At 45.9% G+C, this 144,179-nt stretch overlaps 1 protein-coding gene across 6 annotated transcripts; it reads left to right on the top strand.

Annotated features, from left to right (window-relative positions):
- Positions 1 to 52,492: 52,492 nt before the first annotated feature.
- Positions 52,493 to 130,257, top strand: ARSA (arylsulfatase A). Of its 6 annotated transcripts, none has more exons than XM_030216681.1 (9): positions 52,493 to 52,598; positions 111,933 to 112,229; positions 117,546 to 117,786; positions 120,082 to 120,300; positions 120,675 to 120,844; positions 126,182 to 126,306; positions 126,390 to 126,517; positions 128,879 to 128,981; positions 129,346 to 130,257. In XM_030216681.1, exons 1-9 carry the CDS (start codon positions 52,501 to 52,503, stop codon positions 129,666 to 129,668), a joined length of 1,704 nt encoding a protein of 567 aa, XP_030072541.1. In that variant the 5' UTR covers positions 52,493 to 52,500; the 3' UTR covers positions 129,669 to 130,257. The 6 variants fall into 6 exon arrangements, with proteins under 6 accessions (XP_030072541.1, XP_030072540.1, XP_030072539.1 ...); XM_030216680.1 differs by lacking the exon at positions 52,493 to 52,598 and adding an exon at positions 108,183 to 108,484 and having other exon boundaries at positions 128,921 to 128,981; XM_030216679.1 differs by lacking the exon at positions 52,493 to 52,598 and adding an exon at positions 108,183 to 108,484.
- Positions 130,258 to 144,179: the final 13,922 nt, after the last annotated feature.

The following is a 144,179-nucleotide window of genomic DNA, read 5'->3' as shown; positions in this document are numbered from 1 at the left end:
TTTAGTAGTTTATGGAAGTTGCTCAGTTCATAGGTCGCTTTTAGCTTGAGTACCAATGCGTTCCGTATGTATTCCCTTTAACATTTTCATTAGCTTCTCTGGTCTCTCTCTCGCTACAGTAGGTTCCTGGCCTATAATTGCCTTCACCATGTCAGAGTCTCATGTACTTTTGTGCGTCTTACTGTGTTCCTCAGTCACTGACTTGTGACAAGGGGATGGGATTTGAATAGTTAAGCTCTGGAACTCTTTGCCGGAGGATTTGGTAACAGCGGTTGGAGTATCTAGGTTTAAAAAAGGTTTGGACAAATTCCTGGAGGCAAAGTCCATTGTCTGCTATTGAGACTGACGTGGGAAGCAACTGCTTGCCCTGGGATTGGTAGTATGGAGTGCTGCCACAATTTGGGTTTCTGTCAGGAACTTGTGACCTGGCTTGGCCACTGTTTGGAAAACAGGATACTGGGCTAGATGGACCACTGGTCTGACCCAGTAAGGCTACTCTTATGTTCCTATGATATAGAGGTCCTTGTTTTATACTGGAGCAATGGAGGGTTAAGTGACTTGCTCAGAGCCACAAGGAGCTGTAGTGGGAATTAAGCCTGATTCCCAGGCTACTGCAGTTACCATTAGGCTAGTCCTCCACTCCATAGTCAGAGACTATCTCTGACCCTGAGCTTCCCTTTCATTGTTCCATCAAAGTACATAAGAGGCTCAATACAGGATTCATAAAGTTTTCCTTTCATGGATCTAGCGCTGCTTAGCAGCAGTACTGACCCCCCCCCCCCCCCTCCCCCTTAAGGTGCATCTGTGCCACTATACAGGTGAACCTATGTGACCAAAGTAAAGTCCCATCCATCTCTGTGTTACTTTGGGAAGGAGGGTCACAATGGACAAGAAGTCCCTCCCATGTCCCTATTACTCAGTTACAGCAGAAGAAAGAGAATTGATAGAACATAAATTCCCTGATCCTTTACTACAGTGGAAAAAAGGGTTACAGTGGTAGGGAAGAACTTGATAGGAAATAAGTCTTTTTTTAATTTGTGCAAGAGAGAGAGAGATAGACAATGACCATAATTTCCTTGTCTCTATTTTACTATTTTGCAGTACAAGGAAAGAACATCACAGACTATAAGGTGAATTTTCGAAAGAGAAGGGCGGCCATCTTCCGACACAAATTGGGAGATGGGCGTCCTTCTCGCAAAGTCGCCCAAATCGGCATAATCAAAAGTCAATTTGGGCGCCCTCAATTGCTTTCCGTTGTGGGGATGACCAAAGTTCACGGGGGCGTGTTGGCAGTGTAGCGAAGGCGGGACTGGGGCGTTCTTAGGAGATGGGCGTCCTCGGCCAATATTGGAAAAAAGAAGGGCGTTCCTGACGAACACTTGGCCAACTTTACTTGGTGCATTTTGTTTCATGACCAAGCATCAAAAAGGTGCCCGAACTGACCAGATGACCACCGGAGGGAATCGGGGATGGCCTCCCCTTACTCCCCCAGTGCTCACTAACTCCCTCCCACCCTCAAAAAAAATCTTTAAAAATACTTTTTTGCCAGCCTCAAATGCCATACTCAGGTCCATCGCAGCAATATGCAGGTACCTGGAGCAGTTGTAGTGGGTGCAGTGTACTTCAGGCAGGCGGACCCAGGCCCATCCCCCCCCCCACCTGTTACACTTGTGGTGGTAAATGTGAGCCCTCCAAAACCCACCAAAAACCCACTGTACCTACATGTAAGTGCCCCCCCTCATCCCTAAGGGCTATGGTAGTGGTGTACAGTTGTGGGTTTGGGGTTTTGGGGGGGATGGGGGGCTCAGCACACAAGGTAAGGGAGCTATGCAGCTGAGACCTTTTTTTGAAGTCCACTGCAGTGCCCCCTAGGGTGCTCGGTTGGTGTCCTGGCATGGGGGGACCAGTGCACTACGAATGCTGGTTCCTCCCATGACCAAATGGCTTGGATTTGGTCATTTTTGAGATGGGCGTCCTCGGTTTCCATTATCGTCAAAAACCAGGGACAACCATCTCAAAACGATCTAAGGATGACCATCTCTAAGGTCGACCTAAATTTCATGATTTGGGCGTCCCCGACCGTATTATCGAAATGAAAGATGGACGCCCAACTTGTTTTGATAATACGGGTTGCCCTGCCCCTTTACGGGGCCATCCTGCGAGGACGCCCTCGTAAAAACTTGGGTGCCCCATTTGATTATGCCCCTCCATGAGGGTCTTTTACTAAGGCGCGCTCACATTTTTAGCGCATGCTAAAATTGTGGGCTTGCCTTAGTAAAAGACACCCTATGTTTCTTCTGTCTTTATGTTACTATTGAAGGAAGAAAGACAGGCTTTAAATCTCACCTTTGCTTGTGTTAAGTGTGATTTATAGAGACTAAGAGGCCATTTTACAATGTGGCGGTAAGCCCACCGCAGGCTTACCATATGCCAATCTGGAGCTACCGCTTGCCCAATGCGGGCACTGGCAGTAGGTTCCATCCCCAGCATACAGCATGTCCGGTGCTAGAAGAAATATTCAAAAAATATTTCAGCGGGCGCTAACCCAGCGATAATCAGACAGCGCCGAATGCTACCCGGTTACCGTACCTCAATGGGTGGTGGTAAGTCAAGTGCTCCCCCCCCCCCCCCCCCCCCCCCCATGGCCATACGGAAGTGAAATCATAACACATGGCCATTTCTTTTTCAGCCTTTTTACCCACTGCGGTAAAAAGGGCCTCAGCGTGTGGCAAAATCGCCCCCCCTCCCCGCCGCTAATACAGGGCCCCTTTTACCACAGCTTAGTAAAAGGACCTCTAATATAAAGATTTTTTTCATAGGCACAGAATCTGAAAATGCCCTTTTTTGAATAAGGCTCAAGATAACCTAGTTTAGGAATGGAACACATTCTGCACCCAAGGTTCAGATGGATTTTCTGTTTCATGAGAAAATGCGCTTTTCCCCTTATATTCATTATTTTGCAGCTTGGTGAGAGGTACTAAAAGAAAAGAAGGGCATGAATGTGTGTGCAGAAAACGGCAAAAGGTAGGAACAAGACATCAACTAACTAGCTAAGTTGAAATATGAATTTAATAAAGTTAAAAAGTGGCTAGATGCAATTATATTGCACCTGAATGCCACAATAAAACACACATAATGTTTTTTGATAATAGAAATAGGTTAAGAGTCCCTTCAGTTGATTTTACTACCCTGAAGGTCAGTTCTAGGAATTGCTATGGAGAAACTGATCACAGCTCCTGGAAGGAAGGAAGGAATCTCAGCCATTGTTCAATAGTGACACTCAGTGGTCAGACTTAAGGTGAATGGTAATCAGTTTCCAGAGGGGGGTTTACTGTTGCTGACATAGGCAGCAGGATGGGCTTGACCACAGGGGTCATGGCCCCACCTGTATCGTGCTTATATCAGTAACAAGACAACCTGGAGATGGAGTTGACCCCTCTAACCACACGGATCCTCTACTGCCCCTGGTTGCTATGATACATGGATGGAGATGGAGAGGGGAACATAAAAAATGGGGGAAGAAACCATGGGGAGATGTGAGTGAAGGCTCATAGTAGTATTGCTCAATCGAGGCAGCTTGGAGTCAAACTGAAAATGCATAGAAGTAGGAGGAAATGTTCGTGCCAGAAAAACTTACACTGGATAACCTTTCAAAGGTTGACGTCAGAAATGAGGCCAGATCCCAGCTTGAATTACTTACAGCTTTTAATTATCTTGTCACTGGGATTGATCAGATCCTATATTTTTGATTACCATAGTATTTGAATTGCAAAATAAAATAACATTATTAAAGTTGGATACAGATCAAGAACCTGCCAATCTGCTTCAAGAGAAGTAATGGCCCAGCAACTGTTACTAGCGATAATAGATTATGACATAAGCGTGCATTGTTTCTAGATTTGTTCTCCACACACACATCATCATTTGTAATTTAAGTTAAATGGCAGGTTTGCCATTGAAGGAAGAAGGGAAATATCTTCAGCTGAGACACAGAAATTATAGATTTGACTTGCTTCTCTCATCCAGAATTTTCCCAGTATTGCATCACTAAAGATCAGACGAACCTCTTTCTTTGCAGTGTGAGTTGGAGTTCATATACTGTAGCAACAGTTGCTATGCAAATATTTCCCGATTCAAAACCATGAGCTGGCAGAAAAAAAGCGCAGTCTTCTGCCAGCAGATGGCACTGAAAAAGAGGAGATAAGTGTGGTTTGGCCTGTTCGTAACCTGGGCAGTACCCATCTTACCATAGAAAGAAAGTCACTGGCTGTTGTAGTATGTAACCCAATAGGACCACTGAAAAGGAAGAACTGCAATAAAAATGAAAAAGAAAATGGACTACCTCCCTTACGAAGAAAAACTAAGCACACTTTTAAAGGGGGCCTGAGCCCAAAGTGAGGGGGCCAGGCCCCCCAAGGCCCTCCGTGGCTACACCACAGTTTGAATGTGAAAATAGAGATCTGAGAAAGGAAAGGAAAGAGAGAAAAAGAAAGTATGAAGGAGGAAAAAACAGGACAGTCTTCTGGAAGGGAGAGAGAAGGCTGTATTAGGAGGAAGAGAAAAGCTGAAGGAAGAAAGGTAGGCTGAGAAAGAAAAGAGAAGAAAGACAGTATCCCCTGGATTCTCTATAAGTTGCCCAAAGTTGGGCACCAGAATTTGCACACAGATCGGAGATCCGCAGGAAACTTGATGAGATAATGCACACCAAGTTGCCACTTAATTGGTGCTAATTGATGCTTGTTTGAAGTTGCGCACTGCACGCTATTCCAAAACTTGGCGCTGTGCCCATGGAAACAGCAGAGGCAGGTCAGGTGTGTTCCCAAATTTAAGCACCAAGTTATAGAATAATGCTGATCTGCGCCTAACTTTGGGTGCTGGACTTACACCTGCTTCTATCATGTGGAAGTCCAGCACTCATAGTGGCCTAGTGGTTAGGGTGGTGAACTTTGGTCCTGGGGAACTGAGGAACTGAGTTTGATTCTCACTTCAGGCACAGGCAGCTCCTTGTGACTCTGGGCAAGTCACTTAACCCTCCATTGCCCCATGTAAGCCGCATTGAGCCTGCCATGAGTGGGAAAGCACAGGGTACAAATGTAACAAAAATAAAATAGATACTATTGGAGATTCTACATGAAATGTTGCTACTATTGGAGATTCTACATGGAATGTTGCTAGCAACATTCCATGTAGAAGGCTGTGCAGGCTTCTGTTTCTGTGAGTCTGACGTCCTGCACATACGTGCAGGACGTCAGACTCACAGAAGCAGAAGCCTGCGCGGCCACATTGGTGATCTGCAAGGGGCCGACTTCTACATGGAATGTTGCTATTCCACTAGCAACATTCCATGTAGAAGGCTGCGCAGGCTTCTGTTTCTGTGAGTCTGACGTCCTGCACATACGTGCAGGACGTCAGACTCACAGAAACAGAAGCCTGCACAGCCTTCTACATGGAATGTTGCTAGCAACATTCCATGTAGAATCTCCAATAGTAGCAACATTTCATGTAGAATCTCCAATAGTATCTATTTTATTTTTGTTACATTTGTACCCTGCGCTTTCCCACTCATGGCATACGTGCAGGACGTCAGACTCACAGAAGCAGAAGCCTGCGCGGCCACATTGGTGATCTGCAAGGGGCCGACTTCTACATGGAATGTTGCTATTCCACTAGCAACATTCCATGTAGAAGGCTGCGCAGGCTTCTGTTTCTGTGAGTCTGACGTCCTGCACATACGTGCAGGACGTCAGACTCACAGAAGCAGAAGCCTGCGCGGCCACATTGGTGATCTGCAAGGGCCGACTTCTACATGGAATGTTGCTAGTGGAATAGCAACATTCCATGTAGAATAGCAACATTCCATGTAGAATCTCAAATAGTAGTAACAGTGGAAGAGTGGCCTAGTGGTTAGGGTGGTGGACTTTGGTCCTGAGGAACTGAGTTCAATTCCCACTTCAGGCACGGGCAGCTCCTTGTGACTCTGGGCAAGTCACTTAACCCTCCATTGCCCCAGGTACAAATAAGTACCTGTATACAATATGTAAGCTGCATTGAGCCTGCCATGAGTGGGAAAGTGTGGGCTACAAATGTAACAAAACATAAAAAAAATTAATAATTAAGTACGACTTGTGCACTATGCCGGTACTCTATAAAAGTTAGGTACCCTTTATAACTACCATTGACCTTTTTGCAGTGAGTGGTTTATAGAATAGGGGATCAAGCCTGATATTTTCAGTGCCAATTTTTTGGCACTGTATAGCATCCCCTCTATAGGACAGTATTCTTCATCGCAAGCCCCAGGGGCCAGTGATAGCCCCCATTGACCCTAAAAGTGCCCCCCCTGACTTTTCTGCTATACACATTCTTCCCCCAGCTCATCCCCAGACTTACTGTTAGCACCACATCCGTAGCAGCTGTTCTGTTTTATACCTGCACTGAGTAGCTTTCTATAACTTTAGACCATGTACTTTGCAAACTCCCACACTTCTCTCACGAGGCTGAACGAGCAGTGACAGAATCAAGGCACCAAGCAGTTCAGACTCATTGAGAAGTCATGTGGGGCTAGAAGAAAACAGAATAGCTGTTCCAGAGGCCAATAATAATAAGCCTCCGCAGAAAATGCAGGAGAGGTGGGTAAAAAAACTAGAGTGAGGGTCATTTGAAGGGGTTGAGGGTAAAGACAGGACGGTGAAGGCTGACTGGTGGGAATGGGATCCGAGACTGGTTGGAATTCGGATGAAGAAGAGTGTGTAGCAGAGAGAAGCTGGGAAGAACATTTGGGGGGGGGGGTGATGGGCTGGGGGACATGGACCGAGAATGTGTGGAGGATATAGACTTAGGGAAAGAGTATGGGGGAGTAGACTTTGCTTTAGTTACATGAGTCATGCTAAATGTGCATAAGCAGCTAGGCTGACCATATCTTCATAAGAACATAAGAGTAGCCATACTGGGTCAGGTCAATGGTCCATCTAGTTCAGTATCCTGCTTTCCAAACAGTGGCCAATTCAAGTCACAAGTACCTGGCAGAAACCCAATTAGCAGCAACATTCCATGCTACCGATCCCGGGGCAAGCAGTTGCTTCCCCATGCCTGTCTCAATAGCAGACTATGGACTTTTCCTCCAGGAATTTGTACAAACCTTTTTAAACCCAGATACGCTAACTGCTGTTACCACATCCTCCGGCAAAGAGTTCCAGAGCTTAACTATTTGTTGAGTGAAAAAATATTTTCTCCTATTTGTTTTAAAAGTATTTCCATGTAGCTTTTAAAACAAATAGGAGGAAATATATTTTCAGTGGGGTGGAGGAGTAGCCTAGTGGTTAGTGCAGCGGACTTTGATCCTGGGGAACTGGGTTCAATTCCCACTGCAGCTCCTTGTGACTCTGGGCAAGTCGCTTAACCCTCCATTGCCCCAGGTATAAAATAAGTACCTGTATATATGTAAACTGCTTTGAATGTAGTTGCAAAATACCACAGAAAGGCAGTATATCAAGTCCCATTTCCCTTTCCCTATTTCAGATTCTAGATGGAATGTTGCTACTATTTGAGATTCAACATGGAATGTTGCTATTCCACTAGCAACATTCCATGTAGAAGCCTGCCCTTGTAGATCAGCAATGCAGCTGCGCAGGCTTCTGTTTCTATGAGTCTGACGTCCTGCACGTACGTGCAGGACATCAGACTCACAGAAACAGAAGCCTGCGTGGTCGCATTGCTGATCTGCAAGGGCAGGCTTCTACATGGAATGTTGCTAGTGGAGGAGTAGCCTAGTGGTTACTGCAGTGGGCTTTGATCCTGGGGAATTGAGTTTGATTCCCACTGCAACTCCTTGTGACTCTGGGCAAGTCACTTAACCCTCCATTGCCCCAGGTACAAAATAAGTACCTGTATATATGTAAACCGCTTTGAATGTAGTTGCAAAATACCACAGAAAAGCAGTATATCAAGTCCCAGTTCCCTCCCTTCTCTTCCCACCAAAGAGAAAAGGTAGTCTATGATTTCAGTTACTTTGAGTGGCCAGGGACTAGTCTTTCCCATGATTTCCTTGTCGTGGGTTTTAGGGTAGGGTCATGTGGAGCAGAACAGAACATGAGAATCGAGTGAGTAGCTCAGCTGTCCAAACTGGAGCCCCAGATGACTTCATTGCAGGTCTCCGGGGTGTTCAATATCATAGATAATTTACTCCTGCACCACCAAGCTGAGCTTATTTCTTTAAAATGCTTAGTTGTATCTGCTTTCTTAGATTCTTCTTTGGAATTCTGGCCCTTCTGGTTACACTTGCTAGTGAGTTAGTTAGTTATTTTATTATTTATTGCATTTGTATCCCACATTTTCCCACCTATTTGCAGGCTCAATGTGGCTTACAGAGTCCTCTTATGGCATTGTCATTCCAGGATATCAGATACAATTAGTGATGTAAAAAGATTAAGTAAGGGAAAAAGAAAAGGTTTAGGCGGATAGGCATAGAAGGTAAACTTTCATGACTGGGGTGGGTTGGCAAGGTGATTTAGTGAGGCTATGGGTTCTCTTTGTAGGCCTTGTTGAAGAGATATGTCTTCAGAGATTTACGAAAGTTGGTTATTTCGTCAATAGTTTTCAAGGCAGTAGGTAATACATTCCACAACTGTGTGCTCATGTAGGAGAAGGTAGTTGCATGTATCAGCTTGTATTTTAGTCCTTTACAGCTGGAGAAGTGTAGATTAAGAAATTTGCGGGATGATCTTTTGGCGTTTCTGGGAGGCAGGTCCACAAGGTTTAGCATGTAGGTTGGGGCGTCTGCGGGGATGATTTTGTGTACAATTGTGCAGATCTTGAACGCGATGCGTTCCTTAAGTGGGAGCCAGTGACGTTTCTCTCTTAGGGGTTTTGCACTTTCATATTTAGTTTTTCCAAATATGAGTCTGGCGGCGGTATTCTGGGCAGGTTGGAGTTTTTTGATAGTCTGTTCTTAAAACATATTTTCAAACAAAGGATGTTCCTTTTGTAGTCATATTAATCTGTTCCTAGATGTTTGTAGACATAGGAGCCAACTTTTCAAAATTATTGAGGGTGCTAAGCCTAGTGGAAATAACCCTTCCCTGGACACATGCGAGGAATTTTCTCAATATTGGGGGTGCTCAAGCACCCACAGAGTCGGTTCCTATGTTTGTAGGGTTACTCAAGCATGTAGAAGGTCATTTCTTCAGTTAAAATCTAAGGTATTTTGGTCTTGAGGGCTATTTTTTTTCCTTAAGATTTCCTTTTTAAGAGTCTGAGATCAGATATGTTTTTCTTGATCTAAATCTGGAGAATTTCCTGAAAGATAAACTTAGGACTTGAATCTTTTATTTTCTTTTTAACTTTTTAAAATAATTGTTTGGATTGGTGGGTTTTTGCACATTTATAATACAATTTAGCTGTCTAGTGTTATTGGCATATCATCCTCCGATCTTCTCTTAAGATGAGCTATTTTGGTTAAAGGTGTTTTCTTTTTTGTAATTTTCTTTCACTTTATTGTTTGCATGAGTTTACAGTGATGTTTATTTTAAATGCTTTATAAAAAAATTGACAGAGAATAAAGAAAAACACAACTGAGATGGTAAAAAGAACAATGAAAAGCCAAGGACACAAGAAGTTTGAAAAGTGTTCACTTTAGAACTTAATATTCTAAAGTTTTTTTTCTTACTGTGGAAAAATGGTTAGTACAGCTCACTCTGAATCATTGTTTTTTTTTTGTTAAATTTGGAACAGAATTTTGATTTGCTGACTCCCCGGTTGAATCTTCAGCATTGACCCCCCCAGGTTGAAAACCCTCCCTCCCCACCCACATAGTTCAGCATTTCCCCTTTCTTTGTCTGCCTTCTATAGTCCAGAATCTTATCTCACCTGCCCTATCTCTGCCCTCCTCATGTCCAGCATCTCCCTTTGCTTCCTTACTACTACTACTTCTTATCATTTCTATAGCGCAGACCCCCCCCCCCCCCACATTGTACAGCATCTCATCTCCACCTTCTATACCCCCTTTCCATGTCCAGCATCTGCCCCGTTCCCTTTCCCATACCAGGCCTATCAACACCATCGCTGCCACAACCCTACCTCCTCCTGCACACATGCAACAGCAAAAAGAAAGTCTACAGCAAGTGTACAGCGCTGCGTAAGTCTAGTAGCGCTTTAGAAATGATAAGTAGTAGTAGTAGTACAGCATAGAGCCTTGAGCACAAGCCCATGCTCAAGTGCTACCACTTCCTGCCCTCTGTGATCCAGATGTCAGAGGAGGCAGGAGTGTCAAGTCTTAAGTACAGGCCCATGCTGGAAAGCCTTGCACCATTCTGACAGTGGCTTTAAAATGCTACCTGCACTGGCTATCATCCTCCAAATCCTGCCAACCCTGCTCGTTACAGTGAATATTTTACTCTGATGTTCCTGCATAGCATCTGTCTTCAGAGACAACCTTTCTCCCCAAAGAATTTATTCTGTGAAATCAGTTGATGAAGAAAAACTAAAGTTGTCCCAGAAGAAATACTGTAATTGATATAACCTTCAATTCCTATACTGATTCTACTTCTTAGAACAAATCTCTGTTGCACCTGCTGAAATGTTGTAAACTTAGTAACTTCGGATCTGCTCCATATTTATATCTGAAGAAAAGGCATGTGAGGTCTCAGAAGGTCATATGCTACATTTTACTAAGTAGTACTATGAGGCTGCCGCTGGAGGTCACAGCAGCCATTTTGTAAAGGGAGAAGCAATGGGCAGGAGCAAGTGGGCCTTAAGACCCCACTAGACCACCAGGACTTGACAGGGTAGGACCAGGGGGGTCTATAGGGATGATAGAGGATGGGGCTCAGCCAGTCTTTCTTGACATTGGGGGTGGGAATTGGAAGAGCAGAGAGTATCTACATTCCAGGGCCTACACAATGTCTTATGCGGGTCTCAGCTGAATAGCGTTCAAGATCTGCGTAAGGTCCAGCTCACTAGGAATTAGCACCAGATATTCAATGGCGATGCCTAGACATGGCCCAGCATTAAATATCTGGGACTAATTCTGCCCACGGTGGACAGCATTTAAAAAACCGGATGGTCTCTAAATTCAACCATCAACTGGGCAATTCTATAAAGTATGTACAAAGAGTTACACACCAATTATACACATATGCCATTAGAATAGTGCACAGAAACACATGTGTATGCCATACTGCGGAGTACCGCAAGAATCATCATTATCACCGATTCTTTTCAACCTCATGATGACCCCACTAGCCAAGTCCTTATCCACTCAAGGCCTTAACCCATTCATATATGCTGATGGCATCACAATATATATCCCCTACAAACACGATCTAGCAGAAATCACTAATGAAATCAAGCTCGGTTTGAACATCATGGACTCATGGGCAAACGCATTCCAATTAAAACTTAACACAGAAAAAACACACTGCCTCATCATCTCATCCCAATACAACACATATAAACCCACAAACAAACACCCCAGGCTATTCCCTTCCCATCGTAGACAGCCTGAAAATTCTCAGAGTAACAATCGACCGAAACCTCTCACTAGAGAACCAAGCAAAATCTACCATAAAATGTTTCATTCAATGTGGAAACTAAAACGTGTGAAACCATTCTTCCCGAGGCAAACATTCTGCAACTTGATCCAATCAATGGTACTAAGCCATGCTGACTACTGCAATGGAATCTATGCAGGTTGCAAAGAACAAATTATAAAGAAACTCCAGACCGCTCAGAACACAGCAGCCAGGCTTATATTTGGAAAAACGCATTTTGAAAGCGCCAAACCCCTCCGAGAAAAACTGCACTGGCTCCCAATCAAAGAACGTATTGCTTTCAAAATCTGCACCCTGGTTCACAAAATCATCTACGGCGAAGCCCCGGGATACATGACAGACCTCATAGACCTGCCAACCAGAAACACAACGAGATCAGCACGAACATACTTACATCTTCACTATCCAAGTAGTAAAGGACTCAAGTACAAATCAGCGTACGCATCCAGTTTCTCTTATTTAAGCGCACAACTATGGAACGCATTGCCAAAAATAGTAAAAACAATGTACGACCACCTAAATTTATGGAAAGAACTAAAAACAAACCTATTCAGGAAGGCATATCCCACTGACCCAACATAAAAGACTGACTACCCGCAACACAACAAAACCAAAGATCGTTATGGACATATCCCAGCTTCCTGCTTCCTCCTTAAATTCCCTATATACCTACCATTCATAACCCTATTCTACCATAATAACACCTTGTATTTGTTCTTACTGGAACTGGCGAACGCCATTATGGTACTATGTAAGCCACATTGAGCCTGCAAGTAGGTGGGAAAATGTGGGATACAAATGCAACAAATAAATAAATAAATAATTCCACCTTAGCACTATTCTGTAAATACGTGCATACCTTACATAGTGCTTATTTTACAACTAGGCATACACATGACAGGAGTCCGGGGGAGCATAAGTGGGACTCACTTATGTATATAATACTATACGTTACCTCCCTCATTCCAGAATCTTGTTCACACTTTTTTATGCTGAGTGCACAAAATTGGACATGCAGATTATACAGTAGTGCCAGTTACGCACATAAGTTAATTGGCGAATTAGCCACTAATTGGCACTAATAACAACTGTGGTTTGACAAAAATATCCTCAAGGTGGCAGCGTCTCCTCAGGAAAGGTGATATTTTGTATTCACATCACTTAGAACCCCTGACACAGCCCTGATGTGGGCGAAACACGGCCTGTGTTGGGCAGTTTGAATTTTTGATTTCTCAATAAATATTTGGTTTGACTTTGTATCCGGTCTATTTGGTTTTCGTTTTCACCTACACGGGAGTGGAGCATGGGTAGGGCATAAGCAGGGCTCCCACTTACGTCCATAACTTACAAAATACTGTAAGTTACATACAAGTGCTGCACTTAGACCCTTACACTTACATAAGCTCAGGGCTTTTTTTGTGGGGGTACTGAGTACTGGCACCTTTTCCACTGTCTGCTAAAATTGACCCAAGGACCCCAAGTTTTAATGAAAGAGCTCAGGCTCTACACACCAATTCTGCCTTGTCATAGGTTCTGTGACTGGTTGCAGGGGGCCTGGCTATTGTAGGGTGGATCCCTGAAGGGTGGCCTAGAATTTGAGTACCGGCACCTTTTTTGCTAGAAAAGATACACTGCATAAGCTCTACGGCTGGCGTAAGAGCTTGTGCCTAACATTTAGGCACATTAATACCCAGTTAAACTAGTATTTTGAAGTGATTCCCAAACCTGGGGGCCCTTTTACGAAGCCAAGTAAGCGTCTACGCACGCCCAACACGCACCAAAATAGAGTTACCGCCCGGCTACCACTTGGCTCTTGTGGTAATTTCATTTATGGCATGCATCCGACACGTGCATCCGAAAAATAATTTTTATTTTTGGACGCGCGTATTGGATGCGCGCCAAGTGCCATTTGACACGCGTAGGCCATTACCGCCTGGTTACCGCTTGAGATTTTACCGTTAGGTCAATGGCTGGTGGTAAGGTCTCAGACCCAAAATGGATGCGTGGCAATTTTCATTTCGCCGCACGTCCGTTTTCGGCAAAAATTTAACAAAGGCATTTTTTTACAGGTGCGCTGAAAAATGATTCTGCGTGCGCCCAAAACACGAGTATACAGTACCGCAGTAGTAAAAGGGCCCCCTGGTCCTGGAGGCACCCCAGTTAGTCAGGTGTTTAGGATATCCACAATGAATATTCATGAGAGAGATTTGCATGCAATGGAGGCACTGAATGCAAATCTTTCTCATGAAAAATTCATTGTGGATATCCTAAAAACCTGATTGGCTGGGGTGCTTCCAGGACCAGGTTTGGGAACCACTAGGAAAGCAGGTGCCTACATTCCTTTAATAGAATAGGCTCCTACCGGATGTTTTGTTCTAGGTGCCCTGTTATAGAACCACCCCCTTTTAATGTGGGAGGCTTGGTAGGGCTGGGGCTTTCCGCGTGATGATGCAAAGCATTTGTCTCCAGGCGGGCCTTGCTTATCATGCTTTGTTTACCCTTTTAGCCCAAGACTTAATTCTAAACAAAAACACATTAAAAAACATTTGATACACAGGCTTACAATCAGGGCTTTTTTTGAGGGGGTACGTGGGGGTACTGAGTGCCGGCACCTTTTCCGTTGTCTGCTAAAATTGACCCATGGACCCCAAGTTTTAATGAAAGAGCTCAGGCTCTACACACCAATTCTGCCTTGTCATAGATTCTGTGACTGGTTGCAGGGGGCCTGGCTATTGTGGGGTGGGTCCCTCAGTGATCACTCCATCCCTGAAGGTTGGCTTGTTATTTGAGTACTGGCACCTTTTTCGCTAGAAAAAACGCATTGCTTACAATGCACTATTTTCAAACTATAATAAAACCAGAAAGTAGATTGTGATAAAGGCCACGTTCTGAGTCCCTTCCCCTCTCCCCCTCATTTGCCTCCTAAAGGGGATGCATGTTCTTTTGCCGGTTGTTATTGTCCTTTCATGCCTAGCATAAGGAAATCCCGCTAACCCTTTATTTCTTGAAGCTCCGGAGAGAGCACAGGAATCAAATTCATCATCCTAGAACAGAACAGAGAACAAGTAACCACCAGGACATTTTTGAAAAGCTGTCGCTTAAAGTTACAAGCATTCATGTTGGAAGTCAATTAGTGCAACCTCTGAAGAGACATCCATATCCCTTGTAATCAATCTTCACTTCTAAGTCACACAACACTAATGCAAAAACCCAAAGAGAAATCAATGTGCTCTTGCCTGTAAACAAAGTAGGACTGAAAAACATTGATGCACTCAGCATTAGACTTGCCATTTCATTCACTGGATACTGTGGTTTCTCTTAAGATCAAATAAACTGGAGTATCGCTCTCGGACTTTGCCTAAAGTCCAAGTGCTATGTCTGAGCCATGAGCTCAGGACTCTCTTTTTGGCCTTTTATGTTCAGATTGAGAACCTATACAGTATGTAGAGGGTTAATGACCCCTGAATGTAATGACCATTGCCAAATCAGGAAAATTAATCCTCATACTTAAAAAAAAAAAAACAAATTGTTCCTGGTGAACAAAAGGCCATATTTCTTCCTTCCAGGCCATGTGGTACTTCTCAAGTGATTTGGTAAAACATGCATTCCATCTTGGTTATCCCTTTCCAAACTCCAGAAAATTAGAAATAATAGAACATTCAGAGGACTGTCACCCCAAATTCTTCATCTAAATCCTTTGATGCAAATCGGAAAAGGGTAAAAACAGGTTACTCTGCCTGCAATTCAATTCAGGCTTGCTAAAACCCTTGACCAAGAAGTTCCACATTATCAGGCATTTCTTTGGGGTATGTAACAAATCAAGCACTGCATATAACATTTGTTCTGTATATTCAGCTATATTAAAAAAATTGTTCAGACTTAAAAACACAATAATAGCATGAGTGGACAGTAAATCTAGCAGTTACCTGTCTCAAATCTTTCTTTAAAAGAACAGTAGATGTTTACTGCTCTGTAACTCGGGTCTCACCTGTGCGTTAGCTCCGGCCCCGGGCCACAAAAGAAATCCTTACACAAATTTCACAGTCTTCGCTCACTCTCAGGCACTCTTACCACACACCTCATTTCCAGACCCCATACAGTTGAGCTGGGGTGAGTCAATGGTCCGGAATAGTGATCCGGGGTTTTGGAAGACACTTTCCAATTCTGGGTTCCACTCAGCTCTTCAGTCCAAGAACCACACTGTACTCCAAAAGGCTTAATAACAAACTTAACTTTTATTGTCATCTCTGCAACAGGCAGACTTTTAACTTTAATCTTCTTAAAGTCACTTAATAAACTCCAGCACAATTCATTCCCAGACTTCTGTTATTCCCTGAGGGAACACCTTTTCCACTCTTCTACTCTGGTATATTTACAGAGACACTTTCTTTCAGGGGCTATATACTTATTCACAAGGCTCCTGTCCATGCCTATCCCAGAGAATATTGTCCCAATGGCTGTGCTCCTCACTTTTTCAGGTTCAGACACTCCTGGCCTGACCTTCCTCCAAGGTGACCTTTGAGTTGGCTCACCTTGGTCCTGGGATGGGTACTCTCTGGCTCCAATCCCATGCTCCCGGGCCTGCCCACCCCTAGCTCTCCACTGTCACAGCTGTGGTTTTGCTGAGTCACAACTTCTCTTTACAGCCAATGGTCGGCTTCTCTTAAAATGTGATTCCTCGATACTCCTCCAGGTCAGTGGCAGGGGACCATCAAGCAACCAAAGACATCTGCAGGCAACCAAAGTCCCCTTAAAGGGCAAACACTTAACTTTTTCTGCTTCCAAACTTCCCCCCCCCCCCTTCACACTCTTCAGTCTCCTAGCACTTTCTCTCTGCATTTTATTCCAAACTACTCCCCTTGGGGTGGGCTTCCTCCCACCCAGGGACCTCCCAGTCAATCTCCTCAGTGAATCTCTACATGGACTTACTCTGCTAGTAATCCCCAACCTTCATATAATATTTGCACAAGTGGTAAAAAAAATGCATTTACTTTTAAAGTGTGATCCCTTACACCAGCAATAATTAAACTCTGGAATTTGTTGCCGGAGATCATGGTGAAGGCGGTTAGCTTAGCAGAGTTTAAAAAGGGGTTAGACGGTTTCCAAAAGAACAAGTCCATAAACCACTGCTAAATGGACTTAGGAAAAATCCACAATTCCGTGAATAACATGTATGGAATGTTTGTACGTTTGGGAAGCTCGCCAGGTGCCCTTGGCCTGGATTGGCCGCTGTTGTGGACAGGATGCTGGGCTCGATGGACCCTTGGTCTTTTCCCAGTGTGGCATTACTTATGTACTTATGTCCTCTACTTGGCTCACTTTTATTACATAGAGCAGTGATTTAACCTATTGTGATGTCATAGTGGCTCATTCCACCAATAAGAGCCAACCTCATTAGTGATGTCACAATGGCTTGATTGTATAGAATGTTTGTACGTTTGGGAAGCTTGCCAGGTGCCCTTGGCCTGGATTGGCCGCTGTCATGGACAGGATGCTGGGCTCGATGGACCTTTGGTCTTTTCCCAGTATGGCATTACTTATGTACGTAAGGTTAAATATGGGGAAACAATATGCCGGCGCCATCTTTGCTTAGGGGTTACCCTTGAAAATAGCAGCAGAGCTGGGGGCTAGATACGGCTAAGGGTAAATTAGATATTATTAAATTAAGGGGCACTGGACGGGATTATTTAAGTAAGCAAACCCGGTAGGTCCTGAAAATATGGATAATAAATAACGCTAGTCTATATTTTTTCATTTAGGGGAAGGTTCTTGAGACAGTCCGAGGGAGGGCGAAACATGCGTGTCGGACCCCTGAGCCAGACACAACCCATAAGATAAGTATGGGGATTTAAAGTTATAACAAATGAAAGAAATGGTTAAACAATATATATAAAAGAGGAGGGGGTAATCGGAAGAGCCGATGAAGAATTGGATGCTGTAAACATTGCTTTCTTAAAGTAGCAGTGAGCACCGCTGAGGTTGTTGAAGAATATCTAAAGGAAGATTATAACATTGTGTTAAAGTTGGAGCTTAAAGAACATTATTGGGAGAGATAACTGGAGCCAGGTGTTTCACAAGACGACTTATTGACAGGCTCCTTTAAATACTGTTGGATAGATAGCCAAGTAGATAGGCAGTTCCATATAAATGTTAAACAAAACACATACATTATAGTATTCCATAATTTACATATATATTTCCATACTTTACCAATGCTGCGTCTAAACTCCACCCATATGCATGCCCACCAGCAATGTATATGCTATCAAAACAATATTCTATCAGAGGTCATTTTTGCAAATAAGTGCCTACTCCGTTCCTTTTATCTTGCTGCACCATATGCCTGGAATAGACTTCCTGAGCCGGTACGTCAAGCTCCATCTCTGGCCGTCTTCAAATCTAAGCTAAAAGCCCACCTTTTTGATGCTGCTTTTAACTCCTAACCCTTATTTTATCATCCTCACTTTAATATTCCCTTATCTCTTGTTTGTCCTGTTTGTCTACCCTAGTTAGATTGTAAGCTCTGTCGAGCAGGGACTGTCTCTTAATGTTCAAGTGTACAGCGCTGCATACGTCTAGTAGCGCTATAGAAATGATAAGTAGTAGTAGTAGTAGTAAATGACCAAAATACAACCATTTATGCACATTCCTGCTGCCTAAAACCAGGTGGCTTCTTGCAGAATTACCCCCTTAGTGGGATTGTCACATGATTCGGAGTTCTAGAGCTGCAGGTTGTGATGCAGACGATGTGGGTTCAGCTCTCCAGTCTCTCTTTGCACTCTTTTACATAAGAACGTAAACATCGCCTTACTGGGACAGACTGAATGGTACTACTATTTGAGTTTCTGTCAGGTACTTGTGACCAGGATTGGCCACTGTTGAGAACAGGATACTGGACTAGATGGACCATTGGTCTGACCCAGTATGGCTGTTCTTATGTTCTTAAGCCTAGTATCCTGTTTTCAACAGTGGCCAATCCAGGTCACAAGTGTGCAAAGATCCAAAAATAGTAAAACAGATTTTTTGCTGCTTATCCCAGAAATAAGCAGTGGATTTCTTAATAATGGTTTATGGACTTTTCTTTTAGGAAATTATCCAAACCTTTTTTTAATCCCTATTAAGTTAACCGCTTTTACCACATTCTCTGGCAATGAATTCCAGAGTTTAATTACACATTGAGTGAAGAAATATTTTCTCCTGTTTGTTTTAAATTAACTACTTAGTAGCTTCATTGTGTGCCCCCTAGTTCTAGTATTTTTGGAAAGAATAAACAAGCGATTCACGTCTACCCATTCCACTCCACTCTCTATTTTATAGACCTCTACCATATCTCAAAGGAGGGCACCTAGATGTGGGTACAGTGGGTTTCTGGTGGGTTTTGGAGGGCTCACATTTACCACCACAAGTGTAACAGGTAGGGGGGATGGGCCTGGGTCTGCCTGCCTGAAGTGCACTGCACCCACTAAAACTGCTCCAGGTACCTGCATATTGCTGTCAGGGAGCTGGGTATGACATTTGAGGCTGCCATAGAGGCTGGCACAAAATATTTTTAAAGATTTTTTTCAGGGTGGGAGAGGGTTAGTGACCACTGGGGGAGTAAGGGGAGGTCATCCCCGATTCCCTTCGGTGGCCATCTGGTCAGTTCGGGCACCTTTTTGTGCCTTGGTCGTAAGAAAAGCAGGACCAGGTAAAGTCGTCCAAGTGCTCGTCATGGACGCCCTTTTTTCCATTATGAGTCGAGGACGCCCACCTTTGCTACGCCTCCGACACACCCCTGTAAACTTTGGTCATCCCCGCGACGGAAAGCAATTGGGGATGCCCGAAATCAGCTTTCGATTATGCCGATTTGGGCGACCCTGTGAGAAGGACGCCCATCTTCCGATTTGTGTCGAAAGATGGGCGTCCTTTTCTTTCGAAAATAAGCCTGCATGTGGAACTGTGTCAAAGGCTTTGCTAAAATTTAAATATACCACAACTAGCGCTCTCCCTCAATTTATGGTTCCAGCATCTTGTCTGATTGATAATTGGGGGATGGGAGGGGAGCTCAGCAAAGGAGGGCCTGCTCCCAGTGTCAGAGATGTTTTGTTGAATCCTAAGTCAACTCCAACAGAAGGAGACTCGGGATAGAGCATAATGTTGGATACCAAAGTGGTTGCCTGCAGTGAGCTTGATGGTGGAGCATTCTCAGTGTTGCTAGAGACACAATCAGGGCACATTGGACTGAGCAGCGGGACAGTAGTGAGTGAAATGGTGAGTGAATTGCTATTGATTTTGGTTATGAAGAGAAGTGGCTCAGCAATGAAGGAAAGCGTGCAATCCAGTCCTAGGGAAAAGACAAGAGCAGGAAGGAAGTCTGGGATACCACAGAGAACAGGCAGTGCTGTTTCATTTTGGTAATATTGTGGAAGGTCCTGACTCTCTTCAGCCCCAAATGAAGCTCAAGGAGGAGCACCTGAATAAGGGAAAGGGAAATGGGACTTTATATACCATCTTTCTGAGGTTTTTGCAACTACATTCAAAGCACTTGACATATATTCAGGTACTTATTTTGTACCAGGGGCAATGGAGGGTTAAGTGACTTGCCCAGAGTCACAAGTAGCTGCAGTGGGAATCCAACTCAGTTCCCCAGGATCAAAGTCCACTGCACTAAGCACTAGGCTACTCCTCCACTAGCAACATTCCATGTAGAAGCCTGCCCTTGCAGATCAGCAATGTGGCCGCGCAGGCTTCTGTTTCTGTGAGTCTGACGTCCTGCACGTACGTGCAGGACGTCAGACTCACAGAAACAGAAGCCTGCGCAGCCGTGTTGCTGATCTGCAATGTTGCTAGTGGAATAGCAACATTCCATATAGAATCTCAAATAGTAGCAACAGAATCTCAATAGTAGCAACATTCCATCTAGAATCTCCAATAGTAGCACCAGCAACATTCCATCTAGAATCTCCAATAGGGAAAGGGAAATGGGACTTGATATACCGCCTTTCTGAGGTTTTTGCAACTACATTCAAAGCGGTTTACATATATTCAGGTACTTATTTTGTACCAGGGGCAATGGAGGGTTAAGTGACTTGCCCAGAGTCACAAGGAGCTGCAGTGGGACTTGAACTCAGTTCTCCAGGATCAAAGTCCACTGCACTAACCACTAGGCTACTCCTCCACTCCAGTTGAAGATTACAATTGTGGAGCACAAGTTGGAAGAACTACAGTTGGGACAGGCAGCCTTAATGAAGGATAAATTGATGATGCAACAGAAACTGGAAGCCATCATTTGAATTTGAGATTTAAACACTTTCTCAAACTTTTACTCTTATCCCCTGTGAATATGGTGAAAAAGTACTGTTTTGAAATCCTGCAAATTCCCAGACCCTCTATCCTAACTTTGACTGGAGCTTTTTGTGTTTACTGAGGAGTTCTGGGTACTAAATAGGTAAGGGAGGGGATTTGCAGTCTGATAATCTAGACCTTAAGAGATTTTTAGAAAGGGTCTGGACTTGTTAAATCTAAAGCTATCCTTATAGGAATTTCTGCTTTGGACCTGATCAAAACTGGGCTCTGAAATTACATTTCCGATACATGAGTCAAGAGTTTTTTGGGTAAAGGTCTGACCAAAACAAGCACTGTTTAAGAACCTATTCATGTTTCTTTGCAGATGTAAAGCACAGCATGGACAATCATCCCCATACAAATGTACTACCTTTGTAAAATGGGAATACATGTGTACATTTTAGTCCCGCCCATGCTATGCCCAAACCACGCCACCTTGAAACCACAACACGGTGTGGATTTCCACATGTAAATAATGGCTTTCTGAAATCAGTATTTACACATGTCTAGAGACAACATGCAGAGAAGATTTGGCAGATAAGTTCTCTCAGTCTTTTGCCTCTGTCCACTTTTTTAAGACTTCCAATGGCTTTAAATAGAGCTCACTCTAGGGAAAGGGATGTTACCAGTGGTGTTCTGCAAGTTTCGGTTCTTGAGCTGGTTCTTTTTAACATTTTTGTAACTGATATTGCAGAAGGGCTGTCTAGTATGTTTTGCATCTTTGTGGATAATACCAAAATCTGCAATAGGGTAGATACCTCTAATGGTGTGGATAACATGAGAAGGGACTTAGAGAAGCTTGAAGAATGGTCCAGAATTTGGCAGCTAAGATTTTATGTTTAAAAATGCTGGGTCATAAATTTGTGCTACAAAACCCTGAGGGAGTGGTATAGCTTAGGGGGTGAAGTACTTTTGTGCACGAAAGAGGAGCAGGACTTGGGTGTGATCGTAAATGATCATCTTAAGGTGGCCAAACAGGTAGAAAAGGGGATGGCTAAAAGCCAGAAGGATGCTTGGATGCACAGGGAGAGGAATGGCCAGCAGGAAAAAGGAGGTGATGATGCTTCTATATAAGACTCTGGTGAGATCTCATTTAGAATATTAAATTCTGGAGACCGTACCTTCAAAGATATTAACAGGATGGAGTCGGTCCAGAGTGTGGCTTCATAAAGGATATGGGGCAGACTTAAAGATCTCAGTTTGTATACTTTGGAAGAAAGGTGGGAGAGGGGAGATATGATAGACCGAATAGGCCATATAGAGGGGCATTTTCGAAAGAAACGTCTACGTTGGGATTTGTAAAATGTCCAAATCTGGAGGCGGGGAAATGTGTATTTTCAAAAAAAAGATGGACGTCCATCTTTCATTTCGAAAATACCAAGGACGTCCTTTGATTTGGACGTCCTTAGATATGGACGTCTTTGACTTTTGGCAATTTTCGAAACCAAAGATGTCCATGTCTAAAACGACCAAATGCAAGCCATTTGGATGTGGGAGAAGCCAGCATTTGTAGTGCACTGGTTCCCCTGACATGCCAGCACACCAACCGGGCACCCTAGGGGCACTGCAGTGGACTTCATAAAATGCTCCCGGGTACATAGCTCTCTTATCTTGTGTGCTGAGCCCTTCAAACCCCCTACCCCCAACTGTACCCTTACGGGTGAAGGGGGGTACCTATATGTGGGTACAGAAGGTTTGTGGTGGGTTTTGGAGGGCTCACTGTTTCCTCCACAAATGTAACAGGTAGGGGGGGGTATGGGCCTGGGTCCGCCTGTGTGATGTGCACTGCACCCACTAAAACTGCTCCAGGGACCTGCATGCGCTGTCATGGACCTGAGTATGACATCTGAGGCTGGCATAGAGTCTGGCACGTAATATTTTAATGATGTTTTTTGAGGGTGGGAAGGGTTAGTAATCACTGGGGGAGTAACGGGAGATCATCCTCGATGCCCTCCGGCGGTCATCTGGTCATTTCAGGCACCTTTTGTGCCTTATTCGTAAGAAAAACGTGTCCGGGTGAAAACGTCCAAGTGTTAGTCATGGGCATCCCTGCTTTTTTCGATTATGGCTCAAATACCTCCAAGTCTTAGGCACGCCTAAGTCCCGCCTTCACCACACCTCCGATACGCCCCCTTGAGATTTGGACGTCCTTGTGGCGGACGTTCGCTAGAGACGTCCAAAATCGGGTTTCAATTATACCGATTTGGACGTCTCTGGGAGATGGACGTCCATGTTCCGATTTATGTTGAAAGATGGACGTCCAGCCTGATAGTCACTTAATCTGCCTTCAGTTTTCTCTGAAAACTAACAACTTATAGCAGCAGCTTCAGAGAGCATTTTCCATCTCACAGATAGGCTGCAGAGAATACCTTCTCCTGCTTTAGACTTAGCCTGGCCTCAGAATGACATCCTATAGTATATCTCCTATCAAACTGAGCTCTCTTTTTCATCAAGCACTGCCATTTCCTCCCCTCACCCTCCCCACTGACAGTTTGAACTTCGTGGGTGTGGCTTGGATCTCTTCAGGGAGAGAAAACTAACAACTTATAGCAGCAGCTTCAGAGAGCATTTTCCATCTCACAGATAGGCTGCAGAGAATACCTTCTCCTGCTTTAGACTTAGCCTGGCCTCAGAATGACATCCTATAGTATATCTCCTATCAAACTGAGCTCTCTTTTTCATCAAGCACTGCCATTTCCTCCCCTCACCCTCCCCACTGACAGTTTGAACTTCGTGGGTGTGGCTTGGATCTCTTTCAGGGAGAGAAAACTAACAACTTATAGCAGCAGCTTCAGAGAGCATTTTCCATCTCACAGATAGGCTGCAGAGAATACCTTCTCCTGCTTTAGACTTAGCCTGGCCTCAGAATGACATCCTATAGTATATCTCCTATCAAACTGAGCTCTCTTTTTCATCAAGCACTGCCATTTCCTCCCCTCACCCTCCCCACTGACAGTTTGAACTTCGTGGGTGTGGCTTGGATCTCTTTCAGGGAGAGAAAACTAACAACTTATAGCAGCAGCTTCAGAGAGCATTTTCCATCTCACAGATAGGCTGCAGAGAATACCTTCTCCTGCTTTAGACTTAGCCTGGCCTCAGAATGACATCCTATAGTATATCTCCTATCAAACTGAGCTCTCTTTTTCATCAAGCACTGCCATTTCCTCCCCTCACCCTCCCCACTGACAGTTTGAACTTCGTGGGTGTGGCTTGGATCTCTTTCAGGGAGAGAAAACTAACAACTTATAGCAGCAGCTTCAGAGAGCATTTTCCATCTCACAGATAGGCTGCAGAGAATACCTTCTCCTGCTTTAGACTTAGCCTGGCCTCAGAATGACATCCTATAGTATATCTCCTATCAAACTGAGCTCTCTTTTTCATCAAGCACTGCCATTTCCTCCCCTCACCCTCCCCACTGACAGTTTGAACTTCGTGGGTGTGGCTTGGATCTCTTTCAGGGAGAGAAAACTAACAACTTATAGCAGCAGCTTCAGAGAGCATTTTCCATCTCACAGATAGGCTGCAGAGAATACCTTCTCCTGCTTTAGACTTAGCCTGGCCTCAGAATGACATCCTATAGTATATCTCCTATCAAACTGAGCTCTCTTTTTCATCAAGCACTGCCATTTCCTCCCCTCACCCTCCCCACTGACAGTTTGAACTTCGTGGGTGTGGCTTGGATCTCTTTCAGGGAGAGAAAACTAACAACTTATAGCAGCAGCTTCAGAGAGCATTTTCCATCTCACAGATAGGCTGCAGAGAATACCTTCTCCTGCTTTAGACTTAGCCTGGCCTCAGAATGACATCCTATAGTATATCTCCTATCACCTTCTCCCACTACTCCAACCAGAGTTACACCTAATCACACTGACCACCCTTCAACATCTTCTGTCCTTCTGTGACTGTTCTCTTGTGCTTGACTGCTTAAATATTTTAAATTTAAATGCTTTACTTTTTGTCTATTAGATTGTAAGCTCTTTGAGCAGGGACTGTCTTTCTTCTGTGTTTGTACAGCGCTGCGTACACTTTGTAGCGCTCTAGAAATGTTAAATAGTAGTAGTAGTATGCTTGGCGTCTCCTTTATGAAAATGCACAGATTTCAAAGGCAAACAATACGATTGGATATACCAAAGGGACAAAACTCAAATCGAGGTCAGTGGTGAGGCCTAAACAAGGCCTAAAGAGCTGTGCGAAAAAGAAAGAAAACTTGAAAAGCCAAAAAATGTAATAAAATAAAGGGGAAAGGTACCAAAAATAAAAAAGTAAGAACAAAATGACAAAAATTAAGGGGAAAAAAATGCAGGGCAAGGCACTGAAAAAGTAAATGTTAATATGCGCTGAGAGAGACCACGAAGACATGAACTCTCAGCTCCATGGATACAAACAAACTGAGGAACCTGCACTTGCTCATCGGGTAGGAAGGCACCTGCGTATGCACAGTGGGATGACGCTAGAGTTTTATACTGTCTGTATATGCTAGGCAGCATCTTCGCCGGGCTCCGTCAGATGATGTCACCCAAATGTGAGAATACTAATGGCCTGCTCGTCTTTGGAGAATGCTTAATGCCGACTCCATGTATTTTGTTTCAAGAACAGCACAGCTCCTTCAAAGATGATCTGGGCTGTGGCTCCTACAGAGAAAAATATATAAACAAGTAAAATATACAAAAAAGAGGAGATGAAACTATGGTTTACTAGTAAAAAAGGCCCGTTTCTGTGAGAGATGAAACGGGCGCTAGCAAGGTTTTGGTGTCCAGCGAGCCTCCTGTCCCCCAGGCCCCCCTGCAGCCACCCATCATCAGCGACCCAGCTGTCCCCCAACCCCCCCTCCAGGCACCTGTCTGCTCCGTGATGCGGGTTCCGTATGAAAAATGGCCGCCAAGGGGCAGGGGGAGATCGCGTTTCGTGGAGTGTCAGTGCTCCGCCCTCGTCGTCATCACGTCGTGACGCGAGGGCGGGGCACACAGTCATGGGCAAAAAGGATATCTCTACGCCTCACAGTTCCAGTTGAGGCTTCATTTAGAACGTTGGGGTTGTGAATTATGTGCGGATGGGGCGTGGCTGAGGGTGGGTCTATGAGTGAGAGTGAGTGGGGCATGAGTGAGGGTGAGTGTTGCTGACAGCCTAGCCTACCAACAGTGCAGGGCTTCAGTGTTTCCCTCCCACAGAGTGAGCTTCAGAATGTTGCAGGTGAGAATTATTCATATAGATAATTAATCAATATTCTCTCGATTCTATTTGCTACGTAGTTCTCGGCCAGTGACACACCAAAATGCTAGCATAAAGTATTCACTGCCAATGAGTGATGGTCATGCCTTTACCTGTTAAAGTGCTACAATATTTTGTATCATACTTTATCTTTTGTGCATCCTGTAAGGAACTGTAAAGTGTTCTGGATAAAAGCTGTAGGACAGGAGACGTAAAATACAATTATTTGCTATTTCTCCCTGTTTCTCTTTCTGCTTTTTCTTCATTACCAGAATGTCTCTCTCTCTCATGAAAGCTGGACGGAAAACAAGCTTTGGAGCTTGGCTAATCACCTCTCTTGAGGCATAGTGCGGTAAGAAAGACACTGCTTCATTCATCCACTGGTACTTAGCCTCAGTACTATCTCAGTAACAATTACTTGGCAGATACCACCAGGAACACACACTTCTTAGAGAAGGCACAATTCCCCCCCCCCCCCCCCCCCCCCCCCCCACACACACACACACACACACACACTTTTTTGGAAGCATTTGAGGAAAAGGAAGGAACTCTGATCTTTCTTTCTGGGAACGGCATCAGAATTTTATTTAATCTCTTGTCAGTTTCTTCTTGTTTTCTGCACTTGCATTTATATTTGTAATTCCCAGCTCTGCCCTTTGCTTTCTGCCTCTCCCTCAGGGCTGAAGCCTTGACAGTTGGCACTACCGTTCATGAGTTTCAAATCAGTGCTAAATCAACCTCTGAGTTTTGTTTGTTACAATGTGTTCCATATACGCACACATTTTCCTGTGTGATTACAATTAGGCAAATTTTGCACATTACCTACCAAAGGTATTCTCTTTGCAGATTGAAGTGGATCTCTTGCTGTGAGTCTGATCAAGAGTGCATTTAATTAAACTGGACAGCTTAAGCCTAAAAAGAATTGAAATTTATACTGGATCACGGTAGGATGAGTTTTGAATGTACAATCTTTGCTGTATTTTATGTAATGTTTTCGCTTCTCTTCTCCGGAAAACGTACCAGCTAATCTTTTAAAAATATGCTTCCTTCTCAGACATCCCCCTTCCTCCCTGAACAATCAAATGCACCTCAAATAGGTCCCACCCTCAGTGCACACCATTTCTGGTGCTACAAAAATATTTTCTATTTCTGTAGCGCCAGTACTTAACTGGCGGTAATCAGGCAGCGCTGCCCGGTTACCACCAGGTTAACGCAGGAGCCCTTACCGCCACCTCAATGGGTGGCGGTAAGTGCTCGCCCCTGAAATGGCCACGCGGCAAGTGGTTCACTTACCGCTTGTCCATTGCTTTTTCTAGAACAACAAGCCTTTCGCCTGCTGCTGTAAAAGGGGACCTCAGTGTGCATGGAAAACGCACGCTGACGCCAGCGCAGGCCCCCTTATACCGCAGCTTCGTAAAAAGACCCCTCAGTTACTCTAAGACTTACAGTCATATTTGTAAACAGTGATCATGGGACAGAAATGAGCATGGTCCCTGGTACAGACACTGCTCTGATACATCATCAAACAGCATTTTAGAAAGGAATATCCTACACAGAATAAGGATGACCAAGTTGGTACATCGCATATGGATCAGTGGCGTAGCTACAGGTGGGCCTGGGTGGGCTGTGGCCCACCCAATTTGGACTCAGGCCCACCCAAAATTGTGGCAGTCTTGCTGTGGAAATCCCCAAACCCCACCAGCTAAAGGTTTCCACCTCCTCAGGCAGCCAATGCTCTTCCAAATGGCAGCTGGCACCGCACACCCGCCCCTATCCACATTTCACACGTGCGGAAGCACTGAGCATATACGGACTCCTGGCAACGGCGTCAGCTCAAGTCAAGTGCTGCGAGCTGCTGTTTAGAAGAGGAGGAAACCTTCAGCTGTGCAGTTTCAGGATCCCCACCAGCTAAGGTATTTAATATTTTGTGTTTGAAGGTAGAAAGAGAGGCAGAATGCAGAGAACAGAGCGGAAGGGGGCCAGGAGGGGCTGAATTCCGTGCCCATCCATTTTGGACTCAGGCCCACCCAAAATTGTGGCAGTCTTGCTGTGGAAATCCCCAAACCCCACCAGCTAAAGGTTTCCACCTCCTCAGGCAGCCAATGCTCTTCCAAATGGCAGCTGGCACCGCACACCCGCCCCTATCCACATTTCACACGTGCGGAAGCACTGAGCATATACGGACTCCTGGCAACGGCGTCAGCTCAAGTCAAGTGCTGCGAGCTGCTGTTTAGAAGAGGAGGAAACCTTCAGCTGTGCAGTTTCGGGATCCCCACCAGCTAAGGTATTTAATATTTTGTGTTTGAAGGTAGAAAGAGAGGCAGAATGCAGAGAACAGAGCGGAAGGGGGCCATGAGGGGCTGAATTCCGTGCCCATCCATTTTGGACTCAGGCCCACCCAAAATTGTGGCAGTCTTGCTGTGGAAATCCCCAAACCCCACCAGCTAAAGGTTTCCACCTCCTCAGGCAGCCAATGCTCTTCCAAATGGCAGCTGGCACCGCACACCCGCCCCTATCCACATTTCACACGTGCGGAAGCACTGAGCATATACGGACTCCTGGCAACGGCGTCAGCTCAAGTCAAGTGCTGCGAGCTGCTGTTTAGAAGAGGAGGAAACCTTCAGCTGTGCAGTTTCGGGATCCCCACCAGCTAAGGTATTTAATATTTTGTGTTTGAAGGTAGAAAGAGAGGCAGAATGCAGAGAACAGAGCGGAAGGGGGCCAGGAGGGGCTGAATTCCGTGCCCATCCATTTTGGGCTCAGGCCCACCCAAAATTGGCTGACTGGCTAAACCCCTGATATGGATGTCCAGTTCTCATGTATTTTAGAACAGGCTGTAGATCCTGTTCTAAAATACATACTAAATGAGATCAACTGAATTTTGGGGGTTACCCAGTGTTTACAAAATACCCTTTTTAAGTAACCACTATTTCAACCTTATAATCAAAAATAATTCTGTTTTTTTATATTTTTTCATATGCTATTAACACATTTTATCAAATTTCATCAGAAGCCATATCAATTCCTATTTCCCTCCACTCTATTAACATTCATGCACTCATTCATACTATACCTACACACAATTCCACACTACATTTGTGCTTTTCATCTACAAGACTATAGCATAAATAAGACATAACAGTCTATTCACATTATAACCAGATTCCTAAAATACATGAGAAATGGATATCCATGTGCTGGTTACATCCAGCATGTATACAGTTCATATGAGTACACAGGCCATAAATGATTTATACAGAGAGCTGTCACTATTCATTTTCCAGCTGTCTGTCTTTTCCTATGTATCCTAACTACTATTCTCCTGGCTCTTTATCGTTAAATTGTTTGGATGATGATATCATCACCGCCCAGTTTCTCTGTTGGTCATTGGTCAACAACAGTACCTTATCCACCCATGATTTACTGGTCTCATTGGTTTCCCATTGTTTGGATGATGATATCATTACCGCCTAGTTTCTCTGTTGTTCATTGGTCAACAGTACCTTATCCACCCATGATTTACTGGTCCCATTGGTTTCCCATTGTTTGGATGATGATATCATCACCGCCCAGTTTCTCTGTTGGTCATTGGTCAACAACAGTACCTTATCCACCCATGATTTACTGGTCCCATTGGTTTCCCATTGTTTGGATGATGATGTCATCACCATCCAGTTTCTCTGTTGTTCATTGGTCACCAGTACCTTATTTCCCATGATTTACTGCTCCCATTGGTTTCTGCTTCTTAAATTCATGATTTTGCAGTAAATCTTAAACTGCTCTTCAGACTTCTGTAAATTCCACATTATTTTCACTCTTCTAGAATGTCGACTGTGACATCTCCAAAAGTGACAATCAGTTAGAAGTGCCCATAAGATCCCAATTAGGAAAGCTCATTCCACGTTGCTCCTTCCAAGAAGTGGCAGGTGAAGCCGTATAAAGCTGTCCAGCCAAATCATAGCTATGAATCCTATACTGTAGAAATATAGCAAAACCTTTTCTAAACTCAGCTAAATTACTAGTCTTTACCACATTCTCTGGCAGAAAATGCCATCATTTAATTATGCATTAACTGAAAAAATACTTTCTAGATTTCATTTTAATTCTGCTACTAATCAGCCTCATGGACTGTTTCTAGGTCCTCAACTTGTGTCACATCATTTATAATTTTACTAGCCGTTAAGCCCGTTAAAACGGGCGAGATTTGTGTTTTGCAAACTGTAATAATTCTCACCTCTATCCATCCATGTCCAGCAAACCTCCTCTCTCCCCTGCCCTCCCCCGATCCATGTCCAGCAACCCTGCTCTCTCCCTTGCCCTCCCCCCCATGTCCAGCAGCCCCCCTGTATCCCCTGGCCTCCCCCCATCCACCAACCCTGCTCTCTCCCATGCCCTCCCCCCATGTCCAGCAGCCCTCCTGTCTCCCCTGGCCTTACCCCATACACCGACCCTCCTCTCTCCCCTGCCCTCTCCCCATATCCAGCAACCCTCCTCTTTCCCTTGTCCTCCCGCCCACCCTGCTCTCTCCCCTGCCCTCCCCCATGTCCAGCTACCCTCCTCGCTGCCACTCCCCCCCTCCATTCCGGGCCCCCTGCACTGACATGAGAGCGCCTCTCACCTCCATGTGAAAGCGCTGCAGGCAGCAGCAGATCGCTCTGCTGCTGCTTGCAGTGCTTCCACGCAGAGGTGAGAGGCACTGTCATGTCAGTGCAGGGGGCCCGATAAGGAGGGGGCGGGAGCGGCAGCGGTGACGACGTCGGGGATGGGGGGTGGAGGTTGGTGCGCCGGCGATGTTGCTTCGTCGTCTCCAGGCTCCAGCGGCAGCATCTGTTTCCCTCTCTGTTCCGCCCTCTGATGTCATCACGTCTTTGACGCGAGGGCGGGACAGAGAGGGAAGTCTCTACTGCGCATTTGCGGGTGAGTCGGTCACTTGTCATTTATATGTTTGATACATATCTATCGTGTCTCTCCTTGGTCATCTACTGTCCAAGCTAAAGAGCCCTAATCTATAAGGCCTTTATTTTATGGGAGCCAGTCCATCCTCGTAATCATCTTTGTTACCCTTTTCTGCGCATTTTCCAGATCTTCTGTACCTTTTATGAGATGTGGCAACCATAACTACACAAAATGCTCCAGGTGCATTTATACCACGGGTAAATAGAAGGTACAGTGGTGGAAATAAGTATTTGATCCCTTGCTGATTTTGTAAGTTTGCCCACTGACAAAGACATGAGCAGCCCATAATTGAAGGGTAGGTTATTGGTAACAGTGAGAGATAGCACATCACAAATTAAATCCGGAAAATCACATTGTGGAAAGTATATGAATTTATTTGCATTCTGCAGAGGGAAATAAGTATTTAATCCCTCTGGCAAACAAGACCTAATACTTGGTGGCAAAACCCTTGTTGGCAAGCACAGCGGTCAGACGTCTTCTGTAGTTGATGATGAGGTTTGCACACATGTCAGGAGGAATTTTGGTCCACTCCTCTTTGCAGATCATCTCTAAATCATTAAGAGTTCTGGGCTGTCGCTTGGCAACTCGCAGCTTCAGCTCCCTCCATAAGTTTTCAATGGGATTAAGGTCTGGTGACTGGCTAGGCCACTCCATGACCCTAATGTGCTTCTTCCTGAGCCACTCCTTTGTTGCCTTGGCTGTATGTTTTGGGTCATTGTCGTGCTGGAAGACCCAGCCACGACCCATTTTTAAGGCCCTGGCGGAGGGAAGGAGGTTGTCACTCAGAATTGTACGGTACATGGCCCCATCCATTCTCCCATTGATGCGGTGAAGTAGTCCTGTGCCCTTAGCAGAGAAACACCCCCAAAACATAACATTTCCACCTCCATGCTTGACAGTGGGGACGGTGTTCTTTGGGTCATAGGCAGCATTTCTCTTCCTCCAAACACGGCGAGTTGAGTTCATGCCAAAGAGCTCAATTTTTGTCTCATCTGACCACAGCACCTTCTCCCAATCACTCTCGGCATCATCCAGGTGTTCACTGGCAAACTTCAGACGGGCCGTCACATGTGCCTTCCGGAGCAGGGGGACCTTGCGGGCACTGCAGGATTGCAATCCGTTATGTCGTAATGTGTTACCAATGGTTTTCGTGGTGACAGTGGTCCCAGCTGCCTTGAGATCATTGACAAGTTCCCCCCTTGTAGTTGTAGGCTGATTTCTAACCTTCCTCATGATCAAGGATACCCCACGAGGTGAGATTTTGCGTGGAGCCCCAGATCTTTGTCGATTGACAGTCATTTTGTACTTCTTCCATTTTCTTACTATGGCACCAACAGTTGTCTCCTTCTCGCCCAGCGTCTTACTGATGGTTTTGTAGCCCATTCCAGCCTTGTGCAGGTGTATGATCTTGTCCCTGACATCCTTAGACAGCTCCTTGCTCTTGGCCATTTTGTAGAGGTTAGAGTCTGACTGATTCACTGAGTCTGTGGACAGGTGTCTTTCATACAGGTGACCATTGCCGACAGCTGTCTGTCATGCAGGTAACGAGTTGATTTGGAGCATCTACCTGGTCTGTAGGGGCCAGATCTCTTACTGGTTGGTGGGGGATCAAATACTTATTTCCCTCTGCAGAATGCAAATAAATTCATATACTTTCCACAATGTGATTTTCCGGATTTAATTTGTGATGTGCTATCTCTCACTGTTACCAATAACCTACCCTTCAATTATGGGCTGCTCATGTCTTTGTCAGTGGGCAAACTTACAAAATCAGCAAGGGATCAAATACTTATTTCCACCACTGTATTATTATTTGGAATTACTGAATAAAACTACACCCAGTCCCTGTAACACCCCTTGGTCACCATTTTTCTTCTTGGGATGGACTCAGTTTGTCAAGTGGACCAGAATCCTCCACCCATTCCTGCCCAGCTTGTCTAAGGGATTTTCTGTGTGGATTGGGAGAAACAGAAACAGGGTAAGACAATGAGAAAGAAAGGAGTTTATCTTTAATCAATGCACCTCCCCTCCCCAATTATCCAAAGCAAACAAATGAGCATAACATAAACTCTGGAATTCGTTGCCAGAGAATGTGGTAAAGGCGGTTAGCTTAGCAGAGTTTAAAAAAGGTTTGGACGGCTTCCTAAAGGAAAAGTCCATAGACCGTTATTAAATGGGGAAAATGCACTATTTCTGGGATAAGCAGTTTAAAATGTTTTGTACTTTTTGGGGATCTTGCCGGGTATCTGTGACCTGGATTGGCCACTGTTGGAAACAGGATGCTGGGCTCGATGGACCTTTGGTCTTTCCCAGTATGGCAATACTTATGTACTTATGTAACATGAATATTGGGTATCAAAAACTAAGAGGTTCAACAGAATAGAGTGGACAATTTGTGAAGAGAATTGCAAAGGCAGCAGGATAATATGGGAAGAAGATGTGTGCCTGGAGAGAAGCTCTGAAAGGCTGTTGCAAGCAGATGAGAGAAAGGGAACCTGGTTCCAGAGGGGATGCGTACAAGAGAACAGAAGAATGGAAGCAGTGCCAGCGTATCTGTGGGCAGAAATCACAATCCTGCAGCTAGTGACTCACCTACTGCTCCAGCCTCTCTCTCACCACAAGGGAAAGAAATTCCTCACACCCATCCTGAACAATGAACTCTGCCCACTTCTGCATGCCAAGCTAAAGGCCAAGCTGATATTCATCCAGGAAGGCCTGGAATGCCAGGGTGAAATCACCCAGCACAGCAGACTTGCACAGCTGTGTCTCGGTATAGGCCCTCTTTTTACACATGAGAGTGGAAAGTGACATACTGGAGAATATTCACCGTTCTACTGTGGGAGCTGAGAATGCTCAAAAGTCAAAACCAAATGTTTTCTGTCTCCCTCCCTACTGATACATGTAGTGAGTGCTGGTTGTTCCCAGATCTCCTGGACCTTGTTATAAACTGGGATACATTTTCGAAAGGCGTATAGATGTATGTCTAAATAAAAAGCTACATGCCTAACATTAGATACATAAAGCAGAGTGAATGAACAGTGCCTGGTGCTCAAAGTTCCCTAGTTAGATGGCAAACATTTAAGAATTATCTGGATAATGCCTGTCGTTATCTGGATGAGTCCCTTAGCCAGTGCTATTTGTCAATAGTCAGCAGCAGTGGCACTGTCCATGTAGTCAGGGCTCTGGAGTCGGGATACCAAACCTTTGACTCCTTCTATTTCTCTACTGTCTGACCCCGACTCCAACTATGTTTAGTAAATCTAAGAGAAATTTGATTAATTACAGAAACAAAGGATATTTCATGATGTGCAAAATGAGGACTAAGGGGCCCTTTTACCAAGAGGTGGTAACAGGTGGTCCGCTGTGGCATCAGCATATGGGATTGCCGTGCGCCGAGGCCTTCTTTTACCACAGTCTGTAAAAATGTTGTTTTGTTTTTTAAAGGAGGCAGTAAATGGCCGTGCAGTACTTAAAAAATTGTCACACGGCCATTTACTGTTGGAGCAGGGGCGTAGCCACGGGTGGGCCTGGACGGGCCCAGGCCCAGCCACTTTTGCTCCAGGCCCACCCAGCCTCTTCTGCCCGCTCTCCCCGTCCGCGTGGTCTGCTCACTTTTACTGCCCTGAAGCACCGTTCTCCCTCCAGCACCGGCGATTCCCATAGCCAGCCTTCTGCCAGCGCGTGTCGTCGGGGCCTCTTCTGAGGCACGACCCGCCTACTCTGCAACTTCCTGCATCCCACCTTTGTGGAAAACAGGAAGTTGCAGAGTAGGCGGGACGCGCCTGAGAAGAGGCTCTGACGACACGCGCTGGCAGAAGGCTGGCTATGGGAATCGCCGGTGCTGGAGGGAGAACGGCGCTTCAGGTCAGTAAAAATGACCAGAACTGACCATGTGCAGGGGGCTGTGGTCGGGGGGGGTAGCGGGTGGAGAGGAAATGCGGCGGCGGCGTGCGGATGGAGAGGAAATGCAGCGGCAGGCGGGCGGGCGGGGGGGTAGCGGGTGGAGAGGACATGCAGCGGCGGACGGATGGAGAGGAAATGCGGCAAGCGGGCGGGGGGGGGGGTGGTAGCGGGTGGAGAGGAAATGCGAGGCCTGTGCTCACCCACTCCACCTCCAGGCCCATCTAAAAATTAAACGCTGGCTAAGCTACTGTGCTAGAGCCCTTCCTGCCTCCTATTAGGAGGCGGTGAGGGCTCCGAGGGTAACTTGGCAGTACTGCCTGATTAGCGACAGCCACGCCCAATCCCTGCCCACCGGCACTAGAAAATAAAAAATATTTTCTAGCGCTGGAAATAGTGCGTGGCAGGCCCGGAACTACTGCCGGGCTCCTGGACGAGTCTCGAGATATGACCAATTTGCCGCTCGCAAGCTCGGCAGTAGCCCTACTGCCTCTTTGTAAAAGGGCCCCAATAGAGCACAACATATATTTATTTGAAGTTTGAGCAAAGAACCTGAACAAAAAAATAATATATACGTATAAAATGATAACTTTCCCATATAGCATAATGTAAGTTTTTATTGTGAAGCTGGAGTCAGTTAGTATATTTTTATCACACGTACACACAGGGGTAAATGTACATTTATACCAACTCTGACCCCACCTCCGACAGTGACTCCTGTGTCTAGTGCTGCTGAGTATCATTATAGACTATCTCGGCACTTCTCACATGGGGGGCCCTTTTACTAAGCCGCGTAGGCGCCTATGCGCGCACAATGTGCGTGAATTTGGAGTTACCGCCCAGCTACCGCTTGGCCCGAGCAGTAATTTCATTTTTTTTACGTGCGCCGGAAAATAATTTTTATTTTCTGGAGCGCAGCGGAAAACCGGGCGGTAATCATCATTCTACGCGCGTAGGTGATTACCGGACGGTTCCCGTGTGAGACCTTACCGCTAAGTCAATGGGTTGCGGTAAGGTCTCAGACCCAAAATGGACACACACCAATGTTTATTTTTGCCGCACGTCCATTTTTAAGAGGCCTTTTTTACAGGCGCGCTGGAAAATGGATCTCTGCGCACCCAAAACACGCAGCACCTACACTAGCGCAGCCCATTTTTCAGCGCACCTTAGTAAAAGGACCCCATGGTGCTGGGGCAGTACAAAGATAGAGCAGTGATATCTTAAGGGGGCCCTTTTACTAAAGCCGTGTAAGCGCCTATGTGCACCCAATGCGCAGCAGTTCCGAGTTACCACCCGGCTACCTCGTGGCCCATGCAGTAATTTCATTTTTTAAGAACGCTCGAAAATATTTGTATTTTCTGACGCGCGGGCAGTAATCAGATGGTAATCGGCATTTTACATGCGTAGACCATTACCACCCAGTTACTGCGTGAGATCTAACCACTAGGTCAATGGCCGGTGGTAAGGTGTCAGACCCAAAATGTACGCATGGCAATTTTCATTTTGCTGCACGTCCATTTTTGGCAAAAATTTTTATTAAAGGCTTTTTTTTATAGGTGTGCTGAAAAATGATTCTGCGCACGCCCAAAACACGCATCTACACTACCGCAGGCCATTTTTCAGTGCCAATGTTAGCCAAGGTTGGTGGCTTTGCAAAATGTGTGGTTTTTGGGGTACTTTGTAATGTCTTTCATTTCATTTAATAAAGTCTTCTATAAATTATAAAATAAAATAAAAGGGTCCCTAGCTGAGTGAGCGTAAACAAATATGGTACTGTTTCCCAATCTTTTTGTGCCTGTGACTCCATGACTGTGGCAAAATAAAATTGTGTGACCCCTGGATGTGCAAAATAATGATGTACCTATGGAGAGCCCTATCTAGGTCATGACCCCTAAAGCAGATCTTGTGACCCATAGTTTGGGAGGCTCTGATCTACAGTGGGGGAAATAAGTATTTGATCCCTTGCTGATTTTGTAAGTTTGCCCACTGACAAAGACATGAGCAGCCCATAATTGAAGGGTAGGTTATTGGTAACAGTGAGAGATAGCACATCACAAATTAAATCCGGAAAATCACATTGTGGAAAGTATATGAATTTATTTGCATTCTGCAGAGGGAAATAAGTATTTGATCCCCCACCAACCAGTAAGAGATCTGGCCCCTACAGACCAGGTAGATGCTCCAAATCAACTCGTTACCTGCATGACAGACAGCTGTCGGCAATGGTCACCTGTATGAAAGACACCTGTCCACAGACTCAGTGAATCAGTCAGACTCTAACCTCTACAAAATGGCCAAGTGCAAGGAGCTGTCTAAGGATGTCAGGGACAAGATCATACACCTGCACAAGGCTGGAATGGGCTACAAAACCATCAGTAAGACGCTGGGCGAGAAGGAGACAACTGTTGGTGCCATAGTAAGAAAATGGAAGAAGTACAAAATGACTGTCAATCGACAAAGATCTGGGGCTCCACGCAAAATCTCACCTCGTGGGGTATCCTTGATCATGAGGAAGGTTAGAAATCAGCCTACAACTACAAGGGGGGAACTTGTCAATGATCTCAAGGCAGCTGGGACCACTGTCACCACGAAAACCATTGGTAACACATTACGACATAACGGATTGCAATCCTGCAGTGCCCGCAAGGTCCCCCTGCTCCGGAAGGCACATGTGACGGCCCGTCTGAAGTTTGCCAGTGAACACCTGGATGATGCCGAGAGTGATTGGGAGAAGGTGCTGTGGTCAGATGAGACAAAATTGAGCTCTTTGGCATGAACTCAACTCGCCGTGTTTGGAGGAAGAGAAATGCTGCCTATGACCCAAAGAACACCGTCCCCACTGTCAAGCATGGAGGTGGAAATGTTATGTTTTGGGGGTGTTTCTCTGCTAAGGGCACAGGACTACTTCACCGCATCAATGGGAGAATGGATGGGGCCATGTACCGTACAATTCTGAGTGACAACCTCCTTCCCTCCGCCAGGGCCTTAAAAATGGGTCGTGGCTGGGTCTTCCAGCACGACAATGACCCAAAACATACAGCCAAGGCAACAAAGGAGTGGCTCAGGAAGAAGCACATTAGGGTCATGGAGTGGCCTAGCCAGTCACCAGACCTTAATCCCATTGAAAACTTATGGAGGGAGCTGAAGCTGCGAGTTGCCAAGCGACAGCCCAGAACTCTTAATGATTTAGAGATGATCTGCAAAGAGGAGTGGACCAAAATTCCTCCTGACATGTGTGCAAACCTCATCATCAACTACAGAAGACGTCTGACCGCTGTGCTTGCCAACAAGGGTTTTGCCACCAAGTATTAGGTCTTGTTTGCCAGAGGGATTAAATACTTATTTCCCTCTGCAGAATGCAAATAAATTCATATACTTTCCACAAAGTGATTTTCCGGATTTAATTTGTGATGTGCTATCTCTCACTGTTACCAATAACCTACCCTTCAATTATGGGCTGCTCATGTCTTTGTCAGTGGGCAAACTTACAAAATCAGCAAGGGATCAAATACTTATTTCCCCCACTGTATGGCCTTTAATTATCATATTTTAAGAGTCTAGTGATATATTTACAAAGAAAATTAGGCATCTCAATTTCTTATTTAAAGAAATGCCTTATTTTACTTTCCTCTAAAAAGGCAACAAATGAGAAACACCTCAAGAGCACGCCAGTTTGTAGTTAATTTGAAACAGATTGTCTGAATTCTGAAGTTCTTACCCATTTAAAAAGAAAAAAACCAAAAACCCACACACACGCACACACAAAATATGGCAAACCATAATTAGGAAATTTGTAGTATATCAGCACATAAATTAATTAAGAGAAATAGTATTACTTGCATAGAAAGAGAAAAATCTTTTTAAAAAATCATAAAAAACTATCTTAAATCTGGACTTCAGCTCATACCATGGATCCCCATTGTCTTGAGCAGGGACTCTCAACTCAGCCTGCAGGATATACCCAGCCAGTCAGGTTTTCAGGATACCCATAATGAACGTCAATGGACTAGATCTGCAATACCACTCTCTATTTCTCATTCCGATAATGGCAGTGCCGTAGCGAGGGCTAATGGCACCCAGGGGTGGGTTGCCGCTGCGCACCCCCCCAGGGTGCAGCACGGCGCAACCCCCCCCCTCTGCGGCGCACCCCCCCGGAACGCAACCCCCCCGGACCACATTCTTACCTGCGGGAGGGCTGATCCGCCCCGAGTGCACGTCACTCGGAGCTGCGTCGGCCCCGCTGGTTCCCTGCTCTCTCTGCCCCGGAACAGGAAGTAACCTGTTCCGGGGCAAAGAGAGCAGGGAACCAGCGGGGCCAGCACCCCCCCGAGCGCGTGCACCCGGGGCGGACCGCCCCTCCCGCCCCCTTCCTACGCCACTGGATAATGGCGATCGCCACTACGGCATAATGTAAGCCCAATGGCGTACCAAGGGGAGGCGGTGGGGGCGGTCTGCCCCGGGTGCACGCCGCTAGGGGGGTGCCGCACGCCTGTCGGCTCTTCGTTTTCATGCTCCCTTTGCCCCGGAACAGGTTACTTCCTGTTCCAGGGCAGAGGGAGCATGAAAACGAAGAGCCGGCAAGCGCGCGGCACCACCTCCCCAGCGGCGTGCACCCGGGGGGGGCTCTTTCACCGGGGGATCGGGGGTTCTTTCGCCGGGGGGAGCGTCGCGCTGTTCCGGGGGGCGGGGCGCATCGGCGATCCGCCCCGGGTGTCAGCCCCCCTAGGAACGCCACTGTGTAAGCCACATTGAGCCTGCAAATAGGTGGGAAAATGTGGGATACAAATGCAATAAATAAATAATTAAATATAGTGGAGGTCGTGCATACAATTTATTTGCTACATTTGTATCCCACATTGTCCCACCTTTTTGCAGGCTCAATACCATGTATTGGCTTACATAATACCATTAGGCGATCGCCAATTCTGGTATGAACAAAATACAGAGTGAAGTTGTAGTAGGGTAAAGTTCATGTGTGACAAAAAACATTTGGGGATCGTAAAGAGGAGGAAGGGTTTAGTTATTTCCAGTATGGTTTTGGTTTTGTTGTGTTGCAGGGTTCAGGCATTTTGCTTCTGAAATATCGTGCTTTCACTGTGTGCTGCTGCAAATCTGGCACATTTGCACTGATATTGATTGTAGAGGTGATGACCTGAACAGAGATCGTAACAGACACCAAAGACCACTGCTGATCCAGCGATAGCACCCAAAAGCTGTGTCAGCACATAGAAAGGAAATGTGGTTCATTCCAGCTTTCCCATTAAGCAGGTAGCAAATGAAACAGCTGGGTTTACGTGACCACCAGCTACTCCTCCTGCTACATACCCTGCCATAGTTACTGCCGTTGCAAACCCAGCACTGATTGTTATAACATTCCCAGCATCTCCTTGACTCAGAACAGACTGAGCGATACAACCACATCCAAAAACGTTTTTCCCCCCCGGAGCTGCTGGTAACTTTACTGGGCTCCGGGGGCAGTCCGAGGCATTTCTGGTTTCATTTAGGGGTCTGGAGGAGTACAGGGTATGTCAGATTTATTTTGGCTCATTTCTGGGTTAGTCACCATTGGGGGGGGGGTGGGTGGCTTCAGAGAAGGTCAGGGCTAGAGCTGGGAAAGTTTGTGACCAGTCACTGTGTCTGGTTACACATCAGTGAGGGGGAAGGCAAACAGAGCATTAATGTCATATTCACTGTGGATACCCTGAAAACCCAACTGGCTTGATGGGTTCTGAGGACTGGGTTCAGCACCCCAGATCTGGAGGTTTTTTTGAATTCCTGCAATTTGAACAACGTACTAATATCACAGAGTATTATTTATTGCAGTTCTCAAGGAAGGTAGTGGTAACTAGAAAAGTAAAGGCATTCAAGACCACCTGGAACAGTCACAGAGGAACCTTAATAGTGAAGAGCTGCATGGAAAGACATGGATAGCTATATCTGGGCCTTATCTGCTATCATACCCTGTGTTTCAATGCATGCATCAGTATGACACCCCAACATCATAGCCTGGACAAAACAGCCCAGACAATATTATACTTATATATGATTCCGTCTTAATCCTCTTCATACAAGCAGGGGCGAAAAAAAAAAGAAAGGGGAAAGATATCAACAAAGTGATAATTGTATCTAAAGTCCACAAATGGGGGTAAAAGGGAAGGCACAATTCAAAGAAATATTGTTAACTAGTGGAACTCAGCCCGTTTCCTCAACAATGAAACAGGCCCTAGAAAGGCTCTCATAAGCAATTTTTTGTCTCTTCCCTGCCCTCCCCTCCCCTCCATGTCCAGCGATTCTTCACTTCCCTCCCCTCCATGTCCAGCGATTCTCCTCTTCCCTGCCCTCCCATCCATGTCCCACGATTCTTTTCTCTCCTGTCCTCTCCTCCCATCCCATCCCATCCATGTCCATCGATTCTGCTCTGCTCTGCCCTGCCCTCCCCTCGTTGTGCCACGATTCTCTCTTCCTTTGTACCTCATCATTTTCTGGCTTGCCTGGCTGGCTTCCCTTTCGTTGGCAACATCCTGACGTCAGCTTGCCTCCACCGTTCACTTCCCTCTCACTGTTCCGCCCTCTGACATCACTACGTTTTGACGTGAGGGTGGAGCAGTGAAGGGGAATGGAACGCTGGAGGCTGGCTGACGTCATGAGATGTTATGAACCCAGGCAGCCAGACAGCGATGGAATGTTGGAGGTGCAAATTATTATATAGGATAAGGAAAAAGTTGGGAAGCTAATTATACATTACGGAGTACAAGTCATAGGTGACGACAACGAAGGAGAAGGAGTTGAGACCTGTTTAGAGTCCAAGAAGGTCATTAAATGAACTGGTTCAAAGAAAATATATGTAATTGACTGTAGTTTAATCACACATTTACAAGGAAAATTAAGCCAGAAGATACCACCTAATTGCAAAACACAGGGACGCAATTTAAAAAAAGATTGACGCCTCCATTGAGTTTGTCTAGAAATATCAGGAAAAACTCTTAACTTTATAGTTCAAAAATAATTTTTGTCTATGACAAAAAAACATCTTCAAAATCCAATCACGGTCTGGTTGCGAAACAAAATTCACAATTGAAGTAGCAGCCTGGACTCCAATGGTTACATCTTCTATCGTCTGAGTTAAATTAAAAAAGTCAAAATGAAACAGGTGGGAAATCAGAAGACGAAAGGCAAATATTTGGTTCCAAACAAGGCAACTTTATTGCTAGCAAGTGAACAGCACCGAGTCGTCTCGGGACACTGTGTGTCATAAACCATCTGACACTTACATTTATACTTCCCTACTGGGCCTGCGCATTTGGCCCCTTACACGTCACAACCGACATGCGCAGTAAACATTTGTAGTTCTTACAGTACAAAATTGTAGTCTCAGTACGTACACACGTCATAACACTGAAATGATACTGGCAAGAAAAACGAAACTTAGCAGCTTATTCTTTACACACACAATGCTCCTTTCTAGCACATGAGATAAGGTTCGGCTCAGGAATGCAGGGGGGTGTCAGCACCCACCAAGGTCGTCTATTCAGATGGCATTGCTACATGCAAGCTGGTCTTGTATAAGCCTTGCTAACTATTGTTACAAGCTATATGTCTAATAGCCCTGCATTCTGTCTGTACATTAGTAAACAGCAAACTTCTTTTGTTAGTAAACAGTAGAACTGGATAAGGCACAAATGTCCAGTGCAGTAATAGGGTGTGGCTAAACAGCCAAAAGCAGAGGTAGAGTGCATAAGTATAAGTTCATCAGTAGGCACAAAACATGAGGTTGTCCTGTTGCTCAGTAGTATTCATAGTATTTGAACAGTATCCGGCGTTCCACTCCTTCATTCCCCCCTTTTGATACTTGAACATCCATTTTGGTGGAGAGTATCACCTCCATGAGCCCTGAAAAGGAAAGAAAGGACAAGGGTAGTCAGCGAGAGAGGCAACAAGCGAGCCCTAAGCCCTTGCGCAGCCGTTGGTTGCTTCGCCGGGGTTGAGACGGAGGGCCCCTAGTGGAATCCCCCCCCCCTTTGTATCCGGTCTTGTGCTGACACAAGGGTAATGGCCCCTTAAGTGACTCAGGGGGTTCAAAGTGCACATCAGCCACAAGGTGCTTCGTCGTAAGCTTCATCAGACTGGGGAATGGGGGAGTACATCTGGAGAGCCATGAGCTGGGCAGCAGCCCGGCGGTCAGCGATGCTCTCCATGGTGGAGCGGAAACATCTGAAAACAAAGGGAAGAGATAAAGGAATTAGTAAGCAGGACAACAAAAACAGGCCACCCATGACAAGGAGGCCTTGCAGGCTCCCGGAGGTTGGCAACCAGCTGGTGAGGGAGGAAGTCCAATCCCACGCACTGTTCCAGGTCTGGACGGGGACGTGGGCGAGTTTCACCATCCGGTCAGTTATTTCTCTGATGACATGGCTCTGGTCATCAATTTGTAAGCAGCAATTACTGAGGTTAAACTTGCCACACACCCCCCCCTCCTGGGCTAAGAGGTAGTCGAGAGCCAAGCGATTTTGGTAAACGGCGGTAATGAGCTTAGTGTTCTGTCGAGCTAGGATATTGAGGGCAAGGGCCGAATCGTTAGTGAGGATTTCGAGTACGGCCTGTAGGCGAATAATACGATTCAGCATATAGATAGGGGTACGGTACCCGTATGTACCATCTTCAGCCCATGTGGCCGGTCCATAGTAATGAATGATGCGTTCAGGCGGCCACTCGTTGTCTTTCCAGTCTCCAATTTGGACTTTGGGCTTGGTATCTAGGAAGGACCGTTTACGTCTGGCCGGGTTATCTGGCCCCTTTTCCACGTATAGGGGGATACCCAAAGTTTCGCCAACTCGCAGGGGCAAAAGGAAAAAGCTAGGTCGAACAGTGCCCAAGAGACAGGTACCGTACCAGCGGGCCGGGAGCTGTTCGTAGGCCCTGCGCCCGCAGATATAGTAGTAGCCCGCTGGGGCTACCCACTTGAGGGAAGCGTTGCCTCCGTATGTCCATGTCGTGTTCAAGGTGGGTTCTGTCCAGATAGGCTCCGGGGCGGGCAGGTTATCCGTTTGCCACCAGGTCGTCCGGCTTCCATTATACTGAAGGACCCCCGTGCAAGCAGAATCTCCCACTGGTACAGAGTACCGCTTCGATGGCGCTCGACTAGCACAGAGGGTACCTATTATATTTGTTCTCAGGGCCCATTCGTACGGCTTCGGCCGTTGGGGAAAGGTAATGTTAGTGGTGTTGAGCGCATCCCATGTTTGCTGTCGGATCTCTCTCGCTTCCCAGGGCCATTGTTCACCCATGTCGGTTCCTCCACAGACGAAACAGTTGGCAATTCCGAGGGAGAGGGCGATGTTTTCAGCCAAGTTGAGGAACATATTCCGGGCTTCTGGGGAAATGGGGAATTTGGTCTCGGTCTGCTCAGCACGAGCAATTTCATCGAATACGTCTTGGTAGCCGACAACAGTAGACTGGTAGTGCGTAGGAGGCTTCGTTTCGAGACTCTGATATATGGTGATATATGTCAACGGATCCATTCCTCCGCCGTCAATACCGAGGCCCCACGTCCCTCTCCAGGGCATGTCGTGTCCTCGAATGGGCCAGTCTAGGGACACATAGTTACCAGAACCTCGACGAAACTCGCCCAGGCCGGTGCATCCGGCATATCCTCCTCCCGTATAAGCACATACTCGGTCCCAGCCCGAGGCTCGAGTGTCGCCGGCGCATGGGAGCCAAACCCACGGGGAGCAGCATCTCATGTCTGGGCTGAAGGGGCAGACATACTTGTGGTCGTTAACATATGCCGCACGCCAACTTTGGCTGCCACACTTGCGAGACCAAGGGTGTTTGTCCATGGCGGCACAGACATCGAAAGTTAGGGTTGCTACAGTTTGGATGCCACCGACAAGGATGCGAGTGGAATTAATGTAATACAGAATGCCATCTCCCTCGACTCCCGGAGGCCCGGCCACATACGCAGGGAGTCCTACGCTGAGGGTGACATTGTAGTATCTTGGTTTGGTAGGGCTGTGGCAGATAGTGAGATTTCCTTGGAGGCATCTGTGGAACTGTTGGAGGCCATTCGGAGTGATGAGGGCACAAGTCGGGAGAAGCTGGCAATCGCCTTCCGGGGGCTGCGTCTGGTGAATGAGGGTAGTGACTAGGTGATATCCTCCCTCTATACGGTGGCGCACGAGGCGCAAACATTCAGTGCAATTCAGGCTCAAAGTGGCAGGATAGCTCGGGACTGCACACAGGAGAAGGAAGATGGTCAGCATCATATATATGGTGGAAGGTATCCAAGCTTTTGCAGCAAGAAGATAATGAGGCCCACGATGAAGGCAGCAATAAACAGAGAGCCGAAAACGCAGTGGGTCCAGAAGCTAAGTTCCTGTTGCTGGGCAGGCATGAATCTGGTGGTTTACATCTTCCTTAGAGTCAGCCGTAATGGAGCGTCAGGATGTTGGTGCGCAGTCCAACGCTTCAGGGTGCTGCTAGTGGGAGCAGCAGGTTTCAGTCGGGTCCAATGTATCCACACTGGGCTTCCTGCAATTTTAACAGCGGTTGAAGTCGTTAGGAGAACAAGGGAGGGCCCCTTCCATTTGGGCTTTAGGCAGTCAGATTCATCCCACTCTTTTACCCAGACCTCATCTCCTACCCTGAACCGATGTGTGGGATTGGAGAGAACCAAGGGAGCTACTCTTTCAGTGTATTGCTGGATGTCTTGCACTACCTGGTGTAAAGCTCTCATCTGTTTCACTAAGGAACTCTCACCCTGTATCTGCAAGGAGCCGGGAAAGGAGGGTAGTGGTGGTGGCCTAGCATACATCATCTCGTAAGGAGTAAGGCCGGTAGCCTTGGGGGTACACCTAAGATGCAGCAAGGCCAGTGGAAGCAGGTCGGGCCATTTGGCTTTTGCTTCTTGGCATAGCTTGGCTAGCTGGTTCTTCAGGGATCGGTTAGCCCTCTCCACTACCCCACTGCTTTGGGGTCTCCAGGCACAATGCAACTTCCAATCGAGGCCCAGTCTGGTACTGAGCTGTTGTGTTACTTCGCTAGCGAAGGCGGGACCGTTGTCAGAGTTGATTTGCTTGGGGAGACCATATCTGGGTAGGATTTGATGAAGTAGTAGGGAGGTAACTTCTTTAGCCATTTCCGTTCTAGTGGGCTGGGCTTCAATCCATCCGGTGTAGGTACACACGGCGACGAGGATAGCTTTGTAGCCGCGCGCCGGGGGCATGTGTGTGAAGTCAATCTGGCACACGTGGAAAGGGCTGGTGCCTCGGAGAACATGTCCTGGCATAGGGCCGGGCCCCGTTCGAGGGTTGTTCCGGGCACAAGTCGCGCATCGGCTGGAAGCGTTTTTTGTCCACAGGGATAGTTTGTTGATGTAGTAGGTCTTTTCAAGTAAGCGCCCCAGGGCGTCCCTTCCCAGGTGGGTACGGTCGTGAGCCTCCTTGGCCACCGTCCAGGCCAAGGCTTCGGGTATCCATATGCGCCCATCCTGCAGTATCCACCAGCCATTGCGTGACTGTAGACCCTCTTGTTGGGCCCATTCCGTTTCTTGGGGGGTGTAGATAGGGGTCTCCGTAGGGAGCTGGACGACGAGTACGGGGTCAGAAGGGTGAGAGGAGTGGGGGAGCTGACTTGCCCTTTTTGCAGCGTCGTCTGCCCGCTGATTTCCCCGGGCAATAGGGTCCGTTCTCCCGGTGTGGGCCCTACAGTGCATCACAGCCACCTTCTTCGGTTTCCATACTGACTCAAGTAACTGGCAGATCTCAGCGGCATTTGCAAGTCCTTTCCCCTCAGCTGTCAGAAATCCCCTCTCCTTGTACAAGGCTCCGTGCACCTGGAGGGTGAGGAAAGCGTATTTGGAGTCTGTGTAGATGTTAACAACCTTTCCTTCAGCCCACTGGAGGGCTCTGGTGAGGGCAATCAGTTCCGCCTTCTGGGCTGACGTTCCGGGCGGCAGAGCCATAGCCTCGATCACGTGGTCCTCAGACACAACAGCATAGCCAGCTCTTCGAATTCCCTCTATCACCTGGCTGCTTCCATCGGTAAAAAGGGTAATCCCCCCTTGCCAGGGTTGGTCCTTCAGGTCAGGTCTGCTCGAGTGCACAGTGGCCATTACCTCCTCACAGTCGTGGAGTGGTGATTCAGGGGCCGGAAGGAGGGTGGCAGGATTAAGGTTGGTTGTGTCCAGGATCCGCACCTCCGGATTTTCGCACAGGAGGGCTTGGTATTTAACCAATCGGGAGTTGGTCATCCATCTAGGTCCGTGGCTCTCGAGTAGGCCGCGGATGGCGTGGGGTGTGGTCACAAAAGTGTTTGGCCAAACGTGAGTTTATTGGCCTCGTGTATCAGCAGACAGGCCGCCGCAATGCTTCGGAGGCAGCCCGGCCATCCTCGTGCCACGTTGTCCATGCTCTTGGAGAGGTATGCTACAGGGCGTTGCCAGGTGCCGACCAGTTGGGTGAGGACTCCAAGGGCCAATCCCTTCTTTTCGTCGATGAACAAGTGGAACGGCTTAGTCACATCTGGCAGTCCGAGCGCTGGTGGGGCCGCAAGGGCATCCTTAAGGTCCTGAAGGGCTTTCAGTTCGCTTTTCTCCCACCGGAGATCTTGGCCCTCGAGTTCAGGCCCCTTAAGTTTGGCATACAAACTGTGGGTCAGGATAGCAAAATTGATGATCCAAATGCGGCAATATCCAGCGGCTCCGAGGAGTGCCCGTAGTTCCTTCTTATTTGCAGGAGTGGGTTGGTTGCGGATGGCTTGGGTTCGGGGGGTACCGAGCCTTCGGGTTCCTTCTCGGAGGCGGAAACCCAGGTATTCGACTTCGATCTCGCATATCTGGGCCTTCTTGCGACTGGCCCGGTACCCCTGGGCTTCCAGGGTTTCAAGAGGTAAAGGGTAGCCTCTGCACAGTCCGTGTATGTTTCACGGGCCACCAACAGGTCATCCACGTATTGGACGACAGGCCCATACTCGTCCTGATACGTCTTCAGGTCCTGGGCGAGTTGGTCGCCGAAGAGGGTAGGCGAGTTCTTGAACCCCTGGGGAAGACGGGTCCATGTATATTGCTGCTTGGTTCCCGTCTGCAAGTCTTCCCACGTGAAGGCAAACAACTTTTGGCTGTCAACAGCAAGAGGGATGGAAAAGAAGGCGTCCTTCAAATCAATGACACTGTACCACTTAGTCTGGGATGGCACTTGGGCTAGGATGGAGTAGGGGTTTGGTACGAGGGCAACTATGTCGGCTACCTGGTTGTTGACTTTTCTCAGGTCCTGGACGGGTCTGTATTCTGATGTTCCTGGCTTCTTGACGGGCAACAATGGGGTATTCCACGCGGATCTAGTCGGTTTAAGGACCCCTTGTTGGAGGAGTTTCTGTAGGTGAATTTGCATACTATGCCGGGCCGCATAGGGGATATGGTATTGTCCTTGGGTGACAACTTGAGCGTTCGGTTTGAGCTCAATCCAGATAGGGATAGCGTTAACGGCCAGTCCTCCGGGGTTCACTTCTGCCCATACATCAGGCACTTCATCCATTATGGCTCGTCTCTGCTGGGCAAAAGAGGTATTCTGGTCGTAACGGCAGCTGCCAGGCCCTACAGTTGGGGGAGCGTGTAGTCTCCATTCTTCTCTTACTGGGCAGATGAGTGTCACTGGCCGATCTTCAAAGCGAGCTTCTACCTCACCCGTGGTCTTGAACTTCAAGGTGGCCTGGAGCTTACAGAGTAGGTCTCGACCAATTAAGGGGACTGGGCATCCAGGGATGTGTATGAACTGATGGGACACCATCGTCCCTCCGATCTGGACTTGGCGCTCTTTGAGGAGGGGGGCCGCAAGGGATTTCCCGGAGGCTCCCACAATTGGTATAGTTTCTTTCGTGGCTGGGGCTATGGCGGTGGTGATAACAGATCGCTGGGCCCCCGTGTCTAGTAAGGCCTTCATAGATTCTGTCCCCACCCGAATTTCCACCAGAGGGTCAGTGGGGACTCTGCCCTCCCGGTTTCTTCATGCTGTGCTGTCTCGGGTGGCGTCCACAGCCATCTGCCATTCCCTCCGGTCATCCCGTCCTCTCTCTCTTCGGCCCCTTCCCCGGCCTCGCCTGGGGGCCCCCGCACGGTCGCCTGTCTCCTCCTCTCTCTGCCGGTCCCATGATTCCTCTTCTCTCGGGCTGTCCCGTATCTCCTCTGGACAATCAGCCCACCAGTGTCCTTCTTGTCGGCAATTTGCACACTGGTTACGCCCTATGGGGGACCGCGTTCCTCTTGTTCTCCTGCCCCTCCCTCTTGGTCTAGACCTCATTCGTTCTTCCAGCACCGTGGCCAACACATCTGCCTTCTCCCGCATCCGCCTGGTCGATTCCTTCCGGGCCTCCACCTTCTCCTCCTTGTCGCGATATCCGAATACGCGATCAGCTATAGCTTTCAGTTGGCTGAGGCTCATCCCTTCGAACCCCTCCGTTCTCTGTAGCTTTCTTCGTATATCCGGTGCTGACTGGCTAACAAAACTCATAACCACGGTTGGGAGGTTCTTAGGGTCTTCGGGATTTATCGGGCTGTGCCTCCTGAATGCGTCCATAAGTCGTTCAAGGAAGTCCCCTGGACTCTCGTCCTTCTGTTGGACCACACTGTGGATTTTCCCCATGTTGGTAACCTTCTGCTTCCCCTTCTTTAAGGCGGCCAGGTACGCCTGCTGGTATCGGCGGATAAAGGTTTGGCCTTCAGCGGTTCGGTAGTCCCACGTAGGGGCAGCGATGGGCGCCTCCGTTTCTATTAGGTTCTGTAAATTGGCATGGGCTGGATTAGCATCCCGGATGGCTTGCTCCATATTTTGTTGTAAAAGGCGGCGTTCTTCAGTGGTCAGGATGTGGGCGCTCAACTGCCTAAGGTCTGCCCAAGTCGGATTATAACTGTATATAATGCCTTCCACCAGCTCTACCAACTGCTCGGGTTTCTGGTCGTAGGACGGCCCATGGAATTTCCAGTTATACAAATCGGCACTTGAGAAGGGAACGTGGCTATAAACTGTTGATTCAATGGGCTGGCCCCCCCCTTCCGCCGGGTTAGGGGTATAGGTGGTAGACTGTCGAACTGGGAATAAATGGGAGGTTCCCCCTTTTCGGCCGGACGGGAAGGCCTGATGCGGACTCGATTGGGGGAACCGAGTAATGTTCTTCACAACCCGTTTACTTTTCCGTGTGGTTGCGGGGCCAGGTGACTCAGGTGAGGCTGGTTGGGACGTCTCCCCGGCATCTGACTCTGACCCGGAAGTCTCGGCGTCAGCGGGGCCTTCTGCTAGGCCCGTAAGGTCAGGGTATATAGGGGCATATGGCGGCGGCGCAATGTCGTCTTCGTATGCGTCCGCCGTAGCAAGTATCGGGGCTTTTGGAGGCTTCTTCTCGGGCGAACCCTGAACTTTCCCTGCGGTTTTCTTTGGGGGTTTCTTTCTAGAAAGTGTGTTGGTAGTACTGGGCGTGGTTCCTGCCTTGGCTATGGTAGCAGGGGGCGTGGTCTCAGTGGCTTCAGTGCTAGGGGCGGTAGGCCGTATGGGGGCGGTCCCTGCGGCCTTCGGGACGGCAACGGTTGCCGAGCTTTGGAGAGCGAAGGCATGGGTCGGCAGGGTTCTAAGTTTAGTTTTCCGGCCTTTTCTCTGCTTTACCAACATGAGGGCGGCCTTTTCTACCTTCCGTTGGGCCCAAGCCGGCGGATCCCGGACTACATCCAACCACGCTTCTATGTATGGAATGTCCTCGGGACAGCCTGGGTTTCCCTCAATTATAACAATATTCATGACCGCCGCCACTTTTGCATACTCGAATGACCCTTCCGGGGGCCATCCAGCAATTCCTAGCCCCGGCCACATAAATTGACATCTCTGTATCATCCCGGCCCTGCTACATTTATCTAGGTCGAACACTTCGCTAAAGTGTTCCGTCATTAAATCTAACGGTGAAGACCCACCCCCGCCCATCCTAACCTGAGTGCCAAAGGACAGGTGACGGACAAAGGGGGAAAGGGGCGGTGGAGGAGTAAGGGGTCTCGTTCCACCAGACACAGAAGGGTCAACACTCGGCCTGACCAGGACGCGGTCGCCCGGCCTGGAACTGCAAGCCCATTCACACACTTTCATATGCCACAAGAAACCCTCCCGTTCGCCGCTCGGTTTCGTCGTCGGAGCCTAGTGAGTTTCGGGACCTAGTCGGATACCAATAGTCCGTATTAGTCACTGGCTAAAAGAGGGTGATCACGCCTCTTCTTCGGTCCTTACTGGGCCGGTCACTACGTAGAGTATACTCGCCTGTCCGCCGGGGTCGCAGGCCGCGCCGTCGTACGCTTCTCTCTGAAATAGAAAAAGGTGCCTTGTCGGAACCACACAGCCCCCTCCACAGTCAGGCGGAGTTGATCGGCCCTCCTCCGGGAGATGGACGCTGAAATCAGCGGTGGCCACTCACCACCTTCGCGGGTGGGGGTCGATGACCCGGTCCGACCGCAGTGGGGGAGGGGAAGAATATAATCCGATTCCCCTTTCTACTTCCGTCCCATCTGGGTCGCCAATGAAACAGGTGGGAAATCAGAAGACGAAAGGCAAATATTTGGTTCCAAACAAGGCAACTTTATTGCTAGCAAGTGAACAGCACCGAGTCGTCTCGGGACACTGTGTGTCATAAACCATCTGACACTTACATTTATACTTCCCTACTGGGCCTGCGCATTTGGCCCCTTACACGTCACAACCGACATGCGCAGTAAACATTTGTAGTTCTTACAGTACAAAATTGTAGTCTCAGTACGTACACACGTCATAACACTGAAATGATACTGGCAAGAAAAACGAAACTTAGCAGCTTATTCTTTACACACACAATGCTCCTTTCTAGCACATGAGATAAGGTTCGGCTCAGGAATGCAGGTGGGTGTCAGCACCCACCAAGGTCGTCTATTCAGATGGCGTTGCTACATGCAAGCTGGTCTTGTATAAGCCTTGCTAACTATTGTTACAAGCTATATGTCTAATAGCCCTGCATTCTGTCTGTACATTAGTAAACAGCAAACTTCTTTTGTTAGTAAACAGTAGAACTGGATAAGGCACAAATGTCCAGTGCAGTAATAGGGTGTGGCTAAACAGCCAAAAGCAGAGGTAGAGTGCATAAGTATAAGTTCATCAGTAGGCACAAAACATGAGGTTGTCCTGTTGCTCAGTAGTATTCATAGTATTTGAACAGTATCCGGCGTTCCACTCCTTCAAAAAGGTACCTGAGAATCCTCCACTAATGGTTGATTAGAAGACTTCTTGGTATAAGGCAACAAATAATATATTCTGGAAACGGGAGGGTATGATTGTTCTGGAATTTTCCAAATTTCTGCAAGATATCTTTTGTTTAGGAAAATGAATAAAACGCAACGTCTTCCATCTTTGTTGATTTTCCAAACATTCTATTTCCCTTTGCAATAACAAATTCTCCTTAATTAAAGCACATTGTCCCTCTTGAACTTTAATAGCATCAGACTTAGTTGATGCCTCAGAAGACTCCAAATGCTGGACCAGGCGGAGCAGGCAGGAGGAAGAGGGAGACATTCTAGATGGTGAGCAGTGAAACTGGGGCAATAAAGGGGAGACATCCTTCGGCTCCAAGCAGCAGCAGGACCCAGAAAGACACACAGTTGCAAGAGCAGAACAGGTAAAATACTTGGAGAAGGGCCCCTTTATCAGGGAGCTCATTTGTCGGGGGCCAAATTGTGGGTAGGCCCTTTTGTCAGGGACTAATTTGTCAGGGGCTTCTTTGTTTTGGGGGGTTTTTTTGTTTTCGTTTTCTTTTTTTGTCGGGGCTATTTTGGCCAAGTACCCAGTGGCGTACCAAGGGGGGGGGGCGGTGGGGGGCGGTCCGCCCCGGGTGCACGCCGCTGGGGGGGGTGCCGCGCGCCTGTCAGCTCTTCGTTTTCATGCTCCCTTTGCCCCGGAACAGGTTACTTCCTGTTCCGGGGTAGAGGGAGCATGAAAACGAAGAGCCGGCAGGCGCGCGGCAACCCCCCCATCAGCGTGCACCCGGGGGGGGTTATTTTGCCGGGGGATCGGGGGGGGGTTTCGCTGGTGGGGGGGTGCTGCACTGTTCCGGGGGGGGGGCGCTGCACCCGGGGAGCGGGGCGTATCGGCGATCCGCCCCGGGTGTCAGCCCCCCTAGGAACACCACTGCAAGTACCCATCAGCAGTGGTGTCGCGAGGGCAGCTGACACCCGGGTGCAGCGCGACGCACCATCCCCCCTCCGTAGCGCAACACCCCCCCCCTCCCCGCCCCGCCCGCGAGAACATACCTGGAAGGCGGTGAGAGGCGGATGGGAGGGCCAATCCGCCGAGAGCACGCCGCTGGGGGGGTGTCGGCGCCTCGCTGGTTCCTTGCTCTCTCTGCCCCGGAACAGGAAGTAACCTGTTCTGGGGCAGAGAGAGCAAGGAACCAGCGAGGCGCCGACACCCCCCAGCAGTGTGCACCCGGGGCGGACCGCCCCACCGCCCCCCCCCCCTTCCTACGCCACTGCCCATCAGCATATATCTTAGTCATGCAGGTAAGGAATGGCTACTAGATTTAAGGCAGATGGGGGTAATTCTATAACTGGGCATCTGATAGGCAACTATTTGGCTTTATAGAATACTAGTGTAACAGCAAAAAATGCACACTTATAAGATAGGCACAAGTGCTTACATCGCAGGTAGAGCTGGTATTAAGTGTGACCTGATCGTAAGAAGTCCATAAAAACAGAGGGCTCGAAGCTGGAGTCAAACACAGCTCTGAATATTCCACAAAAACCAAAGCTCAAATTATGTGCTACACTATAGAAAATGCCATAAACTAATGAGGACCTGCTTCAGAAATTATAATTATTATGAAAAGAATGGAAAGCATATTGTTCAGTACTTTAACAGAATGAAATGGTCATGGCAGAGGCTGTGTGGGAATTAATAAGACACCTATGAGGAATTCAAAGGCATTTTAAAAAAGCAATGGAGTCAAACAATGCAAACATATTTCAGATCAAGTGGGTGTATATTGTTACTATAATATTTTTTTTTAAAGCTGTTGTAACATTCACAGCTCAAACACCTTCCAGATAAGAATCTTTAACATTTCCTACAAAATTTGACTCATTTTTTGTTTTCTTTGACAAAGAAGTTTCCTCCTGCTCCAGCTCGATCGGAACCAGCCTCTATTGAGCAGTGGCAGTACAAGCCTTTATTTGAAAATGCGTGGGGATTTTCACCCAGTTTTTAACTCCCTTCTAACTCGGCTTAGCCCTTGATCAAATGTGTCACAACAAGCTATAGCTCCCAGGGTCTGGCCGTCAGTTGTTGCCATCCTATGATGGGTGAGACTCCCCAGCAGGGGCTGTGACCTGCTGTCTTCACAGTATCTTTCATTTTTGCTGGTCCACAAAGCAGGGCCCAGATCCTCCACGTAACACTGTGTTGCGCTTGCCGCTGGGCCACTGCCATTGCAACGTTTATACTTGGATGTCTAAAGTAAAAACATACCTCTGGACCATACATTGTGATGTCAGTCTACACGTAGACGTCTGAGGGGTCTTTTACTAACAATCTTCCGAAGGCTACTGAAAACTGACCTGTTCAAGAAGGCATACCATAATGATCCATCCTAAATACTAAATAATTAGACTTTACATGAACTAGACAAAACCGAACTCTTGTCACTTCTTTATTTATTTGTAGCATTTGTATCCCACATTTTCCCACCAATTTGCAGGCTCAATGTGGCTTACATTTGCCGTAATGGCAGTTGCCACTTCCGGGTAACAGAATTACAAATGGTGTTGCGCTAAGGTGCATACCTACATGGTAACATACATGGAACATAGTATATCTGGAGCAGATCATGGTATAAATATATACCCTGTGCATACATACATAGTAAAAGGAATACATTATGGTATTACATGATGGTTCCTGAGTAATAAATTGGATTGTAACATTCATTAGGACATTGCTACTAATGAATACGCACTACCACTTTAATCCTTATGTCGAAAATGATCTCTCTATAGTCAATGACCTAACTTATGCTACTATTCAATCTATCACTCAGGAACCTCTATGCAATACCTTAATGTTTTCTTCTTCACCATGTATGCATGCACCTTAATGCAATACCATTTGTAGCTCTATACCCGGAAATGGCGATCGCCATTACAGCATAATGTAAGCCACATTGAGCCTGCAAATTGGTGGGAAAATGTGGGATACAAATGCTACAAATAAATAAATACAGTGCAATAAAGTTTTGCACCTACTGCACATTAGATGAATAAATTAACATGTGGTAACTCAAGTGCAAAGCCTGTATGTTCCCAGTGCACAGAAAAGTACTCTACCATGGACAGGGGTGGCTCAAAGCAATCTAGCGCCTGAAGCGGGGGCTGAAATGCTCCCCCCCCCCCCCCCCCCCCGACCGTGGTCTGGTATCTCCCCCCTTCCTTCTTCAACCCCCTATTTCTAAAAGGTGATGACAGCAGCAATTCCCATAAGCTGCCCTGCCACTGGCACCTGCCTCTTCTCTCTACTGTGGCCTGCCTCTGAGGAAACAGGAAGTTACATCACAGAGGCAGGCCACAGTAGAGAGAAGACACTGGTGCCGGTGGCAGGGCAGTCTATTGGAATTGCTGCTGACTTTTAGTAAACAAAGTTAGGCTCAGGGAAGGGGACTGAAGAAGGGAGAAGCCAGACTTGACTGTGGCCAGTGTGGGGAGATATGCCGCTCCCTGAAGAGTACCGCCTGAGACCCCCGCCTCAGTTGGCCTAATGGTAGGACCACCACTGACCGTAGAGTAAGTATAGTTACAGATAGGAGACAATAAGTGCCTTTGTGCTATCTGCACCAGTTACTACATGCTACTTGCTAAGAACAGTCTACATCTATTCCTTTCCCATGACCCTCCCATTCCCCCACCCCATTACAAGCTATGCAGTTGCCATATGAAGTAACATGCACTACTTGTCATCCTGGCACAGTAATAGTTACCGGCGTGGGCATATGTTAGCAGTTAGTGAATGCTAATTCATCTGTTAACTACTTAATGCACTCTAGTAAAAAGGCCTTTAAATATGGGAACTTGCTGGGTCATACCAGTTTCAGGGTTTATGGCCTGATTTTCTCTTCCAGTAATAGCAAAATGAAAAATAACCCCCACAAAATGCAAAGCAATCAAAAGCAGTTCCCTCCCTTGTACCTCAGGGATCTGTCCTGGGACCTCTTCTCTTCTCCATCTATACTTCTTCCCTTGGTACTCTGATCTCATCCCATGGTTTTCAGTATCATCTTTACGCTGGTGACTCCCAGATCTACCTCTCCACACCAGAAATCTCAGCCGATATCCAGGCCAACGTATCAACCTGCCTGTCTGACATTGCTGCCTGGATGTCTCAGCACCATCTGAAACTAAACATGACGAAGACTGAGCTTCTTATCTTTCCCCCTAAACCAACCTCTCCTCCTCCCCCATTCTCTATTTCTGTCTATTTCTTCGACTCCTCCCTCTCCTTCTCTGCACATATTCAACAGACTGCTAAAACTTGTCGTTTCTTTCTGTATAATATCAGCAAAATTCGCCCTTTCCTTTCTGAGCACACTACCAGAACCCTCATCCACGCTCTTATCACCTTTCATTTAGACTATTGCAACTTGCTTCTCACAGGTCTCCCACTTAGCCATCTCTCTCCTCTTCAATCTGTTCAAAATTCTGCTGCAAGACTAATATTCCGCCAGGGTCGTTATGCTCATATTAGCCCTCTCCTCAAGTCACTTCACTGGCTTCCTATCCATTTCCGCATACAGTTCAAACTCCTCTTATTGACCTATAAGTGCATTCACTCTGCAGCTCCTCAGTACCTCTCCTCTCTCATCTCTCCCTACATTCCTCCCCGGGAACTCCGTTCACTGGGTAAATCTCTCTTATCTGCACCCTTCTCCTCCACTGCTAACTCCAGACTCAGTTCCTTTTATCTTGCTGCACCATATGCCTGGAATAGACTTCCTGAGCCCGTACGTCAAGCTCCATCTCTGGCCGTCTTCAAATCTAAGCTAAAAGCCTACCTTTTTGATGCTGCTTTTAACTCCTAACCCTTGTTCACTTGTTCAGAACCCTTATTTTATCATCCTCACTTTAATATTCCCTTACCTCTTGTTTGTCCTGTTTGTCTGTCCTAATTAGATTGTAAGCTCTGTCGAGCAGGCACTGTCTCTTCATGTTCAAGTGTACAGCGCTACGTACGTCTAGTAGCGCTTTAGAAATAAGTAGTAGTAGTAGTAGATGGTGGGTATAATGCAATAAAGACTGCATGACAGAAGTAATTTAAAAAAAAGAGGTCAGCACTGCCTGGGCTATACGAAAAATAGTGTCACTTTACCACAGGTGGCAATATCAAAGGTTCTCTAGACTATCACAGCCCAAATCATTTTTCTGGCCTATCATATTTTTTCTCTGCAGTGGCTGAATCTTGCAAACAGAGCAAGCATGTCTTTTTTCATGCATGGTGGAGGCAGAAAGGTTGACAGAGATTCCCAGGCCCCAACAGCAGAAACTGAAGAAGATGTGCAGTGGAAGCATTTTCCAGGTTCATCAGTAAAAGAGGGGCCAGTGACCCAGTAAAACCTACACACATGAAGAGCAACTAGCAGGAAGGCCAGGACCTACCAGACACCGAGACCGAGGAGTGGAGGAGTGGCCTAGTGGTTAGGGAGGTGGACTTTGGTCCTGGGGAACTGAGGAACTGAGTTCGATTCCCGGCACAGGCAGCTCCTTGTGACTCTGGGCAAGTCACTTAACCCTCCATTGCCCCATGTAAGCCGCATTGAGCCTGCCATGAGTGGGAAAGCGCAGGGTACAAATGTAACAAAAATAAAATAGATACTATTGGAGATTCTACATGGAATGTTGCTACTATTGGAGATTCTACATGGAATGTTGCTATTCCACTAGCAACATTCCATGTAGAAGGCTGCGCAGGCTTCTGTTTCTGTGAGTCTGACGTCCTGCACGTGCACAGAAGCAGAAGCCTGCGCGGCCACATTGGTGATCTGCAAGGGCCGACTTCTACATGGAATGTTGCTAGTGGAATAGCAACATTCCATGTAGAATCTCCAATAGTAGCAACAGTGGAGGAGTGGCCTCGTGGTTAGGGTGGTGGACTTTGGTCCTGAGGAACTGAGTTTGATTCCCACTTCAGGCACAGGCAGCTCCTTGTGACTCTGGGCAAGTCACTTAACCCTCCATTGCCTGCCGCATTGAGCCTGCCATGAGTGGGAAAGCACAGGGTACAAATGTAACAAAAATAAAATAGATACTATTGGAGATTCTACATGGAATGTTGCTACTATTGGAGATTCTACATGGAATGTTGCTATTCCACTAGCAACATTCCATGTAGAAGGCTGCGCAGGCTTCTGTTTCTGTGAGTCTGACGTCCTGCACGTGCACAGAAGCAGAAGCCTGCGCGGCCACATTGGTGATCTGCAAGGGCCGACTTCTACATGGAATGTTGCTAGTGGAATAGCAACATTCCATGTAGAATCTCCAATAGTAGCAACAGTGGAGGAGTGGCCTCGTGGTTAGGGTGGTGGACTTTGGTCCTGAGGAACTGAGTTTGATTCCCACTTCAGGCACAGGCAGCTCCTTGTGACTCTGGGCAAGTCACTTAACCCTCCATTGCCTGCCGCATTGAGCCTGCCATGAGTGGGAAAGCACAGGGTACAAATGTAACAAAAATAAAATAGATACTATTGGAGATTCTACATGGAATGTTGCTACTATTGGAGATTCTACATGGAATGTTGCTATTCCACTAGCAACATTCCATGTAGAAGGCTGCGCAGGCTTCTGTTTCTGTGAGTCTGACGTCCTGCACGTGCACAGAAGCAGAAGCCTGCGCGGCCACATTGGTGATCTGCAAGGGCCGACTTCTACATGGAATGTTGCTAGTGGAATAGCAACATTCCATGTAGAATCTCCAATAGTAGCAACAGTGGAGGAGTGGCCTCGTGGTTAGGGTGGTGGACTTTGGTCCTGAGGAACTGAGTTTGATTCCCACTTCAGGCACAGGCAGCTCCTTGTGACTCTGGGCAAGTCACTTAACCCTCCATTGCCTGCCGCATTGAGCCTGCCATGAGTGGGAAAGCGCGGGGTACAAATGTAACAAAAATAAATAAAAATAAAAAATAATATAAACATTGCCCTACTGGGTCAGACAAAACATCTATCATATCCAGTATCCTGTTTCCAAGAGGGACAATCCAGAGCACAAGTACCTGGTAGAATCCCGAAAAGTAGTAAGATTCTATGCTACTTCTCCCAGGAGTAAGCAGTGGTTTGAGTGTAGGACAACACTAATGAAACCTGGGTGGTGCCATTCACCCCCACAACATCTGGAGGCCGAGGAGGGGGAGGACCCTTGAAGGGACCTGTCTCCACTGGAAGGGGAAGAAGGGGTGCTGGAACAGCCCCCCGTCAGCTATGCTGGAGGGTACAGCAGCTATGCTGGAGGGTATAGCAGCTAAGGCCCACCCTGAAATGGCTGCAATGCCTGCTGGTGGACCTACCCAACCAGACACCCACAGAGACTTGCAACAGGATCTGGTGGCCCGTCGTGAAATACTGGGCCAGACTATGTCAGTGCTAATGATGCTCCATGAGAAGTGGCTGCAGCAGCCTCAATGAGGGCAATGGACCATCACTACTCAACCCATACATATACGCAGATGACAAAACGATTTACAACCCATTCAAACAAGATCTAAAGGAAATTTCTAATGACATCAATCAAAGTCTCCAAATCATGCATTCATGGGCAGACGCATTTCGGCTGAAACTTAATGCAGAGAAAACCCAATGCCTAATACTCACCTCTCAGCATAACAAGAACAAATTCACCGCCATCAACACTCCAAATCTAAATCTTCCAATCTCAGACAACCTAAAGATTCTCGGAGTTATCATCGATCGACATCTAACACTTGAAAACCACGCGAAAAACACAACCAAGAAGATGTTCCAATCCATGTGGAAATTAAAAAGAGTTAGACCTTTCTTCCCAAGGACTATCTTCCGAAACCTGGTACAATCAATGGTGCTCAGTCATCTAGACTACTGCAATGCACTCTATGCCGGCTGTAAAGAGCAAATAATCAAAAAACTTCGGACAGCCCAGAACACTGCAGCTAGACTCATATTCGGTAAAACAAAATACAAAAGTGCTAAAACCCTTACGAGAAAAACTACACTGGCTCCCACTCAAAGAACACATCACGTTCAAAATATGCTCCCTAGTTCACAAAATCATTCACGGAGATGCACCAGCATACATGTCAGACCTGATAGACTTACCACCCAGGAATGCCAAAAGATTATCACGCACATTCCTTAATCTGCACCTCCCTAACTGCAAAGGTCTGAAATACAAACTAATGCACGCGTCAAACTTCACCTACTTGAGTACACAGATATGGAACGCATTGATATGGAACGACTTATGAATTAATGAACTTCCGCAAACTATTGAAGACCCATCTCTTCAACAAGGCATACCACAAAGATCTACCAATGTGAACATACATAACTCCTCCACATATATTCAGAACTAGCTCAAAATATCTGCTTGTTCACTATTATCGTGTTTTACCTTTTTCACGTTCCCAAGATTCCTCTGTAACACTAATTGTATATTTTCCAATATATGACCACTATTCATGAATATTGTAAGCCACATTGAGCCTGCAAAGAGGTGGGAAAATGTGGGATACAAATGCAATAAATAAATAAATAAATATTAGTTTAGAGTGTTTTGTTGTTACAAATATAATGTTTACAGTTGTTTGCATACAAAGGTCTGTGTTTCCGCTCTGTAAAAAATTGTGTCTGTTTCCAGATATGTAAGGCTGACAGATGCTGTGGTGCCAACACTATTAGTCAAGCCCTGGTAAAGAGAGACTGCAGAACCAGGATGGAGGGGGGAGGGGGTACAAATGGGGAGAGAAGTGTTCAAAGGGCCCTCAATGTTGACAATCAGAGCGGCTCCATCTGAATATCAAATGCTCTACCAGAGGGCTGTGCTAATGGGGAGGGATCTAATGGGCCCTGTAACTGAAGAAGGCCCTGTGGGACTCAAACCTGGCCCACCCAGAATCCTAAGCCACATCCCAAACCATCATGCTATGCCCGTAGTAAGCAAAAATTAAGTGACGGCAAAAGTTTGGGAGAACAAAGCTGTGCTGGCTGTTTTCTCTGTTTCACCCTCTCTTCCTCAAGCAGGGACAGTGTGGGGGGCCTCATTGATAGTATTCCCATGTGTAGTACATGTTCTCAGGTAGGTGGGGGAAGGCGTAAGAAGGCACACCAGAGTACATGCTGAAAGGCTGGTTATCAGAGGCCATGTCCCAACAGTTCAACAGGGACTACCAGTTAGTGGGCAGGTCTGAGGCCACTCAGCTCGCTGGGTGGAGGGCCCCTGTATCGGAAGGCCCTGATAAGGAATGGAATTGTCATGCAACCCAAAGATGTATGCCTCTACATCCAACACTGCAAGATTCAAGGGGTATGGTGCATCGTGTACCTCAGAGGTTAGGGTGCTGGACAGCCATGTGGGTACAGAAGGAAGGACTGTGGAAGTGGTGTGGAGAGCACAGTGAGAGGAACACAGAGGAGTAGAAAGCAGGAATAGACACATTGATGATCGGCCTAGGCAGGGGGGGTGGTGGGGGAAAGAAGGCACCTAAACATTACCGATACCAAGGCAGGCAGCACCAATATAGATCAGAGAACACTCGATTCTAAATAAAGTGCATAAAGCCAGTAGCCTAGAACTATCGCCAGTGCTATACCATTGTCGGATGTTTCTCACATTGGTTTGTGCACTTTATTTAGAATCAAATGTTCTCCGATCGATATTGATCTATATCGGTGCTGCCTTAGTTGCATATCTCAGCGTGCCTGTACTATGATATCAATTTATTGGTTCACTAAGCAAGTGTTGGGTACAGACTCCTGAAGCAGGCCATATGGCCCAAAACATGATTTGTGTTGAGTCTTTTGTGTAGGGAGAAGTAGTCTTTATTCCAAAGCACCAACAAATGAAGACCCGTCACAGGTCCGTGTTTCAGCAGAGATACTGCCTGCATCAGGGATCTAACAAAATTGCTCTCCGCCGAAACACAGCCCAGTGCCGGGTCTTCATTTGTTGTGCTGTGGAATAAAGACTACTTGTTCTCCCTAGACGTTTAGAGCTGTGTGACTTCCTCTACTCTTCTGGAGTTTTGTCTGATTTGTGTAGAGGTCTTCTCCTGTTGTTTCGTTTGCTTAAACCCTATCGAACCTCACAGTCAACATCCCAAGACTGAGAAAACTCATGACCAACCTTCACCCTATAATTTCTACTCTTGTAGAGAAAGAAGTAACAGATTCCATCTTTCTATGTGTCGTTATAAAATACTAGTGTATGTGGCAGAAATGTCATCTATACCGTAGGTGCAGACACTTATACCTGCTCTAAAGCAAAACGTTCTTATAATATTGTGTTTGATTCCTTCTGTTGTTCATATTCACATACACATATAAAAATCTGTCATACTCTTGCTACACACATTTCACTACTATTCGTTGCCCTGTTTGAAAACTGTCCTCCTTTTCTACAAGTAAAAGTACAAATTGATGGTTCTTTGAGTTTGGGTGGCTGTTATAATCTATTTTTTGCTTTTACCGTAGTAGCTGTTCATTGTTGCCCTCTAGAAGCTATTGCCCTAGATAATTGCTTAGTCTTCTCTTCCATAGTGGCTGGACCTACCCTGCACATATAACCATCCCCAGTTCCTGCCTGACTTACACTTGATCTTAGCAAAAAGAGGCTGAGAAGTAATTTTTCCACTTAAGAGCTTGATTCATCCGAGTAGAAAAATACTTACTGCAGAGCAGTGGCGTAGCCAAGGGTGGGCCTGGATGGGCCCAGGCCCACTCACTTTGGGCTCAGGCCCACCCAGTAGCAGCACACTGCACACCTATGATGTGGCTGGCAGGGGTCCCTAAGCCTCACCAGCCAAAAACTCCCAACAACTGTCCCTCCTGCATACCTTGTAAATAGCAGATCTTCGCCTGCAGCAAGCAGCAACTGATACATACTATTCGCACCAGCCCCACAGCCTTCCCTCTGATATATTCCCACCTATGCGGAAACAGGAAGTTGCATCAGAGGGAAGGCTGTGGGGCCAACATGAGCAGTGTGTATTAGTTGCTGCATGCGAGGGAGGGAGGTTGTTTGAGAGACCAAATGGCATGCATGCGAGAGAGGAAGAGACCAAATCACTTGTGGGACAGGGCAAAGATATTCTGCCCACCCATCCTGGGCTCAGGCCCACCCAAAATTGGGTGTCTGGCTACGCCCCTGCTGCAGAGTTTGCATGCACAAACTCCCTCCAGAAAAAAAGTACATGGGGAGTTAAAAATGAAGTGCAAAAGAGGCAGAGAAATTCTGAAAGGGGTTTCTCCCCATGTACATACCCCTTTGCCTATGGAGAATTCCTTTGAAAATTGCTCCTCCCCCGTCTATTTCTTTGACAACAAATGTACACATTGCCAAACGAATAAATTTTGAGTCATAAATATAAAAAGAGATAAAGTTGAATAGAGAGGGAATAGGAGGGGGGGGGGGGGGAATGTTGTATGGTGGTGTCTAATTGTTAGCTGATCCTTTTGGCTCCTACAGTGCTAATTGTTAGATAATCCCTAACCAATGTTGGTGTCGTGAAATGTGTAGACAGCTCTCTAGGGAGGGCAATTTGATACATCATACAGGTGAGTGTCAGAGTCAGAGCCAGTTCTGAATAATAAAAGCCAGTATGCATGCACAGTATCCTGCTGTAAATTATTACGGAAAGGATCATCTGTAGCTTCTTCCCTATCAGTGGGGACATAGCACCCTCTAGTGACTCCTTTTTAGGAAAGCAGTGAGTACTCAAGACCAGAAAGTGGTTGTAGGTTGGACCAATCAGCTGATCTTTGGCTTGACTACTTGACTATGGTCCTCTACTGGACCAGAACTGGGATGGATAGGAGTTTCTCTGAGATAGAAACATATTTCTCAGTTTCAAAATAAAATGCAGAGGTGGAAATGATGAGAGCATGTTGAAAATGCCCTCCTCATTCTTACAGCATTCATTAACCAGGCAGAAACACCTAAAAGATGAGCCTGTGTCTAACATACATGATATGACCCGAAGGTTGCCACTGAGCCTGAAAAGAAAACAGAGGAAACTGAATACATTATTTATTTGTAGCATTTGTATCCCACCATTTTGCAGGCTCAATGTGGCTTACATTTGCCGTAATGGCGGTTGCCATGTCCGGGTAACAGAATTACAAATGGTATTGCGTTAAGGTGTATACATACATGGTAACATACATGGAACGTAACATAGATGGGACAGATCATGGTATATATGATATATATATACCATGTGCATTCATACATGGTAAAGAAGAATACATTATGGTATTGCATGAAGGTTCCTGAATATTAAATTAGATTGTATCATACATTAGGTCATCGACTGTGGAGATCATATTTGACATAAGGATTAAAGTGTTAGTGGTTGTTCATTAATAGCAAAGAGGTTAATCAGTCAAATGATAAGATTTTGGTTTTGTCTTCATCGTGTTAAGTCTTATTATCTAGTGTTTAAGATGGATGTTTATGATATGCCTTCTTGAACAGATCAATTTTCAGTAGCCTTCGGAAGATAGTTATGTCTTGCCTTGTTTTTATGGCCTTCAGTAGTGCGTTCCACAGCTGCGTGCAAATGTATGAGAAACTGGTCGCGTATGTGGATTTATATTTTAGCCCTTTACAGTTAGGGTAGTTAGGGCAATCATTATCAGAAAAAAGAAGATAATATTGACCTGCAGAGTTTACTGTGTGGTTATGCGGCCATCTTCATTGCCCTTCTGTCACTCTTAGGTTATTCAACTTTCCTATTCAACCTGTAAATTTTTTCAAATCTTTATGTAATGAACCTCCTAGTGTAAAAATACACTTGTAAATAATTCAGCAGAAAAAGTCAAGGTCAATGATGTTTCCAAAGAACTCCACACGCAAAGGAGATTTGACAAGAAAAATGAGTAAATATTTTATTAAATAATAGTACTAATAAAAAAAATTAAAGCATTTAAATATGTTGCATTTATGGTGCACCATTTGCTGAGGTTTGATGGTAGGGCAACAGAATGGTGCAAGGTGCTAAATACTTCTTTACAAATTGTAATAAGTTCCATTTTGTGACAATTAACCTTACCACTCTTTCAAACATAACTTCTGTAAACAAGATAACATATCTCAAAGGTTTGCACTTAATGGGTTGTTACTCAGTTCCCTCAGTGCAACAAGCAGGTTTTAACAAAAAAAAAACAGCCTCATATAAGTATTTTTTTAAAACACTTTCTCCTTTGTGTAACTCAAAATCAGTCAGGTAGGTGTCCTATGGTGAGTATATTGAACATAAGGGAAAGGGAAATGGGACTTGATATGCCGCCTTTCTGAGGTTTTTGTAACTACATTGAAAGCGGTTTACATATATTCAGGTACCTATTTTGTACCAGGGGCAATGGAGGGTTAAGTGACTTGCCCAGAGTCACAAAGAGCTGCAGTGGGAATCGAACTCAGGTCCCCAGGATCAGAGTCCACTGTACTAACCACTAGGCTACTCCTCCACTCTAAGTTTACTCAGATCTGAGATTTTATTTAAAATAAACACGTGTGCACACCGTGTTGTTACTGGTATATTGAATCCCTGCTAGTGATGCGGCTGTCTTGCACTGGGTACCATAGGTATCTCAGTTCTGCATCTCCTTGGGCATCAGCTCACCGGCTCCAGAACTCCAGGGTACCTACTAACCTAACTAAAAAAAAAAAACACACACACACAAAAAGAGAAAACCCTGACTCCCTGCTTTTGGTGACTATTCCCTAGTTCCAATCAGTGCTTTCTTTGGCCCAGGGCTGTGAAAGCTACCTTGGGCCAAATAAAAAGATAAGCATGGCAATTCACTACCTAGTTCCCACCCTTTACCCCTCAAATTCTCACTCCCATCCATACTATACCCCCTACTGGCAGTGTCAGGGAGGTAGGCAGGATCTCTCAGAGGTGGGTGCCTGGCAGGAGGCACCCGCAGTGGCAAGTTTTAGGATGAGAGTTCTCGGTGCTAGATTCTAATTTTTCTTCAATGGTGCTTCAAATGGGACACACTTTAACGCAGGCTTTCTTGGGGCCTGAACCCTTGGCTCAGGGGCTTCTTCCTCTTCTGGGCAGGCCTCTCCCTTCATCAGGCAGATTCCCACCCAGCCGGCTTCCTGCTCTCTTTCTTTCTCTCTCGCTCTCTCTCAAGACTACTTACAGTCCAAATCAGTGGCGTAGCCACAGGTGGGCCTGGGTGGGCCAGGCCCACCCACTTTCAACTCAGGCCCACCCAAAATTGTGACACTCTTGCTGTAGCTGGTGGGGATCCCAAAACCTTGCCAGCTGAAGATTTTCTTTCCTTCCAAATGTCAGCCAGCAGCACTTGCCTTGAGCTGATGCTGAGACCGGCCCTTCCACATATGCTCAGTTTTCGCACATGCAAAAGCACTGAGTATGCACGGCCTGCTGGCAGCAACATCAGTTTGAGGCAAGTGCTGTCGGCTGCTGTTTGGAAGAGTGCTGGCTGCTCGAGGAGGAGGAGGAAATCTTCAGCTGGCAGGGTTTGGGGATCCCCGCCAGTTCAAGTATTTAATATTTGGGGTTTGTGGGCAGGGAAGGGTGGAGAGAGGAGCAAACCGGAGGGGGCTAGGAGGACAAATTCCATGCCCACCCACCTTGGGCTCAGGCCCACCCAAAATTGGCCATCTGGCTACGCCCCTCCAAATTCTTCTCCTCTGTTCAGGCTTGCCTCTCCTTTCCAGCCTGCAGCCTCCTTTCTCCTCAGGCTCCCTTCTCTGCCTCCAGTCTATCTGTCACCTCTCCTGCCAGGGCTTGTTTCTCTGTTGGAACATGCAGCCTCTGGGCCAGTTTACTCTTCAGCCAGCCTCCAGCCGTTCCTGCCCGGCCTTGTTTCTCTCCTGCCAGGGTGCTGCCATAGGGCTGGCTCACTTTTCACCAGCTGGCTGCATCTTTCCTGCCAGCTGCCATACCTGCCTAGGTATGTCCTGTCTTACTTCCTCCTTCTCAGCTCACTCCTCCCCGACTGCTCCACCTCCTGACTTGTCCAAACTTGTGCCCTTTTTCAGGTTACCAGGGTTCTTTGCTGCCTGCTAGCCTCTGATTGGCTGCTCATTGCCACTTTATCCCAGGCTTTCTCCTGCCCCTTTAGCTCCCAGCACACACAGGGGTCATTACAACTCCCAGCATCCACCAGGTCTTGCACAAAAAAGAAAACCACCCAAAGGTTAAAAAAAAAAAAAGTTAACCTCTGGTTACATTTAGGTGCGATTTTAGACCAGCATTTAAATTACTGTTTTTTCGCTCTACTTCAGCTTTAAGCTGTGTGCAGCTTTTTGGATGAATCAGCTCAGCTGATTCTCTGTACACTAGTAGCTTCCAGGTTCAATTATTACAATACAGTTTTGGCAGGCTTGCCACAATTCTGAATTAGGCGATTACAAGCAGTTCAAAATGTTGCAATTAGGTTTCTTTGTTATTTCCGTAAATTTAGCCATGTATCTATCCCCTTTACTTTTTCAATACCATTGGTTGCCTGTTTAATATTGTTTTCAATTTAAAATTGTTAGTATGCTCCATTCAGAAGTTCCACTTTATCTATCTTCTCTGTAACGCCCTTATAAGCCTTTCCGTCACCTATGTTCCTTTAATGAATTACTTTCATTGCCACCTCTGGTCTGAGTCCATTTGGAGTCTACTTTTTCACGGAGAGAGTAGTGGATGCTTGGAATGCCCTCCCGCGGGAGGTGGTGGAAATGAAAACGGTAACAGAATTCAAGCACGCGTGGGATAAACATAAAGGAATCCTGTTCAGAAGGAATGGATCCTAAGGAGCTTAGCCGAGATTGGGTGGCAGAGCCGGTGGTGGGAGGCGGGACTGTGGTTGGGAGGCGGGGATAGTGCTGGGCAGACTTATACGGTCTGTGCCAGAGCTGGTGGTGGGAGGCGGGACTGGTGGTTGGGAGGCGGGGATAGTGCTGGGCAGACTTATACGGTCTGTGCCAGAGCCGGTGGTGGGAGGCGGGGCTGGTGGTTGGGAGGCGGGGATAGTGCTGGGCAGACTTCTACGGTCTGTGCCCTGAAAAGGACAGGTACGAATCAAGGTAAGGTATACACAAAAAGTAGCACATATGAGTTTATCTTGTTGGGCAGACTGGATGGACCGTGCAGGTCTTTTTCTGCCATCATCTACTATGTTACTATGTTATGTTACTTGTCCTTCAAAATTCTTCTTTTTGTCCCGTTTATGGAATTCTTTATCACGTGATTTGAGAGCAGAACATTTTTTTAAAGTGTTTTCTAGTTGATGTGTTCTGCTGCAGCTGGCCTGGGGGATTTCACTATCTGATTTCTGCTAGTTCTCTGCTCTTGTAATATTTGCTATGTATTCTGCCGTCTCTCTTTGGTGTGGGTCTTTCCTTTCCTTGTGGAATTATGACAATCTTTTCCACTGCTAGTTTTTTTGTTCATTTGTACTTTGTTGTATTCTGAACTAAAGGCAGTATATTAAGTGAAAGGGAAATGGGACTTGACAAACTGCCTTTCTGAGGTTTTTGCAACTACAAGGCGATGGCTGTGGCCAGAAGGATGCTAGGCTGCCTAGAGAGGCGTATAACCAGCAGAAGGAGGTGTTGATGCCCCGCTACAAGTCATTGGTGTGGTCCCATTTGGAGTACTGTGTTGAGTTTTAGAGGCCGTATCTTGCTAAAGATGTAAAAAGCCTGGAAGCGGTGCAAAGAAAAGCTACAAAAATGGTATGGGATTTGTTTTGCAAACTGTACGAGGAGAGACTTGCTGACCTGAACATGTATACCTTGGAGGAAAGGAGAAACAGGGGTGACATGATACAGATGTTCAAATATTTGAAAGATAGCAATCCGCAAACAAACCTTTTCTGGAGACGGGAAGGTGGTAGAACTAGAGGACATGAATTGAGGTTGAAGGGGGGCAGACTCAGGAGTAATGTCAGGTAATGTCAGGAAGTATTTTTTCATGGAAAGGGTGGTAGATACGTGGAATGCCCTCCCGTGGGAGGTGGTGAAGATGAAAACGGTAATGGAATTCAAACATGCATGAGATAAACACAAAGGAATACTGTTTAGAAGGAATGGATCTATGGAACCTTTGAAGAGATTGGGTGGCAACGCCAGTAATTGGGAAGCAAAACCAGTGCTGGGCAGACTTTTTGGTCTGTGCCCTGATCGTGACTGAATAGACATGGATGGGCTGGAGTGTTAATTTAAGGGGCTTCAACGTTAGCTTCAGAACTTTTAGTACAAGAACAGTACTGGGTAGACTTCTAAGGTCTGTGCCACAAGAAAGGCAAGGACAAATCAAATTCGGGTATACATATAAAGTATCGCATACCATGTAAAATGAGTTCATCTTGTTGGGCAGACTGGATGGACCATTCAGGTCTTTATTTACCATCATTTACTTTGTTACTATGTTTATAGAATAGCAATTGGCGCTGGGATTTGCATCCAATTTGGGGCGCAAGGATTTACACCAACTGAAACCTGGTGTTAATTCTCATGCCTAAATTAGGCATGGACCTTCCTTATTCTGTAATACTATGCGCAAATTCCAGGAACGCCCCTGATCCGTCCATGCCTCTCCCATGGCTACACCCCCTTTTCTAATCTGCACGTAAAATTAACATGTGAATTCCAGCACCTAAAGATGCGAGCGTAAATTTAAATTAATGCCAATTAATACCAATAATTGATTATTTGTGCCCAATTATCATAGCTAATTGGCTCATTTGTCAATTAAATTGTGCAAGCAATTTGAGTGCCATATATAGAATTAGGGTGTAAGTGACCAATAAATCATAAATCATCTCCTTTAGAAATGCTACACTAGGGACAGGCAACCTATGGCCCATGGGCTGAAAGTGACCCACCATTGAATTTTACGCAGAGCCCATGAGAACATGGGAAGTATACACCCAAAACATCATTAACCAGAATTTAGATGATTTTTTAAAAATATTTAATCAAATTTACAATTTACATCGAAGAATCCACTTTGAACAGAAAACAATGTTATATAAAACAAATTCATAATTGAGATACAGTACAGAACACAAAAGGGGGGGGGGGGAACCAAGAACAGAAGATCCTTAGGAAGTTGGATATTGTAAAATCTGAATAAAGTAAAAAAGGAAATATCAAAGTAAAGAAACCCCTATTACATATCTCTAATAAGGACCTAATTATGACACCATTCCCGGTGTACCCAAAACTCCTTTAAACTGAAAATGGTGACTGCATGCTGAGGGTTTGTGAGCTGGTCTTGTAAGTTCTGCTATTCAGTTGTTTTTTCCTGAACTACTATGCCCCAAGTGGAAGGGGAATGTTAGAGGCATCCTCTCCGACGTAGCAAATACACAACCGCTTTGCTACCCAGTGGTGAAGGCGGGACTGGGGCGTGGTTATCGGGCGAGGAGAGATGGGCGTCCTCGGCTGATAATCGAAAAAAGAAAGGCGTTTTTAGCGCGAATTTGGGTCACTTTTTTGGACCCTGCTTTTTCACGAACAAGTCCCCAAAAAGTGGCCCAACTGCCTAGATGACCACCGGAGGGAATCGGGGATGACCTCCCCGGACTCCCCCAGTGGTCACTAACCCCCTCCCACCAAAAAGAACCCACTTGAAAACCTTTTTTGCCAGCCTCTTTGCCAGCCTCAAATGCCGTACCCACCTCCATGACAGCAGAATGTGTTGTATCCTGTGACAGCCTTTCCCTGGTTCTGATGTGGCTCTCGGGTGAATGTGACACCTTTTCTGTTATGTGCACTGCAGAGTCACATCAGCAATGCATTGTGGTGGGTGTAGGGTATTGGGCTCCGTGATTCCACTAGCTTGTGTTAAATGCTCACGATGTTGGTAGGTGGTAGGTTCTACTCCCATGGTGCTTTTCCCCCTGCCTACTGGGTCATAGTGTGCCCTGTTTTGTTTCCGGTATCCATGAGGTAGTGGCCATTTTTGTAAGCCAGTTTTAGATCCCTTTCATGTGTTAGCCACATTACAGCACCTAGTTCTTACCTTGAATGTTGCTGAAAGAGGGCATTGTACAGCATTCTGCCAGCTCTGATCTACTGCTAATGTCAGTACCAGGGAGACTCGTTGCCAGTGGGGCACAACCTCTGATCTGCAGTTAACTGTGAGTAAAGGTGCTTATTCAAATAAAGGACGTTTTCAGCGAGATTAGTCTTCAGGTGTGAACTGCTGTGCCAAGGTTATACACCAGCAACAAGTCCTGTCCCTGGAGCAGTTTTAGTGGGTACTGCAGTGCACTTCAGGCCCATCCCCCTCCCACCTGTAACACTTGTGCTGGTAAATGGGAGCCCTCCAAAACCCACTGTACCCACATGTAGGTGCCCCCTTCACCCCTAAGAGCTATGGTAGTGTTGTACATTTGTGGGTATTGGGTTTTGGGGGAGGGGGTTGGGGGTTGGGGGCTCTGCACCCATGGTAAGGGAGCTATGCACGTGGGAGCAATTTCTGAAGTCCACGGCATTGACCTCTAGGGTGCCCAGTTGGTGTCCTGGCATGTCAGGGGGGCCAGTGTACTACGAATCCTGGCCCCTCCCACGACCAAATGGCTTGGATTAGGACATTTGTGAGCTGGGCATTTTTAGTTTTGATTATCGCTAAAAAAAAACAAACGCCCAGCTCACAAACGACTAAATCCATGGCACATTTGGTCCATACAAACCGTATTTTCGAACCGAAAGATGAACGCCCATTTTTTTCAAAAATACGGTCTGGTCCGCCCCTTCACGTACCCGTTTTCGGAAATAGTCGCCCATAGAGATGGGCGTTTGCATTCGATTATGCCCCTCCACGTTACTATAACAAAATCAACTCAGGAAACCGTAAACTTAGTTGCCACAGTGGGATGGCTTTCTCAATCAGTGGATAAGTTGAAGCTTAATTTTGCTGAACAGGTACAGAAATCACAAGCAGATATTGTTGCTTTGAAAGACAATGTAACAACACTTATGAAAGATATAATACATCATAAAACTGAACAGATTGAAAATCATAATAGACGTTTGAATTTTGAACTTTCCTAGACCTGTTGTTCTCCCCATGAATTTGTTTAAAAGATATCTTATTGAAAATTTAAAATTTTCTTCAGAACTTATTCCTTCTGTCAATAAGATATATTATTTACCTGTAAAGAAGTTACCTGGGTTGGACCCTGAAACTTGTGCCCAAGTCCAGGAGGAAGAAATCAGGAATTCAAAAGATCTTTCTTTGATTTTGGAGGACTCACTTTCTAATGTCCCTAATGGAGCTACATTATTGGTCTCGTTTGTATTCAAGCAAGATCTCAATGCAGTCATCAGGATGTATTTCAAGCAGTGGCGTTCCTAGGGGGGCTGACACCCGGGGCAGATCGCCAATGCGCCCCGCCCCCCCCGGGTGCAGCGCCCCCCGGATGCAGCACGACCCCCCACCCCGGCGAAAGGACACCCCCCGCAAAAGACCCCCCCCCCGGGTGCACGCCGCTGGGGGGGGGGGGTGCCGCGCGCGCGCCTGTCCTCCGTTCGTTCCATGCTTCTTCTCTGCCCCCCCCAGGAACGCCACTGATTTCAAGAATGCACAGCAAAAGCTCTGTGGACTAAACTGTGCTTGTTTCCAGATGTTACTAAATCCACCCAGGATTGAAGGAAGTGTTTCCTGGCCTTGAGGAAAGAAGACATTGGGTGTGACGTTTCTATTGGTATATCCATGTACATCTGATATACAGTATTTAGGGGTGAAATATGGTTATTTTTTATGCCTGAACAACATTTCTGGCTCTGAAGAGGGTGTCCAGCTATTATTATACCATCTTGATAATACAGGGTTTTTGAAATTTACTTGTGGTGAATATGCAGTTTATCGCTTTTCTAGCTGTTGTAAGCTTAACTCCCTCCAATGGCGTAGCAAGGAGGGCTGCCACCCGGGGCGGTTCGCCGTTGCACCCCCCCCCCCCCGGGTGCAGCATGATGACACCCCCCCTCGGTGCATCAACACCCCCCCAACCCAGTGCCTACCCTCCTCAGCTCCCTCCAACCAGCTCCCGCACCCTACCTTTAAAGAAATTTCAGAAGCCATGGAGAGGCAAGGTGCAGCGCCTCGCGCCTGCATGTAAAAAAAGCGTGGATCATCATCGGGCCTTCCCTCACGCTGTCTGTCCCGCCCTTGCAGAAATAGGAAGTTGCGTCAGCGGAGGGCGGGACAGACAGCGTGAGGGAAGGCCCGATGAGGATCCACGCTTTCTTTAAAGGTAGGGTGCGGGAGCTGGTTGGAGCCGGAGGGAGCTAAGGAGGATAGGCACTGGTCGGGGGGGGAGGGGGGTGTTGATGCACCGAGGGGGGGGAGCTAGCAGGGAGCACCCCCCCCCCCGAGCTGACACCCGGGGTGGACCGCCCCTCCCTCCCCCCCCTTGCTACACCACTGACTCCCTCCCATCCCTCCAATATGCAATTTAAAACAATACTTGCCAGCCTCAGATGTTACTCAGGTCCATTAGAACAGCATGCAGATCCCTAGTGGTGGGTGCAGCGCACTGCAGACAGGTGGACCCAGGCCCAAACCTCTCCCTACCTGTTAAACTTGTGGAGGAAACTGTGAGCCCTCCAAAACTCACCAGAAACCCATTGTACCCACATATAGGTGCCCCTTCACCCATACGGGCTATGGTAGTGGTGTACAGTTGGGGGTAGTGGGTTTTGGGGGGGGCTGAGCAGACAGGATAAGGGAGCAGTGGTGAGATGTGTACCTGGGTGCATTTTATGAAGTCCACTGCAGTGCCCCCTAGGGTACCCTATTGCTTTCCTGGGATGTCAGGGGGACCAGTCTACTAGAAATGCTGGCTCCTCCTACATCCCAATGGCTTGATTTTGTGCATTTTGCACTTGGACATTTTTTTGTTTGAAAATGACCGAAAAACAAAACGTCCAAATCACAAATCCTTGTTGAAAACAGTATTTTTCAAAACAAAAGATAGACGTTTTTCTCTCTTGAAAATGATCTTCTTTCCTATTCAGATTTTGGATGTTTTTTGCAAAACGTCCAAAGTCGGACTTAGATGTCGTATCGAAAATGCCCCTCCAAGCAACACTGTACACAAAACATGTAAGAGACAGTCCCTGCTCTACAGAGCTTACAATCTATTCAAGACTGTCAAATAAGGGATTAGGGAGTTATTTATTGTGGGAATGACTAAAACAAACATAGGCACTGAACAGGTGAATAGGGGGTTAAATAAATGGCATCAGCCACACAGTGAAAAAGAGGAAGTGAAAGGTACATCTAGATTATGGATGTGGGAGGCAGGGGTGTAGCCAGACCTTGGCGGGAGGGGGGCCCAGAGCCCGAGGTGAGGGGCACATTTTAGTCCCCCCCCCCCTCGGCACCACCGACACCCCCCACGCTGCCGCCCCTCCCCCCTACTTTCAACCCCAACCCTCCTCTGCTGCTGCCAGGTACCTTTGCTGGCGGGGGTTCCCAACCCCCACCAGCCGGTCCTCTTCAGCGCCGGTTTCCAGCGCATTCCTGATCTGTTTCTGTGAGTCTTGACGTGCAGGACGTCAGGAGTCAGGACTCACAGAAACAGATCAGCGACCCCCGCCTGGTGGTGGGGGGCGGCGGCAGGGGAGTCGAAAGTAGAGGAGGCCAGGGCTAAATCTCTGCTCCACGTTGATGTTCTTCTATGGGAACAGATTAAGAATATTGTTAAACTGAAATCTTTCCTTTCCTGCTGCACATGCTTTCCTTCCCCCCCCCCCCCCCCCCCCCGATCTACAACCTTCATTATTGATCCATCGCATTTCTCTTAAGCTCTCCCCAAATCATCTGTATATTTGCTGCCTTTATGACCTGTTCTCTAGTCCTTTCTCCTCTGACGCAGTCTCTTCTTCAAACTGTGGGACAGCAGATTGCCATCTGATCCTGTGTCCTTGCAGCTAGGACACAGGGTTCTTTGCAAATTTGTTCACCTTGCCAGGCTGATACCATGTAACAGCACAATCACATGTTGATGAGACCAGTGATACCAGGCACCCAGAAAAGGCAAGTTACAAGTCTGTTACATGCAGTGGTTAAGAAGTAGGCCAGGTTCAGCCTGTGTCTCATAACCTGGAACCACTAGGCAACTATATCTACAATCTAGATGTACCTTTCACCTCCTCTTTTTCACTCTGAGGCTGATACTATTATTGTACTTGCATATAATATATATTGTGATAAAGTCACATCCAGGATAGTTGGGTTAAGGCAGTTTCAGTCTGAAATACAAGTCCCAGAAGGCATTGCAAGCAAGGAGCCAGGGAGTGAGATGAGGAACCCGGACTGGACTCCTAGCTGCAATAGGGGAAGACATGGGTGTAAGTGTCACGTGCACGAGGACCTTGGGCACACTGTCAGGCTTCTTCCCCGGGAGCACTGGATTCGTGAGTCCTTGGACCACTACCGTGGAGCGGCAGTGGCAGGCAAGATCACCTACAAGGTAGAGAGGAGACAAGACTGGACTGGAACTCCGGGCTGGAGTTCTACACTGGAACACTCGGAACTGGAACGCACCGGACAGGTGCGCACTGGAGTGGGGCCCGCTGGCCTGGACACACTGGAGTGGCCCCACCGGACAGGAACATACAGGAGTGAACCCCGCTGGACTGGAACACACTGGACCTAGGCTTCACCTACACTTGACTGCCTTCCCCCTCGGGTTGAGCCCTCAGGTTCTGGCAGCCGGTAGGACTTACAGGAACAGCAGGAATGAAGATCCAGGAGTGCCCCCTGGCACCTAGGTGAAGACAAGGCAGACAAGCAGGAACTGTCCGGGTTCTGGCAGTCAGCAGGAATCAACACAATGACTAGTAGACTGTACCCAGGCTAATAGGAACGCTATACCCAGGCAACCAGTCATACACAGGAACATACCCAGAGCAAACTCAGGAGACTTAGAAAAGCTATACACCAGCTAACAACAAAGCTGTGCCCAAGCTAACAAGTCATGCACTGGAAACATACACAGAGCAAACTCAGGAGACTTAGTAAAGCTATACACCAGCTAACAACAAAGCTGTGCCCAAGCTAAAAGTCATACACTGGAAACATACACAGAGCAAACTCAGGAGACTTAGTAAAGCTATACACCAGCTAACAACAAAGCTGTGCCCAAGCTAACAAGTCATGCCCTGGAAACATACATAGAGCAAACTCAGGAGACTTAGTAAGCTATACACCAGCTAACAACAAGGCTGTGCCCAAGCTAACAAGTCATACACTGGAAACATACACAGAGCAAACTCAGGAGACTTAGTAAAGCTATACACCAGCTAACAACAAAGCTGTGCCCAAGCTAACAAGTCATGCACTGGAAACAAACACAGAGAACTAGCGGGGCTAGGCACAGGCTACAAACCAGACGGTGCTAAGCTGGCTAATCTAACACTAGGAATAAACACAGAGAACTAGCAGAGCAAAACACAGAAGGGTAGGAAGCCCACAGAGCAATAAACACAGAAGGGCTGGAAGCCCACAGAACAATAAACACAGAAGGGCTGAAAACCCACAGAGCACAAGACAAGGAAAGCAAATGGTGCTAACAGCACACTAACCTCGGGACCTAAGGCACTGCAGAGGAAATGGCGATGCAAAGGCCAGGACTGTAGTCTCCAAGTGATTAATAAAGCCCTCAACCCCAGAGCTACAGCTGCAGCAATTACCTTGCAACCAAACAGAGGCTTGACACTCAGAGCAGGCATCCCATAGAAAGTAACAGCGGGAGCCATCTTGGATACTGGCAGAGATGAAGAGGCGGCAGCCATCTTGGAAGAGGCATAGCCCACACAGGTGAGGTTCAGTAAGGCAATCAGCACACAGAGCCAGAGAGAAACTAAGACAGAGACAGACACAGAGACAAGCAGAAGCCAGCACAGCCACTGACTCCCAGAAACAGGGTAAGTAAGAGGGTGGTCACGGCCACAGACGTGACAGTAAGCTGGCAGGACGTGTAGACGGGCTGCCACTAGGGGGAAAGAGAGAAAGGAAACCCTGTGTGCAGGAGCTCATCATTAGTCTAATGCTTAACTCAGCTGGTATGGGTGTGGTGGAAGCTAATGGAAGGAGAATGATTGGTTGTGAGAGCAGAAGCCAGGGATTGATTAGGCAGGTGAGAAGGAGTCCCTGGGGAGAGAGAAGCAGAGAGAGAGAAGCAGTTGCAGGCTGAAAACCCTTGGGTAAGAGAGATCCCTAAAGTATTGAATCTACCAGTGAAGCTGATGCAGGGTGAAATCCCTTGGGTATAAGAAGTCCCTAAAGTATTGAATCCTCCTGAAGGTAAAGAGAGTAGAAGGTAGAAACTTCTGCTTTGTGATTTAACTGTGATGAGGAACTGAATGAACTGCTTCTATTTGGAATTGAACTACTGCTTATTGTGCACTGGATAAAGAGCCCAGACTGGAGCTGACTGTGAGCCTGTATTGAATCCTGGTATGTGCTGATAGCCTACTGCTTAAAGGGGACTATTTGCCACACACTTTCAGGTGACTTACATGTGCTTAAGATTGAAGGTGAATGCTGCTATTGGAACTGTGTATCAGGTCCATTAGAAACCTGCTCGCATGAAGGTGACGCATCTTGAAATCAGAAAAATTTATACTGATCCTGTTATTTTGGGAAAATATATTACTGAACACGAAGGGGCCCGTATGCAAACAACTACGTGACTTATGTAAAGACGTTTTGTAATCTTTTTCATGAGATGGTATATGTGTGTATATTAAATATACCAGGAGCTGTAAGTAGTCGTGCACTTATATTTGAAGGTTAATAGTACCTAATATTTCTCTTTTAGGGATGGGGGTGAGTTTTTCTTTTTCATCTCCATTCACACTCTCACCTCTGGGAGACTCCTAAGGAAGATTCAGACTATTATGGTATACTTTTTTATTGTTATTATTACATTTTTATGCCATGACTGTTCTGTTTTTATTTTTCTTTGTGTTAACGTTAATGTAATATCCAAACAGTGTTTGACGTCATTTGGGTGCCTTAGTGCAAACATATATCCTCTATCTTACTATAATGAGTAAATCATATGAAGTGTGTCTCTCTTAATGTCAAAGGTATACTGAATCCCATAAAAAGAAAAAAAATCTTGTCCTATTTACAATCTTTGTCTGCATCAGTTGCATTTTTACAAGACACACATTTATCTGCTTTGGAATCTGTAAAATTGAAATCTAAACGGTTTACTTCTTGTTTTTTTTTTCTCCTAGTCTTAAAAGGAAGAATGGTGTTGCTATTTTATTAGCTAAAGACTTGCAATTTTCTCTTACTAACTATCACACAGACTCAGAAGGCAGATGGGTTATTTTGGTGTTGAATATTCAAAATGTTACTTATGCGTTTATTAATGTGTATGGTCCTAATCTTGATTGCCCACAATTTTTCAAGGACTTGTCTCACCAGATTTCACTTCTTACTATTGATCACATCATTATAGGAGGAGATATGAATATTCCTATAGACTATGTTCTTGATAGAAAATCAACAGTTAAATATAACGTTACCAATTCTTACAAAGCTCTTCATGATCTAGTAGCCCAATATGGCCTGATTGACGCTTGGAGATTGCTTCATCCGGACACATTGGATTATACGTTTTTCTCCAATCCTCATAAATCTTGCTCAAGGTTGGACTATTGGTTTCTCTCTAAATCACTTATTGATACTTTGTCTACCTCATCTATTGAACCAATACATATTTCTGATCATGCTGCTATTATGTGTTCTCTGAATATTAATTCTATGATGCAGAAATCCACAAGGTGGCGCTTTAATTCATCTCTATTACAGGAAGAAGCCTTTCTTCAGAAAATCACAGATCATGCAGCAACGTTCTTTGAATTGAACAACACCACAGATGTTTCTCCCTTAACAATATGGGACTCATATAAGGCATATATCCGGGGAGCCATGATTGCTCATTCCGCATTTATTCACAAGCAACGTTAAGAATGAGATACTCCAACTTGAAAAAGAAATATCTTTGTCTGAACATCAGTATATGTTATCTGGTCTGGCGGAGGATCTTATTAAACTTCAGAAACTCAAATTTAACTTTAATAAAATACTAAGCTTAAAGACGGGCATTCAGCTCTCTGCTCAATCTGCTGTTTACTTTGCTGGAATGAATAGAATTGGTAGAATCTTGGCCAACTATCTGAAAGGAGCAAAGAAGAAAGCTATGGTCCATGCTATTAAACAGCAAGGTACTGTATTGACTAAGCAAAAAGACATTTTAAACCATTTTTTTGGATTTTTATAAGGACATATATTCTTCTCAGCATAAAGTCTCTTCTGAACAAATGAGCTCTTTTTTACACTCTCTACAAGGCCCAAAACTTGATACGCAATCTCTCTCCAATCTGGATGCTGATATCTCCATACAGGAACTCAAAAGGCAATTTCTTCATTGAAACTCAGAAAATCCCCTGGTAATGATGGCTTTACTATAGAATATTATCAAAAATTTGCTTCTATATTAATGCCTAGGTTATTACATTTATATAATCATTGTATTAACAACAAAAAGTGTTCTCCCTTTCAGTAGCGTAGCAAGGAGGGCTGCCACCCGGGGTGGTTCGCCGTTGCCCCCCCCCCCCCCCCCGAGTTCAGCACGATGACACCCCCCCCAACCCAGTGCCTAACCTCCTCAGCTCCCTCCAACCAGCTGAGCACCCTACCTTTAAAGAAATTTCGGAAGCCGTGGAGAGGCGAGGCGCAGCGCCTCGCGCCTGCAAGTAAAAGAAGCGAGGATCGTCATCGGGCCTTCCCTCACGCTGTCTGTCCCACCCTCCGCTGACGCAACTTCCTATTTCCGCAAGGGCGGCACAGACAGCATGAGGGAAGGCCCGATGACGATCCATGCTTCTTTTACTTGCAGGCGCGAGGCGCTGGCGCTGCGCCTCGCCTCTCCATGGCTTCTGAAATTTCTTTAAAGGTAGGGTGCTCAGCTGGTTGGAGGGAGCTGAGGAGGGTAGGCACTGGGTCAGGGGGGGAGGTGTCATCGTGCTGCACCCGGGGGGAAGCTGGCAAGGAGCACCCCCCCCCCCCCGAGCTGACACCTGGGGCGGACCACCCCTCCCGCCCCCCTTGCTACGCCACTGCTCCCTCTATGTCAGAAGCTGTAATTATTCTCGTAGAAAAACCAGGAAGGGATCCTCTTTTGGCCGGTAATTACCGTCCTATATCTTTGTTAAATTATGACTGTAAAATATTTGCAAAAGTATTGGCTAATAGGTTAACATCAGTAATTGGTCGTTTAATTGCTCCAGAACAAAATGGTTTTGTGCCTAATAGATATGGATCAGACAGTTCTAGAGTTTTTAGTCATATATTACACCTGTCTAAACAACTTGACATTCCAACTTGTGTAATTTCTTTAGACGCTGAAAAGGCATTTGATTATGTTGAATGGCCGTTTTATTGATATGGTATCGGCTTTGTATTCATCACCAACTGCTAAACATACATAGTAAAATAGTAGATGATGGCAGAAAAAGACCTGCACGGTCCATCCAGTCTGCCCAAGAAGATAAATTCATATGTGCTACTTTTTTATTTGTACTGTCCTCTTCAGTGCACAGACCGCCTTTGATAAATTCTTCACTCTCAGACTCATTTCCTCTCTATAGAGGCACTAGGCAAGGATGCCCCCATAGGCGTAGTTTGACTGTTTCATTTGGGGGGGCAAAGAATGGGCGGAGCATATTAGCATATCATTTGCATATATACATATGCAAATGAATATGCTAATGTGGAGGAAGGAATTGAATTTACAGGCAAAATATCACAGATGCACATTTCAAAAAGCTGACATTTCAATTAATAAATTATGAATAAAATACTTTTATCTACCTTTGTTGTCTGATCATTTAGTTTTTCTATTTGCTTTGGTCCCAGTGTCTTCTGTTTTATTCAGTGTCTTCTTTCCAGTAGGCTTCCCTCTGCTCCCCACCCCTCGCAGTCCCATCCATCTCTTGCTCCTTCCCTCTGCTCCCCACCCCTCGCAGTCCCATCCATCTCTTGCTCCTTCCCTCTGCTCCCCACCCCTCCCAGTCCCATCCATCTTCCCTCTGCTCCCCCCCCCCCCCCGCGAGGTCCAAGATGGTGACTCCGTTTACCCCCTCTCTTCCTCCCTCCCTCCCTCCACCGCAGGCAACAGTCTTCAGCTTTTTCAGCGTTCCTGGCAGCGGTAGCGATGTACACGCTGCCTTCGGTCTGCCCCGGAAGCCTTCTCTTCAAGTTCCTGTTCCCACCTATGCGGGAATAGGAACTTGAAGAGAAGGCTTCGGGGCAGAGCCAAAGGCAGCGTGTACATCGCTACCGCTGCCAGGAACGCTGGAAAAGACTGCTGCCTGCGGCAGAGGGAGGGAGGGAGGGAGGAAGAGAGAGGGGTAGGCGGACACGCTCCTCTCCGTCCGCTACTCCGCTTGGCTTCCCTGCCCTCTCTGTCTGCGTCCCGCCTTCCTCTGACGTCAGAGGAAGGCGGGACGCAGACAGAGAGAGCAGGGAAGCCAAGCGGATGGAGAGGAGCGCGTGCGTGCATGTGTTTGTTTGTTTTTTTAACTAATGGCGTGGCGGCGCCTCATCGTCGTTTGGGGGGGCATTGCCCCCCCTTGCCCCCCCCCCCCCCAGTCTACGCCTATGGATGCCCCTTATCACCTTTGATATTCCTCCTGGCATTAGAACCTTTTCTCATAGCTATTAAAAGTCAGCCGGAAATCCGGGGTGTTCCTGTTGGGAATACTTCAATTAAACTTTCTGCGTATGTAGATGATATCCTGTTGTATATCTCTAATCCAGAAGCATCTCTTCCTTTTCTATCCAATTGGTTGGAGCACTTTGGTTCTCTTTCTGGATATAAAGTTAATTGGTCATAAACTGAATTAATGCCCTTGAACATACATTCTAATAAATCACAAATAACAGCCTTCCCTATAAGATGGTGTCCAACTCAAATTAAATACCTAGGAGTCTTTTTGGGGGTCTCTTGGGAAGACACAATCAAAATCAATATGGATTTACTTTTGAAAAATACTCAAGACACCTGTACTATATGGTCTCCCTTTCATCTTAGTTGGTGGGGGAGAATTGAGACTATAAAAATGGTCATTGCTCCACGTATTCTGCATATAATGAGTATGCTTCCGTTCCAATTTCCTAAGTCCTTTTTTAAGGTTTTAGATTATCTTATTTCTTCTTTTCTATGGGAAAATAAGCCTGCTAGAATTTCATTATCTAAATTACGTATGCCACGCCATTTAGGAGGTCTGAAATTTCCAGACTTCCTTTTATATTAACAGGCATGTTTACTAAAAGGAGTAGTAGCATGGCTTAATTGTTCTACTGTGCCTGCTCCTGCATGGCTTCTTTTGGAACAAAAGATGGCTTATCCTCTTTCATTAGACTTTCTACCTTTATTGTCATCTTCCTCCATAGTTACTTCGTGGCCCATTATTTATGACTAGTAAAAAAGACCCGTTTCTGGAACGAATGAAACGGGCGCTACCAAGGATTTCCTGGGAGTGTGTATGTTTGAGAGAGAGAGCCAGAGTGAATGTGCGGGTGTGTGACAGAGTGAGACTGTCTGTGTGACAGTGTGTGTGTGTGAGAATGAGAGTGTGTGACAGGGCCCCCTCCCCTGTTCCTAATGCCCCTCACCCCGTTCCCTCCCCTCCTTTTCCTCCTCCTTCCCACACTTTGGGTTCCTTAAGGCTTTCAAAAGTCTATGTACCCCCGTGGCCCTAACGCCCAGTATCCGAATGCCCCACCGCTTTCCTCCTCACCCCTCCCCCAAGATGTAATACTTTCACGTCCTTCATTTTTTTTTTAAAAGTGTCCTATCTACCCTGTGTACAAATGCCTGGCATTCAGATTGTGTTCCTCTGGTAAATTTTCATTTCTTTCATTCATTCAGAACTTCCCCCTCCCCCCCCCCCCCCCCAAACACTTTTGGTTCCTTCAGTCTTTTAAAACTGTCCTATGTACCCTGTGTGCTAACAGCCAGCATTGAGATTGTTTTCCTGTCCCAAATTTGCATGTCTTTCAGTCATTCACAACTCCCCCCCCCCTTCTCCAGTTTAACACTTTCGTTTCCTTCAGTCTTTTAAAACTCTCCTATCTACCCTGTGTCCTAATGGCCAGCGTTCAGATTGTTTTCCTTTCCCAAATGTTCATGTCTTTCAGTGGTTCAGAACTCCCCCCCTCCCCCCATTTAACACTTTCGGTTCCTTCAGTCTTTTAAAACTCTCCTATCAACCCTGTGTCCTAATGGCCAGCACTCAGATTGTTTTGCTTTGCCAAATTGTCTGTCACTGAGGTCACTGAGGTCAGTGCGTGCCTGCCTAGCAGACCACTTCCGGCAGGCACGGTCCCAGGCACATCCTGTTGGAGGTGAGAATTATTATATAGGATACTCTTAAGGCTCTTATTTTTTTTAGATTCTACTTGTGAAATACCCCTGTCCTCTTCTCAGATGGCATCACTTTGGAGCAATGCTCACATCAAAATTGGTTCTTCTTCTTTTATTTGGACGGAGTGGATTTCCTGTGGAATATATTGAATAATTGATCTGTGTTCTGGCACTAATATTATCTCTTTTAAAGAGCTAATGCAAAAATTTCACCTGCCTAATACTCAATATTTTAGGTATTTACAATTGAACTCTGCACTTGCCAAATGGCTGAGGAAGTATTATAATGCACAATTAAACCCTGGCATTTTTCATATATTTGACTCTATAACTAAAACAAAGGGAATAGCCTCACAATTTTATTCTGTACTCCTACCATCTAGTCACTCGAAAATTGTGTCTCGCTGCACCCTACGCCTGGAATAGACTTCCTGAGCCCCTACGTCTTGCCCCATCCTTGACCATCTTTAAATCTAGATTGAAAGCCCACCTCTTTAACATTGCTTTTGACTTGTAACCACTCACCCCACCTACCCTCCTCTCCTCTTTCCTCTACACATTAATTGATTTGCTTGCTTTATTTTTGTCTATTAGATTGTAAGCTCTTTGAGCAGGGACTGTCTTTCTTCTATGTTTGTGCAGCGCTGCGTACGCTTTGTAGCGATATAGAAATGCTAAATAGTAGTAGTAGTAGTAGTAGTAATATATGGACAAGGGACACTAATCATGCCATGTCTGATAAATTATGGAAATGGTTTTGGATTAGATCTATAAAACCTATTGCTTCTGCCCCTATATTTCGCGATAACCACTTAAGAATTGCGTACTCACGGGGGCCAAACGTAAGAGATATATTGCAAACTAGAGCACAAAATCAAGTCCTAGACAGTAATCCAGGTCACAAAGCACGTGGTAGATGTATTTCTTTGCCCCAATATGCAAAAAAACAGGAGTCTTTCTTAAGCCGCACAATCAGAAAAACTACTCGCTCAGATACCGGACAAATTGTGAAACCACACATGTAGTATATACACTGTGCTGCCCATGCAGCAAAATATATGTAGGAAAGACCACCAGACAATTGAAACAACGGTTGAGTGGCCATAAATTTAATCTTGCACATCAGAGATCGGAAGCTCCTCTGGTGGAACATAGTCAACTAAAGTCTCATGTATTTGAGGACTTTAAATGCGTGGTTATTGACCATGTTTCTATATCCGTAAGGGGTGGCAATCGTGACAGAAAACTGCATCAAATAGAGCAGCATGGGAAAGTCCTACAAATGTTGCTTTTGCCAAGATGCATTGCATCATGTAGCCATGCTGAACAGCACCTTCTCCATTTGTCCATGATGCCAGTCTGTCCAAATCCATCAGTAATTTTACTTCTTCCTCCTTGTTTAGTGTTCAGCCGTATCTTATTCTACCCTGTTTCCCCGAAAGTAAGACCTAGTAGACGTTTTCCTGAATTGGTAGATATAAGGCCTCCCCCGAAAGTAAGACCTAGCAAATTTTTGTTTGAAAGCAGGGCCGCTGAGAGCCGGACAAGGCCGCCCCCGGGCTGCCCCCCACCCGAGGTTGCCGGGCCCCCCTCCACCCACCCTCCGTCGCTCCCGGAACTAACCTTAAACGCCTCCTTTCACCTTCGCAGCAAGCAGCAGCAGGGCAGACCTCTCCTTCCTTCCGTGCCCCGCCCTCGCGGACGTTACGTCAGGTGAGGGCGGGACACGGAAGGAAGGAGTGGCCTGCCCTGCTGCTGCTTGCTGCGAAGGTGAAAGGAGGCGTTTAAGGTTAGTTCCGGGAGCGGCGGAGGGCGGGCGGGCCGGCCAACCCCGGTTTCCCCGAAAAATAAGACAGCCCCTGAAAATAAGACCTAGCGCATTTTGGGGGCAAAAATTAATATAAGACAGTGTCTTATTTTCGGGGAAACACGGTATGGAAAGGAAGAAGGCTAAATCTATTTGCCATGTATGTTGTACATAAAGAGGATGTGTGTTTTTTTTTTTAAACTTTATCTACATGACATCCCTGGAAGGTTCACTGTATAATGTCTGTGGGTGAACAGAGAAGGGCAGCTGTGGCTTTGGGAGAACAAGCTTGGACAAAGTATTAGTTTTGTTGGGCGAGGGAGGTTGGGAGGGGCGGCAATGGCTAATACAGTGCCTGCATTGGTGTTAAAAGCATCAAATGACTTCCTCGTTACTCAGAATGACACAAGGGCAGACATAAAAAAAAATTTCTCCCATCTCTTTGCAAGCTTCTCTGTGCAGGAGTGCATTGAATGACCTTAGTAATATTGAATTCAGGACGAGCGATGTGTGTGACACTGGTACCGCTGAAATCTTTGATTTTCAGCGGAGCTGTGGGTGACTAAATGGGTTAGCAGAAATATTAGGATTTACTCCCTCGTGTTGTGGGATGCCAACCACTTCACAACTGCAAAATATTGTGTATGATGATCAACTGCCCTTTCATTACACAATGCAACAGTTCATTGTTGTAATCTGTGAGCCAAAGGAAGGTGCAATTAAAATGATTTTACTGCCCAATAGTGTTAGTCTGGGGAGGTTAAAGAGCTGAGGCTTCCTTAAAGGCTGGGACACGAGCTCTTTTCACCTAAAAGTGTAGAAATGTAAAAGGTGCCAGTGATTTGTCCTACTCCTCCCAGGGCACATACCCTGGTGCCTTCTGCAGTTATATGTGCCCCACATGCTTGAAGGGTTCACGCATTACCTTCAGGCTCCATAAATGAAGAGGAGATTTAATGCTACTACTAGAATTGCCGCTGCTCTGCTAGGTGAGACTGGGACCTGCAGCTTCTGAGTTCCTGCTGTTTGTGTGAATGCACTGTGATGGGTACAGTATTGGTTAATATGATAGTAACATAGACCTCTTCCCCGTAGTGAGATTCCAGTGTAGCTTCTTTTCTCTATTCCTAGAGAAAGGCCTTCCATCTGCTCCCCCCCCATATATATATATATATATATATATATATATATATACACACACACACACACACACACACCCCTATAAGGAATCGGAGAAGAGGGATTCAACCTGCACATCCTGGAATTGGTCTTCTCTTACAGTACAATTTGTTCTTAATTGTTGAACCTGAATCTTTATAAGCAACGTATGGGTATTTGTGTGTGTGTATACACCTATACAGTGCCTTGCAACAATGTTCACACCCTTGTGCATTTTTTCGCTTTTTGCTGTCTGAAAAAAATATAGTTCTAAATGCATTAATATGAGAGTTGGTTTCACAGTTCTACATAACATACTGTACATTTTCAATGTGAAAGAATCATCAAAATATTTTAAAAAAAATAGTAATTGAGCCAAAGAAATCAAAAAATCTTGACTGTATAAGTTTTCACACCCCTTGACGCAGTACTTGGTGGAAACCTTTTTCGCAGCAGTAACAGCCAGAAATCATTCAGGGTAAGTATCAACTCATTTTGCACAGTGGGTTGATACAGTTTTTGCCCATCCTTCCTTTTAGAATAACTCAAGCTCTTCAAGTTGGCTAGGGATGATCTGTGAACTACAACTGGGTTACTTGAACTTTCACTTTCTTCTGAATCACTTCATTGTTACTTTGCTTTGTGCCTAGGATTCACTTGTTCAGAACCCTTATTTTATCATCCTCACTTCAATATTCCCTTATCTCTTGTTTGTCTGTCCTAATTAGATTGTAAGCTCTGTCGAGCAGGGACTGTCTCTTCATGTTCAAGTGTACAGCGCTGCGTATGTCTAGTAGCGCTATAGAAATGATAAGTAGTAGTAGACTTTGGGATTCCGGAATCTTGCTACTCTTTAGGATTCTGCACGGAACTTGCTACTCTTTGGGATTCCGGAATCTTGCTACTCTTTGGGATTCCAGAATCTTGCCACTCTTTGTCCTTATCCCTTATTTTTCCTGTTTGTCTGTCCTAATTAGATTGTAAGCTCTGTCGAGCAGGGACTGTCTCTTCATGTTCAAGTGTACAGCACTGCATACGTCTAGTAGCGCTATAGAAATGATAAGTAGTAGTAGTAGTAGCAGTGCTGGATACATAAACTCAACTCATTATCTCCCATGGGCCTTAATAATAGAATAGAATGGCATGCTTCCTGTAGAGTAGAAATTTCAGGACTATCCCTTTAAAATCCTACCCTATAAAAGGAGGTGCCTTAGTTCTGCAAGTTTAAAAAGCGGTGGCCATTTTGTAAATGTGATCCAGACAGGACTCAGGCGAAATACTGCTAGGTAAGCTTTTCCAAACTATGGAGGTTTTTGACTAGTGACGAGCTAGCCTGATATCCACAGCACAAGCAAAGTAGTTCTGTGTGGGATATTGAAGGCATTAACCCTACAAAGTTAATTGGAGCATTAACAATGAAAGGTTAAGGATCTGAAGTCTTTTCCTCCTATGTAATTCAATAGTAGATTAGTGAGAGGGTTATGTGCATTATTTAAGTTAAAACCGTAGTTAATAGGCAGCTTACCATTTATTTATTTGTAACATTTGTATCCCACATTTTCCCACCTATTTGCAGGCTCAATGTGGTTTCCATAGTTCCGTAAGTGGTGATTACCAGTTCCGGATAGGAGAAATACACAGTTGAGGTAGAGGGACAGATTGTTAGGTTACAGGAGGAGTTTGTCCTATGATAAGAACTAAAGGTAATAGGTTAAACATACCATCACTTATATACACTGTCAGCTAGCACATTTGCTTATTTCCGATCTGAGGAAGAAGGGCAACCTTCGAAAGCTAATCAAGAAATGTATTAAGTTATGTCCAATAAAAAAGGTATCATCTTATTTTCTTTTCCATGTTTTATTTTGTTTGATTTCTATTGATAACCTTAAGAGTGGACTAACACGGCTACCACACCTCTCTATTTAACATGTAGAACCCCAAAGAGTAGCAACATTCCATGTAGAATCTCAAAGACTAGCAAGATTCCATGTAGAATCTCAAAGAGTAGCAAGATTCCATGTAGAAGAAGGGCAACCTTCGAAAGCTAATCAAGAAATGTATTAAGTTATGTCCAATAAAAAAGGTATCATCTTATTTTCTTTTCCATGTTTTATTTTGTTTGATTTCTATTGATAACCTTAAGAGTGGACTAACACGGCTACCACACTCCTCTACATCAGTATCCTAAACTAATTCTGCCCCTCTATTGCAATCTCTTTTCTTACTTTCACATAAAGCATTATGGACCCCAGCGCTGCACAAACATAGAAGACAGTCCCTGCTCAAAGAGCTTACAATCTAATAGACAAAAAATAAAGTAAGCAAATCAAATCAATTAATGTGTACAGGAAGGAGGAGAGGAGGGTAGGTGGAGGCGAGTGGTTACGAGTCAAAAGCAATGTTAAAGAGTCTAGATTTAAAGGTGGCCAAGGATGGGGGCAAGACGTAGGGGCTCAGAAAGTTTATTCCAGGCGTAGGGTGCAGCGAGACAGAAGGCGCGAAGTTGGCAGTAGTAGAGAAGGGAACAGATAACAAGGATTTATCCATGGAGCGGAGTGCACGGGAAGGGGTGTAGGGAAGGACGAGTGTGGAGAGATACTGGGTGGATTCTACATCTTTAAATTTGTGCTGGTCTTGTAATGGAGATATAGGTACATTAGAGCATATGTGTTTTTCTTGCAGAGATCGTCAGGATTTCTGGGTATCAGTTTGGGACGGAATTTGCGCTAGCTTTCAATTGAATCTCCCTCTTTCATTCCGTGTTGTAGTTTTTTTGTTCTGCAGGGTTGACACAAGCAGGAGTTAAGTGTAACTATAAATTATTTGATGCATTATTGGCGGTAGCAGTCTCTACTATTATTGAGGCAGTGGGCATAATTATATACATACAGTGGTGGAAATAAGTATTTGATCCCTTGCTGATTTTGTAAGTTTGCCCACTGACAAAGACATGAGCAGCCCATAATTGAAGGGTAGGTTATTGGTAACAGTGAGAGATAGCACATCACAAATTAAATCCGGAAAATCACATTGTGGAAAGTATATGAATTTATTTGCATTCTGCAGAGGGAAATAAGTATTTGATCCCCCACCAACCAGTAAGAGATCTGGCCCCTACAGACCAGGTAGATGCTCCAAATCAACTCGTTACCTGCATGACAGACAGCTGTCGGCAATGGTCACCTGTATGAAAGACACCTGTCCACAGACTCAGTGAATCAGTCAGACTCTAACCTCTACAAAATGGCCAAGAGCAAGGAGCTGTCTAAGGATGTCAGGGACAAGATCATACACCTGCACAAGGCTGGAATGGGCTACAAAACCATCAGTAAGACGCTGGGCGAGAAGGAGACAACTGTTGGTGCCATAGTAAGAAAATGGAAGAAGTACAAAATGACTGTCAATCGACAAAGATCTGGGGCTCCACGCAAAATCTCACCTCGTGGGGTATCCTTGATCATGAGGAAGGTTAGAAATCAGCCTACAACTACAAGGGGGGAACTTGTCAATGATCTCAAGGCAGCTGGGACCACTGTCACCACGAAAACCATTGGTAACACATTACGACATAACGGATTGCAATCCTGCAGTGCCCGCAAGGTCCCCCTGCTCCGGAAGGCACATGTGACGGCCCGTCTGAAGTTTGCCAGTGAACACCTGGATGATGCCGAGAGTGATTGGGAGAAGGTGCTGTGGTCAGATGAGACAAAAATTGAGCTCTTTGGCATGAACTCAACTCGCCGTGTTTGGAGGAAGAGAAATGCTGCCTATGACCCAAAGAACACCGTCCCCACTGTCAAGCATGGAGGTGGAAATGTTATGTTTTGGGGGTGTTTCTCTGCTAAGGGCACAGGACTACTTCACCGCATCAATGGGAGAATGGATGGGGCCATGTACCGTACAATTCTGAGTGACAACCTCCTTCCCTCCGCCAGGGCCTTAAAAATGGGTCGTGGCTGGGTCTTCCAGCACGACAATGACCCAAAACATACAGCCAAGGCAACAAAGGAGTGGCTCAGGAAGAAGCACATTAGGGTCATGGAGTGGCCTAGCCAGTCACCAGACCTTAATCCCATTGAAAACTTATGGAGGGAGCTGAAGCTGCGAGTTGCCAAGCGACAGCCCAGAACTCTTAATGATTTAGAGATGATCTGCAAAGAGGAGTGGACCAAAATTCCTCCTGACATGTGTGCAAACCTCATCATCAACTACAGAAGACGTCTGACCGCTGTGCTTGCCAACAAGGGTTTTGCCACCAAGTATTAGGTCTTGTTTGCCAGAGGGATTAAATACTTATTTCCCTCTGCAGAATGCAAATAAATTCATATACTTTCCACAATGTGATTTTCCGGATTTAATTTGTGATGTGCTATCTCTCACTGTTACCAATAACCTACCCTTCAATTATGGGCTGCTCATGTCTTTGTCAGTGGGCAAACTTACAAAATCAGCAAGGGATCAAATACTTATTTCCACCACTGTATATAAGAAGCCATATTAATTCTGTTTAAAGTTTGGTGGTTAAATTCTGTTTTAACTTTTCAGTCCTGCAAGTGAAGGAATGGCAGCTGGATTTAATTACTTAGAAAGTCTAGCGTTTGGCTAAGCTAAAGGTTAGAAAGGTCAGTGAGAAATGAAACTCTGTCCCTTGTGATTGATGGATTGCTAAATGCTGGCACATCTGTATACTATTAAATCTTGAGGGGATACTATTATGAATGAACAAAGGAATGAGCCAGACATACTGTAGTTTAAAAGCAGGCAGTTTGTTTAGGATTAGTTTAAAATGCTTAGAAGGAAATAGTTAGATTCTAAATAATTCTAGATATTCCTGATGTTTAGATATGTCTTATAAGGATGCTTACTTTAGAATATGCTGTATTCTGTGTAAATTAATAATTCTGTGTGGAATGTCTGTTCAACTCTCTGTCTGACGTTCTGAGTAGGGCTGCAGTGAAAAGATCAGCATATGGTTTGACTTAACCATAGTCCTAGCTAGTTCTGTGTATGGAGCTGATGGGTGAAAAGGGTCAAGAAAAGTCTTGATTAAGTATAGGTAAATGTAGGAATGGTCCTGAAAATAATAACAAACTATAAGCTGTATGCTATTAAGTAAGACTGGCCCTTGACCCTTTAATGAATGCCAGAGTTCAGTTAGCAGTTAGTACTAGGAATATGAGAAATTAATCATAATAACATGCAGGAGTTCTGGAGCCCAAATGTCTGGTGTGAGGGGCCCAGGTCACAGGTCAGTTTAGGATGTCTGGAACCTATGTAACTGATATTTTTAAAGTAATGATTGGCTGAGGCAAGGTAACCAATCTATTCTTTACCATCTGGAAAGTAAGGGGGGCTAGGAGGGGGCTTAGGACTGTATTTAAGTGGGAGCAGAAGCAGCTTACGTCAGAAAGAGAGCAGAAGGAACAGACAGAAGAAGAAGAGAAGCAGCTGAGACAGAAGCCACAAAGACACAGAGAGCTGAGAAAGAGAAGAAGAGACTTAATGCTGATGTTCTACTTTGTTTGCTGGCAAATAAAGAAGATTTCTCTCTCATTTTGATGTGTGCTGTCTGACTCCTGAAGTACCACAGATTCTGCTAACAATAGGGGTAATTCATGCATCAATTCCTGCAACAATTCTTGGTGGCAGCGGTGGGATTCTGAATCCTGCATTAATCCCAGCACCCAACTGACTGGAGAACATTCGCCGGGTATGTATTCTGTATTCTGTATTGTAATCCTAGCTAGGAAATTGTAAACCAGCCCCTCACAAATTGAGGGAAGGGGAGTCTGATCAACTCTCAGCGAAGGCCTTAGTAGCTTTTAGTCTAGTGGAGATTAGAAGCGAAACCGCTTGAGCTTATCTGTATCTGAGAAATTTGAAATTGTTGGGTGGGATTTTCTGTATGGAATGTGTGATGCGTGAATGTTAATGAGTGCGGACTTCTTATAACTGCGTTTCCAATTAACGCGAGTTCAATTGGCCAGTGACAGAAGGAAGCGATTGTTGTCTGTCTTACCTTGTGTCTCGAGAGTGTGGACCCCTTACTGCACTCTCAAAAACTCCTTCCCTTTTGTGTGTTGTAACTGTAAGCATTAAGGGAGGGAAATCGTCTAGACAAATTGATACTCCCCTAGATTGTATGCTTAAGAACTTCAAGAAAGGATTTTTAATTAATGATTATGGACAGACTTTAAGCTCAAGTACTCTAAGAACCTTGTGTGAAGTTGAGTGGCCATCTATGGGAGTGGGGTGGCCCCCTAGTGGCAGCTTAGATATTGAAGTAATTCGGAAGGTCTACAGCATAATTGTAGGAGAACCAGAATATTCTGAACAACTCCCCTATATAGATTCCTGGGACAGCCTTGTGACTGACCCTCCCTCTTGGTTGAAAACTTATATGGGATCCCCAGTAAAATTCATGTTAGGCCGTGTTCAAAGAAAGATTAAAAAATCTAAACTAGAAGAGGGAAAGAGCTCTAGGAAGCCTACCACCCAATCGGTAGCTTCCGCCCCTACCCTGCCCGAGAAACCCATACTCTCTGATGACCCCTCAGATCTTGAGCCACCACCTTATGGCCCATTGTTGGGGTTCCGTGTCACCCCTAGAGATCCACGCCGCCCAGCCCAAGCTTCTCCAGCACAGGCTTCTCCGGATAGCTCCTCTTCTGTGCAAACCCCGTCACATCCTAGGGTGGACCTTTCAGCCAGCCTCTACCCTTCTTTGCCACATTCTCCCCTGTTAACCTCCCAAGACCCGGTCACGTGACGCCATGAACGGGAGCGGGTGCTGAAAAATCTGCTCCCGCCAGCTTACCCTCTAATCCCTCGTAAACAGCGAGTTCCCGCACGCAGGGAGCTTCCTTTTGGCGATCGCAGTGGTGGGAGATAGCGAAGCAGCGATTTAGCCCGGAAAATCGAACCTCAATGGCGGCGAAAGGAGTCAGGCGGGAAAAAGAAAAAACGCGACCCGGCGAGGACAAAATGGCCGCTCCAGCCAGTCCGCCGGCGAACACTGCAAGCTCAGCGTGGGTGGCAGAAGTGGCGGCGGAGGTAAAGACCGCCATGGAGCCCTTGTTGGACAGACGGCTGGGGCCCATAGACACCAAATTAGCCCAGGTACAGGAGCATTTGGGGCAAATAAATAAAGACATGGCTGAGTTCCAGCAGAGACATGGAGCCCTTGAGGACAGAGTAAACGCGATAGAGGAAGAAAACGCGCAGTTGAAGGCCCAGGTTGCAGGCTATGAAGTAAAACTCGAAGATCTAGAGAACAGATCTAGGAGAAATAATCTCCGCTTCGTGGGATTACCAGAAGCGCTGGACGGCCCCAGTCTTAGAGCATTTTTGGAAAAATGGCTGACTGAACAGTTACAGCTCCCAGCAGATCTAGGGGCCTTGCAAGTGGAAAGAGCGCATCGTGTGGGGCCTAAACAACAGGAACATTCGCGGCCACGAGTGGTGATATGTCGCGTCCTAAACTTTGCACATAAGGAAGCTATCCTGCAGGCCCTAAGAAGAGATCAGGAACTGCAATATGGGAATAAAAAAATACTCTGTTTTCAGGATTACTCAGCAGCAGTTGCCACACAGAGGAGGAAATTCTCGCCAATCTGCTCCAGGCTCTTTGCCTTGAAGATTAGATTCGCACTGCAATATCCAGCTAAATTAAGAGTCACGTACCAAGCGGATACAAAGATCTACACTACAGTGGAGCAAGCGCAAGCGTTCCTAAGTTCAGTAGAGCCCAGATGAATGGTGGACGGTCGCGGGGCAGGAAGGAGGCAGAATGGCTATAAGAAATGAGAGAATGGCCCAGAAGAGCAAGGTGGATCTATAATTTTGTTACCTTTGTTGGCTTTATTGGCAGTTTTTTTTTTTTTTTTTTTTTTTTGGGCATAACTGATCCTAGCCGAGAGGCGAGAACTGGTCGAGATGGATGACTGGACGCCTAAGCCGAGGAGATGATACTGTGGACGACCAAAAGCTAAGGGTTCATATCCAGAATGGCCGAGAATTCTTAATTCAGGCCAAGGGAGTCATGCAACGTGAGCAGTTATACACAGTTGGGGACTTGTTTAGGAATGTGGACGTTGTAGAACTGTTAAAGGGGGGAGGGGGGTGAGTGGTGTTAAACGTGATGGTCTCATTAGGGGACTGGGGGATACTATGTGGGCAGTTAAGGTTGGGGGGAGGGAGGGAACTGGGGGGGAGGAAGGGGGGGAGGGAGATGGGGTGGCGGGGGAGGGAGGGGACAGTCCTGTTTGTAGGTAATAGCAATGAAAGCATGTTGAAAAAGGAACTGGGGGAAGCCCAAGTATCAGGGGGGATGGTGGTGCAACGGGCTGAGGGAGTGGAGGCTGGGACACTCTCTTGGCATGCAAAATCACATAGAACACAACATCTAGGGAGTCGCAGAATCGGGAGAGGTGTGACATGACCACATTGCAGATAATGACCTGGAATGTGGGAGGCATACACTCCCCGGTTAAGAGGCAGAAAATACTGAAAGTGCTGAATGATAAAAAAGTGTCAGTGGCCTTCCTGCAAGAAACACATCTCACGCGAGAAGAGCATGCCAAGATGAAAACCTGGTGGGTGGGAGAACTGTATGATGCTCCAGCGGTGGGGAAAAAAGGAGGAGTAGTAATCTTAATAAGGAAGGGTCTTACTGTAGAAGTTAAAAAGTTGGTCTCGGATCCAGGGGGGAGGTATGTCCTCGCCTCGGTGATTTTGGACAGGCAGCCACTTTTGCTCTGTAATATCTATGCACCTAACAATTATGATAGGCAGTTTTTCACCCAAATTATCCGTAAAATTCATACTTTAGGAGATATGCCAATAGTATTAGGGGGTGATATGAATGATGTCCTGGACCCAGTTTGGGATAGATCCAACCCAACCGGGAAGGAGTTAGCCAGACGGGAGAGAGGAATCTCGAGGCTGTGTGCTGCACTGGACTTGATAGACGGATGGAGAACACTGCATCCTACAGAAAAAGATTTTACTCATCTCTCCCGAGCCCATCAAACGTTGTCCAGAATAGACTACATAATATTCTCAAGGGAGTTAATGACTAAAGTAGAGGAGGTTCAAATAGGCCCGATAGTGATTTCGGATCATGCCTGGGTAAGACTGCAGATTAGGGTTGGAGAAGGGAGACTTGCATTAGGAACTTGGCGCTTTCCTGCGTATCTTTACCGAGACAGCCAATTTTTACCTTTCTTGGTGGAGAGATAGAAAGAATACAGTGCTAATAATGAACAGCACAAGATGGATCCAGTTCTCTTCTGGGAGGCGGCAAAGACCGTTCTCCGGGGTGAGATCATATCGTACTTAGCCTTCAAAAAAAAGGCTAGGAATAGGGAGATATTACGGCTAGAGAGGAAGGTGGCAACCTTGAGGAAACATTATGGTCAGGGACATTCCTTGTGTATTCGAAGACAGCTATTAGAAGCACAACAGGCCCTAAATGAGCTTCTACAGGAGACGGCACAGAAAGCGAATCTGTATTATAAATACCAACTATATAGATTCGCTAATAAAAGCGGGAGATTTCTAGCTAGGCTCGCCAATAAGAGGCTTAGTGCTAAGAAGATACTGACAATGCAGACTAGCGCAGGAGAGCGGGTTAATAACGATGAAGGCATAGTAGCAGTCTTGGCGGACTTTTTCCGCAAACTGTATACCCAACAGGAGGATCTAGCGAGACCCAGTGCCACATATCTTCATAGTATGGCTTTACCAAGGGTGTCTCCAGAGGACACAGAGGTGTTGAATGCACCGATAGAAGTGGAGGAGGTAGAATTAGTGATCAAGTGGAGTAAACTAGGGAAAGCCCCGGGGCCGGATGGCATGAGGAATGAATTTTACAAAATTCTAAACACTGAAATAAGTCCATTACTTGCGGCAGTGTTTAATGTAGCCATACAACAGAAGCAGATGCCCTTACATCTCAATAGAGCACAAATTAGTGTTTTACCCAAGCCTGGTAAACCAACGGATCGGCCGGATTCGTATAGGCCGATCTCACTATTGAACGCAGAGCTAAAATTTTTGGCCAAGATACTGGCAAATCGTTTAGCCAGAGTCTTACCCTCCTTGCTCCAGGATTCGCAGGTAGGGTTCACATGCGGTAGGGTAATAGTGAAAAATATGCGCCGAATATGGGCGGCATTGGAACAGGTACGAACACAACAGACCCCGACCTTGCTAATAAGTTTCGACGCTGAAAAAGCGTTCGATAGAGTGGATTGGAGTTTCTTATTCGGAGTGTTGAAGGTTTATGGTATAACTGGTAATTTCCTAAAGGCAGTGAGAGCCTTATATGCAGATCCCAAGGCACAGATTTTTGCGAACGGACTACGGTCGGAATGGTTTCAAATTAGGAGAGGTACGAGGCAGGGATGTCCATTATCCCCATTATTATTTGTTCTAGCTCTAGATCCCCTGCTGAGAGAGATACAAAATAATGTAGATATTCGAGGAGTGACATTACAGAAGCACCACTTTAAGACAGCGGCATTTGCAGATGATCTATTGGTATTAATCACTGATCCCAGGCACTCACTACCGTATCTGATGGAAAGTCTAGAGGAATATGGGGACTTTTCAGGATTCAGGCTGAACCTCACAAAATCAGAGGCGTTAGCAAGCTCTGAAGAACTCCAACAGGGGTGGGCAGATCATTTCCCCATTAGATGGGCGCAGGGATCTTTCCGATATTTGGGGGTACAACTCCCAATGGATACGAGGCGGCTTTATGAAATCAACATAGCCAAGTTACTGCGGGATACCAAAGAACAACTGTCTCGATGGACAATGCTTCCCCTGTCCCTCATGGGGCGGATACAGCTCTATCGAATGATAGTATTCCCTCGATGGTTATATGTGTTACAGGCCCTGCCATTGCGACTGACAAAACGGGATGTAATGGCACTTAGGAGGCTGGTAGTCAAATTCTGCTGGGGGGGGAAAAAGTCTAGGATGAAATGGCAACATCTCATAGGGAACTGGAGACAGGGTGGGCTGGGATTGCCGGACATCCGACTGTATAACCAAGCATGTCTTATGAGACATCTGAGGGACTGGTTATTAGGTACAACCACGTACACGGATATGGGGATGGAACGTGCATTTTTTCATCCGTGGCATTTGAACTATTTGCTACACGTTGAAAGGAAAGGAAAGCTGCCAGAAAGAATAAGGGACAGTGTATTGCTGGGGCCATTGTGGCATATGTGGAGGGAGCTGTTACAGCGCTGGGGTCAGGACCCAACAGCTAGTGTATTGCTGCCGTTAGCTGGGAATGATTCTTTCACCCCAGGTAGAGAGAATGTGGTGTTTCGTAGACTTCAGGAACAGGGGGTAGATTTGTTGGAAAATTTTATTCAGGAAGACGGAACCTTGGTACCAGTAGCAGATTTTGTGCAAAGGTGGTCAGGGGGACCGGCGACAATACTGGCCTATCATCAACTAGCCCATTATGTACGTAGCTTACCGAAAGAAGGACTGTCTTTGCGATTTGGGAGACAGCTTCGGGAATTTGTAGAGGGAGATGCGATGGGGCAGGTCTCGGTATCCTGGTTTTGCAAAGAACTAGAGAAGGGACAACCAGAAAAACAAGTTCTAGAGGTGGCTACTAGATGGAGCGTTGAAGCACAGCAGCCAATATCTGAGCGCCACATTAAACAATCACTGAAAGGGTTATCGGGGATAGTACATAGTGCAGAACTCCAAGAATGCCAGTTCAGGACAGTACACAGAGCCTATTTCTCTCCCAGGAGGGCATTTCAAGCAAAAATCATAGAATCTGATCACTGCTTAAAATGTAAGCAGGGAGGTGCTACATTGACACACTGCATGTGGTAATGCAGGCGGATCAGATCCTTCTGGGGGGGACTAAGTAACTATTTAAGTGGGGTATTAGGGTATCAAATTGAAATCACCTTTGATAGAATGCTATTTGGTAACCTGGGACAGTGGGGGGTGGGGACACAAGGAGAACGACTGTTTCTAAGTAAATCTTGCATAGTGGGGAAGAAGTGTATCCTTAATCATTGGGTGATGGACATGCCTCCCTCATATTGGTACTGGAGGAATAAACTCCATCAACTTATGCTCTGGGAGGCGAGGGGGGCGCGGCTGACACCAAGACGGCAGGTCCGGTTTCTGAGTATTTGGCAGAAATATATAAATACGATATCCCCACGAGCACGCAGTCAAGTACTTAATGGGCTACCTTGGGGTAGAGGAGAAGATCAGAACTGATAAACTATGAGAATTGGATCAGGACAAGGAGGGGAGGGGGGATGAGGGGAGGGGGGAAAGGAATGCATAAGGCCAGATAGCGAAGGCCTGAATGGTGGAGCTTTTCATTGATAAGCATTGTTGAAGTTAAAGGTACACTTTAATGAAGGTGTAATACCAGGGTACAACATCGACAGAATAAGCAAATGGCTACTAGAGGAGAGTGGGAGAGGGGGGAAGGGAGGAATTGGGAGGGGTAGACAGTAATATTAACAGTTGTATAAGAATTGATGTCTGTCAGTTAGCAATTATTGCACGAACACGTTGGGATCTGATGTTTGAGTTGTGCAGAGATTGTATGAAAACGTTCATTGTGTTGCAGCATCAATAAAAAAATGTTTAAAACTAAAAAAAAAAAAAAAAAAACCTCCCAAGACCCGCTTTGGGCTCCACCCTCTGACTCCTCAACTCCTGACAGCCCAGCCTTTCCCTCTAATACCCCTCCCCACTCATCAGGGGCCCGGCATCCCTTTCAATGGACTGAATCACCTGTGACCACCTCTCAGTCTATGAGTACCCCTCCCCATCCCTCAGGGTTTCAACACACCTCCACTGAATGGGTTAGACCTGCTGCAATCACTTTTGAGCATGATAGGAGGGTAGCTCCTAGCTCTACCTCAGGTTCCATTCCCACTTCCTCGAGAGTTCTGCCACTCCGCCAGGTAACCATCACTCGACCGGATCCTGATAATGAGGGTCAGGTTATACAGGCACAGGCCTACCAGTATGTACCCTTCACAACCACCGATCTCCTGAATTGGAAGACACATTACCCCTCTTATACTGAAAAGCCTCAGGCAGTGGTGGACCTAGTGGCTAGCATTATGGCCACCCATAACCCAACCTGGACTGATTGTCAACAACTTCTCCTGACCCTCTTCACAACTGAGGAGAGGCGGAAGATTTTACAAAATGCTGAGGCCATCACGTGAGCGCGTGCCCCCGAGGGGACACAGAACCTAGAGGAATGGGTTAGAGCTCGGTTCCCTCGCGCAGCTCCAGCTTGGGATCCAAATAATGGGCAGCAATATGAACTGTTGTCTGGCTATTGCCGGGACTTGCTGGAAGGTATGAGGAAAGGCATAAAGAGGCCCATTAATCTGGCAAAGGTCTCTGAAATTCTCCAAGGGGCAACTGAATCCCCTGGGGCCTTTTTAGAGCGACTAATTGAAGCCTACAGAACATACACCCCATTTGACCCTGAAGCCCTAGAAAACCAGAGAATGGTGAATAGTGCATTGGTGGCCCAGAGTATGCCAGATATCCGGAAGAAGCTACAGCGTCAGGAGGGATTCGCAGGGATGAATACCACCCAGCTAATTGAGATCGCAACCAAGGTTTTCATTAATAGGGATCAGGAGGTGCGCCGAGAGGCTGACCGGAAGATGCAGAAGGCCGACCTTTTAGCGGCAGCCATTACTAATTCCACCCTTAACCGAGGTCGACCTCTAGCTAATGGGAAGCCAAAGTGGGACCCTGGACCACCAGCCAGGCCTCGAGATTCCTTCAATCAATCCCGGCCAAGGGGGGAGAATCCCAGACCAAGATTGGAGAGGGACCAGTGTGCCTATTGTAAGGAAAGAGGGCACTGGAAAGATGAATGCCCCCAGAGGCGCCAGGGACTGAGAAGGGGACCAGGAGATCGAGGAAGCCGAGGCCGAGTTCGAGAGGGAAGATATGAGCCTCCTGAATCTGACATCATCGGGATAGCCGAGATGGCAGAATGGGACGAATAGGACAGACCGGGTTCCTACAAACTGGGCTCCCAGGAACCTATGGTCAAGTTAACTATAGGGAGCCGCTCAATTCCATTCATGATTGATACAGGAGCTGAACATTCTGTTGTGACGGAGCGATTAGCGCCTGTGTCTGGAAAAAACTGTCCGAGTGGTGGGAGCCACGGGGGTGCAGAACCGGAGGCCCTTTCTGACGACCCGTAGATGCCAATTAGGCTCACACACAGTCACTCATGAATTCCTGTATATGCCAGACTGTCCAATCCCTTTGTTAGGTCGAGACCTGCTGTCCAAGCTTAGGGCCCAAATTTCCTTTGACTCTGATGGCCAGACTTCAGTCTCCTTTCGGCCCCCGACATCCAGCCCTAAGGGTATATTGAGTTTCTGCTGCCCCCTTGAAGAAGAATGGCGGCTGCATCAGTCGCATGGCCAAGTTGACCTACCCCTGGCAGATAGCTTTCAGGTCAGTGGGGTATGGGCAGAAGATAATCCCCCAGGGTTGGCCCGAAATATTCCTCCTGTCCATGTAGATTTACTTCCAAGTGCCCGGCCAATCCATCTTCGCCAATACCCAATTCCCCGAAAGGCTCTGGAAGGGATCCAAGCACACCTGAATCGTTTGTTATCCCATGGAATTATTCGACCTTGTCAGTCTCCATGGAATACGCCACTATTGCCAGTTCAGAAGCCAGGGACTGAGGACTACCGGCCAGTCCAAGACTTACGAGTGGTCAACAAATCCACTATCTCATTACCCCCTGTAGTGCCTAATCCATATGTCCTGCTAGGATTGATACCTTCTGGAGCTACCCATTTCACGACACTAGACTTAAAAGATGCCTTCTTTTGTATTCGGGTGGCCCCCGCCAGTCAACTGCTTTTCGCCTTTCAATGGGAAAACCCAGTAACAGGAAGGAAGCTTCAGTATACATGGACCCGCCTGCCACAGGGGTTCAAGAACTCCCCCACCATTTTTGGGACAGCCCTAGGACAAGACCTTAAGATTTTTAAATCTGAGCCTTCCAGGCGAGTTTTACTCCAGTATGTAGATGACCTCCTGATTGCAGCAGTGACTCAGGAAGAGTGTTTTGAGGCTACCAGAGAATTGCTGGAGCTACTCTTGGATGCAGGCTATAAGGTCTCACGCTCAAAGGCCCAACTTTGTCAGTCAGAAGTGAAGTATCTGGGCTTTTGTATTTCCCAGGGAAGTCGGAGATTGGATGTTAGTAGGAAGCAAGCAGTTGCTGCAATTCCCCAACCCAAGTCCAGAAGGGAAGTTAGGGAATTTCTGGGAGCAGCCGGATTCTGCAGAATTTGGATTCCAAATTTTGCATTGATGGCGAAACCCCTTTACCAGGCCACAAAGGGGGGTGAAAAGGAACCATTTGAATGGGGACCTACAGCTCAACAATCCTTCATTGCCATAAAGAAAGCCCTACTCCAAGCCCCTGCGTTAGGCCTTCCTGATGTGGAGAAACCTTTCTCATTGTATGTCCATGAGCGACAGGGGGTTGCTCTGGGTGTGCTGACCCAGATGATGGGATCCTGGCAGAGGCCTGTTGCATACCTGTCTAAACAGCTGGATGGAGTGGCTAAAGGATGGCCAGCCTGCATGAGGGCCATTGCAGCAACAGCCTTACTGGTTCAGGAAGCTGATAAGCTGACCTTGGGGCAAGAACTGGTTGTTAAAGTCCCCCATGCAGTTCTCACCCTCATGGAGTATAAGGGCAACCACTGGTTTACAAATAACCGCATGGTTAAGTACCAAGCTAGTTTGTGTGAGAATCCACGGATACACCTGGAAACAGTGGCTACATTCAATCCCGCCACTCTTTTGCCAGCATCTGAGGGACCACCGGATCATGACTGTATCCAAACCATGGATGAAGTGTACTCCAGTCGACCAGATCTTAAAGATGTTCCTTGGAGGGACCCAGATGTAATTTATTTCACAGATGGAAGCAGTTACGTGGAGAACTCCAAGCGATTGGCAGGCTATGCTGTGGTGACAGAGGACAAGGTGATAGAAGCAAGAGCCTTGCCCCAAGGAACTTCAGCCCAGAAAGCAGAACTTGTGGCCCTCATACGAGCTCTGGAGCTAGCAGCAGGACTGGTAACCAACATTTATACTGATTCCAAGTATGCCTTCACAACTCTACATGCTCATGGAGCTTTGTATAAGGAAAAGGGACTCATAAATGCCGCAGGCCAACCTGTTAAGTATGGACCTGAAATACTTCAGCTGCTAGAGGCTGTTTGGGCCCCTAAGAAGGTAGCTGTCATTCACTGCAGGGGACACCAAAGGATAGATACTCCAGTGGCCCGAGGGAACCGCCATGCTGATCGGGTGGCCAAGGAAGCTGCTAGAGGACCCCTCAGCAAGTACTGTGACTCCCCTGTTCCAAATTCGACTGCAAGAATGGACGCCTATGTACACCCAAACGGAAGAGAAATGGGCTCAAGAGGAAGGTGCAGTAAGGAGATCTGATGGCTGGTTACATCTCCCTGATACCAGAGTTCTGGTGCCACGCCACCTAGCTTGGCCTGTAGTGTCTCAAGCTCATGACCTATCACACTTAGGGAAAACAGCACTAGCCCGCCTACTCAGTCGAGTAGTGGTGCTGGAAGGATTGGATAGTCTGGTTGCCACTGCCTCTGCCCGATGTACTCTCTGTGCCCAGAATAATGCTCGTCAGGGACCCCGTATTCCACCAGGAGTTCAGTCTAGAGGACTAACACCCTTTGAGTCTCTAGTTATAGACTTCACAGAAATGCCCAGGAGCGGTAGGCTCCGATACCTCTTGGTCATGGTCTGTACCTTTTCTGGGTGGGTGGAAGCATATCCTACAGTCACTGAGAAAGCCACAGAAGTAGCTCGAGCCCTCCTTAGGGATGTCATCCCCAGGTATGGACTGCCCCTTGCTATAGGTTCAGATAATGGTCCCGCCTTTGTTGAAGCTACACTTCAGGCCCTGTCCCGCGCATTGCGCATTACCTGGAAATTGCATTGTGCCTATCGTCCCCAGAGTTCAGGGCAGGTTGAGCGGGCAAACAGAACCTTGAAAAATAGCCTAGCAAAGATTTGTCAGGAAACCCAACTGAAATGGCCACAGGCATTGCCACTAGCCCTCTTCCGCCTCCGATGCACCCCAACTAAAGGAACAGCCCTCTCTCCCTTTGAAATTGTGTATGGGAAGCCCCCAGCCATTTTGCAGGGAATTAAGGGAGACATAGGGATTTTAGGGTCTGCCCAGGTGCAGGAGCAGGTAGCCCTCTTGGGCAGGATAATTTCTGAGCTTCAGTCTTATGTGAGAGAAATAAACCCTGTCCCCTTCCAGGCTCAGGTACATTCCTTCCTGCCAGGGGATAGAGTTTGGGTGAAAGACTGGAGGCTCCAGCCTTTGGGGCCCCGGTGGAAAGGACCTTTTACTGTTTTGCTTTCTACCCCTACAGCTGTGAAGGTCGCAGGGATAACTCCATGGGTCCATTGGTCTCGAATTAAGTCTGCTGACCAGACTGAGCCCAGCACGGATCAGACGGAGCCTAAACAGTGGAGAGCAGAAAGTGATCCAGCGGAGCCATTGAAGTTGCGCTTGACCCGAACCAAAGAATCTACTAGCTGAAAAGAAGGGTCAACTGCATACTGCAGGAGCTGCTGAACTTCGGCTTCACACTGAGACTCTTTCTGTCCAGATTCTGGCTTTCTTGGAATTTGAGAGCTTGATCCTTGTCAGTTGAGGGTCTATCCCAACTGGTATAAGAACTCAAAGACTGAGAACATTATATGAGAGTAATCTGTGATTAGCACAGACTGTTGAAATATTATTGCTTAATTAGTTTGCTGTATTTGTTTTAGATTAGGAAGAAAGAAAATGTTAGTAGTTTGGATGCTTTTGTTGTTTTCTACTCCTTGCCTCCTTGTTCCTAATACCCCAACTCGCTCCAATCTTTGGTTACACTCAGTCCAGGAACTAATTAGCCAGGCAAAGATTACTTCCCCTTGTATTGTGTGTTCCCGATTTCCTCCTTATACTACAGATGTCCCAGCTGTACCTGTCCCTGTGCAGCTCCCAGCTCTTATACCTCCCTACTTTTCGAGTTCAGGCCCTTGGAGCCAGGATTATACTTGGTGGTCCTTTTATAATGCTACTTCCCCCTCTGAATCTTCTCTAAGGCCAGTCTTTACGTCTCCCTATCCAGCTTCTGGAGTGTTTTGTTTAACAAGAGACATCTCAACTGTTCTTCCCATTCCCTGTAACTATACTAATGTTCTCCCAGAAAAGGGGGAATCTGTGTGGGTAGTTTCTCCAGGTACTCCTATGTGCCCTACTACCATACCTGCAGATTATGACCAAGGTGATTATCTGGCTCCTAACCTTACTACTGAGAAGACTATAGTGTCCCGGCCTATTTTCTACTTTCATAAGTCCCCGGGGTATGAAGGGGTTGCATCATATGAGCGGTCTGTCACAATTGGGGATTGGCACCTATGGTGTACAAAGTCTCCATTTCTTCTTAGTTCCCCCTGGGATAGGGGCTCGCATTATGGGCATCCTAGTGTCCATCCTGTGCCAACATTTATTGGGAACTTTCCTCGCCCTCTCCTTGGTCATTACTGGCTCTGTGATAATGTCCTCCACATGATTCTTCCCCCCACATATGATTTTTGTGTATTGGTAACTTTGAATTATTTTCCTAAAGTTATTCCTCTCCTCAGGCCACCATCCCAGCACCGCTCTAAGCGAGAGGCTTTGTCCTTACCTTCCTCCGTTGCCACAGAGGATGAGGCGATTGAATTAGCCCTCCAGTATATTAACTCTACTTATCCTCTGACTAAAAAGAGACTTGTAGCCCTTTCTGCCACGGCCTGGATTCCAATTGGGGGTCCGGTAGCGGGTATTACTGAACTGGGCATGGCTACCCGGAGACTTCAGTCTCTACTCCATGTTTTAGTTCATGAGCTGAACGTGGTAGTCAATGCATTGCAGGATCAAATTAATGAATTAAGTATAGTTTCTCGGTATAACCGTATGGGTCTTGACTATCTCTTTGCAGCCCAGGGTGGCCTCTGCACAGTGCTAAATTCTTCAGAGTGCTGTACTATTGTTATAAATAGGACGCATGTAGTTAGGCATGCTATGGATAAAGTCCTACAGTTGGCCAGCCTTAATGTGGAGGATTACCGAGGAGGATTAGATCTTACCTCCTGGTGGTGGTCATTGACCTCCTGGATACGTCCTTTGTTTATTTCCCTAATAATCTTAGTTTTAGCAGGGTTGTTGTTTTGTTTCCTGGCCTCATGTGCTTCGGCAGTATGCCGTCGGACCTTAACAAGTAGGGTAATGGTGATTCACAAGCCTATTCTTAGTTAGGATCACTATAATCGCCAGAGTTTGAGTTGTGAGACTTATCTCTGCATAAGCTGATTTTAGTCTCAAAGGGGGGAATGAGGCAGTGGGCATAATTATATACATATATAAGAAGCCATATTAATTCTGTTTAAAGTTTGGTGGTTAAATTCTGTTTTAACTTTTCAGTCCTGCAAGTGAAGGAATGACAGCTGGATTTAATTACTTAGAAAGTCTAGCGTTTGGCTAAGCTAAAGGTTAGAAAGGTCAGTGAGAAATGAAACTCTGTCCCTTGTGATTGATGGATTGCTAAATGCTGGCACATCTGTATACTATTAAATCTTGAGGGGATACTATTATGAATGAACAAAGGAATGAGCCAGACATACTGTAGTTTAAAAGCAGGCAGTTTGTTTAGGATTAGTTTAAAATGCTTAGAAGGAAATAGTTAGATTCTAAATAATTCTAGATATTCCTGATGTTTAGATATGTCTTATAAGGATGCTTACTTTAGAATATGCTGTATTCTGTGTAAATTAATAATTCTGTGTGGAATGTCTGTTCAACTCTCTGTCTGACGTTCTGAGTAGGGCTGCAGTGAAAAGATCAGCATATGGTTTGACTTAACCATAGTCCTAGCTAGTTCTGTGTATGGAGCTGATGGGTGAAAAGGGTCAAGAAAAGTCTTGATTAAGTATAGGTAAATGTAGGAATGGTCCTGAAAATAATAACAAACTATAAGCTGTATGCTATTAAGTAAGACTGGCCCTTGACCCTTTAATGAATGCCAGAGTTCAGTTAGCAGTTAGTACTAGGAATATGAGAAATTAATCATAATAACATGCAGGAGTTCTGGAGCCCAAATGTCTGGTGTGAGGGGCCCAGGTCACAGGTCAGTTTAGGATGTCTGGAACCTATGTAACTGATATTTTTAAAGTAATGATTGGCTGAGGCAAGGTAACCAATCTATTCTTTACCATCTGGAAAGTAAGGGGGGCTAGGAGGGGGCTTAGGACTGTATTTAAGTGGGAGCAGAAGCAGCTTACGTCAGAAAGAGAGCAGAAGGAACAGACAGAAGAAGAAGAGAAGCAGCTGAGACAGAAGCCACAAAGACACAGAGAGCTGAGAAAGAGAAGAAGAGACTTAATGCTGATGTTCTACTTTGTTTGCTGGCAAATAAAGAAGATTTCTCTCTCATTTTGATGTGTGCTGTCTGACTCCTGAAGTACCACAGATTCTGCTAACAATAGGGGTAATTCATGCATCAATTCCTGCAACATTATAAAAAAAAATTTTGGAAAAATCATAAACTGCTTTCTTTTTGCTTTTGCTGGGCTACTGTATGTATGACTTTTAAATGTCAAAAAATACTAGCTGAACGTACCAATTCTTTACCGGTATTTCATAAAACCTGGGAACAAGTAGCCAAATTTTGTCAAACTTCAACTGCGAATTAACTCCTTGATAAGTAAATCTGTCTGTTCTGTTGTTCTTTAACCGTCTGTAATGGCATTCTATATTTAAGAATATTGCATTGTATAGAACTTTTTATGACATTTTATTTATTTATTTATTTATTTATTTATTTATTGCATTTGTATCCCACATTATCCCACCTATTTGCAGGCTCAATGTGGCTTACATAGTATGTAAACATTGTCATTACAGGATAGCAGATACATTTAGTATTGTGTAGAAATTAAGTGAGGGAAGAAAGAAGAAGGAAGGGTTAGGGTAATTATAGGAGGGGGGGCTTTCTTAACTGAGTGGGTTGGTGAGAGGGACTGTATTTCTTTTATTTGTATATTTTTTGAAAACTTAATAAATACATTTGAACTTTAAAAAAAAAATCTGACCGGCTGGTGTAACAGGTTAGGGTATGCCCCAATGACTGGGTTAAGAAAAACACTGTCTTAGGGAGATAAAAACAGCGATTTCATGCATGCAGTTGGCAAGCCTAGGGACTGGCTCAGTTTTTGCACCTTGATCTGGTGCACATCCCTAGGGGAAGAAAAATAAGCAGATTTCCTGTCTCTGTACACCCCCCACCCCCACCCCGGTGGAAGGAGAAGAGAAACGCATAAGGCTTAAAACTCTTTCTGTTCCACCCCAGCCACTCCCTTTACCTTACAGCACTGTGGGTTTATTTTCTTCATACCGTCAGCATGTACATTAGGGTTGCAACGTTTTACAATGCTTAGAAACGGATGTTGCAAGGTAGCTCTTATCCGTGCCACAATCAATTCCAGCAGAGCCACAGCGCCTGACCTCTTGTTGAAATACAACTCCCAACGTCCCCTCCGATCCGTACCATCTCCTCCTGAGTTGTCCGAGAATCATGTGACAAGAGCTCGACGAGGTGCTGCTGTGCAACTTGGACAGAAAGGGGGAAACTTCTCTCGGCCGCCCAGAGGATCTCACAGTCTCTTTTGCCTTGCAGGGAATGATTGTCCAGAGAGGCGGAGGCCACCGATTTGTGTTTACCGTAGGTGAATGAAAAGCATGGTGTGTACTAGAACAGAGGCATCCCGTTCTGTTCCTTCAACAGAGGGATCTGCAATATTCATGGCAGAATTCCATTCTGTCAAAATTAGAACACTTCTTCCTCCTCCCCCCCCCCCCCCCCCCCCTTAGCGGCTGTGTGTGCAGTAAAGCCAACACATCTAGGATGTGTCGGTATCGCCTTGCGATTTAGTAAACGGGGGGGGGGGGGGGGGGGGGGGGGTTACGGGTTAGCTTTTTATTCTGAAAAATTAGAAAGCTTTCTTAGCAGGGCAGGTGCTGGGGTCTCTGGTGCCCCCCAGTCCGGCATCTCCCTTCTCCCTTTCAGCCCAGTGCCTTAAAAGGTGAAGAACAAGTTGTTTTTTTTTTAACTCAACAGCTTTTTAATTTATTTGAAAGCTTCCCATATCTAATATAATAATTTGGACCGTCAACATTCTACGGCTGGCTGGGCGTCCAGCGTTCCCTTCCCTCTCACTGTCCCGCACTTGTGTAAAGATGAAATGATGTCAGAAGAAGGCGGGACCAGTGGCGTTCCTAGGGGGGGCGGTGGGGGTGGTCTGCCCTGGTTGCATGCCGCCGGGGGGATGCCGCGCGCGCGCGCGCCTGCCCTCCGTTCCATGCTTCTCTGCCCCGGAACAGGTTACTTCCGGGGCAGAGAAGAAGCATGGAACAACGGAGGACAGGCGCGCGTGGCACCCCCCCCGGTGGCGTGCACCTGGGGAGGGGTTCCTTCACAGGGGTGTCCTTTCGCCGGGGGGGGGGGGGTCCGCACTGCATCGGGGGGGGGTGTTGCACCAGGGGGGCGGGGCGAATCGGCAATCCGCCCAAGGTGCCAGCCCCCCTAGGAATGTCACTGGGCGGGACACAGGGAACAAACGAGCGAAGGGAAGGCTGGGCTGGTGGAGAGATGTCAGGCAGCGCTTTCACTGACGCTGCGCAGACGGAGGGAGGTAAATTTAAAAGTCCGGGGGGCAGCACGCGCGCGCCAACTGATAGTCTGCAGGGGGCACCAACTGATGGTCTGCAGGGGGCGCCAGAGACCCTAGGCGCAGCCCTGGGAACACTGGAGGCAAGCTGGTGTCAGGATGTTACCAACGCAAGGCAACAAATGAAGGCAACGGAACGCTGGAGGGGAGGGCAGAGGAGAATCGCTTGGGAGGGCAGAATCGCGGGACATGGATGGGAGGGCAGGGCACAGGACAATTGCAGGACATGGAGGGGAGGACAGAATCGCGGGACATTGAGGTGAGGGGAGGGCAGGGCAGAGGACAATCGATGGGCATGGATGGGATGAGAGGAGAGAATCGCGGGACACGGATGGGAGGACAGGGCAGAGGAGAATCACTGCACATGGAGGGGAGGTCAGAATTGCAGGACACAGAGGGAATGGGAGGGGAGGGAAAAATCTCTGGACATGGAGGGGAGGGCAGGGGAGAGAGGACAAATCGCTTCGCCGAGAGCCTTAAAAACATAATCACCATTGCAAGATAGCCCATTTCATTTTTTTTTAAGAAACGGGCCTTTTTTACTAGTGTAGATATAAATATCATGAAATAAAATTGAATATTATTAAATGCTTAAAAAATTATTGTAGCTGGTGGAAACAGCACTTATAAAGGCTATATTTTGTGGTTCTTTTTCTACACTGTTCTATACAATACAGTAATGCATGACCAGATTTCAGTGAGGGTATCCTGTTTACTGATGGGTTCAGTTTAGCTGTTGCTGTAATCTGCCTTGGGAAGCCTGGTGTTATAAAGATTGGAAATAAAATTAAACTCTCCTTTCATTGGGGCACATGGAATCACATCTTCACCTCATCTCTTTTGTACAAATGGATTATTCACTTTTGAGCATGTTTCAGGGACAAGTGGTTTTCATAAGTCAACGTAATAAAAAATAAATATTTTCTTTCATGCGGATCTTTCATTTGTTTTAACATAACTAAATGCCCCTAATGTGGTCCATTGGTTTTCTTATATTTTGTTCTTGTGATGACTTATACTGTGCCAAAACCTGCTCTGCCCCCACCCCACCACTGCAGTAATGCCGCCATCCCCCTCCCACATACTACTACTACTACTACTACTACTTAACATTTCTAGAGCGCTACTAGGGTTACGCAGCGCTGTACAATTTAACGTTCTACTTTGCCACCTGCCCTGGTGGTGTAGTGGCGGCTGCCCTCTGCCGCTACCACACCTCCGCTTTGCTCTTCTGTGCTGTGGGGCGATGCTGCAATGTTTTCCCAAAATGGCTGCCGAGACTTTGGTGGCAGTCTTGTGGAAGCCTCAGCAGCTATTTTTAAAATACGGCGTGGCTGTCCACGGCACAGAAGAGTAAAAAGGAGACGGAGTAGTGGCAGAGGGCAGGAAAGAGTGAGATTCCTTCCTGCCCCCCGTAGCCGCAGAGGTCACTATACCACCAGGGTGGCCTTCAAGGATCAAGGTAGGTCTTGGGAAGGCTGCGGTATGCGGCGGCAGTGGCCAGTAGAGCGTAGTACACAGGTAAGCATGGCAGTTTCTGGCACCCCCTGCCATGAAAACCCTACTGTAATGGAAGTGAATTTTAAAGATTGTTTTTCAACTCTGTCTTGACCGACCAGTGCACTCGGGGTCTGTATTGTTGATTAGAAGTAATTCTGTTTAAAAATGATTGTTTAACTTTGTGTGAAAATAAGTTGGAATGTAGAAGATAAGACACAGCTCTAATTTATGGTGCTTGTTTTCGGACGTTCAGCCTGGCCACCTGGACTTGGGAAAACATGTGACTACGTTCCCACAGTATGGCTTGTTTACCTAGACAGAGAAGCATTCTGCAATTTTCCTCAGCTCTAAACATGAGTTATGAGCCTAATAAAATGGGGAGTTTCTTTCAGTGAAATCGGGAGCTCATCTGTGAGTAACGTACATACTGCGCAGAGGGCTTGTTCCTGGTCTAAAAAGCTTCTGGCTTTCGCTGTAACGCCCCCCCCCCCCCCCCCCCCCCGGCTGATAAGAGCCTGGATGATGTAAAGACCAGTGATGTTGTATGTATAGTGTATTATTGCTTCTTTTCCTGGTCTAAGAACTCTTAGCATTGCTTAGATGTAGAGACCAGTGATGTAATGATTGTTTATATAGCTAATCATTGTATATACCTTAATCATTGTAGAATTTAGCTCCTCTAATAAAGGTTTCATTTATCTATTACGAATCCAAAAGAATCCATGGTAATTACTGAGTAGTCTGTGTCAGTGAGACAGGCTGTAAATTCATAGCGGTGCACCTACTTACCACGTTCCTCTGACCCTGCTTCTTAGGTAGACAGCAGGTTGAAAGGCCCGGGACACTCCTAGCTAATGATTAAGCAGGTTGAAGGGTCCAGGACTGCTCCAGTTCCCTCATAATAATGGTTTTCACTAACTTTGAGAACTTTTCTTTTATCTGACAGGGTGCAACATCTGCCATACATTGAAGGAAGAAAGATGATAGGCGGTAATTCCTGCTCCATACTGGCTGTCAGTAGGTTGATTCCAGGACTGCTACTTTCTGTTCTCTGCTTAGTGCAAGTCTTATCTGCAGCTCGGCCTCCAAACTTTGTCCTCTTCTTTGCCGATGATCTGGGATTCGGAGACCTGGGCTGTTATGGGCATCCATCATCTCTAACTTCCAACCTTGATCTGCTGGCTGCAGGGGGTCTCCGATTCACTGACTTCTACAGTAGCTGTTCAGTTTGCAGCCCCTCCAGGTACGGTGCCTGCACACAGGGAGCTCCATTTTTCAGAACATTTTGTACGCATGTATCTGTTTAGGTGTGCGAATTACAGAACACCTTCTGAATCTGTCACCACCTAGAGCCGCATTTAAGATTTTGGCACCCATAGGCAGGCCCGGAGGGTTAGGGTAGAAATCCTCCCTTGGAGCTTGTAGCCTAGGGGCCTGAGCCTAGAAAGCAGGGGTCAGTGTGCTTTGCTGATGCTCTTTTGAAGTGGAACCAATGGACAGCCCTAAAGTAAGTGGGAGAACCAGGCAGCTAGGGGTCGATATTCAAAGCTCCTGGCTGTTTATTAGTTTGGAAGGGGCTATTTGGGGATATTCACCGGCACTTAACCAAATAGTGCCACTGAATATGCACTCTAACCACCTATGCCAAAACCAGCAACTTTGTGGGCAGTCCAGGGGCAGAGCAGAAACTTAGCTATCCTAATTGTATGTGGCGAGTTAACCGGGCACTGGTGTGAACATTGGCTGGTGCTCAGTTAGCTTCTGGGTCGGCGGTCATACCCAGATATTCAGTGCCGATAGCCGCACATGCTCCGGAATTGAATATCTCGGGTTTAGCTCACATCTGGAAGTGGCTTGCCAGCCCCTTTCCACCACAGTATATGGGTGTCTCCTTCTCTCTCTCTCTCTCTCTCTCTCTCTCTCTCTCTCTCTCTCTCTCTCTCTCTTTCTCTCCTCTCTCTCTCTTTCTCTCTTTTTCTCTTTCTCTCTCTCTCTCTTTCTCTCTTCTCTCTCTTTCTTTCTTTCTCTCTCTCTCTTTCTTTCTCTCTCTCTCTCTCTCTCTCTCTCTTTTTCTCTCTTTCTCTCTCTTTCTCTCCTTCTCTCTTTCTCTCCTTCTCTCTTTCTCTCTCTCTTTTTCGTAATTTTTTAGTAGAGATCCTAAGCATGTAGCTAGGAAGAGCAAAAAGGTGTGGTTGCTGCAATAGTAATGCTATAATGTTTTATCCAAACAGGTTTTATTGTATCCATAAAGAGAATGGCCTTAGAAAAATGCATTAAAATCCAGGGAGTTGGGGAGGGCTAAAGAGAAACATACAGCCTGTAGGATTCATGAGATGAAAACTATGGGAAGGAGAGAGAGAGAGAAGAATGAGATGTGGAGGGGGAACATGGATGGAAGACATTTGAAGGCAGAGGAATGTTTGAGGTGCAGTTCAGATTTCACAGTGCTGCCTTTCACCATGACTCCTCCTACCAGGGGGAAGGGGCAAGTGAAGTCTTTGCAGCTGTATATTGTTTTTATATTTGTATCTGATCCAGCAAAATCAATAACTCTGACAATTAAACTCATATCATGTTACAAAACAAAACATAGAAAAGAAAATAAGATGATACATTTTTATTGCACTAAATACATTTTTTGATTAGGTTTCAAAGGGAACCCTTTTTCTTCAAATCAGAAAAGCAAATGTTTACAAATATCAGAATATATAAGTGAAACACAAAGAATTCCAGTGACAGTCTCACATGAAGAGGGTGGCAAAGCAATATGATTTATGGTCTATAGTGGGATAGAAAACCCAGATCTTTGTTATAGCCTATCTGGTGGGTGTCAAAATATTTCATCATTTTGACTTCAAAGGTCTTACGTTCCTGGATTGTCATAACGTTTCCTTTTAGTATTCTCATAAAATCATTCATGCAGTGTTCTGGTTTTGTAAAACATAAAATTCTACCACTTTGTCACCCTCTTATCAGCCATCTATCTCTCCCTGTCTCTCACCCACCCAGCTCTCCCTGTTTCTCACCTAACCCACCCCACCCTCTTCTTGTGAGACTCTCATTGAAATGCTTGTGTTTCATGTATATATTCTGTTATTTGTCAATATTTACTCATTTCTGATCTGAAGAAAGGTTACCTTCAAAAGCTAATCAAAAATGTATTAAGTTAGTCTAATAAAAAAAAGGTAACATTTTATTTTATTTTCTCTGTCTTGTTTTATTTCTACTTATAACTCTTCTTAGGGAAAGAAAGTAGCAAATTATCAGTAATGAAGGGAAGCAAATCAGAGGAGTGAGGGAAAGTTAAATATTTGTGAATTGAAGTCTCAGATCTATCAGTAACTATGCCAAGGTCAGGCAACTCTGGTTCTTGATTGTCACAGGCTGGTCAGGTTTACGTGCACTACCTCCGTTGTATTCAAATACATCTCATGCATATTTCTCGTAGTTATTCTGAAACCTCAGCCAGCTTGCAGCATTTAAGGACTGAAATTACTCACCCCTGAACTATACTTTAGACCAGTAGTTCTCACATTAGCCCGTCGGACCACTCCTGCCTGCAGCCCATCTGGTTTTCAGGTTATTCCTAAGGAATATCTATGACATATGTACACGTATCAACCTTACTCTTAGACCCAGTGCATACAAACGTATCTCATGCACATTCATTGGGGTTCCGGAGGACTGGCTTGAGAATTGCTGCCTTAGATATTTTTGTTCCAGTTCTAGGCTCTAGGGAGTGCCTATTCTATAACAGCATCTAGATTCTTTTTAAAACTTAGACAACTGCATGCGATTAGCAGTGCCATAGCGAGGGCGGGTGACACCCAGGGTGAGTCACCGCTGCGCACCCCCCCCCCCCCCCTGGAGCACATTCTTAATTGATGAAGAAGCGAGGGGCGGGCGGGAGGGGCGATCCGCCCCTGAGTCCACGTCGCTGGGAGCTGCTTTGGTTCCGTTGGTTCCTTGCTCTCTCTGCCCCTGTTCCGGGAGCTGACACCCCCCCAGTGGCGTGCACCGGGGGCGGACCGCCCCACCGCCCCCCCCCCCCCCCCTTCCTATGCCACTGGCGATTAGGTCCTCTTTACAGAAAGAAGACTTTAGAATTTTGGCTCAGGCTACAGTTCTTCCCCAATTAAATTACTGCAACTCTCTGTATTCTCTGATTAGTTATAAGCTAAAAGCTTGTTTACAACTGTTGCAGAATAAAGCAGCCAGATAGATTTCTGGTTTGGGTCAGTTTGATTGTGTCTTACCTATATTGAGTGAATTACATTGTTTGTACATTTGGGAAGCTCGCCAGATGCCCTTGGCCTGGATTGGCCGCTGTCATGGACAGGATGCTGGGCTCGATGGACTCTTGGTCTTTTCCCAGTGTGGCATTACTTATGTACTATTGTCCTCTACTTGGCTCACTTTTATTACATAGAGCAGTGATTTAACCTATTGTGATGTCATAGTGGCTCATTCCACCAATAAGAGCCAACCTCATTAGTGATGTCACAATGGCTTGATTGTATAGAATGTTTGTACGTTTGGGAAGCTTGCCAGGTGCCCTTGGCCTGGATTGGCCGCTGTCATGGACAGGATGCTGGGCTCGATGGACTCTTGGTCTTTTCCCAGTGTGGCATTACTTATGTACATCGGTTACCGATTCCACAGCATATTAATTTTAAACTGATGTGTGTGGTTTTCAAGGCTCTTTTGGGGTCTAATGCAGAAGGACTGGTGGAGATCTCCTTTTCTGGGAAAAATCTGTGTTGCTATTGGACCTTAAGATTGGGCTATCCTTCTATTAAAAAAATGTTAGATTCAAATCCATCTTTGAAAAATCATTTCCTTTTCAGGGAGCATGTCAATGGAATGCGCTGTCTTTGTACAGCTGGTGTAAATGCAGCAAGTACATGTGAAACAGCGTTCTGTAAGGTATGCACCTCCCACATGTACGCCCCTTCGCAGATACTCACTATGGAGTAATTTCTATAAGTTGCTCCTAAAAATCAGCACCGATAATATGTCATGCTTAGCGCGATTCTGTAAAGAGCCTGCTTCCTTTATAGAACCACACTTAGCACCTAACTGTAGACGCTTGCTATAACTTATAAGCAGGGCCTAAATACTGGCACCTAAGTTAGGCACATATGAGGCATGATTCTGTATCAATGCGTGGAAAATCCTGGAATGTCCCCAGGAACGCCCATAACCACACCCCCAAAATTGTTATACGTGATAGGTTTATATGCACCTGAATCCTAATTATTGCCAATTAGTTCTGGTAATTGATATCACCCAATTAGCACCGAATTAGCTTGTTGTTCTGTTAAGTTGTGTGCACTCTTTATATAGTCACACTAAATGTGTCATTAACTGGTGCTGATTTTTCAGGCACCATATATAGAATTTAGCCCTATGCCACTTGCATGTGCCCTTATAGAATAGCACTTAGGGCTCTTTTATACATAGGTGGACCTTTCACTGCATTTACTCATGCAGGTGCATGTAAATACAGGAATGCATTTATAGAACTGCCCTGTTTCCCTTCCAGTTCCAGGGGGCCCCCCTCTCTCCCTCCCAGTCCCAGGGTATTCCCCCCCCCCCTCCATCCCTCTCAGTTCCAGGTTGGCCGTCCCCCCTCACAGTTCTAGGGTGGCCCCCCCTTCCAGTTCCAGAGGGCCCCTTCTTCCCCCTCCCTCTGAGTTGCAGGGTGGCCCCCCTCCCTCCCTGCCTGCCTCCCAGTTCTACAGCTGGGCCACGTCCCTCCCTACCTCCCAGTTCCAGGGAGTCCCTCTCAGTTCCAGGGTGGCCCTCCCGCCTCCCTGCCTCCCTCCCAGGGTGGCTCTCCCCTCTCCCAGTTCCAGGGTCTCCCCTCTCCTCAGAGTTCCGGACCCCCTCTCAGTTCCAGGGTCCCCCTGCCCCTTCTCCTCTCCCTGCGAGTTGTACGGCGTCCCTCCCTGCCTCCGTCGGGTGCTGAGAGCCAGCGTTTTGTAGCAGGAAAAGGTACCTTTGAAATGGAGTTTTTTTTTTTTAAAGGTTTTGTTTTGATGTCCGAGTGTTTTGAAGTTCAGCAAAGCGACAATGAGGTTCGGAACGTTGTAGGAGGTGTCCTGTGGTCTGATAACCCGCCCTCGACGTCATAATGTTTAGACGCGAGGGCGGGGCCTGCCCTCAACGTCATAACGTTGTGACGCGAGGGCGGGGCCAGAGACAGAGGGGCAGAGATGGAAGGCTTCACCATTACAAATCCACGAACCCTGGTCCCTGCACTGAAGCCACGGAGTGAGCTTCAGAACGTTGGAGATGAGAATTATGTCGGGGTGGGTGGGGCACCCTACGAACACTACAGGTGCATGCTTAATCAGGGGGGCTTCAGTCTGGCATGGAGTGAGCTTCAGAGGTGGGAATTATTTACATAGATAACAGAAAACAAAGGGCAGATTTATTAAAAGGAAACCTGGCAAATAGACAGCTTTTCAAAAGAAATGGATATTTAATGCATCAGAACTGACTGTGCTCCCTTGTTTCAATTTTTTTTCTCTTTCCCTCCCCTCTCCTCTACTAGAGCGGCTCTTCTGACTGGCCGCTACCAGACGCGCTCTGGGATTTATCCAGGTGTGTTTTACCCAGGCTCCCGGGGAGGCCTCCCGCTCAGCGAGATAACCATTGCAGAAGTGCTGAAGATGAAGGGCTATGCCACTGCCATCATTGGCAAATGGCATCTGGGCTTTGGAGTGAATGGCAGCTTTCTACCCATTCAGCAGGGCTTTGATCAGTTTCTGGGAGTGCCTTACTCACATGATCAGGTGAGTAGTGGGTTCAGCTGCTTTAGTGATCCTGCTAACTGTAATCTCAGAATATGTCACTTTGAAGTGGCCAAGGAGAGAAGCAAATTTGGGATTTTCTGTATATTAACACAGCACAGTTAGTTGAAGTTGGACTAACAGGTCCATTATTCACTCTTCATCAGCTGTCTCTCCAGCAGCTGCTTAATCATGGTCAAAGAAAGGGTTAAAAAGCATTGTCATAGCATGTTTTATCTCCCAGTGCAAAAATGCCTTCATGATCCCAACGGCAATATCTTCTGGATCGGCACAAGAAAATCACAGTTACAGGGTTTATAAACCACCTAATCCCATACACTGGTTCAATGCGATTAACAAAAACATATGAGCATACATACTTGAACAATAAATTAAAAGACCACCTACTCTACTTTTAAATACTTCTGAAATAAAAAAAAGCCTTAAGATGTCTACGAAATAAAATATGAGTCGATAATTGTCCTAACAAATAACTGAATCATATTCCAGTATTGAGCTGGTAAGAGAATTCTCAGAACCATCAATCATACTTCATACTCTGGGTGTGATTGACAAAGACCCTATCCAATGGCAATCTGAATTTTCTCAGCCCTGAATTTTGTTCCATGTTTAATTCTTTAACACCAGCACTTTGCATTGCCTTAGTGGTTTCATTGGTTATGCTTAGTATGTGGTCTACTGTGCATTTATCCTTTCGAATGTTATTCTGCATTTACATTTTAATAAATCTCGTATATTTATATTTTTATGCAAAAAAGAGTAAACAAAACATTTTTCTGGTCAGTATATGGGCTGTTTCACTGGGCAATAGGTGTTGGAGTAGAGTTTGGAATTCCTTTGTCGAGGTAACGTGCATTGGGGATCTCCCTTGTGGGGCAGGGATCTAAGTGGAATTCTTGTGGGTGTTAAGAGAATTAGGAGGTAGGGAAGCTTCCTCTTTGGGGTAAATGGTTCAGAGTTTGAAAGAGGGTCTCTGCTATTGATGTTGAAGTAACAGAGAAGTTTTCTTCTTGGGGTAAAAGGTGTTCCTGGGGAGATCTCCCATGTGGGAATGAAAAGTGTGGCGGGGTTGGGTAGGGGCAGATCCCATGTAGGAGCAGAGGGTGTCAGGGACTTCGTTAGAATGGAATTTGGCAGAAAGATTTCTCCATGGGAGGGATGTAGAGGAGACTTATCTCCTTGTGGTAAACAAATGTGAAAAAAATTGTTTTAGGACCATCAGAAGGGTATATCACCAATTCTAATTGTAAGATGGCAAATAATTTTCACCTGTATTGTCAACTCTGACTTATGTTTCGCTTTCTGTACTTTATTCCAATGTTCTCTTACTTTCACCAGTAAGTGAAACATCTGTCTCCTAAGTGTTATTGCACAGCTCTAATATTTGAATGGATGCAAAAAAATATTATTGATTAACGAAAATAGCCTAAAAATTGGACCGATGATGATACAGGTGAAAAAATATTTTATCACCTTATAATTAAAATTGGTGATGTACCCTTCTGATAATCCTAAAATATGTTTTGATATTTTGTGCTAAATCTAGGAGTTGGTTTGAGAAAATATGCCTTGTCTCTGTCATCAAACATATAAATGGCAAGAGGCGTACTCACTCGCAAATGCGCAGTAGAGACCCTCTCTGTCCCGCCCCCGCGTCAATACGTGATGACGGGGGTGTGACAGAGAGGGAACCTGCACACCTGCGAATGAGGGAACTGCCGTCTCCACCGCTCCCCCCCCCCAGGGTTGCTGCTACCGCTCCACCCACCCACCCGCCGCCGCCACCCACCCTCCACCCGGCCCGGGTACCTGGCTTCACTATTCAAACCGCTGAAACGCAGCACACAGCTCATCTGAGCTGCCGTTGGCCTTCCTTACCTGCCTGTGTCCCGCCCTCGCCGACGTTACGTCACACGAGGGCGGAACACACGCAGAGAAGAAGGAAGGCCGACGGCAGCTCAGATGAGCTGTGTGCTGCGTTCCGGCGGTTTGAATAGTGAAGCTAGGTACCCGGCCCGGGTGGAGGGGTGGCGGAGGGGACTCCGGGGGGGCGGCAGTGGAGGGGACTCCGGGGGGGAGGGGCGGCGACCTATCCGGGGGGGCCTTTCAACCCCCTCCCCCCTTCCTTTACTAGCCCGTTTTTATGGGCTCAACGTCTAGTTGTGTTATAAAGCATAAATGTGGCTGGAGGTCTCTTTGAATAGTGTTATTGCTTGGTCTAGTTTCATAGGCTCACTAAGACACAGTTTTCTTTCCTGGTTCTTGTGTTGTCCTCAGGGTCCCTGCCAAAATCTTACCTGCTTCCCACCTCACACAAAGTGTTTTGGGATGTGTGACCAGGGCAATGTGCTGCTCCCTGTCTTTCTGAATCAGAAAATCATCCAGCAACCAGTCAAGTTCCCAGACCTTGAGCCTTCCTATCAGGAATTCGCCTGGAAGTTTATCTCCAATTCTGTTGAACGCAAACTCCCGTTCTTTCTTTACTATGCCTCCCACGTAAGCATCATCTGGTTATATAGCACAGAAATGTAAGGGTTCAACGATTGCAGTCAGCCCTGACTCAAATGCTGTGCAGGCAGACAGTGTTGATGACTGAAAGAGAGGACAAACAGAGCCAGGAGCCAAGACAGGACAGTCGGTGCTGTAGACCAAGATGTATACAGACAGTACTGGGAAGTGAAAGATGGACAGACACAAAGATAGTGCTAGGCATAACTAGATGGACAGAGGGATATGGGCGGGGTCTTGGAATGTCTGTCTGTCTGAGCACTGTATTTTAATTGCAACTCCTGCAGGTACAAGTGGGGAGGAAAGGGGTTCATAGCGACAGTCATTGCTCATATCTCTTTCCTTGCTCACTTCTTTCCCAGCACACCCACTACCCACAGTTTGCAAGTGGTGAATTCTCTGGGAAGTCACTGCGGGGTCCTTTTGGAGATGCACTAATGGAGCTTGATGCCTCTGTGGGATGGCTGTTGCAGTCGTTGAGGAACCTTGGAGTGGAGAATGACACCCTGCTACTCTTCATATCAGACAATGGGTGAGTGTAGACCCCTGCACTATCCCTTCCCACTACTGCAGAACCTAGGGGTACAGACTCATACCCTGCAGTTCATGTCAGGTGACTGAGTGAGCAACTCCTTTGTCCCAAGCCAGGGGAACAAGTGTACTTGATAGTGGAGGGAGGGGGACATGTATACTCCTGATGAGCACAATTGTTTGCCCTGGTTATTATGTTTTTTACCTCATCGGAACATAGAAAATGACAGTAACTAAAGACCATATGGCATATCAAGTCTCCCATCCATGCCAACTACTAAGCTCTACTGTCTCTTCTTCCCCCTTGTCCCATTCTTTCTTTAATTCATATTAAGTCTTCTCCGCCAAGATGCCATTCCAAGCATCCACCATCCTTTCCATAAAGAAGTATTTCCTTTGTTTATTCTCGAGTCTGTCCTCTTTCACTTCTTATGCCCCCTCATTCCAGAGTGTCCTTTCAAGCTCACTTCCTGTGCATTTGTGCCATAGAGGGGTATAAATGTCTCCCCTCTCCCGTCTTTCTTCCAAAGCATACACATTGAGATCTTTAAGTCTGTCCTTATACCCCAGGATTCTATTAATGGTGGCCAAATTTAAGCGCTCACCCAAAATGTGCACGCAATTTAATTGAGTAACAAGCCCTTAACTTGCAATAATTGGGTGCTCATAACCAATTATTGTAGTTAATTGGCTCCAATTAGGATTTGCACACACATCTGACTGCATGCTATTTTATAAGGCTTGGCACATAAGTTTCTTAGCATGGGCGTGTCAGAGTGTTCCAAAAAACTTGCGCGTGGATTTACAGAATACAGCATGAGTGCACCCAAGTTCAGCACCAGCATTTAAGTTTGCACAGAGTCAACCCTAAGCGTGATTCTATAAAGCACTGCGCGTAGTACCAATGTTTTTGGACACCGAATTTTGAGCATGATTTGCTAATTCCAGTCCTCTGTGGTGAAGACCACTGACCATTTTAGTTGCCGTCCTCTGGACCAACTCCATCCTGTTTATATCTTTTGGAAGGTGCAGTCTCCAGAATTGTACACAGTTCTATAAGGGGGGGGGTCTTTTACTAAGGCGCGCTAAGCGCTAGAGACGCCAATGTATTCCTATGGGCTTGTGCCTATTTTTAGCTCTCGCTAAAAACGCTAGCGCGCCTTGGTAAACAACCCCCTAAATGTGACTGATCCCTGAATTTTGGAGTTGGCACAATAGAGTCCACACTTTAATGTTAATGGAATGAAGTGGGACCCAAACTTCCTACAAGCGAAAAAAAACATATATTCTTTCCATATGGGGACCCTATATCCAGTCCCTGTCTCCTGGAGCTTACCGCTTAGTCTTTAACTCTCTCTGATTTGGTTGACAGCAGAAAATTCAGTCTAGGACAGTGAGAGGGAGACCTTTTAATAGGGTTAGTAGTTAATTGATTAAAGGAAAGGGTTTTCAAATGGTGGGGAAGGGAGGGTTAGGCTTTAAAATCATAGACATGGCATTGCTGTTCATATCATTTTGTTTCACTTGTTGGATGAGTAGATATGAGTAGTATGACAGGATGCATTCGTTTAGGGCCCCTTTTACAAAGGCGCTCTAGCGTTTTTAGCGCACACTAAAAATAGGCACATGCTAAACGCTAGAGACGCCATAGGAATACATTGGCATCTCTAGCATTTAGCGCGCGCTAAAAACGCAAGCCATATTCCTATTGGCATCTCTAGCATTTAGCGCACACAAATCAGCACGCACTAAAAACGGTAGCGTTCCTTGGTAATTAGCATAACCATAGAATTTTTGATATGTCTCTACTCAGCTAAATGTTTTTGTAAGATTATTGGTTTACTTCTCTGTCTGCTTAACATTTCTTAATTAAAAAAAAAAAAAGTTTTAAACATAAATGAGGACTGATCAGAGTTACGTAAATGCCCTCCAAAACTCCAAAATCCCAGGAATAACATGTATAGAATGTTTGTACGTTTGGGAAGCTTGCCAGGTGCCCTTGGCCTGGATTGGCCGCTGTCGTGGACAGGATGCTGGGCTCGATGGACCCTTGGTCTTTTCCCAGTATGGCATTACTTATGTACTTAGGTCCTCTACTTGGCTCACTTTTATTACATAGAGCAGTGATTTAACCTATTGTGATGTCATAGTGGCTCATTCCACCAATAAGAGCCAACCTCATTAGTGATGTCACAATGGCTTGATTGTATAGAATGTTTGTACGTTTGGGAAGCTCGCCGGGTGCCCTTGGCCTGGATTGGCCGCTGTCGTGGACAGGATGCTGGGCTCGATGGACCCTTGGTCTTTCCCAGTATGGCATTACTTATGTACTTATGTACCCAAGCATCCTTCTGGCTTTTGCCATCACCTTTTCTGAGCACATAAAAATTACTAGAAAATGACTTTCATATACAATTTTAAAAAAAAAATAGACATAACTTAATATGCAAATATACCATCAGATTGCCACAGATTCTTGAAAAAATCTCCTGCAGGATGCCAGGGGCTATGCCTGAATCTACAACAAATATTTCTAGGAAAGGCTGCAATTCATCCCGCACATGAACCATTTCTGAAAGCAAAGGATCCTCATCTGTTTCTCACCATCGGTAATACACGGACACAATCACAGGTCCCTTAAGTCCATTGCATATTTGTTTGAGAAGTTTTTTTTTGATTTGGGGGTCTGCAGTTTTCCCCATAAGATGAGCCTCTCCCCTCCTGAATACAACTCGATGCACTTTAATAATATCTTTTGAGCTGATAGTATTTCAGCATTTTCAGATAAGTGTTTATTGTAGGATTAATGTTTTCCCTAGCTAAGTTTCAACAGAAATAGAATAAAATATAACGTAGAAAAGAAAATAAGATGATACCTTTTTTATTGGACTAACTTAATACATTTTTTGATTAGCTTTCGAAGGTAGCCCTTCTTCGTCAGATCAGAAATAAGCAAATTTTGATAAGTAACAGCATATATAAGTGAAACATCAAAGTATTTCAGTGACAGTCTGAAAGGATGAGGGAGGGGTGGGCTAGGTGAGAAACAGAGAGGGCTGAGAGGATGAGGAGCAGGGAGATATGAATGGTGATCAGAGGGTGACAAAGCAGTGAAAATTTATGGTTTATAATGGGCTAGAAAACCCAGATCTTTGTTAAGTCCTGTCTGGTGGGTGTCAAAATATTTAATCATTTTGACTTCAAAGGTCTTGCGTTCCTGTATTGTTTTAAAGTTTCCTTTAAGTATTCTCACTATAAAATCATTAGTACAGTGTTCTGCTTTTGTAAAGTGCTGTCCCACAGACGTGACATCCTGGTTGGCACTGGCATTTTTCATATCTATGTAAATTAAATCTCTTCTTCAGCATCTGACTTGTTTCTCCAATATAGCATCCTTCATCACATTTTTTACACTGGATGACATACTACATTGGAAGATGAGCATGTGAAGGATTCCTTTATGTTGAATATTTTTCCTTTGTGAATGACTGCGGGGTCTTGTGAAATGTTTTGGCATAGTTTGCAGCTGGATACATTGCAAGGATGTGTGCCATTCTCTTCTTTATGGGTCTCTGTTGAGAGCTTACTTCTCACTAGCTTGTGTTTTAAGTTGGGTGGCTGTCGGAAGGCCAGCACTGGTGGGGATGGGAATATCTCTTTCAGTAATTCATCCTCCTGGAGTAGAGGCTGCAGATCTCTTATGATTTTCCTTAGGGAGGAGGCAATATTCTTGGAGATTATTTTGGGGTTGTATCCTTTCTGTTCGAAGGATGCAGTCAGGATTTTGAGGTGCCTATCCAGGCACCTCGAAATCCTGACTGCATCCTCCCTCAAAACACCCAGGAAAAATCTGCTACAATACATAGAAAAGAAAGCCACAGACAGAACCCCCCTTATAGTGACATGCAACCCAGAGCTGGAAAAACTGAGGAAGATCATTAGAGATCTGCAGCCACTACTCCAGGAGGATGAATTACTGAAAGAGATATTCCCATCCCCACCAGTGCTGGCCTTCCGACAGCCACCCAATTTAAAACACAAGCTAGTGAGAAGCAAGCTCTCAACAGAGACCCAAAAAAGAAGAGAATGACACACATCCTTGCGACATATCCAGCTGCAAACTATTTCAACACATTTCACAGAACCCTACAGTCACTCGCAAAGGAAAAATATTCAACATAAAGGAATCCTTCACATGCTCATCTTCCAAGGTAGTGTAAGCCATACAGTGTAAAAAAAAATGTGACGAAGGGTGCTATATTGGAGAAACAAGTCATATGCTGAAGAAGAGATTTAATTTACATAGATATGAAAAATGACAATGCCTCTGTGGGACAGCACTTTACAAAACCAGGACACTGTACTAATGATTTTATAGTGAGAATACTTAAAGGAAACTTTAAAACAATACAGGAACGCAAGACCTTTGAAGTCAAAATGATTAAATATTTTGACACCCACCAGACAGGACTTAACAAAGATCTAGGTTTTCTAGCCCATTATAAACCATGAAATTTCACTGCTTTGTCACCCTCTGATCACCATGCATATCTCTCTGTCCCCCATCCTCTCAGCCCTCTCTGTTTCTCACCTAGCCCACCCCTCCCTCATCCTTTCAGACTGTCACTAAAATACTTTGATGTATCACTTATATATGCTGTTACTTATCAAAATTTGCTTATTTCTGATCTGACGAAGAAGGGCTACCTTCGAAAGCTAATCAAAAAATGTATTAAGTTAATCCAATAGAAAAAGTATCATCTTATTTTCTTTTCTATGTTTTATTTTATTCTATTTCTATTGACTGCTTTTAGAACTGGACTAACGCGGCTACCACATCTCTCTACCCTAGCTAAATTTAAAACTGACATGACTCTTTTTTTTTTTTAATCTGCTTTTTCTTAAATCTACTTTCCTTTTGGGGGTGGGGAGGAGGCGGTCATTGGCACAACACAATATCCTTGATGAATAAAACAGTTTCTGTGTGGAATACGTTCTACTTTTGCTTGACTTTTTTCTATTTGAATGAAACTCTTTTCAATTGTTTATTATGTAGACATATTTGATTAGGTAAACTGCTCAGACAGTTTTCTGGATGGGTGGTATAGCAAATAAACAAGGACACTTGGAAACGTTTTGTTTGTCTAAATGCCCATAAGGTGTGGACAGTTCTTCATTTGATTATTTAACTCTTACACGGTAGTTTCTGGTTATTCTAGTATCTCACTGACAACAACATTTCTTCATTTTCCCTCTTGATTTCTTTGCTGATATCTGTCTGGGTTATGATGGGTCTCCCTGTGTTCCCTTGTCATGTTATTTGGTCCTTTTATTACAGTCCTGAGACAATGCGTATGTCTCGTGGAGGGAGCTCTGGTCTGCTGAAATGTGGGAAGGGAACCACCTATGAGGGTGGCATGAGGGTGCCTGCCATTGCCTACTGGCCAGGCAAGATCTTGCCAGGTATGTAGTGTATTGGTTAAATTATTGAGAGAAGAGTGTTCTGTCCCCTTCTCAAGTATTACATGTAATGCTTTCCTCTTCAGGTGTGACCCATGAGTTAGCCAGCACTCTTGACATCCTGCCAACATTGGCTGCCCTGTCAGAGGCTCCCATTCCCAATGTTACCTTAGATGGCTATGATCTGAGTGATGTTCTGTTCAGGGGTGGAAAGGTAAGACCTCCTCCTATTTGACTCCTCTCTGAGCCTTCCTCCTTTCACACCTCCTCTTCTTTAGTTCTCCATTTTTCACTTAAGAATATAAGAAAACGGGGGGACGTGGTAGAACTAGAGGACATGAATTGAGATTGAAGGGGTGCAGACTCAGGAGTAAGGTCAGGAAGTATTTTTTCATAGAAAGAGTGGTAGATACATGGAATGCCCTCCCATGGGAGGTGGTGGAGATGAAAACGGTAATGGAATTCAAACATGCATGGGATAAACACAAAGGAATCCTGTTTAGAAGGAAAGGATCTACGGAATCTTAGCGGAGATTGGGTGGCGACGCAGGTAATTGGGAAGCAAAACCGGTGCTGGGCAGACTTCTGCAGTCTACGCCCTGATCTTAACTGAATAGATAGGGATGGGCTGGAGTGTAAATTTTAAGGGGCTTCAACGTTAGCTTCAGAACTTTTGGTACAAGAACAATGCTGGGCAGACCTTTACGGTCTGTGCCCTGAGAAAGGCAAGGACAAATCAAACTCGGGTATACATATAAAGTATCACATACCATGTAAAATGAATTTATCTTGTTGGGCAGACTGGATGGGCCATTCAGGTCTTTATCTGCTGTCATTTACTGTGTTACTATGTTAAGAATTGCTGTACTGGGTCAGGCCAAATGTCTGTCTAGCCTAGTATCCTATTTCCAATCCATGTCACAAGTTCCTGGAAGGATCACAAGATTCCAGCTAGTTAAGCTCGGGGATAAGCAGTGGCTTTCTCCAGGTTTAGCTTAATTACAGTTGATTTGCATTTACCCGTTCCACTCCTTTCAGGATTTTATAGACCTCTATCATATCTCCCTTCAGTCATTGCTTCTTTAAACTGAAGAGCCTTAACCTCTTTAGCCTTTCTTCATATGAGAGTTATTTCATTTCCCCTTAATCATTTTGGTCCCCCTTCTTTGTACCTTTTTGAATTCTGTTGTATTTTTCTTGAAATTCAACAACCAGAATTGCAAACAATAGTCATGCACCATGGAGCGATACAGAGACGACATGATATGTTTTGTTTTATACTTTTTCTAATGATTCCTAACACTCTGCTTTTTTGGCTGCTACTTGACACTGAGCAAATTTCAATGTGTTGTCCATGTTGATACCTAGGTCTTTTTCCTAATGTGGAACATAGTATCATGCAGCTGTAATTTAAGTTATTTTTCTCTTTGTGTGTCACTTTGCACGTCTGTACGTTAAATTTCAAATGCCATTTGGATGCCCAACCTTCCAGCCTCCGACGGTCCTCCTGCAATTTTTCCACAGTCCTCATATAATTTAACAACTTTGAATAATCTCATTTATAAATATGTTACAGTATATTACAGTACAGATCCCTATGTTACTCCTCTATTCAGCTTCCTCCACTGAAAGAATTGGTCTACTCTCTGTTTTTATCAGTTCCCAGTGCCCAGCAAGACGTTACCTCCTATCCCATGGCTTTTTAATTTCCTCAGGAGTTCCTTATGAGGGGGCTTTGTCTAAAGCTTTCTGAAGATCTAGATGCTCTGTGTCAACTGGCTCACCTTGATGCCCATGTTTATTCATACACGTGCATTACGTTGGCCATTTTCCAATATTTGGGTGCTGTTTTCTATCACGGGGGGGTGTTCCCGGCAGTAATTGGCAGTTGGTGTGTGCTGCGCTAGGTCCATGGGTGGCGGTAAGGGCTCAAGGGCTGCTTTTAATTTTAGTATACGCCCATTTCCTGGCCCATTAAAAAAAAAGCCCTTTTTCTCAGCCATGGTAAAAAAAAATGGCCCAGCATGCACCCAAAACATGCGTCCACACTACCGCAGGCCATTTTTTTACTGCGGCTTAGTAAAAGGACCTAGTGTCACACCTCCTCCCTTAGCCACCTGTTTTCATTGCATGCTTTTCTAAGATGCCTGTTTTCTCTCTCTGTCTTCCCCCCCCCCCCCCCCCCCCCCACAGTCTCTTCTTTTTCTCTCTCATTTCAGTTAGTGGTACAATATGAGCATAACTGTATGAATCTGGAAACCCCAGTCCCATGCCTCTGTCTACCATTTTGTATTAAGTTGGACAACCTTTGAATCTCCCTATGCAGAAGCTTCAGTTGTAAACCCGTTTAGGAAAGAGACAGTGCAACCCTGTGACTGATCTTCTGCAGTGTCTTGTATACTGGTGATATTAATCTTTATGACTGTGATAAGACCATCATCATCATCGTGTCATTTTTTTTTTTCTAGCACTAGGGCATCCAGGGTTGTCTCAGTTTGCCTGCATAATTTCTTGGGTTGTGGATCCTGGGACTATTTCTAAGACTCACATGGTTTTTCTATTCTTCGTTCCCCAGAGTAAGCAGAATGTAATGTTTTTTTACCCACCCTCTCCCAAGAAGCAGCTGGGAGTCTTCGCAGTTAGATACGGCAAATATAAGGCTCATTTCTTCACACAAGGTAACTGTTGCTCCCAGATTGCAAATTTCTTATATAAGGTCCCCAGCATCTGTCTACTGAGTCACTAATGATGGAGTTTTCTTTCTTCCATGGATACACTTGTCTGCTGAATCAGTGATCAGTTAATTTCGCTGCGTAAAGTTTGCTCCCTGCTTTCAGTACCTCTTTAGTTGCTGAGTAAGTGATGACTAAAAGCTTTACTCCTCACCTCACTTGCACTACCCCTCCCCCACCAGTACTTTCCCCTTCTGAGTCTGTGGAAAAGTAAGAACGCAACCCGATAACACAATGAGTGTTTTCTGATCTTCCCAACTGAAGTGATAGAAATGTGTGAATTTACATTTTTTTTTTCTCTCTGCTTCAGGTTCCTTTAACAGTGAAACAACACCAGATAAGGACTGCCATGTTACAGCCTTTCTGGCCTATCATGATCCTCCACTGCTCTTTGACCTGGAAGCTGACCCTTCTGAGAACTATAACCTTCTGGCAGGAGGCATGGAGCCAGAGTACCTGCAGATCCTAAAGGAGATCCGGGCAGAGAAGGAAAACTTTGAAAGCAAAATGGTGTTTGGGGAAAGTCAGATGGGAAAGGGGATAGACCCCTCACTAGAGCCCTGCTGTAACCCTGGCTGCTTTCCAAGACCCTTCTGCTGCCACTGTGCCTCGGATTCCCTACAACAGGAATGATCTTGTTTATTTATTTATTTACTAGTAAAAAAGGCCCGTTTCTGTTAGAAATGAAATGGCCGCTAGCAAGGTAACCAAACAGTTCATAGTAAAGTGCTATAATGATGGAGTAATTGTGAAGGGTGTATAATGTGGAAGATTGTTCATGAGTATGACATTTTATTCCTTGTTAATTGTATTTAATGTGTTGCCCTGTTGTACCCCCATGTGCAGCAACCCCCCTCCCCATGTCCACCAACCATTCTGTTTTAATTTTGGTTTTTTTTTTCTTTTAAGTTTAATTGACCCAATGTATTTGTCTGTGTTTGTGCTATCACCCTATGTTCACCAACAGTCCAGTTTGTGTGTGAGTGAGTGAGTGTGTGTGTGTGTGTGTGACAGAGTGTGTGTGTGTGGGGGGGTCCAGCTTCCATGACCCTCTCCTTCCCTTCCTCCCCTTCCGGATGAGGTGCAGGCAGGCCCCCCTCTGCCGTCCGAGGTGCAGGACCCCCTCCCTTCGGTGCGAGGTGAAGTCCCCCTTTGGTTTGGAGTTTCAGACCCCAGAGAGAGAGAGAGAGACAGACTGTGTGTGTCTGAGAGAGAGTGTGTGTGAGAGTTGGACACAGAGAATGAAAGACTGTGTGTGTGTGTGACAGAGAGATTCAGTGTGACAGAGTCAGAGAGTGTGTGTGTGGGTCTAAGTTCCATGACCCCCTCCTTCCCTTCCTCTCCTTCCATCTGATGTGAGAGAGTGTGTGGGCAGGACCACAGGGGCGGTCATTGAGACAGAGTGTGTGTGTGTGTCCGAGAGAGAGTGTGTGAGAGTGAGACAGAGGGAGTGAAAGAGTGTGTGTGTCTGAGATAGACTGTGTGTGTGACAGAGAGATACAAAGTGTGTGTGTGTGGAACTGAGTTCCATGACCCCCCTCCTTCCTTTGCTCTCCTTCTGTCTGAGGTGCAGGCCCCGCCCCCTTGCTCTTTGGTCCGACTTGAAGACAGGTAACAGTGAAGTAAGTGATGGTCCCCTCCCTCCTTACCGTTCCGTATTTCAGCGTGAATTCGCCAGCACAGCGGTAACTTGCTCTCCTTCCATCTGAGGTGCAGGCCCCGCCCCCTCGTGCTTCGGTCCGACTGCCAGCTTGGGGGTTTTTTTTCACGCTGATGACTCGCGCTGTCTCGCGCTGCTGTTTTGTTATTGGGCACAGTCGTTGATGACTCTTGTGGGAGAAGGAGCACGAATGCTTCAGTGTTTGTGTCCACGCTGCCAGCTTCGGGTTTTTTTTCACACTGATGACTCGCGCTGCTGTTCTGTTATTGGGCACAGTCGTTGATGACGCTTGTGGGAAGAGGAGCACGAATGCTTCAGTGTTTTTGTCCACGCTGCCAGCTTCCGAACGTTGGAGGTGGGTTTTATTATATAGGATTTGTAGCATTTTTATCCCACATTTTCCCACCAATTTGCAGGCTCAATGTGGTTTACATTTGCCGTAATGGCGGTTGCCATTTCTGGGTAACAGAATTACAAGTGGTATTGCGTTAAGGTGCATACATACATGGTAACATACATGAAACATGGCATATATGGAACAGATCATGGTATATATATATACCATGTGCATACATACATGGTAAAGAAGAATAAATTATAGTATTGCATGAAGGTTCCTGAGAATAAATTGGATTGTAACATACATTAAGTCATCGATTATAGAGAGTCCCTATTCAGCATAAAGTTGAAGTGGTAATGCTTGATCATAAATATCAAAGAGGTTAATCAGTCATGTGGTAAAAGTTCAGTTATGTATAGATCGTGTATAGCGTTGTTATTTAGTATTTAAGATGTTTGTGGTATGCCTTCTTGAAAAGATCTGTTTTCAGTAGCCTTCAGAAGATGGTTAGGTCCTGCGTTGTTTTTATGGCCTTCGGTAATGCGTTCCATAGCTTCGTGCAGATGTATGAGAAACTGGTCGCGTATGTGGATTTATATTTTAGCCCTTTACAGTTAGGATAATGGAGATTGAGGAATGTGCGTGATGATCTTTTTGCATTCCTAATAGGCAAGTCTATAAGGTCTGACATATAGGTAGGGGCTTCTTTTAGTGGAAGCCAGTGTAGTTATTCTCTTAGGGGTTTGGCGCTTTCGTATTTTGCTTTCCCAAATATGAGTCTGGCTGCTGTGTTTTGAGCGGTTTGAAGCTTCTTAATGATTTGTTCTTTGCATCCAGCATAGATGGCATTGCAGTAATCTAGATGGCTTAGCACCATTGATTATACTAGGTTGCGGAATACTTCCCTTGGGAAGAAAGGTTTGATTCTTTTAAGTTTCCACATTGCATAGAACATTTTCTTTGCTGTATTTTTCGCATGGTCTTCAAGTGTGAGATTCCGGTCAGTTGTGACTCCCAGAATTTTCAGGCTGTCTGAGACCGGAAGGGTGTAGTCTGGGGTGTTTATGGTATTGGGTTTGTTTGTATTGTATTGTGAGGACAGGATGAGACATTGTGTTTTTTCTGCGTTTAGCTTTAGTTGGAATGCGTCCGCCCATGAGTTCATTATTTGGAGGCTGTGTGTGATTTCATTTGTGATTTCGGTTATGGCTTGTTTGAATGGGATGTATATCGTGACATTGTCTGCATAGATGTACGGGTTGAGTCCTTGGTTGGATAGCGATTTGGCTAAAGGTGTCATCATTAGGTTAAAAAGGGTTGGTGAGAGCGGTGAACCTTGTGGTACTCCGCATTCAGGTTTCCATGGTGTTGACATTTCTGAGTTTGAAATCACTTGATAAGATCTTGCTGTTAAGAAGCCTTTAAACCATCTTAGTACGTTTCCTCCAATCCCGAAGTAGTCTAGGATGTTTGAGAGTATTTGGTGGTTGACCATGTCGACCGCGCTGGACATATCAAATTGTAAGAGTAGCACATTGTTTCCACTTGCAATTAGTTCTTTAAATTTGGTTATGAGAGTGGTTAGCACTGTTTCAGTGCTATGGTTGGATCGAAATCCTGACTGTGATTCATGTAGTATTGTGAATTTGTTTAGGTAATTGGTGAGTTGTTTGGTTACCATACTTTCCATTAGTTTTACTATCAGGGGGATGGATGCTAATGGTCGGTAGTTGGTTTTTTCTTTAAGTCCTTGGGTATGGGTGTAAGTAATATATTTCCTTTGTCCTTGGGGAAAAGTCCGTGTTGTAGCATGTAGTTCAGGTGTAACGTAAGGTCTGTTATGAAGCATTTGGTGGCGAACCTTATAAGGCTACTGGGGCAAATATCCAGTTTGGAGTGGGTTTTGGAGAATTTGTTGAGTGCTTGAGTGATGGTTTCTTCGGTTAGCAGATCGAAGTCATTCCAGGTTCAATCTGCTGGGTATTTGCCTGGAATAGGGTCCAGGCAATCCATAAATTTTTCGTGATCAGTGGTGTTTTGTGGTAATGTGGATCAGAGTTTTATAATTTTCTCATTGAAGTATTTGGCAAGTTGATCTGCCGATGGGGTGTCTGTGCTGATGTGCAGCTTGAAGAACAGTCATACCTGTCATGTTCTACCACCTTTGCCTGTTGAGAGCAGGTTCCTTAATACAAACACTGCACATGACGCCACTTGTGACTCTGATCGCATTAGTTAGCCCTATACGTTTAAGGGAAAGAAAGACAATATTCCACCATGCAGCCGAGTCTTTAGGTGAAAGGGCAGGTCTGAGTGGTTCATAAGTGGCAATCAGCCTAAACTTGGATGCATGGATGGAGAAAGTGAAAGATGCCAAGGAGTTAGATAGACAACAGATAGAGAAGAAAATTGTAGATGGACAGATAGTGGGAGTGGTACATGGATCTATATTCTAGACAGATGGATTCATAGAATGAAGGATTTCTATACAAGGAATAAATGTATAAACTGACAGACAGGATGGATGACAGAATGGATACAGTGAAGAACAGATAAGCAGAAAGATGGAAGCATGGCTGGTGTGTGTTTATAGATGAATGAATTAATGCACAAATCCCTCTGCTGCTCCTTGTGATTTTGGGCAAGTCACTTAACCCTCCAGTGCCCTAGATACGAACTTAAGGGTTCTTTTACAAAGCTGTGATCAGAATTAGCCTTAGCACACCCTTAGGAAAGGTCGTTCCTGCATGCTAAGGATATTTTTACCACAGCTGTAAAAAAAAACATCTTGTTTTCTATTAATTTTATTTATGGCCATTCACTAATGTTATCATTATCGTGCAGCCATTTTTTAAAAATTACCACATGAGCAATTACTGTCACCTATTTAGGAGGCAGTAAGGGCTTGCATATTAACCGTGCGCCAATGTAGAGGTTCTAACTGATTAGTGCAGGAACAGCCTACTCTACACCCCTGACACCCCCTCAAAAAAATATTTTAATAAAAAATAATTAACGCTCAGCACGCACACATGCCAAAACTAATGCAGAATGCTTTAGTGCATCCTGCATTAGGCTTTATATGCTATGTTAAAAGCGTTAGCACCTAACATAGCTTAGTAAAAGGGCCCCTTGTAGAACAGGTGCCTCTAGGTGCAGCCGAGGATAGAACAATCTTTAGCCACATGCTCCTGGTACAGTCAAGAAAACAAATGTCCACCAGCAACTTCAATGTTAAGGCTTTTATTCCATGCAGGTTTCTAGTAGACCTGATACATGGTTCCAACAGCAGCATTCACCTTTAATCTTAAGCACATGTAAGCCACCTGAAAGTGTGTGCTAAATAATCCCCTTTAAGTAGTAGGCTACCAGCACCTACCAGGATTCAATACAGGCTCACAGTCAGCTTCAGTCTGGGCTCTTTATCCAGTGCACAATAAACAGTAGTTCAATTCCAAATAGAAGCAGTTCTTTCAGGTCATCATCACAGTTAAATCACAAAGCAGCAGTTTCTACCTTCTACTCTCTTTACCTTCAGGAGAGTTCAATACTTTAGGGACTCCTCATACCCAAGGGATTTCACCGTGCATCAGCTTCACTGTTAATTCAATACTTTAGGGACCTCCTTTACCCAAGGATTTTCAGTCTGCAAATACTTTTGGGACTTCCTCACACCCATGGGATTTCAGCCTGCTTCAGTACTTTAGGGACCTCTTAAACAAGGGTTTTCAGCCTGCCACTGCTTCTCTCTTTCTGCTTGTCTCCCTTGCTCTCTGCTGGGACTCCTTCCCACCTGCCTAATCAGTCCCTGGCTACTGCTACTACAATCAATCATTCTCCTTCCATTAGCTTCCACCACACCCATACCAGATGAGTTGAGTATTAGCCTAATGATGAGCTCCTGCACACAGGGTTTCCTATCTCTCTTTCCCCCTAGTGGCAGCCAATCTACACATCCTGCCAGCTCACACCCATGTCTTCTCCCATTGCAGCTAGGAGTCCAGTCCGGGTTCCTCATCTCACCCCCTGGCTCCTTGCCTGTAATGCCTTCTGGGACTTGTATTTCAGACTGAAACTGCCTTAACCCAACTATCCTGGAGGTGACTTTATCACACCCTCCAGTGACAGTGAAATGCCTAGTGTACCTGAACACAAAGGAGGGTAATACAGCATACAGACATACAATATAAACAAGAAAAAGCAACACTGGGCCTTCAAGAAAGAGACAATGGCAGTCCTTTATTGTGAAAAAGACCCGACACGGGCCGTGTTTCGGCGCATAAGCGCCTGCCTCAGGAGTCAAAGTGTGTCTTCACAATATATGAGCAGGAATGTTCAGACAGTCTGAGTAAATTGCCAGCCACCACTGAGCGTTTGTTCCTGCTCATATATTGTGAAGACACACTTTGGCTATCTTTTGGCAGTTTTCACACAGACAGCGTCTGGTAGGATTGAACAAACGCTCAGTGGTGGCTGGCAATTTACTCAGACTGTCTGAACATTCCTGCTCATATATTGTGAAGACACACTTTGACCCCTGAGGCAGGCGCTTGTGCGCCGAAACACGGCCCATGTCTGGTCTTTTTCACAATAAAGGACTGCCATTGTCTCTTTCTTGAAGGCCCAGTGTTGCTTTTTCTTGTTTATAGTATACCTGAACGTAATGTGCTTTCTGCTACTGCTGTGAAAGGCATGAGCTAAATCCAAATAAATACATATGGATAACGATTTGTACATAACAAAGAAAAAAAAAAGAATAAATGAAAAAACTAAAAAAATAACAAACTAAGGGGCCCTTTTACTAACGCGCATAGACGTCTATGCGTGTCCAACGCACACCAAATTGGAACCACCACCCGGCTACCACCTGCCCGGGGCGGTTATTCCATTTTTGACACGCGCCCAAAACACGCGTTAGAAAATATTTTCTACCGCGTGGTGCTTACCTGGCGGTAATCGGCATTATACACACGCTGGCCGCTTACCGCTAAGTCAATGGCTGGTGGTAAGGTCTTAGGCCGAAAATGGACGCGCAGTGGTTTTAATTTTGCCGCATGTCAATTTTCAGCCACCAAAAATTGCCTCTTTTTTCCAGGCACGCTGAAAAATTGACATGCGCACATCCGAAACACGCACCTACACCAGTGCAGGCCACTTAGGTCCCTGTTTGTTAAGGTGCGCTAGTGTTTTTAGCACGTGCTAACTATGTAGACGCCCATCTACACAGGGCGCACTAAAAACGCTAACGCACCTCTAGCGTGGCTTCGTAAACGGGGCCCTAAATAAATGAGCAAATCGAAGGAAGATATTTGCAGTCTATTTTATATATATATAATTTGAGGCATGGAAAGAAAATGCAGAATAAATGAATGATGAAGAAATGAAAGCAAGTATATACAAGTAGCAGAGTGCTGTTTGACTAACACTTCTTTCCAGTACAGTGTGGGGAGGGCTACAGCCAAGGTGCTGTGTGACTAACTCTTCTGTACAGAATAGTAGGGGGGGTTAGGCATAGGCAGTCGGTGGCCCAACTGTTTGGGGAGGCTAAAGGGGGCGGGGCTAGGGGGTGGGGCCATGGGTGGAGCTTAAATCCATAATTGTCTGATAACACACAGAAAATATTAATAAAAGTCACAATTAATACCTTTGATATTAGATATGTATCATATGTCAAAGAATAAAGTGGTTGCTCAAAGCATATACTAACTACAATCGCTCAACTGCAAAACACTATGCACAACTTTGTGCAAAAACACACTCAGAACCTTACTGTACCATAAATATTACACTGGGCAGAACCTAATACACCAATATACCACCCATACGGAAAATGCAGACCGTCAACAATATGAAACAAGGGATCATAATATCACAATTCTCATGTACAGCCACAAAACACCCTAATTCATGTTTAATGTGGGATAAAATGCCATAAATAAATAAATATAAACTTTTAATGTTGAACACCTGATTCTCAAAGTGGACATATTCCAAACACTATAATGAAAATAAAATGATTTTTTTCTACCTTTGTTGTCTGGTGACTTTATTTTTTTGATCATGCTGGCCCAGTATCCGATTCTGATGCTATCTGTCCTCTTAACTCCATTTCCAGGGCTTCCTTTCCATTTATTTCTTTACTTTCCACCTTTCTTCTTCATTTCTTGTCCTACATCCGTAAGTAAAAGCTGGGTCCTCCGCAGACTTGACTGTCCAGTGGATCCAGCTTCTGCCTATTTTCTCCATCCATGTGCAGTTTTTCTCCTCTCTTCCTTTTCCCTCATCTCATCTTCTTCCTCTCTCTTCCCTCCCCTCCCCTCTATGTCCAGCAATTTCTCCTCTCTCCCTAGGCCCATCCCTCCCATCCATGTCCATCCATGCTCCTCTCTCCCCTGCCCCCTCCATTCATCCATATATGTTCGGGTTAAGTCCTTGGTCGGATAGTGACTTGGCTAATGGTGTCATCATGAGGTTGAAAACGGTTGGTGAGAGCGGTGATCCTTGTGGTACTCCGCATTCAGGTTTCCATGGTGTTGATGTTTTTGATTTGGAAGTCACTTGATAAGTTCTTGTTGTTAAGAAGCCTGTAAACCATCTTCTTCCAATCCCGAAGTAGTCTAGGATGTTCGAGAGTATTTGGTGGCTGACCATGTCAAACGCGCTGGACATATCGATTTGTAGGAGTAGGACATTGTTCCCAGTTGCGATTAGTTGCTTAAATTTGGTTATGAGAGTGGTTAGCACTATTTCAGTGCTATGGTTGGATCGAAATCCTGACTGTGATTCATGTAGTATTGTGAACTTGTCCAGGTATTCGGTGAGTTGTTTTGTTACCATACTTTCCAGTAGTTTTATTATCAGAGGGATGGATGCTACTGGTCGGTAGTTGGTTGTGTCATTTAATTTCTTCTTTAAGTCTTTGTGAATGGGTGTAAGTAACATATTTCCTTTATCCTTGGGGAAGAGTCCGTGTTGTAGCATGTAGTTCAGGTGTGAGGTAAGGTCTGTTATGAATCATTTGGGGGCGGACCTTATCAGGTTACTGGGGCAAATATCCAGTTTGGAGTGTGTTTTGGAGAATTTGTTCAGTGCTTGAATGATGGTTTCTTCGGTTAGCAGATCGAAGTCATTCCAGGTTCGATCTGCTGGGTGTTCACCGGGAGTTGGGTCAAGGCAATCCATAAATTTTTCGTGATCAGTGGTATTGTGTGGTAATGTGGATCGAAGTTTTATAATTTTCTCATTGAAGTATTTGGCCAGTTGGTCAGCCGATGGGGTGTCTGTGCTGTCTGTGGTCACCGGTGTGGTGTCTATTAGGTTATTCATGAGTTGGTAGAGTTTATGTGTGTCTTTGTAGTCTGGTCCTATTTTGGTTTTGTAATATGCTCTTTTGGTTTGTCTTATTGTGTATTTGCATTTTCTTTGCATTTGTTTCCAAGCTTTGAGTGTATGGTCATTTTTCATTTTTTGCCATGCGCGTTCGAGTCTCCTAACTTGTGTTTTTAGTTTTTTTCAGTTCTTCGTTGAACCAAGATATTGAGCTGTGTCTTCGTGTGTTTCTTGTTTGTAGTGGTGCAATTTCGTCTAGTATGTTCCTGCATCTGTCGTCCCAATTTTGGAGATAGTGTTTGGAATCTGTCTATGCTATCCATTCGTTTTTGTAGATCTGTTGCCAGAATGTATCAGGATCAATCTGTCCTCTAGTGGTTGACTGCTGGTTGCAGAAGTTCCGAGTAAAGTTGGGTTGCATTTCAATCAAACTCCTGGAGTGCGGAGTGATTTATGGCGAAAGAGCGAGAACGTTTGTTCCATGACTGAAAGTAAAGCAGTATCATAGTTCTCAAACTCCCAACACCCTGGATTGCTATTCCAGCCCATTGACCCACTCACAAGCTTGACTACAGATGAACTGGAACTGTGAGTGTGGTCCCCTGACACATCTGGTGGTGGTAAAGAGAAACTGTACTTTGTGGCCTGCGTGGGACCTGAGCTAGCTTGGACTGCAAAACCAGGTTACATATAGAAAATCAGAGGGTGATAATGGATATACAACAGATGGACAGATAATGACATGATGTTGAATGTTAAATATCTAATGAGTAGATGACTAGGAGGTGTATTTTCAAAGCACTTAGAATTACAAAGTTACATGGAGGGGCATTTTCGATATAACGTCTAAGTCCAAAATTTAAGTGGGAAATCTAGCCATTTTCAAAACAGAAAAACGTCTATATTTTTTTAAAAGTGGAAAACGTACAAAATCAAGCTATTGGGATGTAGGAGGAGCTAGCATTCTTTGTAGACTGGCCACATGGCCACATAGACATCCCAGGAGAGCAATGGGACACCCTAGGGTTCACTGCAGTGAACTTCAAATAAATGCTCCCAGATACACATCTCACCATTGCTCCTTTATGTTGTCTGCTAAGCCCCCCCCCCCCCCCCAAAAGCCCACTATCAATGACTGTACACCACTACAATAGACCTTATGGGTGAAGGGGCACCTATATATGGGTACAGAGGGTTTCTGATGAGTTTTGGAGGGCTCACAATTTCCACCACAAGTGTAACAGGTAGGGGGAGGTATGGGTCTGCGTCCACCTGTCTGCAGTCCACTGCTACCACCACTAGACTACTCCAGGGACCTGCATGCTGCTCTAATGAGAGCATTTTCCATCTCACAGATAGGCTGCAGAGAATACCTTCTCCTGCTTTAGACTTAGCCTGGCCTCAGAATGACATCCTATAGTATATCTCCTATCAAACTGAGCTCTCTTTTTCATCAAGCACTGCCATTTCCTCCCCTCACCCTCCCCACTGACAGTTTGAACTTCGTGGGTGTGGCTTGGATCTCTTTCAGGGAGAGAAAACTAACAACTTATAGCAGCAGCTTCAGAGAGCATTTTCCATCTCACAGATAGGCTGCAGAGAATACCTTCTCCTGCTTTAGACTTAGCCTGGCCTCAGAATGACATCCTATAGTATATCTCCTATCAAACTGAGCTCTCTTTTTCATCAAGCACTGCCATTTCCTCCCCTCACCCTCCCCACTGACAGTTTGAACTTCGTGGGTGTGGCTTGGATCTCTTTCAGGGAGAGAAAACTAACAACTTATAGCAGCAGCTTCAGAGAGCATTTTCCATCTCACAGATAGGCTGCAGAGAATACCTTCTCCTGCTTTAGACTTAGCCTGGCCTCAGAATGACATCCTATAGTATATCTCCTATCAAACTGAGCTCTCTTTTTCATCAAGCACTGCCATTTCCTCCCCTCACCCTCCCCATTGACAGTTTGAACTTCGTGGGTGTGGCTTGGATCTCTTTCAGGGAGAGAAAACTAACAACTTATAGCAGCAGCTTCAGAGAGCATTTTCCATCTCACAGATAGGCTGCAGAGAATACCTTCTCCTGCTTTAGACTTAGCCTGGCCTCAGAATGACATCCTATAGTATATCTCCTATCAAACTGAGCTCTCTTTTTCATCAAGCACTGCCATTTCCTCCCCTCACCCTCCCCACTGACAGTTTGAACTTCGTGGGTGTGGCTTGGATCTCTTTCAGGGAGAGAAAACTAACAACTTATAGCAGCAGCTTCAGAGAGCATTTTCCATCTCACAGATAGGCTGCAGAGAATACCTTCTCCTGCTTTAGACTTAGCCTGGCCTCAGAATGACATCCTATAGTATATCTCCTATCAAACTGAGCTCTCTTTTTCATCAAGCACTGCCATTTCCTCCCCTCACCCTCCCCATTGACAGTTTGAACTTCGTGGGTGTGGCTTGGATCTCTTTCAGGGAGAGAAAACTAACAACTTATAGCAGCAGCTTCAGAGAGCATTTTCCATCTCACAGATAGGCTGCAGAGAATACCTTCTCCTGCTTTAGACTTAGCCTGGCCTCAGAATGACAACCTATAGTATATCTCCTATCAAACTGAGCTCTCTTTTTCATCAAGCACTGCCATTTCCTCCCCTCACCCTCCCCACTGACAGTTTGAACTTCGTGGGTGTGGCTTGGATCTCTTTCAGGGAGAGAAAACTAACAACTTATAGCAGCAGCTTCAGAGAGCATTTTCCATCTCACAGATAGGCTGCAGAGAATACCTTCTCCTGCTTTAGACTTAGCCTGGCCTCAGAATGACAACCTATAGTATATCTCCTATCAAACTGAGCTCTCTTTTTCATCAAGCACTGCCATTTCCTCCCCTCACCCTCCCCATTGACAGTTTGAACTTCGTGGGTGTGGCTTGGATCTCTTTCAGGGAGAGAAAACTAACAACTTATAGCAGCAGCAGCTTCAGAGAGCATTTTCCATCTCACAGATAGGCTGCAGAGAATACCTTCTCCTGCTTCCACCCACCCTACCCCTCTACCCACCCACCCCTAGAGTGACATGTCTTATATAACCTCCCTATCAACCCACTCATTACTTTACCTCACCCATTTCTATTCTTCTATCACCTTCTCCCACTACTCCAACCAGAGTTACACCTAATCACACTGACCACCCTTCAACATCTTCAGTCCTTCTGTGACTGTTCTCTTGTGCTTGACTGCTTAAATATTTTAAATTTAAATGCTTTACTTTTTGTCTATTAGATTGTAAGCTCTTTGAGCAGGGACTGTCTTTCTTCTGTGTTTGTACAGCGCTGCGTACACTTTGTAGCGCTCTAGAAATGTTAAATAGTAGTAGTAGTAATGGACCTGAGTATAACATCTGAGGCTAGCATAGAAGCTGGTAAGTAATGTTTTTAATCACATTTTCGGGGGTGGGAGGGGATTAGTAACCACTGAGGGAGTAAGGGGAGGTCTCACTGTTTCCTCCACAAATGTAACAGGTAGGGGGGGGTGGGCTTGGGTCCACCTGCCTGAAGTGCACTGCACCCAGTAAAACTGCTCTAGGGACCTGCATACTGCTGTCATGGACCTGAGCATGACATCTGAGGCTGGCACATAATATTTTTAAAGATGATTTTTTTGGGTGGGAGGGGGTTAGTGACCACTGGGGGAGTAACAGGAGGTCATCCCTGATTCTCTCAGTCAGTTTGGGCACCTTTTTGTGCTTTGGTCGTAAGAAAAACACGACCAGATAAAGTCGTCCAAGTGTTCATCAGGGACATCCTTGTTTCTTTCCATTATGGGTCGAGGATGTCCTAGTGTTAGGCACGCTCAAGTCCCACCTTCGCTACGCCTCCAATATGCCCCCTTGAACTTTGGCCATCCCTGTGCTGGAAAGCAATTAGGGATGTCCAAAATTGGCTTTCAATTATACCAATTTGGACGATCCTGTGAGAAGGATGCCCATCTTCCGATTTATGTCGAAAAATGGGCGTCCTCCTCTTTCGAAAATGAGCCCAATAGTAGCCTATGGAATTTTGTAAGTCTAAATGCTTTGAAAATAAGTCCTAAGTGAGTATGTAGGAAAGTGGATAATGGCTAGTAATATCAGGGTATACTCTGGCATTACAAAAATAAATATATTTTTGTAGCAAGCGCTGGATATGATGGCACGCTAGGGGTGGGAAGTACCACTGGGCTGCTGTGGTAGCCCGGCAGTACTTCCTGTTTAGCGAGCGGTAAACCTGCGTTAGGCTTTCCGTCCCTTAGTAAAAGGGGAGCTAAGGTTGTTTATCATAATAGTGGTTGACTCTGGTGCCTGGGAGGTGCCCAGGGCTTTTTTTGAGGGGGTACTTGGGGGTACTGAGTACCGGCACCTTTTCCACTGTCTGCTAAAATTGACGCATGGTCCCCAAGTTTTAATGAAAGAGCTCAGGCTCTACACACCAATTCTGCCTTGTCATAGATTCTGTAACTGGTTGCAGGGGGCCTGGCTATTGTGGGGTGGGGTCCCTAAGTGATCACCCCACCCCTGAAGGGTGGCCTGGCATTTGAGTACCGGCACCTTTTTTGCTAGAAAAAAACACACTAGAGGTGCCACACACCCTAACCCAGGGGGAGGACCCAGGGGCAGCAGAAGAGCCCACCCTCCGTCTGCTTGAAGGCCCAGCTGGGGAGGCCACGGCTCCAGCAGCTGGCCCCAGTGATGTGGACCCACATCTGCAGCTCCTGGAACATGTTTCTGATACACAGTCTGTCATGCTGCAGGACTCGGAGCAGCAGGCCCAGCACCTGATCCTTGAACAAATCCTGGCCCTGCTCCAGAGGTAAGCTAAGGAGTGCTGGCCACCGCCCTAAGCACAAGGGACAGAACAGTTCATTCCTGCTTTCAAACAAAGAATGCTGCATCTGGAACTACTGTGCATAAATGTTGCCAATGCAGCAAAAATGTGTTGCTGTTTTGGAAAGAAAATTGGGACTATAAATGTTTGATGTTGTTTGCCATACTAAGTTAGATGTCTGCATTTTGTCTAATATGTATAGACTAGCCATTGAGCCCATAAAAAACGGGCTAGTGTAGGAAAGAGGGGGTTGAAAGCCCCTTCCCATCGCCGCTGCAAGGCCCCCCCCCCCCGCCGCCGAGCTGCCCCCCCCTCCCGAGTCGCCGCCACCCCTCCATCCGGCCCGGGCCCTCGCTCCGCTATTGAAACAGCGAGGGAACGCAGCACACAGCTCTGCTGAGCTGCCGTCGGCCTTCCTTCTTCTTCTCTGCCTGTGTCCTGCCCTCGTGTGATGTAACGTCGTCGAGGGCGGGACACAGGCAGAGAGGAAGAAGGAAGGACGGCAGCTCAGCAGAGCTGTGTGCTGTGTTCCCTCGCTGTTTCAATAGCGGAGCGAGGGCCCAGCCGGGTGGAGGGTGGGGGGAGCGCTAGCGACGGCGGTTTCGTCCCTCGCAAATGCGCAGTAGAGACCCTCTCTGTTCCGCCCCCATCATCACGTATTGATGCGGGGGCGGGGCAGAGAGGGTCTCTACTGCGCATTTGCGAGTGAGTACGACACTCGCCATTTATATGTTTGATACCCTGATATGCAAGACTGATGGGTGCTGTGTTGCCAGCACTACAAAACAAGCCCAGGGAAAGGGAGACTGGATAAGCTCCAGAACCTTTTCTAAACCCAGATAGCTGGATGTTACTACATCCTCTGGCAAAGAGTTCCAGAGCTTAACTATTCGTTGACTGAAACAGTGGTGTAGCCACAGACAGCCAGTTTTGGGATGACCTGAGCCCAAATTGGGTGGGCACAAACTT

Source organism: Microcaecilia unicolor, chromosome 10 (genome assembly GCF_901765095.1).
Source record: "Microcaecilia unicolor chromosome 10, aMicUni1.1, whole genome shotgun sequence".
NCBI classification, from domain to species: domain Eukaryota; kingdom Metazoa; phylum Chordata; class Amphibia; order Gymnophiona; family Siphonopidae; genus Microcaecilia; species Microcaecilia unicolor.
This window is presented reverse-complemented; position numbering and strand designations above follow the sequence as displayed.

Excerpts from the sequence above, each read along its gene's own strand:
- ARSA (XM_030216679.1), top strand. The coding sequence starts at position 108,189 with ATGCTTAGAAACGGATGTTGCAAGGTAGCTCTTATCCGTGCCACAATC. Across the intron at positions 112,230-117,545 it reads TCAGTTTGCAGCCCCTCCAG|AGCGGCTCTTCTGACTGGCC; the intron begins GTACGGTGCCTG and ends CTCCTCTACTAG. Across the intron at positions 120,845-126,181 it reads CTCTTCATATCAGACAATGG|TCCTGAGACAATGCGTATGT; the intron begins GTGAGTGTAGAC and ends CTTTTATTACAG.